Source organism: Pituophis catenifer, unplaced genomic scaffold, assembly GCF_029215685.1.
Source record: "Pituophis catenifer annectens isolate HBS135680 unplaced genomic scaffold, rPitCat1.0.hap2 SCAF_6, whole genome shotgun sequence".
NCBI classification, from domain to species: Eukaryota; Metazoa; Chordata; class Lepidosauria; order Squamata; family Colubridae; genus Pituophis; species Pituophis catenifer.
In genome coordinates, this window is record NW_027256886.1 from 91,803,357 (window position 1) to 91,947,535 (window position 144,179).

The 144,179-nt window shown below is 42.4% G+C and overlaps 3 protein-coding genes across 3 annotated transcripts; 1 reads left to right on the forward strand and 2 right to left on the reverse strand.

Annotated features, from left to right (window-relative positions):
• Nucleotides 1-9,490: 9,490 nt before the first annotated feature.
• On the reverse strand, nucleotides 9,491-29,370 carry SNCG (synuclein gamma). The gene is made up of 5 exons (XM_070945689.1): nucleotides 29,132-29,370; nucleotides 19,847-19,888; nucleotides 16,983-17,110; nucleotides 11,084-11,161; nucleotides 9,491-9,869 (listed from the first exon to the last, which is right to left on the reverse strand). The coding sequence occupies exons 1-5, from the start codon at nucleotides 29,250-29,252 to the stop codon at nucleotides 9,855-9,857; spliced, it is 384 nt and encodes a 127-aa protein (XP_070801790.1). The 5' UTR covers nucleotides 29,253-29,370; the 3' UTR covers nucleotides 9,491-9,854.
• A 7,802-nt stretch (nucleotides 29,371-37,172) lies between these two features.
• On the forward strand, nucleotides 37,173-71,199 carry MMRN2 (multimerin 2). Its single transcript, XM_070945888.1, has 7 exons — nucleotides 37,173-37,472; nucleotides 56,266-56,388; nucleotides 57,137-57,243; nucleotides 58,363-58,428; nucleotides 60,547-60,699; nucleotides 61,533-63,374; nucleotides 69,579-71,199. The coding sequence occupies exons 1-7, from the start codon at nucleotides 37,240-37,242 to the stop codon at nucleotides 69,959-69,961; spliced, it is 2,907 nt and encodes a 968-aa protein (XP_070801989.1). The 5' UTR covers nucleotides 37,173-37,239; the 3' UTR covers nucleotides 69,962-71,199.
• Nucleotides 71,200-81,025: 9,826 nt separating this feature from the next.
• BMPR1A (bone morphogenetic protein receptor type 1A) lies at nucleotides 81,026-97,048 on the reverse strand. The gene is made up of 10 exons (XM_070944890.1): nucleotides 96,911-97,048; nucleotides 96,094-96,196; nucleotides 93,211-93,307; nucleotides 92,233-92,332; nucleotides 91,394-91,538; nucleotides 90,344-90,536; nucleotides 88,821-89,118; nucleotides 85,818-85,993; nucleotides 83,215-83,345; nucleotides 81,026-81,970 (listed from the first exon to the last, which is right to left on the reverse strand). Exons 1-10 carry the CDS (start codon nucleotides 96,973-96,975, stop codon nucleotides 81,845-81,847), a joined length of 1,434 nt encoding a protein of 477 aa, XP_070800991.1. The 5' UTR covers nucleotides 96,976-97,048; the 3' UTR covers nucleotides 81,026-81,844.
• Nucleotides 97,049-144,179: the final 47,131 nt, after the last annotated feature.

Genomic DNA, 144,179 nt, shown 5'->3' on the forward strand with positions numbered 1-144,179 from the left:
TCATAGGCCTTCCTGTAGGTTAATATTTGGTGGATGATGATGGGACATGTTGCACACATTTATCTTGGAAGATTTAGAATATTTCTCAATAGCGGAAGTAGCTTCACTTCCACATTAACCAGCTCATTGGCATATTTCCAGTTTCTCTGCTTTCATACAAGAATGTCATGTAGAAGGATATTATGGGCACATCAATTGAAGGCACGGGGGAATGAATAACAGAATAATAAAGTTGGAAGGGACCTTGGAGGTCTTCTAGTCCAACCCCCTGCTTAGGCAGGAGACCTATACCATTTTAGACAAGTGACTGTCCAGTCTCTTCTTAAAAGCCTCCAGTGATGGAGCACCCACAATTTCTGAAGGCAAGCTATTAATTGTCCTCACTGTTAGGAAGTTAATTCCAGGTTGCTTCTCTCCTTGATCAGTTTCCAAACATTGTTTCTTGTCCTGCCTTTCGGTGCTTTGGAGAATATTTTGACCCCCTCTTCTTTGTGGCAGCCCCTGAAATACTGAAATGCTGCTATCATATCACCCCTAATTCTTCTTTTCTTTAGACTAGCCAAATCCAAATCCTGCAGCCGCAGGGTTGGAATCTAGCAGGTTCTGACAAACCGGTAGCAGAAATTTTGAGCAGTTCGGAGAACCGGCAAATACCACCTCTGGCTGGCTCCAGGGTGGGGTGGGAATGGAGATTTTGCAGTATCTTTACCCCTGCCATGCCCGCCAAGCCACGCCCACAGAACCAGTAGTAAAAAAATTTGGATTTCACCACTGTGCAGCTGTTTTTCAGATGTTTTAGTCTCCGGGCCTTTGATCATCTTAGTTGCTCTTCTCTGAACTTTTTCCAAAGTCTCACACCTTTTTTGTAGTATGGTGACCAAAATTGGTTGCAGTATTCCAGGTGTGGCCTTCCTAGGGTTAATTGTTCTCACTATCAGGAAACTTCTCCTTAAATCTATGTGAATGCGTGAACTTCATACCCTTCTGGGATATTTCCTGAGCTTCCTAAAACTCAAGAAGAAACTCTAGGCTTTTTGGTGTAGAGGAGAGAGAGAAGCTCCTCTTCCCCATCCAAGTGGTGTCATTCATTGGAGACGAGAGCATCTATTTCAGCACTGAAGTTTTGAATCACATGTCTCTGTTCTGGTTCTCACCCAGTGAACACGTTCTTTCAATTAAGGCTAATGTCAACACATATATCATTATGAATACTTTAAAAATAAGAGGGTTATGTATGAGTCACATGTTCAGCAGGTTAGATCAGGTGATCTAGTACTGTACTTACCTGTTCTGACCTAGGCTTCTCAAGAGCATGAAGCAGACTCGTTGTCTCGACAAAAAAACCCTTTTTATTAAGTTACTGTGAATTCCTCTCATTCACATCCAGCAAAGTCTTTCAAGGGAGAATTTATAGTCACAGACCTTATCTGGCTTGGAGAGCTGCCAGGCCGATATCTTCAAAACTTGACAAGGAGTCTCGGAGAGTCACGAACCAATTAAGCAAACTAATTGTCTCCTGCAAATGCCACTCCCCTTTTGCTCCTTTTTATTCCCTATGGAAGGGGCCATTCACCGTCCACCTGTGGCTTTACTCCTGAGTCGACCCTTGTTCCTTAGCTGGCAGCTCTGCACATGCACACGCTGGGAACAGGCTCCAGCTGTTCTCCTGCCCCACTGATGTCCGACTCCGAAGGCAGCTGGGGCAGCTGAGGCGACCCTGGCCCCCTCTCTGCCTCCAATGCAGAGCCCTCATCAGAGCCTTCCCCAGACTCCAGGACTGGCCCATGTTCCTCCCCAACCTCCTCATTGTCTGAGTCTGCCACCAGCTCTGCTGGCAGGGCACAACATTACCTGTGCAAAGCTGATTTGATGAGCTTTGCAAATTTAGTGTATGATTCCACCAGAGGTGGGCTGCTGCCAGTTCGGACCAGTTCAGATGAACTTGTAGTTTTGACCAGTGGCTGGGCCCACCCATCCGCCTTGGTGCTATCCCGTTCTGTATAGTTGGTGTGTTTTTGAAGCTGCGCATATGCTCACATTTTCAGTACTGGGTGAACTGTTAGTTACATTATGTGACACCCACCTCTGGATTCCACGAATAGGGTTGCCAGGTCTGCTTCCAAAAAATAGCAGACAAGCGGGGGGGGGAGGAGGGGGGGAGTGTTAAGTAGTAAAAAAATAAAAAAAAAATATTACAATTAAATTATATATTTTCTTACAAACATTTTAACACGTATTAAAATAATCACTTCAAAACTTTACTTAAAATTCAAAACATCAAATATATTATAATAATATGTAAAATATTAAATTACATTTTACTTTGCTGTCATGTGTATTTTTTATTTGACTGCGCAGCTTTGATCAATTCTTTGTGTTTAAGGAATAATTCTTTAATTTCAGTACAACATTGAGAAATATTAAAAAATATACAAAGTTCACTTTGAACTGATGGTACAAGCAGTCGGTTACGTTCGTCAGTCCACAAATTTCCCATGACGCTGAAAATTCGTTCAACGTTTGCATTTGATACCGGAATTGATGCACAATACTGGAACAGTTTCAGTAAACTCGGAGCTGGCTCTTTCTTGAAAAAGTACGTCCACTTATCAAGGGATGAATCGCCCTGCAGATGAACATAAACTTCTTCTAAGGCAGAAATTTCATCGAAGAGAGTGTTGGGTGGAAGTTCTTCTCGCCATGGTGATAATAACCAGATGTTTGTCATTTCTTCTAAAGTTGGAGGATTATTGTGATCAATTAGATTGAAACAACTTAGCGTCTCATATACTGAATCGGTGAAATTATACCACTTTTCTAGGTACGCAATGGCTCTTTGATACATGTTGATGGCTTCTTTCTTGAACTTTTGCACGGCATTCTCAGGCAAATGTTTTTTACGTAAGGCAAATAAAACTTTCATTCCAAAAAACTGCTCATCGTATTTTTTTTTGCAAAGAACCACACAGCTTACACCTGATAATGTGAAGATCACATACAAGAATTTTCTTGCTTTCCAGCTTCAGTAGGGTGTCTTGCATTATTAACATGAAGAAGTGCATGAAATATAAATACAATTCTGAAATTGTTGGTTCATCGTCCTTTGTGAGTTCATTTTCCTGATCCGAAATAAGGTTCCAGATAACCTTATGGCACTCATCAGATCCAAGAGAAATAAAATACGATTTTAGAGGTATCCAGTTTAAAAGAAGTCTTTCGACCGCTTTAAACAAACTTAACCAATGTGTTGGAACATGGCGCAAAACTTCATGGAATTCTGACTCGCAAAACTCAAAAAATGATTTCAACTCTTCTCGTTTCTTCGCAGAATTCGAAAATTCGGCAAAAACCTTCAGCACTACATTTTCGATATCAAAAGATAACTGCTTTAATACATTTTTTGCGCTCTTGTGTAAAATGTGATTATTGCAATGAGCATTCGATCTTTGTCTCATTCTAACTTATGAAAAAAAAGACAAAACGCGATTCTCCTATCCTTATTCTCTTAGACTGTACAGCTTTAGATTACGTATCATTTCATCATAAAGCTTTTGAATAAAAAAAATGTCCACTATTTTGTGAAAAAAAAATAGTGAACATAATGTGAAAAAAGTGGAACAGTATAAACAGTTTAAATGCAACAACATTTAGGACCTACACGTCCCATCCAGCATTTCCTCAAAGGGCTATTTTTGTCTGCAAAGCTGCTCCAGAGGTTAGGATAACATCTGGACCGGCGTCGGTCTCCAAATTTCCTGTGACTGTCATAGCCAAGGTGGGATTTGAGCTGTGGTTTTTCTTGTTTATAGCTCTTGCATCAGTTTGATCCACATAATAGCAATAGTAATAATAATAATAATAATAATAATAATAATAATAATAATAATAATAATAATAATAATAATAAAAACCACCTTACTCGGAACAGCTTACATCCTCCGACGATACCTTAACAGTTCCTAGGTCCTTGGTTAGGACTCGAGCTGCTGAGCTATTAACCAGCCTCAAAGGCTGTGAATCTCACTAAAGATTAAATAATAATAATAATAATAATAATAATAATAATAATAATAATAATAATAATAATAATAATAATAATAATAATAATAATAATAATAATAATAATAATAACCTTTGTGTTTAATCTCAGAATGCATCGTTTCTTTAAAAAAAATGCCCTGGGAAACAGAGAAATAATTCAGTTGCACATCTTTGTGGACGTGTGCTCCCTCTTGTGGTTGAAGCGAAAAACTGCAACAGATGATTTTTTTTTTCTCATGTAATTGCTACTTTTCTTAATTCTACAAATTGAATTGAATTATTTTTATTTATTTATTTACTGAATTTATATTGCCGCCTATTCGCCCATGGTGACTCAAGGCGGTTTACAGAATATAAAGCCACATTTGAAACAATAAAAACTAACAAAAAGAATCAAATAAATTCCCTCTTGTGTTGAAATAGCTGGGATGCAATAACTTCACATGTCCTGTAGAATAATAATATATGCACCTTATCAAAATTCCCATCTGTCCCATGTATCCACGCATACATGTGGTCAGTACAAGCAGTCCTTGACTTACGACCACAACTGAGTCCAAAATTTCTGTTGCTAAATGAGATCAGTTGTTACGTGAATTTTCTCTCCATTGACTTTTTGCCACCGTTATGCAGCAAATCATTGCAGTCATTAGGTGAGTTGTGTGGCCATTAAGTGAATCTGGCTTCCCTCATTGACTTTGCTTTGCGGAAGGGGAAGGTCACAAACGGTGATCATGTGACCCTTGGATCAGTGGTGGGTTTCAAAATTTTTTACTACTGGTTCTGTGGGTGTGGCTTGGTGGGCATGGCATAGCTTGGTGGGTGTGGCTTGGTAGGCATGGCAGGGGAAGGATACTGTAAAATCTCCATTCCCACCCCAATGTAGGGGAAGGATACTGCAAAATCCCCATTTCCTCCCGATCAGATGGGACTCGGGAGGCAGAGAATAGATGGGGCCAGTCCGAATTTTTACTACCGGTTCTCCGAACTACTCAAAATTTCTGCTACCGGTTCTCCAGAACTGGTCAGAACCTGCTGAAACCCACCTCTGCCTTGGGTGCTGCAACTGTCATAAGCACATGCCAGTTGCCAAATGTCCAAATTTTGATCAGGTGACCACAGAGAGGCTGCAGCAGTTGTAAGTGTGAAATACTTTTCTAGTGAGGTCGTAACTTTGGTCACTAAATGAATGTTTGTAAGTCATAGACTTGCCTGTACATTATGATATTCTAGGTTCTTGGGAAGAACGTATGACGGACAAATCAACTAAAGATCTGACCACTGTGGTTTCACACTTGTCTGTAATAATTATAGTAAACAATTAATAACCAGTGAAGTGACAAAAGATAATCATATCCAGTGATGGGATTCAAATAATTTAACAACTGGTTCTCTGCCCTAATGACCGGCTGGGTGAGCGTGGCCATGGTGGGCATGGCCGGGGTGTGTGACAGGCAGCATTCGGTCTCCTGCACCCCCCTGGGAGCAAAAACGGGCCGCTGGGTGTGTGTATGTGTCACACCGCCCCTCCGCGCCCTGTTTTGGGCCTAGTAGGCCTCCCTGCAGCCTCCTGGGAGCAAAAACAGGCTGAGTGGGGGCATGCCACCCCCCCGTGCCTCATTTTTGGCCTAGTAGGCCTCCCTGTACTTACCTGGGAGCCAAAATGGGGCGCGTAGGGATTCCTGGAAGGGGCGGGGTAGGGAGGGGCAGGGCTAGCCAGCAATCTAACAACCGGTTTGCCCGAACCGGCTGAATCCCACCACTGATTCATATTGGTATTCACAAAATCACCATTGGTCAATAATCAGCATTGACAATATCATTTTGGTGGTTGGAGTCCTTCCTCAAGAGTTGAGCAAAGGCTGAACTGGATCAGCCCCAAACCTTATTGAACGATGGCCTAATAATGTAGAGGGGAATAAATAATATCCCTATGATTATTGATAATTAATGCTTGCTTTCTCCTTAGGTTTCCTACTTCAGGTAAGTCAAAGCTGAACTTCCAATCCACTTCTGTTGGGTTTAGGTCAATGGTCTTTATGCTTCATCGGTAGGATTGCCAATATTGACTTAGGCAATTGCATTACCCAAGTGGTTTATTTTGGTAAATCAGGCATGCTTTCTCACCATTTAATGCAGCACCAGACTGGCCTTTAATGGCTCAAGTCTTTTGAGCTGGAATTTCAGTGAGGAGAAAAGAGCAAATAGTCATTGGAGATTGGAAATTGAACATTACGTCCAGGCTAGATTCAAGGGAATTGGATACACACACACACACAAAGACCGACACGTTAACTTCTCAGAAGAGAGAAGAAAACTAAGCAAAATAAGCTGGTTGTGAGGTCTGAACTGGAAAGTTGCAGCTTTTAAGCTAGAAAAGTATATGGTTGTGACATAAATTGGGGAATCTACAATGCAAGCTTGGCTCTATACAGAATTGGATTGCTTGCAAAATATTGTGTAGGGTCTCCTGGGAATTTTGCATCAGTGATTCTTGGTAAACAATTTTTTTTTTTTTTTTTTTTGCAGAATACACCTGATACATACACTAAGTTCAAACAGTATTTGAAACAGTTAAATTGAATTGATTTTAATTGGGTTGTTTTAAATTGTGGCCAAAAATATTTAATTATTTTTAAACTGTTTTTAAATTTTGTATGTTCTGTTTTTATTCTGGCTGTTCACCGCCCTGAGTCCCGCTGGAGAAGGGTGGTATACAAATTAAAACAAACAAATAAAAATAAATAAATAAACATGCTATTTTTTTCCTGAACTTAAGAGGGACAAGGCCAGTGGACAATGATGAATCCGCATACAGACGGGAGGGTGAACAACTAGCCTTGTGGTGCGACCGGAACAATCTGGAACTGAACACACTCAAAACCGTAGAAATGGTGGTGGACTTTAGGAGAAACCCTCCCATACTACAACTGCTTACAAAACTAGACAACACAGTATCACAGTAGAGACCTTCAAATTTCTAGGTTCTACCATATCTCACGATCTAAAATGGACACCCAACATCAAAAACGTCATCAAAAAAGCACAACGAAGAATGTTCTTTCTGCACCAACTCAGAAAGCTCAAACTGCCCGAAGAGTTGCTGATCCAGTTCTACAGAGGAATTATTGAGTCTGTGATCTACACCTCTATAACTGTCTGGTTTGGCTCTGCAACCCAACAAGACAGACAGAGACTTCAGAGGATAATTAGAACTGCAGAAAAAACAATTACTACCAACCTGCCTTCCATTGAGGATCTGTATACTGCACGAGTCAAAAAGAAGGCTGTGAAAATATTTACAGACCCCTCGCATCCTGGACATAAACTGTTTCAACTCCTACCCTCAAAACGACGCTATAGAGCACTGCACCCCAGAACAACTAGACACAAGGACAGTTTTTTCCCGAACGCCATCACTCTGCTAAACAATTCTGTCAACACTGTCAACTATTCACTAAGTCTGTATTACTATTACTATTAATCTTCTCATTGTTCCTATCCCCCATCTCCTCCCACTTATGACTGTATGACTGTAACCTTGTTGCTGGTATCCTTAAAATTTATATTGACTGTTTCCCTATGACTATCATTAAGTGTTGTACCTTATGATTCTTGATGAATGTATCTTGTCTTTCTATGTACACTGAGAGCATATGCACCAAGACAAGTTCCTGGTGTGTCCAATCACACTTGGCCAATAAAGAATACTATTTGTGTCTGTGATAGACTTGCTTTATGTTGTATTACTGTGTTTCCCCAAAAATAAGACCCTGTCTTATATTTCTTGAACCCCAAAATAAGCGCTTGGCCTTATTTTCGGGGAGGTCTTATTATTTTGGGGCGCCTGGAGCAAGATGGGGCTCCTCTTGCATCTTACCTGATTTCCAGCTCTGCATTTAAATATTTTCAGGGAGGGCTTATTTTTGGGGAGAGGCTTATTTTAGCGCATGTGCTCAAAAGCCCAACTGGACTTATTATCAGGGGATGTCTTATTTTCGGGAAAACAGGGTATATGTGTTGATATGTTCTTGAATGTCTCTGAAAATACGTTCACTAACAATGTTGGATTGGTAGGATCTATAGGAGGTTTTTTCTCCTCTCCTGGAGCTCACACGCTCTAAATATTTCTGAGGCTTCAGTTCTAGGTGCCTTTTCACAATTACTACCTCATCCTTCTAAAAACAGGATGTTTTCCGGTTGTTTTTATTCCCTTCCCTTTCCACCGACTCTTAGATGAACGTTTGCTGTTTGTCTTCCTGCCTGGAAATTTGAACTGCAATAAAAGTTTCCATGAAGCTGTTTAAGGAAGTTTCCCTACAGCTTTCCTCCCAATGTGTCGAGCTAATTCTTCTGGCCACGGGCATCCCCAGAGGGAGCCAGCGACAATGCGTGTCTCGTCACGTTATCATAAAAAGGGCATGAACTGCAGGCCTGCATCTTGAAATGATGGCAGGAGGTCATTTCTGTCATTTAGAGGATGACGGCATTGCTAAAAGGAAACTTATTAAGTGAGATGGCAACTGTATTTTGTATTTCTGGGGAAAAAAAACAGAAATAGTGGTCCTTGTACTATTTTCATTCCCCCAAGTCCCTATAGGCTCTCTTATGATCATGTTTTTTTTAAAAAAAATTGATTTATATGCCGCCCTTCTCCGGAGACTCAGGGCGGCTTACAATGCGTTAAGCAATAGCCTTCATACTTTTGTATATTTTATACAAAGTCAGCTTATTGCCCCCACAAACTGGGTCTGACCTAGGCTTCCCCAAACCATGAAGCAGACTCCTCGTCCCGACAAAACCTCTTTTATTTAGATTAAAGGGAGATTCCTCTCTAGCAAAGTCTCGGCAAAGAGTCTTTCATGAGAGTTCACAACTATAGACCTTTATCAGGCTTGGAGAGTTGCCAGGCCGATATCTTCCAAACGCCACGCTGGAGCAGCAATTACTTGGCAAGAAGTCAGGAACAGATCTTCACCCTCATGAATTGAACTAATTGTCTCCTGCAAACTCCCCTCCCCTTTCACTCCTCTGTATTCCTTATGGGAGGGGCCATTCACCGTCCACCTGTGCCTTTACTCCCAAGTCGACCCTTGTTCCTCAGCTGTTCCCTTCTCCTGGCAACTCTGCGTATGCGCACATCGGGAACAGGCTCCAGCTGTTCTTCAGCCCCACTGATATCCAATACTGAAGGCAGCTGATAACTGTTGGACGGTCCTGGCCCCCTCTCTGCCTCTGACGCAGAGCCCTCATCAGAGCCTTCCCCAGACTCCAGGACTGGCCCATGTTCCTCCTCAACCTCCTCCCTATCTGAATCTGCCACCAGCTCCGCTGGCCACTGGTGGGCCACAACAGCTCATATTCAGCCTGATGAATTAAAAAAAAAAAAGAACAAGAACAAGAACAAGGGCTTAGTTGAAACAAGATTTTATTTTGTCTCTTAAAAAAAAACAACACGTCCACCCTTTCTAGGGAAATCAAATGCTGTTGCTAATGAGCCGAAGGACATGAATCAGTGATTCCAACCACAAGGGTGTGAAATGGACACACTTTGGAAGGCTCAAAGATGGGCAAAGAAGGAAGCCACAAAAGAGACACAAAGGGAGACGCATAGAATTGCCCTAAAACGTACAATCGAGAGTTTTGCCACCCAGCTAGGATAGGTGAGAATTAAGATAAGTGAGCATTTGTTGTGCTGCATGAAGTTAGCTTAGGAATAGGAGAGATTTCCCTGCTGTTTGCATCCTCTAATAGGCCTGCATTTATTCCTGGTCTTCTCATTTTTCATAATGTAGCAGACGTTCTGGAGAAGGTTAATTTCCTTCAATCTGGAAGAAGAAGAAGGAGGAGGAGGAGGAGGAGGAGGAGGAGGAGGAGGAGGAGGAGGAGGAGGAGGAGGAGGAGGAGGAGGAGGAGAAGAAGAAGAAGAAGAAGAAGAAGAAGAAGAAGAAGAAGAAGAAGAAGAAGAAGAAGAAGAAGAAGAAGAAGAAGAAGAAGAAGAAGAAAGCAAGAAAGCAAGAAAATAAGTTAATTTATCTTTCAAAAAAGCCACCCACTCCACTCCAGTGTGAATATCAAAATATGGCTGGCCAGTAGAGCCTCCAGTATAAATTCCAATGAGTTTTTTGGGGATTTGGTTGTTCTTAGGTTTATGAGCTGGATTGATTTATTTACTGCAGTTGTTTTTCTTTGCCGTGGATATATTGTACAATCTTGTTGCAAGGGAATCTTAATTATTTGGTGCAGTATAAAAATATAATTAAGACTGCTACTACTGCTATGGCAATGATAACAAGAACCGTAGGCAAATTATGTCATTTGCATTATTTGCAGGTGCCTAGTGCATTTCCATATTTCTTTAAAGTCCATATTAAGCCAGACTTAGAATTAATTACCTCAAATGCTGCCATTTAAACGGCAATAACAATAGCATTGTAAAAAGCATGAAATTATTAAAATGACAGCGTTAAATTGAGATTTACATACACATGTAAATAAATGGATCCATGCTTTAAGGAAGCTTTTTGTCTGAAAGAAAGCCATTCTGAGCTATTAATATATTTAATGCAAAGGAATTATGCTAAACAGATCTCAAGAAATGACGTGCCTTTATTATTAATTTTAAGCTAAATCAATATCATTAATTAATGATTCAATTAATAACCGTTGATCACTGAATTAGTGTGGCGGTTATTGGACTATATCTGGAAGTTCACAAATAATCAATGGCTGAAGCCGAAGAATAATTTTCAATCTATTTTCAATTCTTAACTGTCACCCAAAATATCAAAATTGTCTAGAAATTGGGGTAGGGAACAAGTGGGGGTGGGGAGGAAAAAAACCAGAAGGGAGTATTTTGACATAAAAATCAGTAGAGCAAAGTTTTGTCATCACTTTATGGAGAAAAGAAAGGGTAATCAACTCAGAAGGGAAGTAGAGTTTTGAAGACCTATTTATGATTTTGGATTTTTTTTGACACTCCCTGACCTCCCTTCGTCCCCACCGAATCAAAGACTCTGGGGTTAGGCGAGCTGAAATTTACCTCTGTGGCTTCCACCGGGATGTCTTCTTCTCCAACCCCAGCAGGCTGGTCTTTGTGCTGATCTGGATGAAGTTCCTCCTACAGAACACACAAGAACAGACCAAAGTATCATCAGATGCCACAAAGACCAGAGGTCAGGGTTTCCCATTTTGACTAGCTTCCAGATGTGTAAATGTCTATGGAGATTCTCCGTCATCCAGGTCATGGTTGTCCCAAAGGTGCTTTTTCAAGAGGCAGCTGGACTTTCTGGTTTTACTTTGAAGACATTTCGCTTCTCGTCCAGGAAGCTTCTTCAGCTCTGATTGGATGGTGATTCCCCACCCATCCAGTCAGAGCTGAAGAAGCTTCTTGGACGAGAAGCAAAACGTCTTCAAAGAAAAACCAGAAAATCCAGTTGCCTCTTGAAAAAGCACCTTCCAAATGTTTATGGACTACGGTTCCCAGATTGCTGAGCAAGGGTCGAGTGCACTGCATACACCTGGAACAAAATGCTGGACTGAGATGACCCATAAAGACTGTTCCTCTGTCCAAAAGCACTAGGCACGTAGACTTTAAAGACGGAAAAGCTTACTCAAGTTGAATACTATTTGCTATATATCACACAGCGTACTGTTTTGTTTTTCTCTGTTGCAGACATACAATCAGGGCTGGGCTTCAAAAATTTTAGCAAGGGGTTCTCTGTCCGGTTGCTGGATGGGCGTGGCCATGGTGGGCGTGGCCTAGTCAGCCTCCTGCACCATGGCGGGGGGGCATTTTTGCCCTCCCCAGGCTCCGGAGGCTTTCCTCGAGCCTCCGGGAGCATGAAAATGGCCTCCCCAGGCTCTGGAGGCCCTCTAAAGGCCTAAAACAGGCCTGTTTCTGGCCTTCCTGAACATTCAGTAGGCCGTTTTTTTTGTCCTCCCTGAGCATTCACACGTGCCCTGCATTTACCTGCATTCAAAACAGGCCACGTGGGGACTCCTGGGAGGGGTGGGGTAGGTGGGGCCAGCCAGGAGTGTGATTTGGGGGTTCTCCGAACTGCACAGAATCTTAGAGGTTGTCCCGAACCCCTGCAAACTCCCAGCAGCCCACCCCTGCACAATCGATGCAAATATAAAGTTCCATCCCACTCTTGCTGAACTTCAAACTCGGTTATGGCTGGATACAAACTAGTCTCTTGATTCCTTCTGGGTTTGTTTGTTTTTTTAATTTTCTTTCCCATACGACTGCTTTGATACATGGCGTTACTTGTTTAAATTTAGGAACGTAAATTAGGAAAGGAATTGATTTAGCTCTTTCCTTGCCTTGCCTCCTCACCAACCATTTATCCACGAATGAGGCAAACATACATTTTAGATACAAACAATTGGTTGTCTGTTTCCTTGGCCTGGAGGAAAACTTCAAGCTCATCTCTAATTATGAATGGTGGCTTAAGAATCACATCCTCTGTTTGTTTCTCTTGGATCTGTATCCCCCATCATGATTTCATGCCTCTGACTCATCTTCTATTTTTAACACGGCAGGAAAGGAGCATCTCGAGATCTTATTTCTCCCCCTTTCTTTCTGAACCGGAGCACAATTACAGGAAGAAGACGTGTTGGGGCGGTGTGTTCCTTCTCTCCACAAGCCAATATAAATTTGACAACTTTGAGGCACAAAACCTGGACACACACAGCAACTCTCAAAATCAAGAATGCTGACCTAAAGCCAACCAGCTTAATCAGGGGTGGGCTTCAGATCCCCCCCTTTTTTAAAAAAATAGTTTTTATTGAACATTTTCCAAAATGTTAAAAATCACAAGTAAAAAAAGGAAAAAAAAAAGAAAAAATACAAATGCAAACAAATAAAATACACAAACAACGCAACAATATAGTATAATTCTACAGCTTTACGTATCAGCATGTAGTTTCTGCCTTTATAATTCACTATTCAATATTTGCCTTCTCATAAAATACAATTCTAGCAATAGTATAATAATTATATTGTAATAATATAATATAATGTCTTCTGATTATATGTATATGTATATGTATATTTTTTATTTTTTTTATTTTTTTATTTATTTTTATATGCTGCCCTTCTCTGGAGACTCAGGGCGACTTACAATGCGTTAAGCAATAGCCTTCATATTTTTGTATATTTTATACAAAGTCAGTTTATTGCCCCCACAAACCGGGTCCTCATTTTACCCACCTTAGAAAGGATGGAAGGTTGAGTCAACCTTGAGCCTGGTGAGAATTGAACTCGCAGTAATTGCAGGCAGCTGGATGTTAAATGCTGCCTTAGTAGGAGGCATTAGCCTCCTACGCCACTCAGGCTATGTATATGTATATGTATATGTATATGTATATGTATATGTATATGTATATCAGGGGTGAAATCTAATTTTTTTTGCCACCGGTTCTGTGGGTATGGCTTGGGGGCGTGGCCTGGTGGTGGTCATGTGACTGGATGGGCGTGGCCGATTTTTAAAACTTTTTAAAGCATTTTTAACTAGTAAAAAATGTTTTAAAAAGTTTAAAAAAAAGTTTCCGATGATCAGCACCTGACCAGCCTGACCCCCCTCGCCAAGCCAGATCCAACGCCTCCTAGCCCCAAAGATTGCAAGCCCTTCTACCTCGGCCACCCAGTCAGGGAGATGAGTTGCGGATTTTCACACCTTTCTTCACACGCCCAGGATTGTCACCCTCGTCTTCTTCTTCCTCCTCCTCTCCAAGTGGAAAAATGCCAGGAGCGCAAAAAGAAGCGCTTGCTTGCTCCTGCCATTTTTCCGTTTGTAAGGAAGCTTTCGTACCTTGTGAAGGCAAGTCTAGCTTCCTGCGCTAAAAATCTCACCAATACCGCTGTGTGTGTGTGTGTGGATGTCGGGCATGGGCTGCTGCGAAGACTAGGAGCAAACACACACACACATACACACACACACACACACACACACAAAAGACCTTTGAATGAAGGCGAGGGTGGATTGGAGGGGTCATTTCCCTCCCCCTCCCTGCCTCCGCACCCACATTCAGTGCAGCACACACAAATACACACACACACACGGGCTTTAAAAGACCTTTTGAATGACTTGAGGCTCCTTCAGAAAAGAGGCCTCCAAAGAGGAATGAAGGTGGGGATGGATTGAAGGGGTGGATTCCCCAACTCTAGTTCAGCCGGCTGGGGATGGGACGGCAGGCATAGGCTGCTGCGAAAGACCAGGAGCAAAAAGGAGCCTGGATAGCTCAGCAGACTAACGCATTGTAATTTAACTCCAGCTGTCTGCAATTAGTAAGTTCGAATCTCCCCAGGCTCAAGGTTGACTCAGCCTTCCATCCTTTCTAAGGTAGGTAAATTGAGGACCCAGTTTGTGGGGGCAATAAGCTGACTTTGTATAAATATACACAAGTATGAAGGCTATTGCTCAACGCATTGTATGCCGCCCTGAGTCTCCGGAGAAGGGCGGCATATAAATCAAATTAAAAAAAAAAAAGACACACACACACACAAGCTGTGTGCACAGCAGTAATGGTGAGGTTTTTAGTGAGCAGCACAGGAAGCCAGACTTGCCTTCACGAAAGCTTCGTTACAAATGGAAAAACGGCAGGAGCAAGCAAGCGCTTCTTTTTGCGCTCCTGGAGTTTTTCCACTAAGAGAAGAGGAGGAGGAGGAGGAAGAAGACGAGGGCGACAATCCCGGGGCGTGTGAATCAAGGCATGAAAATCCACAGCAGGAAGCTCGGGGTGAGTGAAAAGGGGGAGCAGCCGAGTGCTTTGTTTCTCCGGAACCGGTAGAAAAAAAATGCTTAAAAAGTAAAAAAAAAAAAAAAGTTCCCACGGTCACGCATCGCTCAGCTGATCGTCGGAACTTTTTTTTTTAACTTTTTAAGCATTTTTTTTACTACCAGTTTTCTGGAAGTAAAAGCAGGAAGTAACGACGACTGGGCGGGTAGGCGGAACCTCAGGTTGCCATTGCTACCGGTTCTCCGAACCACCGGCCATCATCGCTACCTACTCGCCCGAGCCAGTCCGAACTGGGAGCATTTCACCCCTGATGTATATGTATATGTATATGTATATGTATATGTATATGTATATGTATATGTATATGTATATGTATATGTATATGTATATGTATATGTATATGTATATGTATATGTATATGTATATGTATATGTATATGTAAAGAAAGGAGCAGACATCCTGCGAGCTCCGGAACTTAAAATTTTTAAATAATTAAATTTTTATTTTACTAAGCTTTCATCAGTCATTTGGCCCAAAATTTCTATTGCTGAGTGAGACATCTGTTAAGTGAGTTTTGCCCCATTTTATGACCTTTCTTGCCACTGTTGTTAAGTCTATCACTGACGTTGTTAAGTTAGTAACATGGTTGTTAAGTGAACCTGGCTTCCCTCTTGACTTTGCTTGTCAGAAGCTTGCAAAAGGGGATCCCATGATTCCGGGACAGGCCAACCGTCATAAATATAAGTCAGTCGTCAAATGTCAAATGTCCAATTTTTGACCATGTGACCCTGCAGTGGTCGTAAGTGTGAAAAATGATAATAAGTCACTGTTTTCAATGCCGTTTTGAATGGTCATTAAATGAACTGTTGTAAGTCAAGGACTACCTGTTTTCACACGTGAGTTTCACCACAAAGGCCATGCTGGTGTCTATGATCTTTTCTTCCTGCAAGACCAACATCTGGTGAATGACTTAGAAGACCAGATACCTTTAGTGAACCTGCCCTTCTCAAAGTCACCAATGACCAAAGGGTTATTTTGTCCCATTAAGAGCTGTAAAATAGGCAGTAGATGCAGCAAATGTACCTTGAAAATGAGGAACAACAGAATATAGAGATTCAGTTAGCTCAAAACAGCCTGAAAATGGCTCAAAACCGGCCTGAAAATGGCCCAAAAAAACTGCCTGAAAATGGTCCAGAAAATGGCTCAAAACCAGCCTGAAAATGGTCTGAAAACGCCCCAGAAAATGGCCCAAAAAACTGCCTGAAAACAGCCCAGAAAATGGCCTGAAAATGGCTCAAAAACGGCCTATGAAAAGGCCCAAAAATGGCTTGAAAATGGCCCAAAAACAGTCTGAAAATGGACTGAAAAGCAGCCTAAAAATGGCCCCAAAAGGCCCAAAAATGACCTGGAAATGGCTCAAAAACGGCCCATAAAAAGTCTCAAAAAAAAGGCCTGAAAATGGCCAAAATAATGGCCCGAAAACACCCTGAAAACACCCTGAAAACGGCCTGAAAAAGGCCCCAAAACAGCCTGGAACATGGCCCAAAAAACGGTCTGGGAGTTTTTTAGGCATTTTCAGGCTGTTTTCAGGCTGTTTTCTGGTGCTCTGGCGCCCATGAAGACCAGCTGGCTGGTGGGCATGTGGTTGCCAGAAACCAGAAGAGCAGCTGGCAATGTCCACAAAGAGAGCTCTGCATGGCATCTCTGGCACGCGTCCCATAGGTTCGCCATCACGGCTTTAAAATATTCCTAACTGCATAATCAGGGAGATACACCGGCCACACCTTCCAGCAAGATTGTATTTGTACTAAGAAGATTGGACAGGAAATGGGAAGAGGTTCCACTTCTTGAAATCTACCGACTTAAGATTTCCACCTTCTTGGGATTCCTTTGATTGGGTGAAATAAGTCACGTGCAAAATTTACAAACTTTTTCATAGGAGGAATGGGTCAGTGAAGGGAAATAACTGTTTAGCTTCCACCCGTGCTTGACAGTTTCCTGACCTGGCATCCTTTCCCTTTCCCTGGTCTAAAAGCCAAGAAAAAATAATCTGATTAAGAGGTTATGGCGGAAGGTTAAAAGCCGCTGAATGGTTTCCCCCCCAGCAAATACCAGCACCTCCTGCACTGGACTTGTCTCACAGACAAAGTGTTAGGAACACGAAACACTCTCATTGGTGGAAAAAAAATCACACCTACCTTCTTGACCAGACCACTGGTGGTTACAACCGTCTCTGCTCCTTCCACTGTTTGCTTTGCCACTGTGTTCACGCTGGACACCACACTGTCTCCCACGAGATTGGCCTGTTCTTTGGTCTTCTCAGCAACTGTAGTTGAAGCAGAAAGAAGCTGAGAGGATGACTCATGATAAGGTGGAAGTCCCACTTCTTCAGATGTGGTTTGGGAAGATACTAAGATTATCTGGGGTCCTTCAATGGAGGTCAGTTTTGAAAGGATCAGGTATCTTCCCTGGAATTTTACAACCCAGGTCTTGGAGTCTTGAAACCAGCATTCCTTTTGTGATCTCAAGCCCAAAATTGTATGGAGGCAGATTGTTTAGCCCTCACTATGTACTTTCTTGGAATTTTGAAGGGGGTTTACGCCCACCCCAAGAATATGTCAAGTCTGCCCCCATTTTCAGAATATAGAATAGCAAAGCCCTGAAGATGAAGGACAAAAGAAGATGTACAAGTGGATTGGGAAATACCCTCTGGTCTTTACCTCAGAAGTTCTTGAGTTGACCTGCTAGCTAGGTAAAGGTAAAGGTTCCCCTCGCACATATGTGCTAGTTGTTCCCAACTCTAGGGGGCAGTGCTCATCTCCATTTCAAAGCTGAAGAGCCAGTGCTGTCTGAAGACGTCTCCATGGTCATGTGGCCGGCATGACTCAACGCCAAAGGCGCACGGAATACTGTTACCTTCCCACCAAAGGTGGTCCCTATTTTTCTACTTGCGTTTTTTACGTGCTTTCGAACTGCTAGGTTGGCAGAAGCTGGGACAAGTAACGGGAGCTCATCCCATTATGTGGCACTAGGGATTCGAACCGCTGAACTGCCGACCTTTTGATCGACAAGCTCAGTGTCTTAGCCACTGAGCCACTGCATCCCTTTTTAACCTGCTAGCTAGAGAGACTCTAATAATGGATTATTTCCTCTCTCTGCCTTCAGGTAACTTTCTTGAGAGCTGCCAAGATGCTTTCTCTTTTCTGATGTCCAAAGAGATGAATCAAGACTTCCTTGTTTTCTCCATCAATCATTTCTCCACATACTGGGAATTATTCTTCAAACACGTGGCAAACTGTTTTTGTGGTTTTGCACAAGTGAAAGTGTAGCTTTTGTCCACAAGCAAAAATATGGGTCTTGAATTACTGAAATGGTTTCTTTTCCAAGGGTTCTTAAGCCAGAAAATGGCAGGTAAATAAATGCTAGCTCACATTCAAGATTCAGCCACAAAATAATTGGCTTATGTCTGGTTTCTCTTGATGTGCAAATCCACTGGGGCTATAATCTTATTTTCTCTGTAAACTAAAAATAAATCACATTGTAGCATAATTTTTGTTTGCTTTTTGCTTTTATTGATTGACTGCAGCAAAGAGAAAGAAAAAACTTGTACAGGAAGGAAGGAAGGAAGAAAGAAAGAAGGAAAGAAAGAAAGAAAGAGGAGGAGGAGGAGAAGAAGAGGAAGAGGAAGAGGAAGAGGAAGAAGAAGAAGAAGAAGAAGAAGAAGAAGAAGAAGAAGAAGAAGAAGAAGAAGAAGGGGGGCCTGGTGGCTCAGCAGACTGATAGCATTTGATTAACACCAGCTGCCTGCAATTACTGTAAGTTCGAATCTCACCAGGCTCAAGATTGACTCAGCCTTCCATCCTTTCTAAGGTAGGTAAATTGAGGACCCAGTTTGTGGGGGCAATAAGCTGACTTTGTATAAATATACAAAAGTATGAAGGCTATTGCTTAACGCATTGTAAGCCGCCCTGAGTCTCTGGAGAAGGGCGTCATATAAATCAAATTAAAAAAAGAAGAAGAAGAAGAAGAAGAAGAAGAAGAAGAAGAAGAAGAAGAAGAAGGAGGAGGAGGAGGAGGAGGAGGAGGAGGAGGAGGAGGAGGAGGAGGAGAAGAAGAAGAAGAAGAAGAAGAAGGAGGAGGAGGAGGAGGAGGAGGAGGAGGAGGAGGAGGAGGAGGAGGAGGAGGAGGAGGAGGAGAAGAAGAAGAAGAAGAAGAAGAAGAAGAAGAAAACAGAAACTATATATGGGATATTTTTTTGCAAATATACAAGTTGTATAAAAAGCATTTCATGGAACAATGGCCATATTTCATTACAACTGTCCTTTGATAATCTATATTGATAACCGATTCATCCAAAGCAAACAAAAATTATGCTAATACCATCAACACTGGCAGACCTGGTGATATTGGGCCCTTATCTCTATTTTTCCAATGTTGAAGAAAAAGCCACACTATATGAACATTCATCGGCCAAACAGTGTCAACTGGTGGCCCCCAGGGGGAGAGCCTTCTCTGTGGGGGCACCTGCCATCTGGAATGAGCTCCCCCCAGAGATACGGAGGATCCCGGATTTATGCACCTTCCGCCGTGCCCTCAAGATCTTTTTATTTCAACAGGCTGGCCTGGCCTAACTTCCCTTTTAATTGTAAATTGTAAATTTGTTTTAAAACATTAGGGGTGTTTTAATTTGTTTTGGGTCAAATTATTTAATGGGTTTTTATATTGTCTTCTAAATTTTGTAGTTTGAGTGTTTTATCTTTTTGGCTGTTCACCGCCCTGAGTCCTTCGGGAGTAGGGCGGTATATAAATCCAAAAATAAAATAAAAAATAAAAATAAATCATATTCATAGATGGATCAATTTTTGGAAAATAAATAAAGTCTCATGTATTTATGCCATGCCTGGGTATAGACAGGAGAGGATGTCGTTAATTTTTATTGTGGTGAGCCGTCCTGAGTCCTTTCAGAGATAGGGCGGCATACAAGTTTAAATAATAAATAAATAATTCAAAACAGAAAATCCAGAAGCAATTCCACCAGGCCAACTTTTTGTGTAGCTCTTACCAGAAGTGACACTTTGCACCACTCCTTCTTTGGTTTTTGTGCCTGTAAAGAGAAGAGAGAAAGGGGAAGGGAGGGAGGTAAGGAAGGAAGGAAGGAAAGAGGGAGGGAGAGAGAAAGAGAAAGGAGAAAGAAGAGAGGGAGAGGACAAAGGACAGAAGAGGGACGGAGAAAGGGAGGGAGAGAGGGAGAAGAGAGAGACACAAAGAGAATAATTGATTAGTTTTGCTTTCAAAAACCATCCATTAAGATTTGCAGTGCTTAGGGCAGCTCAGCAGAGAGTGAGTCACCGGATAAAAGGTTTCGAGTTTCCTTCTCCTTTCAAGATGAATGTAGCATTTCAGACAAGTGGCTGGTTGAGCATCCATTCAAATACAAAGCTGGCAAACAAAACAGATTTCAGGTGCAGCTATTTTTTAAAAAAATTCTTGCGGGGGAAGGGGAAAAAGCTAGTAGGTAGATGGGCCAACGTTACACATCAGTTCTCAACTTGAAGCTGTGTTGGCGGACAGTGTTTTTCTACTCAAAAGGGTTATTCCCCCAAATTTGATTTAAAGTAAATAACTCTAAGATGGGAAGAGCAAGGATCTTGGGCCAATAGCCTCTGGCCAGCAGACGGGAACACATCTCCATCTTCCTCTAAAAAGGTAAAGGTAAAAGTTCCCCTCGCACATATGTGCTAGTCGTTCCCAACTCTAGGGGGCGGTGCTCATCTCCATTTCAAAGCCGAAGAGCCAGCACTGTCCGAAGACGTCTCTGTGGTCATGTGGCAGGCATGACTCAACGCCAAAGGCGCACAGAACGCTGTTACCTTCCCACCAAAGGTGGTCCCTATTTTTCTACTTGCATTTTTTATCTGCTTTCGAACTGCTAGGTTGGCAGAAGCTGGGACAAGTAACGGGAACTCACCCCGTTACGCAGCCCTAGGGATTCGAACCGCTGAACTGCCAATCTTTCAATCAACAAGTTCAGCGTCTTAGCCACTAAGCCACCGTGTTTCACTACTGTGGCCCTATTTTCCTAATTCATCTCTGTAAAGCTGTTACACGCAGAGTCAGCCTGTCCTCTTTCTCCTCCTTGTGCATGCGTGTGTGAAATAGTCAGGGCCATCCTACGGATTTGTCTAAAGCTGTAGAGCTTTTAGTGGAGCCCGTTACTCTGCTTCTAAGCATCTCTGCATCGGTTCGCAGGATCGTGAAGATGGCACACCTTTCGTTTTGCTTTTTGTTTTGTTTTGTTTGGGAAAGACGCCGCAGAGATGACGAAGGAAGAGAAAGGAAAACGTCAAAAGAGTGCCCTTGCAAACCTCAGCTGCACTGCAGTCAAATTCTTGCCGTTCATGCAAAATAAAAACTATATAAAAAAAATCTGGCTTAGTTTAGATCAGGAGGGGCTTCAACCATCCTTGACCTAAATTTTTGGCTCAAACAACATCATCCAGGTAATCTTTAAAAGCAAGGAGAAAGGGGGCTGTTAATTCCCCTGGGCTGACTGGCATGGCGTTGGCACAAATTCTCTTTTTATTCTGCAGATTCTCAAGCCTGAAAAGGTGGCCAGAAGTTCCTGGTTCCTTATTCTAAATTCCTGTCTCTTGACTCTGTCTCTGGTTGGCGATTCTTTTTGTTCTAATAGAAGCAGACAAAAGCTGGAGTCCTTGGCCAGCACAATTTGTTTGATCCTGCCACTGTTCTCTCTCATTGCAATGACTCAACATTATTGGGGCTTGTTTATAGTCAACAGGAGTCACGGGGTGGAGAAGGGAGGGAGGCCGGAGAGGCAGGAGAACATAGGGAAGAACATCTCATAAAGGCAGGGAGATCTTTCCTGCTAATGAACTGCAAAACACAGTGCCAAATTTGAGAAGTGGTGCCAGGCCAAGGACTCGCCTGCTAAATTCTCAGTCTGGAAAAAGAACTCAGAACTAATGTTAATCAGGCTGCAAACACTCTATTTATCCTTTGCTAAGAGTTTCTGTACAAATTTATTAGGCTCTGAAACTTTATTCCACAGTAACAGCAAAGGAGCATTTATTTAATTTAAAATATATATATAGAGAGAGTCCTGATTTCAACCCAGATAAAAAATTTTTTTAAAAAAACTGAAATGGATTTGTGCTGTCAGCAAGTACTGTAATATGGTTAGATAGAACTGTCTAATTACATTTAGGCATCGACTTATGTATTTACCATGTTTTCCCGAAAATAAGACCCTGTCTTATATTTTTTGAACCCCAAAATAAGTGTTTGGCCTTATTTTCAGGGAGGTCTTATTATTTTGGGGCGCGTGGAGCAAGATGGGGATCCTCTTGCAATCTTACCTGATTTCCAGCTCTGTCTTCCTAACCCTAACCAGAGGAAATGGCGGGGACTGGCTGCATATGCATTTAAATACTTTCGGGGAGAGCTTATTTTTTGAGGCGGACTTATTTTGGGGGGGGCTTATTTTAGCGCATGCACTCAGAAGCCCTATTGGTCATTATGAGGGGATGTTTTATTTTAGGGGAAGCAGAGTATTATGCAAATATACGTATCTGCTTCTTCTACTTCAAACAACTCTGGGTAGGTAGCCCAACAAAAGCACAAAAACATGCATGTAAAATTTAGAAAAATCGAAATAAATAACCATCTTCAATCCAGAGAAAAGAAAGACACAAACTGGATTCCCCTTCCCTAAAGCCTCAGGAAAGAACCAGGTTTTTAAGGCCTTCTGGATGGCCAATGAGGTTGGGGTTCATCTAAAGCTCAGGGAAGATGTTCGACTGTCAGTTCTCGGGTTGCATCTTGGATCAAGGAGGAGTCTGTAAGGTCAGTGTTTCTCAACCTTGGAAGCTTGAAGATGGGTGGACTTCAACTCCCAGAATCCCCCAGCCAGCGCTGCTGGCTGGGGGATTCTGGGAGTTGAGGTCCACCCATCTTCAAGCTACCAAGGTTGAGAAACACTGTGTAAGGTGAACATCTCACCAGATGGACCTTCGTGACATTTCCTATCACATGAGACAAAGTCTCTTGACTTTGTCAGAAGTATCTTCCAACTTCTGCACTCACCCAACAGAGCATGAGGAACACAGGAGATCCAGAGAAGAAGAAATAGCTACAGTGTTGCTCTCCTTTGGTGAAACTGGTCAGGATGCACACGCTAGCCAGACCTACATATATTCATGGAATGGTACACAGTTTCTGGATCCAGCCAATACACTAAGCCATTCTTGTTATAAGAGAGTTGGAAGAGACCTTGGAGGTCTTCTAGTCCAACCCCCTGCTTAGGCAGGAAACCCTACACCACTTCAGACAAATGGTTATCCAACCTCTTCTTAAAAACTTCCAGTGTTGGAGCATTCACAACTTCTGGAGGGAAATTGTTCCACTGATTAATTGTTCTGACTGTCAGGAAATTTCTCCTTAGTTCTAAGTTGCTTCTCTCCTTGATTAGTTTCCACCCATTGCTTCTTGTCCTACCCTCAGGTGCTTTGGAGAATAACTTGACTCCCTCTTTTTTGTGGCAGCCCCTGAGATATTGGAACACTACTACCATCTCTCCCCTAGTCCTTCTTTCCATTAAATTAGACATACCTAGTTCCTGAAACCATTCTTCATATGTTTTAGCTTCCAGTTCCCTAATCATCTTGGTTGCTCTTCTCTTCACTCTTTCTAGAGTCTCAACATCTTCTTTACATCATGGCGACCAAAACTGGATGCAATACTCCAAGCTTGGACTTACCAAGGCATTATAAAGTGGTATTAACACTTCACGTGATCTTGATTCTATCCCTCTGTTGATGCAGCCTAGAACTGTGTTGGCTTTTTTGGCAGCTGCTGCACACTGCTGGCTCATATTTAAATGGTTGTCCACTAGGACTCCAAGATCCCTCTCACAAGTGCAATTTTTTTTGGCCAGACTGCAGACACAGTCATTGTGGTTTATTCAACCCACCATGATTAAGCACATCAAGGCCTAGCACACTAACACAATTGCTGGAAGGATGCCTGATGTTCCAAGAAGATGCATCCGCTTAAATGCAGGAGTTGGGTGTGGTTTCAAAATAAGTGGTGGGGCTGGAGAGAAGAATGTTGGTCACGGGGGTTAGGATGGCTGAATCCATTCACAATGCCTTGGCCCTCCTGAATCATGTAGCTATGTGAGAGAAGACACTTGTTATATAGGACTAAGATGAGCTGTAAGATAACAGCAAAGTCTCTTGGGGTTGGCTCAGGTCCTGTCCAACAACATGGAAGTGGTTGACTTTATCCTTTATGATGGCACAGATTCCTCAAAAACATCAAAATAAAATTCAAGGAAAAAAGACATCATGACATCCTAATAGGATGCAAAAGCTCCATCTGCAAACCTCAGTGACACTTTGTGTTGTTTTGGGGTTGGAGTGCCAAGAGGGATTTAATGTACATTTAATCTGGTTATATAAAGAATAGAAATTTACTATAGGTGATAGGAATTTTCTATAAGCAGATACTTATGCATACAATAGCATACACAGACGTGGGCCAATAATTCGATATTCCCAGACTGCCTTTGTTTGCCTAAAGAATTGTCTGCCTCCAATAAATGGCTGACAGCAAAATATCAAATTGTTGTATCACGAGAGACCTTTGGAATATATTAACGGTAAGCAGTTTAAGACCCAAGGACAGTTTAAAACTAATTTTGTTTCAAAACTTCCCCATCATCAGCACGTGGCCCTGGAGTATCCAGCTGTTCTCCCTCTCAAATATTAACCAGGTTTGGCCCTGCTTAGATTTTTTTTTTTGAGATCAGCCAAAGGTGGCTAGAAACTAACTGCAACCCAGGAAAAGTTCTACCTGCTTTTTTGCTGGAATTTTAAAAATGGAAAACCCACGTCTCTTAGATGTGATTAAGGGAGACAAGTTAACCACGAAGAAACGTGATTCCAGTGAATGGAAATCAAAGGAAGCCCAATACATCTATTTAAGGACCAAAGTAAGCTCAAAGAGGAGGATCTAACTCCTCTTCGAGCTTACTTTGGTCCTTTGGTCCCCACTGTAGCATCTCCAGGGAAACCTTTGAATGGAAATCAAAGGAAGCCCAATACATCTATTTAAGGACCAAAGTAAGCTCAAAGAGGAGTTAGGTCCTGTCCCCACTGTGGCATCTCCAGGGAAACCTGGAAGACCCTGGAGATGCCACAGTGGGGACAGGACCTAACTCCAAGACTCAAAATAGTCTTGGATGCAGAAGATCAGGTCCACATGTGAAGTTCCAATTAAACTGATGTATTACTATTCATGCCTACGCAGAGAAATCTACTCAACTAACGGTTAGCACTGTTTTGGCACTAGATAAGGGTCAACAGAATTGAAAAGAGGTTGGCTTTGTCCATTTGTGGCTATGTAGTGACTCTAGGCTGATTCCTCTTTTGACTCTGTCCTCAGGTTCTGCCACACCTTCCCCTACACCCATGATGGCGAACCTATGGCATGCATGCCACAGGTGACACATGGAGCCATATCTATGGGCACGTGAGCGGTGCCCTAGCTCAGCTCCAGCGTGCATGTGCGCGCCAGCCACCTAATTTTCAGGCCTTCTAGGCCCACTGGAAGTCGGGAAATGGGCTGTTTCTGACCTCCGGAGCTCCTCTAGGGGGTGGAGAAGGCCGTTTTTGCCCTCCCCTGGCTCCAGAAAAGCCTCTGGAGCCTGGGGAGGGCGAAAAAACGGGCCTACCGGGCCCACCGTGCCATTGTGTGCCAAAAGCATGGGAGCATGGGGAGGTCGTGAGTGGGGGGCAGGGTGCATTGAATTATAGGTGTGGGTATGTGCGCGCGTGACCCCCCTGCGCTCCCCCCACTTTTGGCACGCAACGGCAAAAAAGTTAGTCATCACTGCCTTACACCTTCCTAGCCATGTTTTGCTCAGGGCATCCATGTAATAATTGAAGTTAAGCAGAAGACTACAGATTCAGATTCTCCACGTTGAAATCAGAAGTTCAACATAATCTACAAAACCAGAGAGGGTGGGTAGAAGAAACCCCTTCCTCGGTTGATTAATTCTGTTTCGGATTTTTGCTGCTGATATTTTTCCATCGGTGGGGCAGGGAGGAGATTGTTCTACTGGAATGCAAACTTCCTCCTGTCTATCAGTGATCCATGATGCTGAGTATCTTTTGACATTTGCTGCAGAAGTTATGTGGATAGCTTCAATTTACAATTTGGAGAAGGATTTCAGGAAAAGTAGAGAGAGAGAGAAAGAGATACCATGAAGTAAAGAGAGAAGGGTGGAGATGCCTGTTAATCTGGAAATTAAGATGGGGGCATTTTTTTTCAGATGAAGGGGATGTGTTGGCCAGGGGTGAAATCCAGCAGGTTCTGACAGGTTCTGGAGAACCGGTAGCGGAAATTTTGAGTAGTTCGGAGAACCGGCAAATACCACCTCTGGCTGGCCCCAGAGTGGGGTGGGAATGGAGATTTTGCAATATCCTTCCCCCAGGAATGGGGAGGGAATGGGGATTTTGCAGTATCCTTCCCCTGGAGTGGGGTGGGAATGGAGATTTTGCAGTATCCTTCCCCCAGGAATGGGGAGGGAATGGGGATTTTGAAGTATTCTTCCCCTGGAGTGGGGTGGGAATGGAGATTTTGCAGGATTTCTTCCCTTGCCAGACCCACCAAGCCACACCAAGCTACGCCCACAGAACCGGTAGTAAAAAAAATTGGATTTCACCACTGGTGTTGGGATATAATCATGTTTTAAAAGGACAGCAAAGAGATGAAACTATCCCAATTTCATCCTTTTTTTTCCTGCTTTCTTTTCTTTGTCTTTTCCAAAAAATGTGTCCCTTGAAGGCCCAACTTTTAAAGCTGAGTCTGCAGTCTCGGGAGAAATTGAATTTAGAGGAATATCTGCAAATATCTTTTGATATTTCCCAGCAAGCTCATTTCCCAGGCTAATGAGTTGTAAGATTTTTTTTTTTTTTAAAGCAGCTTAGCAGGAATTATCCATGCTGAGATGAAATGCGAAGGTCACAAGAAAGAGAAGGGAGAATTTTCTGTATTTACGAACGGGAAAATGTTGGTCAAAATATTATACAACCGCACCCCAGGAAATGAAGGGAAAGGGGAAAAGAGGAATGCAGAAGAAAGAAGGAGGGAGTTTATATAGCAATTAAAGGAAAAGCCCATTTTCATTGGCAGATACAGCATGATCAATGTTTCTGAACTTGAGGTGAATGAAGATTTGTGCATTAGAAAAACCGAGCACTTGAGATTCAAAGGGAATGCAACTCCTTATTTTATTGTCAGATAACTGCCTGATGATATTTTCATGCTAAAGTGATGGATTCAGAGGTCTCCAACCTTGGCAACTTTAAGCCTGGAGGACTTAAACTTCCAGAATTCCCCAGCCAGCACAGCTGGCTGGGGAATTCTGGGAGTTTAAGTCCGCCAGGCTTAAAGTTGCCAAGGTTGGAGACCCCAGATTTAAATAGTTATTTATTAGATGAAGAAACATTGGTCGACCCTTTGTATTGGAATTAAGACCAGGGAGAGTTTACTGCCTCCATGAACTGCAGTTTATGATTCTGGCACATTTGCTGGATGCAGAATTTGTTCTGGCTACATCCGTGTCAAAATTTGATCCCTGAATTAATCAGTGGAGCAGCTTGCCTCCAGAAGTGGTGGAGTGGCTCCATCACTGGAGGTTTTCAATAGAAAAGAATAGAATAGAACAGAATTTTTTATTGGCCAAGTGTGATTGGACACACAAGGAATTTGTCTTGGTGCATATGCTCTCAGTGTACATAAAAGAAAAGATACGTTCGTCAAGAATCATAAGGTACAACACTTAATGATAGTCCTAGGGTACAAATAAGCAATCAGGAAACAATATCAATATTGTCAAGAAGAGATTGGACAGCCATTTCTCCAAAATAGTATAGAATAGAATAGAATTCTTTATTGGCCTAGATCCTAGATTGGCCAATCCTAGATTGGATACACAAGTAATTTGTCTTGGTGCATACGCTCTCGGTGTACATAAAATAAAAGATAGGGTCTCCTGTTTGAGCAGGAGGTTTGACTAGAAGACCTCCAAGGTCCCTTCCAACTTACTTATTCTGTATTTATTTATTTATTTATTTTTTTGATAACAGTCTCTGTTAAGCTCCAGAAATCAGAGGACACTGCAGGGCTAATGAATCACTCAAGCAGACAAGTATGATTTACTTTGATCCTGACTGGCTCAAGGTTGACTCAGCCTTCCATCCTACCGAGGTCGGTAAAATGAGGATCCAGATTATTGGGGGAGAAGAGGCTGGCTCTGTAAACCACAGTGTAAAGCACTGTGAAGTGGGATATAAGTGCTATTTGCTATTTCTATTAGGAGCTCTCTTTTGGTGGCCAGCATAAATTAAGGAACAATGCCAGGGAATTCAGAGCAAAATAACGGATGGGTGAATTGCACATTGAAGTAGCTAGGGGGAAAAAGAAGCCAAGGTAAAGAAACAAAAAAGTCAAAATTCTCTTAGATATAGACTGTGTCAATGCTCTGAACAGTTTCTCCATTTTGTTGCCCTTTGCAGGGAAGGAAGAGTGAATCTGTTGCCTTCGCAGAGACTGGATATATGTGCATATTTTTGATGCAGCTCTTAGCCGATATTGCCATTCAGTTTCTGGGAATCAGCCAAAAGAGATTTTACCTCTCTGAGATTTTTTTCCTTCCCAGAGGAACTGCAAAGAGACTGAATGCAAGCAGAAGCGAAGGCTGAGGAATCATATTGAAAGAAATTCTTTGATCCTCAATTCATGCCTTTTGTAGTTTATTCTCACAAAAAAGTCTTTGGGGGAGGGGAAAGTTACCAGGAGTGACCCTTCCTAAAAGGATGCCTTCAAATTATTCAGAACTACAAATTCCATATTGACAGTCCTTTATTGGTGAACCCAGGGGGGAGGGGGGGATTAGTAGGGTGGCATTTTGCAGGGAAACCCTTCCTTCCTTCCTTCCCTGCCTCCCTCCCTCTTTCCTTCCTTCCTTCCTTCCTTCCTTCCTTCCTTCCTTCCTTCCTTCCTTCCTTCCTTCCTTCCTTCCTTCCTTCCTTCCTTCCTTCCTCCTTCCTCCCCTCCCTCCCTCTTTCTTTCTTTCTTTCTTTCTTTCTTTCTTTCTTTCTTTCTTTCTTTCTTTCTTTCTTTCTTTCTCATGAGAGAATCTTCCCCCACCCTCTGCTTGGTGGGGGAAGATTCTGCAAGGTCACACACAAACACAGATTTCTTTCACGCCGGGCATTGCAGTGCTGGTTGCCTGTGCAGAAGGGACATGGTTCAACCTTACCTACGTACATCACCCCTTCTTTGGTCTTCTCGGCTGCTTCGGTGACTCCCTGCTTGGTCTTCTCAGCTGCGGCCACCACTCCCTCCTTCGCAATGGAGAAGCCCTTTTTAAAGACATCCATGGTGTCCCAGCTGTCTGGCTGGCCTTGGCAATCGCGTTGCTGAGGATGGGAGTTTTACTGCCTGCTTCTCTGCAGCCTCTTCTCCTGGAGACACTCCTGCTCTTCCTTCTCTGCCAGATGCCAGATGCAGGGCTGGGCGAGTGGCTCGTCCTTCCTGGCTCTTATTGAGGCAACACACCAGAGGACAGCCAATGCCTGCGAGACACCGATGCTGAAATATTAATGGCATGGATTTGCCTATAAGGTTTTAGAGAGAGAAGCAGCAGAGAAAGGGGGGGGGGGGTAGGGAGGAGGAGGAGGAGGGTACCAAGGTAAGTGAGAGGCTTGGTTTGGAAAAGCTCCAGAAGATGTTTAGATGTCCTTTAAAGAGCTGCAGCAATGCTTACTCAAGGTCACATATTCTACAAACCCTTTGCAGCAGGAGAGGAAGCGTTTAGCTGCCCAAAGCGTTTCATTTTTTTCCACTTTTTAAAGCAAGTATCTCCCAGGAAGGTAAATGGGAGATCAAAGGGGGAATAGGGGCAGAGAAACCATCCAACCGTCTCACCTTTCAATGAGGCTTTAATCTAGCCAGCCTTTTGCTGCTCTTTGTAAACCTCAAACAAATAAGAGTGATCAGAAATAAATTTGTGTATGGGCTTGGGTGTGTATCTACGTATGTACATAGATACGCATGTATGTATGCATGCATGTGTAGAGAATAAATTACTATGTAAAGAAAAGGAATATGAAATTGAGTCTTTAGTTTTGCTTAAAAAAATCTATATTTAAAATATGCCTTCCTTTGCTTTTCTAGTAACTTATCATAAAATATCAGCTCTCCCAAGAACATTGGGGCTACATGGGGCTCCCCCTGGGGTGCACCCGGAGGCTCCAGCTGGTCCAGAATGCGGCCGCGCGGGTGATTATGAGAGCAACGGGGCGATCCCATGTGACACCTCTCCTGCGCGAGCTGCACTGGCTCCCGGTGGTCTTCCGGGTGTGCTTCAAGGTGTTGGTGACCACCTTTAAAGCGCTCCATGGCTTAGGGCCGGGGTATCTACGAGACCGCCTTCTGCCACCAATAGCCTCCCACCGGCTAGTACGCTCACACAGAGAGGGCCTCCTCAGGGTGCCGTCCACCAGACAATGTCGGCTGGCGACCCCCAGGGGGAGAGCCTTCTCTGTGGCAGCGCCCGCCCTCTGGAACAACCTCCCTCCAGAGATACGCACAATACCAGACCTCCGGACTTTTCGTCAGGCCCTGAAAACTTATTTATTTCACCTAGCCAGGCTGGCTTGATCCCATTGTTTTTGGTTAATTGATTTTAATTAGGTTTGATTTGATTTTAATTGGGTTGTTTTAAATTGTGGCCAAAAATATTTAATTATTTTTAAACTGTTTTTAAATTTTGTATGTTCTGTTTTATTCTGGCTGTTCACCGCCCTGAGTCCTGCTGGAGAAGGGCGGTATACAAATTAAAACAAATAAATAAAACAAATAAATAAACATTTGAATGTGGTTTAACTCAAATACACCTCTTACCTTATTAATGGAGCTGTCCATATCTACGACAGGTAGGCATTCAGCATGACTGCAGGCCATTTGGAAACATCTTCCTGATCTTAAAATTTGCAGAAAAGATTACTATTTATTTTTTTTAATTTTATTTTGATTTATATGCCGCCCTTCTCCGGAGACTCAGGGCGGCTTACAATGTGTTAAGCAATAGCCTTCATTCTTTTGTATATTTTTATACAAAGTCAGCTTATTGCCCCCACAAACTGGGTCCTCATTTCACCTACCTTAGAAAGGATGGAAGGCTGAGTCAACCTTGAGCCTTGGAGAGATTCGAACCAGCAGAAATTGCAGGCAGCTGTGTTAATAACAGGGTGCATTAACCACTGTACCATCAAGGCTCAAAGATTATTAAGAGGGGGAGAGAGAGAGAGAGAGAGAGAAAGAGAGAGAGAGAGAGAGAAAGAGAAAGAGAGAGAGAAAGAGAGAGAGAAAGAGAGAAAGAGAGAGAGAGAGAAAGCGAGAGAAAGAGAGAGAAAGAGAGAAAGAGAAACAGAGAGAGAAAGAGAGAGAGAGAGAAAGAGAAAGAGAGAGAGAAAGAGAAGAGAGTGAGAGAGAAAGAGAGAGAGAAAGATAACAGATAGAGATATCATGCAGATTGGGGAAGAGAACTGCCTTCCCCCTCACACACCAAAAAAATAAGCTAACAAGGAGTAAAAATCAGATCAATGATTTCCCTAGTTTAAATTATAACATCTGGACAGACAAAGGGACAGACTAACTTTAAAAATAAAAGATAAAAGGCATACCGAATCCTCTGCTATATGGTATAGATTCTATCAATGGTTGGAAGTTAGAATGCGACAGAATCAGGTTAGGTGGAAATGGGAAGAGATACTATATACTGTATGTATTAGGATGTAGGTACTAGAATGAAAGATAAATTTGATACTCTAGAATATGATGGTCAGAAATAATTGTACAGCACAAGCACTGTTTAAAATAGTATATATGTTAGTTTGCTTTTACCTTTGTTTCATGGCAAGTGGAATGCCAGGACAACTGCAATATATTTATGTCTAAACAATAAAAAATATGTATCTATTTAAAATATATATAACATCTCCTGAAGTCTCTGGATAAAGAGGAGGGACTTAGATGCACCCGCTTGAGTTGTCACTGAGTGTTCTTCATACTCCCCCTTGAAAATGCAGGTTGTTGACAGCTTCACAGAGAAAGGGGAAGGGAAGGAACGCAAGAAAGAGAAAGACCTTTCATCATAATTGATGAGACCTGGTCAATAGCAATAAATCGATTATTGCAATGCAGCATAAATCACTATTTTATTTAGCCATTGCAGGCATGATCAGTGTGGATTCCTGACCTGAAATCCAGGAAAGGAAAAAAAAAAACCCCAATTTAAGAACATGCTCTGGGCTATATATGGCTATCTGATCTGTGAAGCGGCGGAAATAAAGGTTGCTTAAGGTAGCCTTCTCCCAACCTAATTGTCTCCTGGATGAATTGCCTATCATCCCAACCAGCTTGGACATTGCATGAAGGAGCTGAAGTCTAGGGACCTCTTCAAAGATGACCGTGACTCATGGTGACTTCAGGGGCAGGTAGTGTTGTGGTCTGCCAGCAGCCTACAGAGCTGGCAGCTGAGTTGGACAGTGAGGAAGCTGGAGAGGAACATAGGACAGTCCTGGAGTCTGGTGAAGGCTCAGATGAGGGCTCTGCATCGGAGGCAGAGATGGGGCCAGGGCCATCTGGGAGTTATGCACAGACTCCGGAGCTTCCAGAGTTGGACATCAGAGAGGCAGAGGAACAGGAGGAGCCTGTTCCTAATGTGCGCATGCGCAGAGCTGCCAGAAGGCAAGGACAGTTAAAACTAAAGGGACGACTCAGGAGTAAGGCCCGGAGATGATTGGCCCCTCCCATAAGGCTTTAAAGAGAAGCAAAGGCACGTGGGCCCTTTGCAGGAAAGCAAGTTGTTAATTCTGTTCCCAGTCGGCATCTCTGCTTGATTCTGGATTCCGTGTGGCTTTGCCAAGTAGGTCTTTGGCAGCGTGTCAAGGGAGATAAAGGTTGGTGATGATCCCAAAGGACTTCTCCCGAAGGACTTTTTGCAACTAATTGGGACTCAGCTGTGAATGAACGTAATTCACAGCTGTTGCAGTTAATGAGGTTTTTGGGATTACTCGTATGTTTTAATGACTCAGGAAGCCTAGGTCACAACAGGTAGTCCCAAAGATGCTTTTCCCAAAGGCAACTGGGATTTCTTGGTTTTTCTTTTTTCCTTGAAAATCTTTCGCTTCTCATCCAAGAGAAGCTTCTTCAGTTCTAGAACTGAAGTAAGAAGTGAAGAAACTTCTTGGATGAGAAGCGAAACGTTTTCTAAAGAAAAAAATCCAGGACGTCTAGATATCTTTGGGAAAAGGACCTTTGGGATAACCATGACCTGGATGACAAGAGAATCTCCATAAACACTCACGGGCAGGTACAGCACGGAAGTGTTCTGCTTTCTCAAATGTTGACATCCTATGATTTTTCTGATGGTCTCCTTCCAAAATACTTGTCTCTGCTTAGCTTTTGAAATCACAGCTGAGATTGTGGTTGCCCATTGGAAAAAAAATTGCAATATGGCAACACTCATTCTGACATGTGGGAATCACCCTATCACTTTCCAGGTATTTCCAAAATGACTTCATGATCTGCTCTGCATTGTTCCCACTGTTTCTTGGATGGAAAGCTGGAGATACTGAGATATGGAAATCTGGATGAGATATGGAAGCTGGAGATATTTAGATATGGAAAGCTGGATGAGATATGGAAGCTGGAGATATTGAGATATAGAAGCTGGACATATTGAGATATGGAAAGCTGGATGAGATATGGAAGCTGGAGATATTGAGATATAGAAGCTAGAGATATTGAGATATGGAAGCTGGAGATACTGAGATACTGAGATAAAGTCTTCCAAAGCTAAACTTGACTTCTGAGGACCATATGAAAGCGTTCCCCATTACTGCCTTCCAGTCTAGCCTTGAGTCCCCACATTTCCAAGTATTAAGTGGCTCTATCTCTTTTAAAAAAAAATCTGGAAAAGATCCAGATTATTAAGGAACCCTGTTCTAACATCATCCTGCTTTCAAAATGGAGGACCTTAAGAAGGAAGTGGAGACATCTTTGAAGTTCAGATCCCAGAGGCTTCTGGAGATGGTTGATCTATTTTTGGGTAAGTCTATACGTGCATATAAGAAGAGGATGTTTGCTTCCGAAAGCAACTTACATCGGATTTTCTATAAAACCTAATTATAGAAATTATATTTTGTTTTCATTCCACTGGAGAAAAACAGTTAAGAGTTTGTTGATTTAAGAAAACACATTTGAGGATGTGCAGTGCAATGCACCTGATGAAATGCCTCCCTTCCTGAGTTAAAGTCATATCTGAGCATTTAAAAGAGCACTCTGGAAATAAAACTATGTTTTAGCATTTATTTAAAGAGGGGAGTGTATCTCCTGTGTTAAAAAAAGCCAAAATTTTTGCACATTTGGCATCTCTGTTTGGCCACTTTTACTGCCATAAGGGTCTTATTTTGCAGAAATTACTCTTCACCATTATCTTTTGAGTATACTTTATTTGAATTTAAATGTTGCTAAAGGACTTGGAGAATCTCAATTAATGGAAATGTTGCTTTGCTTACTGACATGTTAAGGTGTTTTTTCTATATTAACACAACATACTATTATGTTAGGTACAGTACATATTCTACATCAACTAAAAAGAGAAATTTACTCTTTTGTTATTAACACGGAAAGCTAAGAGTAAAAAAAAGTGTAATATAAACATCTGTAATAGTTTCCTTTTTCTATCAATGGCCTTTGGCTTCCTTCCTTCCTTCCTTCCTTCCTTCCTTCCTTCCTTCCTTCCTTCCTTCCTTCCTTCCTTCCTTCCTTCCTCCCTCCCTCCCTCCCTCCCTCTCTTCCCTTCCCTTCCCTCCCTTCCTCATCCTTATGACCATTGCAGCATACCCATGTTCATGTGATCAAAATTTGGACACTGAAGAACTGACACATATTTATGACTCTTGCAGTGTCCTGGGGTTACGTCATCACCAGTGGTGGGATGCTGCTGGTTTAACAACCGGTTCGGTGAGTGTGCGCTTTGCGCGTGCCTAAGGCGCTTGTGCGCCGCACTGAAAATGGAGCATTTAGAAGCTCAGCTGCTTACCTTCCAAGTCAACAATGGTAAGTAGAACAGCGGGGGGGGGGGAATCAACTGTGCTGCCCGACTGAGATGAGCTACAAAGCTGGAAATAAAGGACAGGATAGAGCGGGGGCGGGTGGGTGGGGCCAACTGATTGTTGGCGCTACCAGTTTGCTCAAACTGGTCTGAACCGGCTGAATACCATCTCTGCTGATCACCTTTTGCGACATTCTGTCAAGCAAAATCAAAGCGGAAGCCAGATTCACTTAACAACTGTGTAACTAATTGTGCAGTGATTCACTTAACAACTGCGGCAAGGAAGGTCATAAAATGGGGCAAAACTCCCTTCACAATTAGCAATAGAAATTTTTGAGTAGTCGAGGTCTACTGTACTTCAAATATTGATCAACACTTTAACATTCGTAAAATTCGGAGATTCGTAGGATTCCCGACCTGCGTACCTTTCGTCGTGCCCTAAAAACATTATTATTCCAACAAGCAGGGCTGGCCTAAATAATAATAATATTTTACTATTTTAATGGGTTATTTTATTAGAGTTTTCGGCCAATTTATTTAATTGTTTTAAATTGCTTTTAATTTTTATATTGTCATGGTTTTATTTCTGGCTGTACACCGCCCTGAGTCCTTCAGGAGAAGGGCGGTATAGAAATTTAATAAAATAAAATAAATAAATAACAACACATTGGTGCCAATCAAGTACAGAATTCTCTTGCAGTGTTAAACCCTCGGAAGCAATGCTCTGTAACTTAGCTCCACGTTTGTTTATGTACATTATTAATTTTATCTCTCACCTTTCTGCTTCTATAACCAGCTTGCAATTAGACAAGACTCAGTCTCCAGCTTTTGGGGTGCAAGGCATCTGACCCCTTGGCTTGAGAACTTAACAACAACAACAGAATTGGAAGGAGGGACCTTGGAGGTCTTCTACTCCAACCCTTGCTCAGGCAGGAAACCCTATTCCATTGCAGACTAATTGTCGTTCAATCTTTTCTTCAAAACTTTCAGTGTTGGAGCACCCACAACTTCTGAAGGCAAGCTGTTGCACTGGTTAATTGTTCTAACAATCCCGAAATTTCTCCTTAGTTCTAGGTTGGTTCTCTCCTTGAATAGTTTGCATCCATTGCCTTCTGGTGCTTTGGAGAATAGTTTGACTCCCTCTTCTTTGTGGCAGCCCCTGAGATATTGGAACACTGCTATCATGTCTCCCCTAGTCCTTTTTTTCATTAAACTAGACATACCCTACATGGCTTAGGCCCAGGGTACCTGCAGGATCATCTCCTGCCATCCTCCCATCGTCCTGTGCACTCCCATAGAGCGGGAGTGCCGTCAGCCAGACAATGTAAGCTGGCGACCCCCAGGGGGAGAGGGTTCTCTGTGGGAATGCCGACCCTCTGGAATGGGCTGCCCACCGGCCTTAGGACAGCCCCTGACCTCCTCTCCTTTCGCCGCGGATTGAAGACGTGGCTCTTTCATCGAATGGGCTGATCCGCAGGGGTGATTTTTAAATAATTCTAATCAATTTTAATTGGATTTTTAATGTTTATGTAGTTTTTGTTCCGTTCTTTTGTAAGCCGCCCTGAGTCCTTCGGGAGAAGGGTGGCATATAAATTACATAAATAAATAAATAAATAAATAAATAAATAAATAAATAAATAAATAAATAAATACCCAATTCCAGCAACCATTTTTTTACAGTATATGTTTTAGCCTCCGCTCCCCTAATCATCTTTGTTGCTCTTCTCTGCACTCTTTCTAGAGTTTCAACGTCTTCACTCGCTTTAGAGAGCTAGACTTGCCTTGTAAGTCTCTGCTGCCAAGTGCCAGAATATTTTTTACGACATTCATCTTGGGAATCTGCTCCAGCCCTCAATATTTACTTTTCCTTGCCTGCTAGTTAAAGTTAACATCCTTTTCCTGTATGAAGGCAGCTGATAAAAAAAATGGGCTGTGCTGCTCTGTGTTTGTTGATAAGCCCAAAGAAAGTCAAAAGTAAGATTTGCCCCCTCGAATCAACTGCGGCTCCTTCCCTAGACTTCACATACAACCATCGCTCACACGGAGGTCCTCTTCCACATTGTCATCTGACCCCTGACATTTCCATCAGGGCTGGGAGGGCCAACACGATAAGTTTCCGCCTTTTGTTAGCTGTGCCATTCCTTGTTCCAAGGTTTCAGTTAAAGAAAGGAGACAAGGCAGGTTGTAAGAACAGACCGATCTGAAGATCAGAGAGGTTTCAAGGAGTTTGAGAAGAACCGAAGATGCTAACGACACTCTTACTGCTTTGTGGGGCCGTTGGGCTGCTGAAATCAGACGCACATTCGAGGCATCCTGGTTATCACCATCAGAGGCCAGGGCCAGAAGTTCCTCAGATGTCTGCACCTCCACAACTGTCTTCTCCAGTGGAAGAATTCTGGAGAAGAGAGTCCATCCAACACGAAACTGAGGCAGAGATGGAGGAGCCTTACCCTGCAAGTCATGAATCCAGAAACGAGTAAGTATTTTTTCCAAAAAAGAATCTCCATTGTATCCATCTGCAATTGTTGCAATAGTATCCAACTCTTCATTCTGGAATTATAAAGAGAATAACGCAGGAAACTCTCTATCATTTAATCAGTGGAACAACTTGCCTCCAGAAGTTGTGAATGCTCCAACACTGGAAGTTTTTAAGAAGATGTTGGATAACCATTTGTCTGAAGTGATGTAGGTTTCCTGCCTAAGCAGGAGGTTGGACTAGAAGACCTCCAAGGTCCCTTCTAACTCTGTTATTCTATTCTATTCTATTCTATTCTATTCTATTCTATTCTATTCTATTCTATTCTATTCTATTCTATTCTATTCTATTCTATTCTATTCTATTCTATTCTATTATTTCAGACAAGTGGCAGTCCAGTCTCTTCTTAAAAAACCTCCAGTATTGGAGCACCCACAACAGGGTGGACTTAAATATCCTTTTTTGGGGGGGAGAAAGCACGCTGTTAATTCCAGAACTTGGATTGCGTTTCATGTCCATAGAGTAAGTACAAACATTTTGTAGTATGTCAGTCTTTTCATTTTGTAACCCTATTAGAATCCCAAAACAAAAAGATAGGGACCCAGATCTAAATCTCTCATTCTCAAACTTTTTTTGTGCTGCTAGAGACCATCTGCATATTCTTGGTGGAGCTGGCAAATTACTGAAGAGCATCATTTTCTGTCCCACAATCAAAGCACACACCTCATTCAAGCTGTAGTAGGCATAGAACTCTCTGCCTTCCCTGACCAAATGCCAGCTAGACACTACGATATCCATCATCCTTGATGAAGGCACTTAAATGCTACTTAAGTGGGGACATCATTGAGAAAGTCCATTGCTGTCTTCAAATCCATGAAACACACCTTAGATTTATTGATTTGCATCGAATCATTTTTCCTTTCACTCACTTATTTATTTAGTTTGTGGACTTACCTACAAAATACAGGAAGACATTTTTAAAAGGGTTTTGTTGTTCCTGAACAGCCAATTAAAAAAAAAATGGAAAAGAGAATATGCAGTTAGGGCTTTAAAAAAATAATAATCCAGGAGTAGTTTCTTCTTTTTCCTCGATCAGAATTTGGCTTCTGGTCGTAAAGATAGCAAAGCGGAATCTGGCCACTGCCAGAGATGTAAAATTGTATTGATCTGCCAGCAGTGGTTGACTGTAGAAAAATGTTTGTTTGTCGTGAGAATTTCACTAAAAAGGGGTACCATGTTCCTGTTCCTTATATCTCTGTAGAAGAGGCAGCATAATAAAACATGGACATCTCCGTGGTCATGTGGCATGACTCAATGCCAAAGGCACACGGAACGCTGTTACCTTCCCACCAAAGGTGGTCCCTATTTTTCTACTTGCATTTTTTTTTACGTGCTTTCTAACTGCTAGGTTGGCAGAAGCTGGGACAAGTAACGGGAGCTCACCCTGTTACGCGGTACTAGGGATTCGAACCGTTGAACTGCTGACCTTTCATTCATATTACCTCCTATTGCAATATTTAGTGAACATGTATTCATCTCTTGCCTTGAATTCAAGGCAGCTCACAGTGAAATAGGAATGCAGGAAGAAAGACAGATCCAGCAAACGACAGCAGTGTGCAAGAGTGTAAAAAAAAAACACGATTAAATGAGTTAAGATATGTGGGATCTCTGAACTGAGAAAAATCAAGGACTTCTGTATCTCTCTGATTTGAAGATTGACGTGCATATTACCTTTTGTTGATGTCAGTGGAATTTCACAGTGCTCAATTATGGGTCTGCAGACTGGCTGAGTCAAATTATGATTGTCATATTGGCCAGTCCTTGCCCTAGATGCCTTTGATGGGAATGTAAACAGGTTTCTTCAGAGTTTTCAAAAGAGTACATGCGCTTTGTGTACTTTTTCTACACTGGTTGTCTATGTCACCAGGACAAGACAATCCTTCAAGGAATGGAGAACGTGAGTCTTTGCACTGCATTACTTCTATCTCCATGTTTCCTGATTGCTTATTTGTTCCCTCTTACTATCATTAGTTATTGTACCTTATGATTCTTGGTGAACGTATCTTTTCTTTTATGTACACTGAGAGCATATGCACCAAAGACAAATTCCTGGTGTGTCCAATCACACTTGGCCAATAAAGAATTCTATTCTATTCTATTCTATTCTATTCTATTCTATTCTATTCTATTCTATTCTATTCTATTCTATTCTATTCTATTCTATTCTATTCCATTCCATTCCATTCCATTCCATTCCATTCCATTCTATTCTATTCTATTCTATTCTATTCTATTCTATTCTATTCTATTCTATTCTATTCTATTCTTATGTTTGGAGGACTTCAACCATAATGTTTGTGGTAACTATCTCTTCTTCCATTGTACCAACTCCTTGATGTCCCTTATCCTCTGGGCTGAATCCCTGGAGGAAGACACAAGAAGGATCAGACAAGTCATAGCAATTGGGTCTTCTTTTTGGTTAACTCTCAACAATTCTTGGTGCACTCTTCTTGGCTAAAAGATCGGGGCAGGTTGGAGAAGTAACAAGGAGGTTAGAGACCTTGGTGGTAAGCAACGAATCTCCTCCTGGAGTGTTGGTCTTAGCAGGCATTTAATAGCTGAAAAAAAAATGGTAGGAACTATGGAGCCCATCTTCCTCATTTACTAGGACCACTAAGAATTTATAACACTGTATTTCCAGAACTAAAGGTAGAGAAGAAAAATTGTGCAGAGTTATCTTCAAGAATCCTAAAAACTGTATATTTGAGAGATTCTGAGCACGTCCACTGGTTCCTACCTGATAAAATATAAACAATCTTGAGGAAAGATGGATGAATGTTTTATAACACACTTCATTACCAGGCTACTCTCGGGAAACAACCTATTTCTCTGCATTTATGGTCTGTGCTGCTAATGCTTTTGTGATTTCACTTTCTTCTTTGATGGATATAAGGGGCAAAACCAGAGAGAGATTACTTGCTTTCTTATGCTCCCTCCCTCCCTCCCTCCCTCTCTCTCTCTCTCTCTCTTTCTCTCTCTCATCCCAAATTCTTGCAATACCACTAACAAACCTTGCTATGATGCTGTCACACCCATTTCACGAGTTGCAGTGGTTGTCAATAACCTTCTAGTTGTAATTCATGGGTTTTGTCATCCTCCATGGTGGGTCAGTGGCTGAGCTTGTCAATCAAAAGGTCAGCAGTTCAGCGGTTCGAATCCCTAGGGCTGCGTAACGGGGTGAGCTCCCGTGACTTGTCCCAGCTTCTGCCAACCTAGCAGTTCAAAAGCAGGTAAAAAAGGCAAGTAGAAAAATAGGGACCACCTTTGGTGGGAAGGTAACAGCGTTCCGTGCACCTTTGGCGTTGAGTCCTGCCCGCCACATGACCACAGAGATGTCTTCGGACAGCGCTGGCTCTTCGGCTTTGAAACGGAGATGAGCACCGCCCCCTAGAGTTGGGAATGACTAGCACATATGTGCGAGGGGAACCTTTACTTTACCTTATAAAAGCTTACATCGTGAGGTCCTGGCTACTTGAGGGACCATATATTTCCTCTGGTTGCTGCCCAGTCTATGTGATCCAACAGAGTCATCTGCATACCAACTGGGTCATCTGATGTGATCCCAAAAGTGTGTCTCTCTAGAACAGTACCACCACCCTCCAAGATTTAAATAGGGCCTACTCTGTTCTACTTCAAGAAATCCCTGAACTAGTTCTTCTTCTGACTCTTAGATAAGGGCAGATGATGTTAACCCTTCAATGTTGGCCAGGCCAGGAAACAGACACAACAAGTGGCCATATTATATAGGCTATAATAACAGGATCTCAAAAGTTTGACACAGTTTCTCTTTTTTTCCCTTCTATCTCTTCTACCCAAGAGTGGGGGGCAGTCTTGAGGGTTTTTTCCATCATGGTTGTCCCAAAGGTGCTTTTCAAAAGGCAACTGGAGTTTCTTAAGTTTTTCTTGAAAATGTTTTTCTTCTCATTAAACTTCTCATTAAGAAGTTTCTTCAGTTCTGGTTTCTTTCTCACACTTATTTGTTCTCCTCTCTTTTCTTTTCTTTTCTTTTCTTTTCTTTTCTTTTCTTTTCTTTTCTTTTCTTTTCTTTTTTGAGGCCATCTGTGTAGTTTCCTACAAGCACAAGATCCCATGGGATCATTTCTTTCTCCTCTTGCAAACCTAATCATCCCCCCCTTTTTTTAAAAAAATAAATTTTATTTCTTTAAAAAAGTACAAACAGACGATTTATCGACAAACAGATCACGGTGAGAACATTACACAATACATAACATTCAATCTAAATAAACAGATAAAAAATAAAAATCTAATCTAGCATTGTCCTCTCTTTATTCTATTATCTAACCAAACATACCATAGGTCCCAGCATTGGAAATAGGCAGAGTCTTTTTGATCTCTTAAAATTTTAGTTAGCCTACTGGCTTCTGCACATTCCATGATTTTCCCTATAATCATATCTTCAGATGGTAGATCTTTACCCTTCCAGTTTTGGGCGAGGCATATTCTAGCCACAGTTGTGATATAAACAATCAGATACCATTTGTTAGTGCCTATTTTATCTGGCCTAATGTTTAATAAGTAAAATTCAGGTTTCAGTTGTAGTTTGTAACCAGTAATTTCTAACAACCACCTCTGAATGAGTTTCCAAAATTCAGTTACTCTGGGGCAAGTCCACCATACATGAAAATAGGTCCCTACCTCTCCACACTTCCAACAATTTGGGGAGAGTCCAGGAAACATCTTGGATAGTCGGGTGAGAGGAAGGTGCCATCTGTATACCATCATCCCCTTTTAGATATCTGCAAAAAATCAAAATCCATTCCTGGTATCTCATTTTGTCTCATCTCTAAATTATTATTCAGTATAATTGTTGCCCTTGACATTAACCTGTGTTGGTTCTTTGCAGATTTTTTTTTTTTTTTTGCAATGTGCAGCATTAAAAAAGCCCAAGATTGTTTTTGTTATTTATTCTTTTCTGATGACAAAAGTTGCCTTTCTCTGCACAGTAATCAAAGAAGCTATAATTGATGGTATCCTCTGTGTGTGAAATTCTTTACAGGTTTTCATGATTAAACAGTCCCACATTTTATTCATACATTTCTTATTCCAAAAACCTACCATTCTGCATGCATAAAATCTAAGCAGCTAAGCAATCAACACAATATATGAGCAATGACACTAACATAACCATCCAATCTTCTGAAGATCTTTTCACAATCTATTGCCTTCCAAATTATGGTTCTCATCAGTGGTGAAATCCAATTTTTTTTACTACCCGATCTGTGGGCGTGGCTTGGTGGGTGTGGCAGGGGAAGGATATTGCAAAATCTCCATTCCCTCCCCACTCCTGGTGGAAGAATATTGCAAAATCTCCATTCCCACCCCACTCTGGGGCCAGCCAGAGGTGGTATTTGCCGGTTCTCCGAACTACTCAAAATTTCTGCTACTGGTTCTCCAGAACCTGTCAGAATCTGCTGGATTTCACCCCTGGTTCTCATCAACTCCAGCCCTCATGGTTAGCAAGCAACCATAGAGAGTATTTTAACTTACTGCACCTGTGTATGGTTTGCCAATTGCACAGTGGCAGATAGGATAGCACTCCAGAGGGTTAACATCATTGCCCAGAGCAGGAGTCTGCAACCTTAAACACTCAAAGAGCCATTTGGACCCGTTTCACACAGAAAAGAAAACACCGGGAGCCACAAAACCCTTCCTGTGTGTGACTATTTCTTCAGCAGCCACAAAACTAGCACATGTAGTTGAATTAAATGTTCCGTTTTCTTCTGAAACTTTTCTTTTCTTGGATTTATCCATGGTTGGCCTACTGGGGGTTGAAAAGCTCAATAAACCGCATGTTGGCAGGTGTCGGATACTGGTGGTTGTGATGCATATTTTGAGTGACAGGGAACCACAGCAGAGGGGTCAAAGAGCCACATGCAGCTCCAGAGCCGCAGGTTGCTGACCCCTGGCCCAGAGGATCATTGGTTGCCGTCTCCCCTCCTTGGAAGAGCTTTATAGCTCCCGCTGCCTTAAGAAAGTTCAAAACATTCTTAAAGATCCATCTCATCCTGGGCACCCCTTTTTTTTGAACTATTACCATCTGGCAGACGGTACAGGATAATAAAAACAAGGACAAACAGGCTGACAAACAGCTTCTATCCCAGAGCAGTAACTATATTGAATTCTACCGTATAGTGCAATATTAATGCAATATCAGGGGTTTTCAATTCAATTGTATAGAATGTGAAGGTGGTGTGTTTTTATATGTATAATGTACACCGAAGATGGCATTTAATTTCCTTGTACGAGGTGCAGTGACAATAAAGTAAACAAAACAAAACATGGAAAGTGTAGTCCAAAACAACAGGGGTGCCAGCTTGAGGGACGCTAATAGAAACTTTCTTGCTTGCATTTAACCACATGGTCTCTTATTGCTCAGATCCAGCAAGGTGATCAAAGATGAAACTAGTCTTCTGATGGATCTGCCCTTTAGGATGTTTGTTTAGGACCACTGGCTAAGCTGCATGCACCTTAGATAGAAATGCATAATTGCAAATGGGGTGCTTGCCAGAGGTGGGATTCACTTACCTTCCCTACCGGTTTGCAAATGTGAGCACGCATGCTCCTATGCGCATGTGCACGGCCTTCCGCACATGCTCTTTGCTCGCGCATTACATCCGGGCGGGTGGGCGGAGCCTCCCGCAGTTGCCACTACCGGTTCGCCCAAAACGGACAGAAGCAACTTCTGGTGCTTGCAGTTAATTCTGGATAAGAGGCAGAAGCTCCAGGCTTTTTGTTTATGGGACTCTTCAAATTCTTTTCTTGGATTGGCATCATCGCGTGAAATAAGTGCGATGATCTAAACGTGGCTTTTCATATATGAACATGGTGACGATGCTGAAATGGCCTCTCATGTAGGCGTGTGTAGGCGTGAGAATATAATCAGCGGAAACAATTCAATGGCCAGATGGATCCATCAACCAGCCCTATATAAATAAATCCGACCTAAGTCCACAGTTTCCCATATAAGGTCATATATAGCATTATCCTACCGACTGTAATCTCACCGCAGGTGGTTGAATGTATAGCTGCAGGAGGAGAAGGGATGTCCTATTATTTCTATCCATTTCATCTTGGTTTCACAATCGCCGACAGACTATCCGGGAGATGTTTAAAAAAGCAAGTTTGTGATGTGACCGGATATAAGGAAGTTCTATACATTAGCAGCAGGAAATCTTTGAAGCTGCTTCTCGTGTCTATCACCGGAGGCTGCATTAAGCAGTGGTGCAAGAAAAGCATGTTAGACAATGAGGCTTTCCATCAATAAAATCTTCTCATCTCACACTGAAAACAGAACAGAGCTCCAGGTGGGCTGTTCCAGTTATGAAATGTCTATGGAGATTCTCCATCATCCAGGTCATGGTTGCCCCATAGGTGCTTTTCCAAAAGACAAGTGGAGTTTGTTTGTTTTTTCCCCTTGAAAACATTCTCTTCAGTTCTGAAGAGCTGAACTGAAGAAGCTTCTTGGATGAGAAGTGAAATGTTTTCAAAGAAAATAAAACCAAGAAATCCTGTTGCCTTCTGGTCACCAGAATGTTATGAGAACCTCGGTGTTTTGAGTTTGTAGCCCTTGGACAGATGGGGTGGATGTCTACTACTACTTTTTTTGTTGTTAGTTGCGAAGTTGTGTTCGATCCATTGAGACCCCATGGACAATGTTCCTCCAGGCCTTCCTGTCCTCTACCATCCCTCCTAGTCCATTTAAGCTCATGTCTACTGAGTCCTAGACCCTCAGTGACTCCATCCAGCCACCTCGTTCTGTGCCATCCCCTTCTTCTTTTGCCCTCAATCTTTCCCAGCATTAGGCTCTTCTCCAGGGAGTCCTTCCTTCTCATTAGGTGGCCAAAGTATTTTTTTTTTAATTTGATTTATATGCCGCCCTTCTCCGAAGAACTCAGGGCGGCTTACAATGTGCTCAGCAATAGCCTTCATCCTTTTGTATATTTATACAAAGTCAGCTTATTGCCCCCATAAACTGGGTCCTCATTTCACCTACCTTAGAAAGGATGGAAGGCTGAGTCAACCTTGAGCCTTGGCGAGATTCGAACCCTGCAGTAATTGCAGGCAGCTGGTCTTAATAAGCTTAATAACAGGGTGCCTTAAACCCCTGTACTACCAAGGCTCTGGAAACTCTATTTGAGTTTCCTCTTCAGGATCTGGCCTTCTAAAGAGCAGTCAGGGTTGATCTCCTCTAGGGCTGACTGGTTAGATTGCCTTAAAGTCCAAGGGACTCGCAGGAGTCTTCTCCAGCACCATAGTTCAAAGGCCTCAATTCTTTGGCACTCAGCCTTTCTTATGGTCCAGCTTTCACAGCCATACATTGCAACTGGGAAAACCATCGCCTTGACTATACGCACTTTTGTTGTCAGGGTGATGTCTCTGCTTTTTAGTATGCTGTCTAGATTTGCCATAGCTTTCCTCCCCAGGATCAAGTGTCTTTTAATTTCTTGGCTGCAGTCCCCATCTGTGGTGGTCTTGGAGCCCAGGAAAATAAAATCTGTCACTCCCTCAATTTCTTCCCGATCTATTTGCCAGGAATACTACTAGTTTTACTGACTACTTTTACTTCTTAAGGTTAGCTACAATAACAAAAAATTCCAAGTTTGTTTTTGCTGTACATCCATCTTATAAGTTCAACCAATTAGGAAGGTGTCTGCCTGAACTGCCTCCAAATGTTACCGGGACATTCTGGGCTTAAAAACTATTTTAGCCCTTGTTGTCTTGGCAACAGAGCCTGCCTATCTCTGTCAAAGTCATTTTCCTTACGCTTCATGTTGCAAAATATGGTGACAAAATTCTAAAATGTTCTCTTCTTCTAAGCAGGGCAGGGTCTTCTGCTCAAATATCTGCTCTTTTGCGTAAAACCTGACTTCTATCTCTAATGCCATCCTTGCTGACAGAAGCAATTTTGCCTAGGATTCTTAATCCAATAATTTATAGTTAAAATATGGGGCTGAAATGGGCCAGAAGATTCAGCTGTTTACGAATTCCTCTTTCTGGCATGGAGCAAAGACTTGATGGCCCGAGTGCCAGGGGTGGGCTGCTGGGGGTTCGGAGGGGTTCGGGAGAACCTCTAGCTAAGATTCCGTGCAGTTCGGAGAACCCCCAAATCCCAGTCCTGTCTGGGCCTGCCCACCCCACCCTTCCCCTCTCAGGAGTCTCCATGTGGCCTGTTTTGGATGCAGGTAAGTGCAGGGTGTGCATGGAGGCTTGGGAAGGGCTAAAAACGGGCCTACCGGAAGTTCAGGAGGCCTGTTTCTGGCCTCCAGAGGGCCTCCGGAGGTTGGGGAGGCCGTTTTCACCCTCCCGGAGGCTCAAAGAAAGCCTCCAGAGCCCAGGGAGGGCAAAAATGCCCCCCTCACCATGGTGCAGGAGGCCGACTAGGCCACGCCCACCATGGCCACGCCCACCCAGCAACCAGGCAATCAACCCCTTGCTAAAATTTTTGAAGCCCACCACTGCCAGTGCTCTCTCCAAACTCTTAGCATTCTATGAGAAGCTCGATGGACAGACAGACAGATAGGGTTGGGTTCAGCCTTAAATCGTAACAAAATTGGAGCCTACTTTTAGCCCAAAAAGACATTTTGGAACCTGAGGCTTATGGTGGCTAAACAGTCTTCTTCTAATCAAATCCATTTGCAGTAATGAATCTTGACTTATCAGCTACAGGTCAACATTCTCCAACTCTTCAAGAGGAGCGAAGAATTCAGTAGCAACTGTTCCATGCTTCTCATCCTATGTTCTAGTTTCACGTTTAAATAGTCTTTCTTTCAATCTCAGTCTCTCCAAAAGGTCTCCTTTCCAGAAACTTGTTTTGTCAAATGGCATTATTTTCTATCTATTCCTTTAAATCCAATCCAGGATCTAGGATCAGACTTAGAACTGTAAGCTATATTCATCCTGAATGGTTCAAGGATTCTCCCCTGTTGGTGTGATAATGTGGATAAAGGAAGAACTAAGGCAGGTTTTAGAAAAGAGAAAATAATTGAATTATTCTAGGGTTGAGGACAGTCTTGGACTCCTATCAGAAATCAAAATTTCATTTTAAACCTCACATTTCCAGGCCAGCTTCCTATAAAACTTTTGAACTTGTTGATTTTTGGCTGTGGTCTTTCCCCCACCCAAAATTCCTTAATACATACAGTCCCTGCTCAAGTTAAGGTCCCCTATATGGACTGCAACATTTCAAACAACCACTAGATGGTAGCAAAGGGCTCTTATCGATCGAAAGGTTGGCAGTTCAGCAGTTCGAATCCCTAGTGCCGCGTAATGGGGTGAGCTCCCGTTACTTGTCCCAGCTTCTGCCAACCTAGCAGTTCAAAAACCTATAAAAAATGCAAGTACAGTAGAAAAATGGGGATCTCCTTTGGTGGGAAGGTAACAGTGTTCCGTGCACCTTTGGCAATGAGTCATGCTGGCCACATGACCACGGAGACGACTTCGGATGTCTTCGGCTTTGAAACAGAGATCCCCCTAGAGTCGGGAACAACTAGCCTGGTGTAGGCTATTGCCTCCTACTAAGGCAGCATTTAACATCCAGCTGCCTGCAATTACTGCGAGTTCAATTCTCACAGGCTCAAGGTCGACTCAGCCTTCCATCCTTTCTAAGGTGGGTAAAATGAGGACCCAGTTTGTGGGGGCAATAAGCTGACTTTGTATAAAATATACAAAAGTATGAAGGCTATTGCTTAACGCATTGTAAGCTGCCCTGAGTCTCCGGAGAAGGGCGGCATTTCTATGTAACCAAGATTTTTCTGCAGCCCTACGTGCAACCACGTAATCTTGGTTACATAGGAAAAACCTGACTAAAAGAAAAACACACATAAAACCTATGAAAAGTAAGAATATATATATATATATATATATATATATATATATATATATATATATATATATATATATATATATATATATATATATATATATATATATATATACACACACATATACATATACAGTATATATATGGTAGGTGTAACTGAATTGATGATTCCTAGCTAAGGAGCTCATCTAAAATGTTAATCCTGCTCCTCCAGTGTGGACAGAAACCTGAAATGGGTTGGTGCATTCATACAACCTTGGACATTATTGTGATTTTAACCAAGAATGCTGTTCTTCATAGGACACCGATGGGCTCCTGCCTATGTCTGTAGCTCAGAAACAGAAGAGAGCTTGATGGTTGCAGAGCAACAGCGATCCCTGGTCCATCATTTATTCAATCCAATCCAATATGTAGTCAATGATGTCCACTTTGCTTTCTTACAAGAAGTGTAAGCTACCATGTGTGGACCTTCTTCAGCCATCTTACCTTCACAACTTCCTGAGAGATACCTTAAGATGAAAGTATAGGCACACTGAATGGGAGTAGAATAACAAAAGTTGGAATCCCAAAGGTGCTGTTTTCAGGAGGCAACTGGACTTTTTTTTTTTTTTAAAGACATTTCACTTCTCATCCAAGAAGCTTCTTCAGCTCTGACTGAATGGTGGGGAATGGAAGGATTTATATTCCTTGCAAGCAGCTGGTCATTCGCATCCTTTTAGAGGGTCCTTGAAGCACTTGGAGGTTGACCAGCTGTCTACAAGGAATATAAAAAAAGTGTGAGAGAGAAACCAGAACTGGAGAAACTACTTGGATGAGAAGAGAAACGTTTTCAAGAAAAACTCAAGAAAGTCCAGTTGCCTCCTGAAAAAGCACCTTTGGGACAACCATGACCTGGATGATGGAGAATCTCTACAGACTCCTAACAGAGCTGGAAGAGACCTTGGAGATGTTCTGCTCAAGCAGGAGACCCCATACTATTTCAGACAAATGGTTGTCCAGGCTCTTCTCAAACATCTCCAGTGGTGGAGCTAACCAAGATGTCCCCAGTTTAATTCACCACTCAAAGCCCTAAATCAGGGGTCTCCAAACTTGGCAACTCTAAGCCTTGTGGACTCCAACTCCCAGAATTCCTCGGCCAGGGGAATTCTGGAGTTCAAGTCCACAAGACTTAGAGTTGCCAAGTTTGGATTCCCCTGCCCTAAACCATAGATTAATTTGCTTCTTACTTGGCTTGAGAGATGATAGACCAGACTTGGTGTATTTGGTCTGGGATTTTTGGGATTCTTTTGATCCTGGATTAAGGAAAGCAAGCAAGATGCTGACTCAGGAAGCAAGAGCCGGTTTGGGGTGGGGGACTACCAAACAATTACAGGAAGAGAGGGCTGTCTGAAAGGAGTTTTCCTTTCCTGAAAGCTAGCCTGTGCTTCTGGCTGGCAGGCTTCCCAAAACACTAAGTCTGTTTCAGAATAAAATTATGCCAGCCAAGTTGGCAACGTGGGTGTTTCCATTTGCATGAGAAAGTAGACGAGGGGATAAAGTCGTGTGGGGAGAACTTAACGAGCACGGAAACATTTTCAGCACGAGCGAAGCACATGGATGTGACTGGGGGAATCGCCTCTTGGAGGCCCATTTATAGCAGAACTTCCTTTGTAAAAATATTGGATTTCTGATCAAGCCCCAGGTAGTGTCATAAGCCAAGAGTCCTTCATTTATGCTGGAGAGGAGAGGAGAGAAAGAGAGGCTGGTTGATAGATATATGCACCGCAGGTGGGAATCGATAGACTTTGCATTTTACTTCAGTTTTAAACAGCTCAAGTCTCCGGGATTGTTTTAGATGGGATTGGCAAGAAGGCACTGCGTAGGATTCCAGTCTATGATTGATTTTCAGTCTTAAATTCAGATCGATCTTAACTTGAGATCATTTTTCTTTCACTTTAATAAGAGAGATGAGAAGTGTGTGTGTGTGTGTGAGAGAGAGAGAGAGAGGGAGAAAAAAAGAAAGAAAGAAAGAAAAAAGAGAAAGAAAGAAAGAAAGAAAGAAAGAAAGAAAGAAAGAAAGAAAGAAGAAAGAAAGAAAAAGGGAGGGAGAAGGAGGAGGGAGGGAAGGAAGGAAGGAAGGAAGAGTGAGCAGAGGGTTGGACTAAAAGATCTCCAAGGTCGCTTCCAACTCTGTTATTCTGTTAAAAGAATATTTCTCTTCCATCGAGCTCAATTCTGGATGACTACATGGACATGGACATGCAATTACTGGGCAACTATATGCTCATGAAGTTCTTGGTGCTCTCTGAAGGTTCTTGCAGATGTTTCATGGCCCAACTAGATAACTGTCAGCGTTCCAGGGCTGACATATTGAAAGGAGAGGAGAAGCTTGAACTTTTGCCTACTTAATTCCTTTGAAGATTCTGTTTCCTCGGAGATGGGAGGGGGGGACATTCCTGTGATCTGACGGAGATGGGATGAGGAGAGTGGCTTGGAAGATAGCCAATGAGATGCAGAAAGTTGGGGATCGGAAAGGGAGGGTTTGGGGGGCAGAGGTCAGTACTGACCGTGAAAGAGCCAGGGACAGATCACTATGCTCAATAAAGAGAAAATTTCCTCAAAGATCGGCAGCTTGGAAATTCATTTATTTTGAGATAGCATCGAAACCTGACAGGTAACACCTTCAGTGCTGTTGGGAGTGAGGTTTGCTCTTTGTGTATATACTACTGGCTTCCTTTGTCAGTGTTGGTAGGAGTTTCTGGTGATTCCTTGATTAGGCTGTTGTTTATGAATCGGTGGTATCCTGATTGGGATTTATTGCTATTTACTGATGTTTACTGCTTGTGGTTAATCTCTGTTTATAAAGGTGTTGATCAGGGGTGCTATTCAGCAGGTTCTGACAGGTTCTGGAGAACCGGTAGTGGAAATTTTGAGAAGTTCGGAGAACTGGCAAATACCACCTCTGGCTGGCCCCAGAGTGGGGTGGGAATGGAGTTTTTGCAATATCCTTCCACCAGGAGTGACGAGGGAATGGGGATTTTGCAGTATCCTTCCTCTGGAGTAGGGTGGGAATGGAGATTTTGCAGTATTCTTCCCCTGCCACGCCACCAAGCCACACCATGCCCACCAAGCCACACCCACAGAACCGGTAGTAAAAAAAATTGAATTCCGTCACTGGTGTTGATTGTTGGTCTGGAGATGTTGTGGTCTTTTAGTTTAATCAAGGAACAGCCAAGATCACTCCCACCAATAGTGGTAGGGCTAGCTACTTGTATATAAACAGAGAACAAACTCCATTCCCTTCTAGTAGTACTGAAGATCTTACTTGGAAACCCACCAACTTCAGAGAATACCAAGGATGCCACAGTTCAACCCTGGGCTACAAATATCCTCTTCTATCTGCAACCATTTTTAAACTTCTCAGTCTAGCTAACAATCCTGGTTGATCTGCCATCCAAGTACTAACCAAGTTCCAATTCGCTTAGCTTTTTCAAGATCAATTCCATGGTACCATACATTTGCAATGTACAGTAGTGGCCAAAATTGTGGAAACCGTTTGGGAAAAGTGTATTTTTTAAAACTAGCTAATAACACCACTTTTTTTTTAGAGTGGTGCCATAAAATTATATATCAATGGAAAGATAATTTAATCAAGAATGTAATGCAATAACTTTTATGAAGGATTTGCTATTAGAATAGCAGTTGCAGTATAAAGAAGAAAAGTGAAACATGTAGAAAAAACAAGATACAAAAATTATCACTATAGAAAAAACGAGATCTACAAAAATGATCCCCATGTCAGTTAATCCTTAGTTGGGTAATCTTTAGCATGAATGACAGCCTTACAATGTCTTCCCATGGAGTGAACCAAGTCTTTTAGTTCTGCAGCTGTTATCATGTGAAACCAAGATTGAATGATTTTATTTATTTATTTATTTTATAAAATTTGTATGCCACCCTATCTCTAAGGACTCAGGGCGGCTCACAACGACAGTTGACCAAGCGACTGTTAAAAACAACGAATATACATAAAAATCAAGAAAGTTTTTTTTTTAAAAATTAAAATATACTATCCCATCAGTCCAGGCCAGGGGACATAAATAGCCAGGTTTTCAATTCACGGCGGAAGGTGCGAAGGTCAGGGGCCAACCGGAGCCCCAAGGGAAGTTGATTCCACAGGGTGGGGGCGCTCACAGAGAAGGCTCTACCCCTGGGAGTCGCCAGCCAACATTGTCTAGCCGACGGCACCCTGAGTAGGCCCTCTCTGTGAGAACGCATCGGGCGATGGGAAGTTGACGCTGGTTGCAGGTGGTGTGACAAATATCCTGGGCCTAAGCCATGAAGGGCTTTATAGGTTAACACCAGCACCTTGAATCTCACCCGGAGGGCAACCGGCAACCAATGAAAGCCACGCAGGAGTGGTATAATATGGGAGTATCAGGTCCCTCCCGCAACAACCCGCGTGGCCGCATTCTGTGCCAGCTGAAGCCTCCGGGTGGTCTTCACGAGCAGCCCCAGGTAGAGAGCATTGCAGTAGTCGATCCGGGAGGTGACTAGCGCATGAGTGACTGTGTGTAGGGCATCTCGGTCCAAGTATGGGCGCAACTGGCGCACTAGGTAAACCTGGGCAAACGCACCCCTGGTCACAGCCGTGATATGACCCTCCAGACTCAGCCGTGAATCCAAGAGGACGCCCAAGTTGCGCGCCCTGTCTATGAACTGGGTTTTATTGCTGGGTCGCTTCTGACTAACAAGTTTCTTTAGTCGGCTCCATAGATTTTCAACTGGGTTAAGAAGGTCTGGGCTATTCCCAGGCCATTCCAGCAAGTGGAATAGGATTATCTTGAAATTCCAAAAAAACAAAATGGTGTTATTAGTCATCAAACCTCAAAAATACACTTTTCCCAAAAGCCTTCCACAATTTTGGCCAATACTGTATATGCCTCTTGTGTATATGCATTCAAACATCCATTATAAATAGAAATTTCAGGGACAGAGTTCAAGGCAAAAGCCACCTTCGTGGTTTTTTGCAGGCTGTTCTTTGGTTTGGGGTTAGTTTGCTGCCTGCTTACCACTTTCAATTGCAAAGTTGCAGTCTCTACCACATAGCCACAAACACAACTCTGCCCCACCTCTGGTGTGATGTCCATTTCCCCTCAGGGGCCTTACACACTTCCCGTTGTTTCGTCCACTCCACCTCCAAAGCAGAAACTTTCCCATGTAAGGAGGTTATCAGAACCTCAGTTCCTCAACTCCCACGTCAAGAGAGTAAACTCCACCGGCCATTCTTCGCAGGGTGAAGTTCTTTCTATTCTTAGGAGGCCCACACCCAGGTCCATGCAAGTCCTCAGATGCCGCCCTGGGTAAAGGGCCCCTGACCTTTCCCAGTTCCTCTCTGGAGGCTTGTATGAAGATTTGATTCGCTCACCTGCCCTTTTAGGAGAAAAGAGTATTTATAGCAGCACAATGAGAAGGGAACAAAATGCCCCCGCTTTCTTGGCATCTTGGCCACAGTTACAGATCCAGGACAATTCTGGGTGGAACCGCCTTCTCATGTTTTCCAAAACACCAATGCTTTGGGTGAACAGAGATCCTAACATAATAGATTGAGCCACTCTGAGTCCATCTCAGACCTGGGAAGAAGCAGGCAAGGGCAAACCACTTTTGAAATCTTGCCAAGAAAGCTGCAGATGCTACTTTAGGCAGTCACCTGCAGTCAAGTTTGACTCAAAGACTCACCATCACCATCCAAAAATGGTCAAATGCAGAAGGTCTCATTTTTGCATACAAGCTCAGTCTTTGGTATCTCAAGTTAGGCATTGCTTCTCTGAAAATTTGTTTGGTTGTTGATCCTTAGGACAGAACATCTAACAGAATAACAGAGTTGGAAGGGTCTTCTAGTGCAACCCCGGGCTCAAGCAGGAGATCCTATACCTGTGATAGTGAACCTATGGCATGTATGCCACAGGTGGCACGCAGATCCCTCTCTGCAGGCATGTGAGCTATTGCCCCAGCTCAGTTCCACCATGCATGTATGCGCGCCTCCCGCTGGCCAGCTGATTTTTGGGTCTCTGCCGCACATGGCGGGGTGGGTGGGATGCATGCGGGAGACATGCACGTGTGCGGGGAGGTGGGGCATGTGCATGGGGCAGGAGGGAGAGCGAGGGGGTGTGGCATGCATCCCTGTGGCCCATTTTTGGTCCAAGGAGGCTGCAGGGAGGCCTGCTAGGCCCAAAACAGGATGCAGGGAGGGGTCACACGTGCATGTATGCAGGTGGGGAGGAGTGTGGGTGGATGCACATGCCCAAGGGGTGGGGTACATGGGGGGGTGTCACACATGCATTGCAGTATGGGTGCTGGCATGCGCAGGTGCATGCAGTTGTGCGCGCGCTTTCAGGACGCGACGGCAAAAAGGTTAGCCATCACTGTCCTATACCATTCCAGACAAATGGTTGTCCAAGCTCTTCTTAAAAATCTCCAGTGATGGAGCAGCCACAACTTCTGAGAGCTTTTCCCATCTTGAAGTCTTGAGATATTTTGGCTGACGTTGATCACCTAACTAGTTCAGACATGTAGAGGAAACCAAGTTGAGGAGAGATGAGGCATAAAGTCCTAATTTGGTTGACTCAGAGCTTGTAGACCTTAATTTCTTTTGGGTGTCAGGTTTCGATGTCGTCTCAAATAAAATAAATTGCATTTCCAAATAAATAGTCTTTGAAGAAATCTTTCATTTTATTAAGCACGACAACCTGTCCCCGATTGTGGTGTAGCCAACACTGCCTTCCTGACCCCAAACCTTCCCTTTCTGTTCCCCAATTCTCTGCGTCTCATTGGCCCTCTTCCAAATCACTCTCCCCATATCTACTACTTCAGCTCCCAGGAATGTCCCCCCTCCCATCTCATCTCCTAGGGCAGTGGTCCCCAACCTTTTTATCGCCACGGCCCGCTGAGCGCGCGCAGGGGTGGGGGCACGGCCCAGGAGCTTTTGCGCACGGCCCATTGCGCACAGCCCAGGAGCCTTTGCGCTGCAGCGTTCATGTCCCCCGGCCGCTGCGCGGCCCGGTGCCAGGTACTCCACGGCCCGGCACCGGTCCGCGGACCGGGGGTTGGGGACCACTGTCCTAGGGGATATTATCTTCAGGGAAAATAAGTAGGTGAGAAGTCAAGCGTCCTCTTGCCAGCTGCCCCCTCTTCTCCTTATGTCAGCACTAGAGTAAATGCAGGTTGAAGTGCTGACATTGGGTTTGTACCACTGCACCAGAAGAAGAGAAGAAGGCTCTTGAATGGTCTTCCAAAGCAGCAACATGACAATTTCCCCCTTAATGACAGAGAATGGCATTAATTCTCTTTCTGGGCTGCCACAAAGAAGATGGGTCAATCCAGGGGTGAAATCCAGTAGATTCTGAAAGGTTCTGGAGAACCGGTAGTGGAAATTTTGAGTAGTTTGGAGAACCGGCAAATGCCACCTCTGGCTGGCATCAGAGTGGGGTGAGAATGGAGATTTTGCAATATCCTTCCCCTGCCACGCCCACCAAGCCACGCCCACAGAACCAGTAGTAAAAAACATTTGGATTTCACCACTGGGTCAGCCTATTCTCCAAAGCACCAGAAGGCAGGGCAAGAAGCAATGGATGGAAACTAATCAAGGAGAGAAGCAATCTAGAAATAAGGAGAAATTTCCTGACAGAACAATTTATCAGTGGAACGACTTGCCTCCAGAAGTTGTGGGTGGTCCAACACTGGAGTTTTTTTTAGAAAAGTTTGGTCAGCCATTTGTCTGAAATGGTAGAGGGCTTCCTGCGTAGAAGACCTCCCCTTCCAACTTGTTATTCTGTTAATGTGCTTGGATGAATGACTTGCCTGATTTCCGAGATCTCTCTTGGCAAATTAAATCTGTTCTCTCTTTTCCCTTAGGAACTGGTGCTCCTCTGTTCAATATCGGACTGCCACGTACATTGCAGTTTGCAGGACAGAGAAATACATCATCAGGTCCCAACAACCATGTCCGAATGGAACTCCAGACTGCCAGAAGATCATGTACGTAGCACCATCTTTCCTTCTGAAGGGGGAGTCAACCCAGTATTTAAAGCTGCCTTGCCTGTTGCCTATTGAGATCCAGTGTCAGGTGCCTCCCTTGACATGGAAGAGAGCTTCCTTCCTCTCCTCAAAAAAGGGAATGGGGCAACTTGCGCGTGTGGCCCTCCTGAGCTCTGTTTCCACTGGCAGAGGGTTGCAGGAGGCCGTGATAGCTGAAAATGGAGCTCGGGAGCCTGTTTTCGCTGGCAGAAGCACCACAGGCTGGTCCTTCGCTAGTTCCAGGGTGGGCCCACAGGCCAGATCTAAGCACCGCACAGGCCAGATCCGGCCCCTGGGCCTTGAGTTTGACACCCCTGCTTTAGGGCATATTTAAGCTTCAAGTGGATAATTTTGCAGAGAAAGGAAGAGATGGCACCCAGAGAGGCTGTGTCTCCAAAAGCCCTCCGAGCAGAGAATGGCCTTTTGCAGAACCAGATTGATGGTTAAAGAACCTTGTGTCTTTCAGCAACTGGGCTGGCACACAAAAGCAAATGAAGCGCCTACAGATGAAGACGAGATAGCAGCAAAGAAGTAGAGGGAGAAAAAAAATATCATAGGATCACCTGGATTTCTGCTGATAGCTTTTCCCTAGCCAAAACTTCTGATAGGTCCCCCTAATTGCTACGGTCCTTTATCAAGACCTTCAGGGTACAAGATGAGGCTTATTTCTAATCTATCACTCTTTCCTTTCTTCTTCTTCTTCTTCTAGGTACAGAACAGCGTTGAAGCCAGTCTACAGGATAAAAGAGAAAGTTGTAAGCTTTTTAGACTGGAAATGCTGCCCAGGTTATGTAGGCAAGGATTGTGAACAATATGGTAAGAATACATCTTTAAGTAGCCTTCTGTAGTTGGGTGCACTCTGTGTTATCAACTAATCAACCAGGCTGGCGAAATCAACCAGATTGGCTGATCAGGTCCAATTATCTGGAAGGTTGAGAAACCAAAAGGGACTATTGACTGTTGAGAAAGGTCTCTGCTGGGTCATAAGCAGGGGTGGATTCAGCCGGTTTAGACCAGTTCAGGCAAACCGGATGTTAATTTTAATCTGGTTCACCGAACCAATAGTTGCAAGGACTGGCTGACCCCGCCCACCCCGCCCCTCCCAGGAGTCTCCACGTGGTCTGTTTTGGATGCCAGGTAAGTGCAGGGCCCACACGGAGGCTCTGGGAGGGCAATAAATGGGCCTACCAGAAGTACTGGAAGTCTGGAAACAGGCCCGTTTCTGATTTCTGGAGGGCCTCTGAAGTCCGGGGGAGGCCATTTTCGCCTTCCTGGAGACTCGAGGAAAGCCTCCGGAGCCTGGGGAGGGAAAAAACAGGCTTACCGGAAGTCTGGAAACAGGCCCATTTCTGGCCTCTGGAGGGCCTCTGGAGCCCGGGGGAGGCCATTTTCGCACTTCAAGAGGCTCAAGGAAAGCCTCTGGAGCCTGGGGAGCATGAAAACGCTCCCCTGCCATGGTGCAGGAAGCCGACTAGGCCATGCTCCCATGGCCACGCCCACCCAGCAATTGGGCAGAGAACCAGTTGCTAAAATTTTTCAATCCCACCCCGGTCATAAGTAGCAGAAGGGCAAAGAAAATTGTAAAGCCACAAAGGTCCTTCCTTCCTGTCTTCTCAGAATCTGAATTTTTATCTCCGTCTCTAAGACTTTCTTGTCCCCTTATAATATGAAGATCATCCCGGCCTTCCTAATAAGTAAGGATGGTCAAAAATAAAAGAGAACTATTTCAAAGGAGCAGAAAAACCTGAATTTTCTGAATTGGAACTGGGTGTTCTCCTAACACTATTGCATCTGTGCACATATTAGTGTTAAGAAACAGGTTGATCTCTGGGATGACACACAAATGAAAAATGTCCTTTAATAGTTGTGGGGGATTTTTTCTACAATAAATTGGGGAAAAAAGAGAAATAAATGTCTTATGGAATTGATTTGCAGATCCAGCTCAGTTTCCAGTGAGTACCAGTCAGCCTGAACATTGGGAAGAAGCATTCTCAAACCACAGTAGGTTTCAACTCATCCTTTATGGAAGAATGTATCTGTGACACTGCTAGTGATTTAAGTCCATAGTTGTACTTCACATCCTCATTGTATGCACGGAGGATATTTCTGCAGCTTCTTCATCCATATCACCTGCTGTTTTTCAGATGTATTAGATCAGGGATGTCAAACTCAAGGCCCAGGGGCCAGATCCAGCCCGTGGGGTGCTTAGATCTGGCCTGTGGGGTTGCCCTGGAAATAACAAAGGACTGGCCAGGGGTGGGCATCACATACCGTAACAACCAGTTTGCCCAGCATTGGAAATGTGAGCGTGTGCGTCACAAAACATGGGAATTTGCTTGCGCGTACCGTCCACACATACGTGCGGCATCAAATAACACAATGATATAGAACAGGATTGCACCCAGGTGGGTGAGTGGGGGCGGGCCAATCCGCAGGTCACAACTACCGGTTTGCCCGAACCAGTCTGAATCGGCAGCAGCCCACCACTGGGACTGGCCCGTGGTGCTTCTGGCAGCGAAAACGGGCTCCCGAGCTCCGTTTTCACTGGCAGAGATTTGCAGGAGGCTGTGGTAGCCAAAAACGGAGCTTGGGAGCCCATTTTCACTGGCAGAGCGCTTGGGCCATCACAGGCGCCCCCAACATGAGTGATGTTGAGCTGGCCACGTCCACCTTGGCCACGCCACGCCCTCACTCCCCTGAGGTCAAACACAATCCTGATGTAGCCCTCACTGAAATTGAGTTTGACACCCCTGTGTTAGACTTTGAAGAGTCTTCTCCTTCTGCTACATCCAGCTTTTTAAGCTGGAGGTTTCTTAACCCAACATTATCTACAGAGTCCTTAATTGCCCATTAAAATCACGCCTGAAAATTACAACCCGTGTTTATCTCTTTTAACTGCTCACCTCTAGGCATTTGCAAAATAAGAACAATGGAAGAGAAAGGCAGTAAGAAAAAATAAACAAGATAGAGATGGGGACATTCCATGTGCCAGTGATTATTTTTTTTTAAATTAATACTAATGTGTTTTGGAGTGTATACTTTTGTTCAAGGGTACTGTACACACAGATGATGCAAACAAGGACTTTAAAGTGATCTGAAACCTAGATAAATTATATTGCTGATTTGAAGATGTATTTCTTAAACGTGTTCCATATTGATTGACAACAACTAAGCTACATTTCTTGCTCTTTTGAAATTTCATTTACTGCAAGAAAAACCAACATTCTTCTTCCTTCTTTCTATTAGCAACATGTGCACATGGTTTTTTTTTTAAAATCTGGAGGTTCACCTTCCATGCTAAATTATATTTACCGTATTTTTTGGACTATAAGATGCTATGAAGTATAAGACGCACCTAACTTTTTGGGAGGAAAACAAGGGGGAAAAAAATCTGCCTCTGCCTCCCAGCAATTTACCTCCTTGCAGCAAACAGCAAACAGCCCTGTCAACTTCAGCACAGCCTGATTTAGCACAAGTAGCTGATTGGCGGTTGGATCAGCCTCCCGGAATACTGCCTATCAGCTGTTCCAGGCTGCGGGGATCGCCACTGCCTGCCACTGCCCATCGTTGCTGCCACCTATCGCCGCCTCCACGCATCCTGTTTTGGCCTTTGCATGACCCATTTTTGGCCTCCACGTGTCCTGTTTTTGGCTCGTTCCAGGTAGTGGGGATCACTGCCCCTGCTGCCTATCCCCACCACCTGGAATGGGCCAAATACAGGATGTGTGGAGGCTGAAAATGGGGTGTGCGGAGGCGGCAATAGGTGGCAGCAGCAATGGGCAGCAACAGTGGCGATCCCTGCAGCTTGGAACAGCTGATAGGTGGTATTTCAGGAGGCTGATCCAACCACTAATCAGCTGCTTGTGCTAAATCAGGCTGTGCTGAAGCAGACCAATCTGTTTGCTGTTTGCTGCAAGGAGGTAAATTGCTGGGAGGCAGAGGCCGAAGGGTGGGGGCCGACAGGTGGGCAAGGCTTTAGCAACATTTGCTGTATAAGACACACAGACATTTCCACCCACTTTTTTTGGGGGGGGAGGGAAAGTGCATCTTATACACCGAAAAATATGTTTTTACCTTGTCTTGCTTCTTTGCAAATAATGTCATCTTTGCTGGATTCAGGAGATGTTGTGGAAGCCCATCAAAGTCATGAAGCACTGTTAGAAGACCTGCAGAATGACATTCACCAGACGGCAAGCAGTTTAGGAATCTTACAGAAAGTCCTTCATCACAATAGCACTAACAGAAATGGAGGCACAGACCAGCACCAGTCAGGTGAGAGAGGTATTTCTCAACAGTATCGATAAAGGAGAATATCTGTAGCTCAGGGTCGAATTGTGGGATCTTCGATGCTCTCTGGCCTTGGTTGTTTACTTGCAGATGTTTCATTACCAAAACTAGATAACATCTTCATTGCTAGAAGGGAGAGGGGTTTGCAGAGAGGAGGAGGAGGAGGAGGAGGAGGAGGAGGAGGAGAAGGAAAACTGAGGTATCCTTGGTGTTCGATGAGCTTGGGTGTTTCCTGGCAGATGTTTCATTACCCAAATTAGGCAACATCATCAGTACTATGGTCATGAAACATCTGGAAGAAAACAAACAAGCTCAGAGAGCACCAAAGACCCCTCATTTCTCAACAGTCTGAGGCAGTGGTGGACTTCAAAAAGTCCGGATGCTGGGTGGGTGTGGCCATGGTGGGTGTGGCCTAGTCAGCCTCCTGCACCATGGCGGAGTTGTGGGTGGTGGACGTTTTTGCCCTCCCCGGGCTCCGGAGGCTTTTCTTGAGCCTTCGAGGGGTGAAAATGGCCTTCCCAGACTGGAGGTCCTTTGGCCCTCATCCCAAACTTCCAGTAGGCCTGTTTTTAGCCCTCCCTGAGCCTCCGTGTGCGCCCTTGCATCCAAAACAGGCTGCGTGGGGATTCCTGGGAGGGGCGGGATGGGATGGGTGGGGCCAGACAGGAGTGGGATTTGGGGGTTCTCTGAACTGCACAGAATCTTAGCTAGAGGTTCTCCCGAACCCCTGCGAACTCCCAGTAGGCCATCCCTGGTCTGAAGCAATCAATCAAGCATAGAAATAAATGCTAATGTATTTTTGGTTTGTGATGTTTCAGAAGTCCAGCAAATGCTCTTTCTATACATAAACAGTTTCTTAAAGGAGCATTTCAATCCTGTCTGGGCCAGTTTCAATAAAAGTCTACAAGACCTGTCCATTGCTGTACAGAATCTTTCCCAGAGCGTGGAAGCGAATCAGAAGAGCATAGAGCGATTCCAAGAAAGTTCTGTGCCCAGAAAAGATTTCCAAGAACTAGGGACAAAGTTCGAATCCAAAGTCCAAGCAAATGTTCTGAGGGCCGACCAGATGAAGCGAGACATGGATCATCACAATTACCTGCAACAAGCTGCCATCCATTACAATCTTACGATGATCAAAGCAGACACGGACCTGAAGCTCAAGAGACACCACAAGCTGCAGCAGTCTGTTTTATTAGCTTTAAACAACAGTTTGGCTGACATGAGACAAGAACAAAATAAGCTTCGTGGTGAGCTTGAGATGCTAAACAGAAATTTTGCCAAGTTCCCAAGGCGATTGGGCCATCAGAATGAGGTGTTTGCTGATATGGATATGCAGAACTTCAATCAGACCTTGGAAAAACATGCTCGGGAGCTAAAGACCCTTTATGAGGAGTCTGAAAAAGACTATGAAGAACTAACTGATTCCATCACAAGGTTAAAAGACAGCTCAAAACGTGACATAGAGGACTTCCGTGTACGATTAATAGAAGGGAGTCTCATGATCGATGAATATAGAGAAGATGTAGAAAGGAGGATTTTCGCTCTTAATAATAGTCTGGCAGATATTCAAGAAAACTACTGGAGTCTACAGAAGTCCATGAAGACATGCTGTTGTGAAGATCAGCCTTCAAGTACTAATGTGGAAGACTTAAAGAACATCACTCAGATGCATGGAGAACATCTAAAATATCTGGAGGCACGTTTAAAAGATCTCACTGCTGCTTTCCCGCTTATCCACCAATCTTTGGATTTCCAGCAAGAACAAAGTTGGAAGCTGCAAGATGGCCTGTCTCTCTTAAGAAACCATTCTGAAGTTTTTTCGGAGGAGGTTGATATGCTAAAAAAAGCCGACGAGAAGATGCGTGACCATGTTACATATCTCAACAGTTCTTTCAATTCGTTGCTGGTGGATGCATTGAGACACGAGAAGGCCCTTGAGATTCTGCTCGGAGAGGAAATTTTGGAGCACCTATCTGAAGAAGAGGTCATTCCATCCACAGATCAACTTCCAGTGATGAACATCAAATTAATTTCAGACCATCTCAAGAAGCAGAGTATGACACTAGAGTCTTTTAAGAAGAGAATAGACTTTTGGGAGGCAGATCATGAAAATAATCCACATGATCATAAATCTTCGAAAGACCCTGATACTGAGAAACAAATTGACCTCAATCCTCGACATGGTAGAGTAGAATATATGGAGCCAAACCATGAAGCTGTCATGGAGGATGCCTTAGACAATCCAGCATACCATGATATTACGACCCTAAAAAGAGAGATTGGACACCTTACCAAAGAGATGAAGAAATTTGAATTGCAATGGGATCATATTCATTCCTGCTGCAATCAAACGGAGGCCAACCTAGGAGACTTCCTCAGCGTTTCAGTGAAGGAGGTGAAGGAAGATCTTCTATCAACCCAAAAAAACTTTGAAGAACATCTAGCGATCTTTCAGAAAGTGTTTGGAAACAGTAAGGAGTTGGCTGCCTCAAATGTAAGCCTGGATGTAGCAAAGCTTCAGTTGCTGATGAGCAGAAAAACGAGGAAGCATCTTAAGGAGCAAGAACAGCAAATCCTGAGGGAGAAAAAAGAGGTCCATGGCCACAGAGAAGCTCTTTTGAATGGAAGAAAAAAGATAAATGCAGAGACACAGAAGGAAGGTAGGTCTCTTCCAACTTTTTTTTTTTTAATTTGATTTTTAAAATGTTCTCATCATGATTTCCTAAACTTCTTCTCCAATGTCCCCCGCTGCATTTGTAAATAAGCCACAACTGTGTATCGTCTGGACTGTCATATGATAGGTTGATATCAGGGGTGAAATCTAAAATTTGTTACTACCAGTTCTGTGGGCGTGGATTGGTGGGGAGGGGGTAATGTGACTGGGTGGGCATGGCCAACTTTTTTTTTTTTTACTTTTAAAAGCATGTTTTCTATAACCTCTTCAGCTGAAGAGGTTGCAGAAAAAAAATGCTTTGAGAAGCCTCTGACGATCAGGCAACTCAGCTGGGATCGCCAGAGGCTTTTAAAAGCATTTTTTTTCCTACAACCTCTTCGGCTGAAGAGGTTGCAGAAAAAAATGTTTTTAGAAACCTCTGATGATCCCAGCTGAACCAGGTGATCATCAGAGGCTTTCTTTTTTACTTTTAAAAGCATTTTTTCGGCCGAAGAGGTTGTAGAAAAAATGCTTTTAAAAGTAAAATAACAGCCTCTGATGATCTCGCGGCTCAGCTGGGCATGGGGTGGGAGTGCAGGGATTTTTGCTACTGGTTCTCCAAACCACCCACTGCCATCACTACCGGATCAGGCAATCCGGTCCAAACCGGGAGCATTTCACCCCTGATTGATATCCGAACACATCTGGATGTTGGGTACTTTTATTTAAAAAGGTAACGGTCCCCCTCACACATCTGTGCTAGTTGTTCCCGACTCTAGGGGGCAGTGCTCATCTCTGTTTCAAAGCCAAAGAGCCAGCACTGTCCAAAGACGTCTCTGTGATCATGTGGCCGGCATGACTAAACGCCAAAGGTGCACGGAACACCAAGGGAACACCTTCCCACCAAAGGTGGTCCCTATTTTTCTACTTGCATTTTTATGTGCTTTCGAATTGCTAGGTTGGCAGAAGCTGGGACAAGTAATGGGAGCTCACCCTGTTACACGGCACTAGGGATTTGAACCGCTGAACTGCTGACCTTTCGATCGACAAGCTCAGTGTCTTAGCCACTGAGTCACCATGTCTTATTTAAAGCTATTTAAAACTATTTTAAGAGAGACGTGGTGGATATAACACTAGCAGTAGCACTTAGACTTATATACCACTTCACAGTGCTTTACAGCCTCTCTAAGCAGTTTACAAAGTCAGCATATTGCCCCCAACAAGCTGGGTTCTCATTTTACCGGCCTCGGAAAGATGGAAGGCTAAGTCAACCTTGAGCCTGGTGAGATTCAATCTGCCAAATTGCTGGCAGCTGGTGATCAGCAGAAGTAGCCTGCAGTACTGCACTCTAACCACGGTGCCACCACGGCTCTTATGATATGAAGAAAGCATAACCCTACAAGGTCCAGGTTGATCCTTCCAACAACTGAGGAACACTTCTTTCCTCAGCCATATTCCTTCTCATTCTCTACTCCCTGTCCTGTCCTGGGATGAGTAGCCCTATCTAACAAAATGAAAGTCAATGTAGAGAAAAGTAAGGTTTTACACTTAGCCAAGAAGAACCAAATATTCAGGTACAGATTAGGTGAAACTTGGCTTAATAGCAGTAACTGTGAGGGGGATCTTGGAGTCCTGGTGGACAATCACTTAAATAAGAGTTAGTAGTGTGTGGTGGCAGTCAAAAAAGCCAATGTAATCATAGGTTGCATTAACAGAGGGATAGAATCAAGATCACATGAAGAATTAGTACCGCTTTATAAAGCCTTAGTAAGACCACACTTAGAATACTGAATCCAGTTTTTGGTCACCACATTATAAAAACGATGTTGAGACTCTGGAAAGAGTGCAGAAAAGAGCAACAAAGATGATTAGGAGGCTGGAGGCTAAAACATATGAAGAACAGTTTTAGAAATTTGGTATGGCTAGTCTAGAGAAAAGAAGGATTGGGGGTGACAGAACAGCAGTGCTCCAATATTTGAGGGGATATCACAAAGAAGAGGGGGTCAACTTATTTTCCAAAGCAGCAGAAGGCAAGATAAGAAACAACGAATGGAATCTAATCAAAGAGAGAGTCAACCTAGAACTAAGGAGAAATTTATTCCTGACAGAACAAATAATCAGTGGCATGGCTTGCCTTCAGAAGTTCTGGGTGCTCCAACACTGGAGGCTTTTAAGAAGAGACTGAATAGTCACTTGTCTGAAATGGTATACGGTCTCCTGCTTGAGCAGAAAGTTGGACTAGAAGATCTGCAAGGACTCTTCCAGTTCTGTTATTCTGTTAATTTTACTGAAGAGACTGATGTCAGGGTTCCAACAGATGCCCTAATTAACTCATGAGCCTCGAGCCAAGTTTCAAAAGAAATCCAGTTATTTATTAGGAGCAACATGTCAGCAACTTCCTGAGTGTACTCAACTCTGCCACAAATAATTTACAGATCAACTCTGACCCTGTTGCCCCCTCCCCCACCTCTCAGTCTGTGTCATAAATCACATTCTCCAACAAGGCACTTTCGCGCTCTGTAGAAACCACACCTCACATGCCGGCTCTGGTAATCTGAGATCCCACCTTGAAGAAGATATGCGTGGAATGTGCTTTTGAACGTGGCTGTTGAACTGCTCCATCAGTCCTCTCCCCCTTTCCTGCCCATGGCAACTCGAGAGCAGACCAGGAATGCTTTGCGAGTTGACGACTGATGGAGGGAGGTGGGTTTTCAGTTTTTGATTCTGGATGGAAAAGATCCGGAATGCTGGGGAAATTCAGAAACCTTAGATGTCCACTGCTAATTTCAGCAGGTTGGCATTGAAATCTCAGTTTTGTGTTTCCCAACCTTGGGGGACACCAGATGTGTGGGCCAAGTGTTGTGGTAGTGGTAACCATTTCTGGGAATGTTGGGAGTGGACTTGTCTTGCATGCTGGATTTTTTCACTGGATTTTGTCAAGATCATGAAACACTGAGCTGGATGGCCAGACAAATTGGATGATATCAACAGAAGAGAATATTTCTAGCTGGGGGTTGGATTGTGGTTGCCCTTGGTTCTTTTTGACCTTTTTCTTACAGATGTTTCATTACCCAAACTAGGTAATCTCATAATTGCATTCAAGAAGCTAAGTCAGTGGGGGAAACCAAATAATGATCCATCATTATGTAATGATCCACAATTGATTTAACAACCACAGTGTTTTGCAGGGAAAAAAGAGATTGGAAAATCAGGCCGAACTCACTTAATGACTTGCTCAGCGAGGGAAGTCTCAGCCCCCAGCTGTGATTGTAAATTGAGGACTGGCTGTAGTGCATCTCAGAAGGGAAATGCCAAAGAAATGATTTGGTTAAAAAAGGAAATTTTGTCAAAGACCTGGATCTATTTACCACTAATGCACATTTTCAGTTTCAGAGTCTGTTGGGGAGGTAGAATAGAATGATCAAGTACTATATAATCAAATATGTAGTCCGCCTGGACTACTGTAACACTCTCTACATGGGGCTCCCCTTGAGGAACACCTGGAGGCTCCAACTGGTGCAGAGTGCGGCCGCGCGGGTGGTTATGGGAGCAACATGGCGCTCCTGTGTGACACCTCTCCTGCGCGAACTGCACTGGCTCCCAGTGGTCTTCCGGGTGCGTTACCACCTTTAGAGCGCTCCATGGCTTAGGACCTGGTTATTTACAGGACCGCCTACTACCACAAGTAAACTCCCACCGGCCGGTACGCTCTCATAGAGAGGGGCTCCTCCGGGTGCCGTCAGCTGAACAATGTCGACTGGCGGCCCCTAGGGGGAAGGCCTTCTCTGTGAGGGCACCCACTATCTGGAACGAGCTCTCCCCAGAGATACGGAGGATCCCAGATCTGCGCACTTTCCGCCGTGCTCTTAAGACTCTCCTATTCCAGCAAGCCAGCCTGGCCTAATTTTCTCCCCTGTTTTAAAATTCTTTTAAATCAAAATTTTAATTTGTTTTAAATTATTGGGATTTTTAATTGTCTCGGGCTAAATTATTTAATCTGGTTTTAACTATGTTCTTAACTTTTGTATCTATGTATTTTATTTTGTGCCTATTCACCGTCCTGAGTCCTTCGGGAGTAGGGCGGTATATAAATCTAATAAATAAATAAATAAATAAATAAATAAATAAATAAATAAATAAATACATACATACATACATACATACATACATACATACATACATACATACAAACAAAGAGAACGTGAGGCTATGAATATAATCTACAAATGCACTTTCCTCTGCTGGGATGAAAAAAACCCATATTATTTACAAAAGTGTGTTGTACCAGAGATTCAGAGTGAAAAATGTACCCTCTGCCCTTGATTAGCTTTCAAAATCTCTCTTTATTAAATATGGAGCAGTAATGACCCAGAGTTGTTTTTTTTTTTAAAGCTTAGGAAAATAACCACCCAGTTTATAAAAAAAAGTTGGAGCTTATCAATAAAATGGCAACAGCTAAAAGGGACCTGCAGGAAGCTGCCTGATTAAAGTCTCGAGTTTCAAGTATTTTTCTTTGCTGGTGAAGTTATTTTGCTTTGTAGCAGCGACATCTCCTGGTCATCTTCCTCTTCCCAAGCTGAACTGCTTCCCAGATGGCATTGCAGGAAGCTTTGTTGAGATGCAGAGCGGATGCCACCTTCTGGTGTCCACCTCCTTCCCTGAGATGTTGGATGGGAGGTTTTCAGGACTTCTCGTGCTTTGCTTTGGCAGTTGAGTTGTGTGTCTAATCCCAGAAGTAGACTGTGTTTTATCTGTTTCCTAGAGGCCTTTGTTTTTCTCCTTCATAGAACGAGGAAGGGAAATATTATCCTTTTTTCACCTTTTGGATAAGAAAAAAAAGTCCTATTTGGACCTGGTTGATCTACTTATGGATAACTCCACCTCTACAGATCCAGAGAAGGTCCTGTGAGTCGTGTTTATCCATACACTGAGCACCAATAGTTGTGCTTTGTGCATCATATTGTCCAAACAAACCACTTTGTTTCATAGGTGGTGCTTGTATATGTATGTACAACATATTGTCTAAACTGGAGACGACCACCAGTCTTCACTTATATCCACGTCAAACCCCTTGACAGCTCAAGCCTGCACAGACTCCTTATTTCTCATCTCTCTATAGGGGAGCATTTAGGGCAAACACACAAGAGATGAAGAATTATTGCATTAAGCAGAATCACCCGGAAAAACTTCAGTTGATGAAGCTGTGGGGTCTGCCGATGGTATGGCGAGATGTTAGAATTCTTTGTGGCGGTGCAGTTCTTGACATCACCATTAAGTTAAGATATAGAATATATTTGAGGAGGTAGCAAGGATGGGAGATGGAGACAGTCTTCGATGACTGGGGAAAACTGGGAATCACAATCTGGATCAGAGAAAAATTTGGGAGTAAGTTTTATCTTGTACAGTAGTGGCCAAAATTGGGGAAACCTTTTGGGGAAAGTATATTTTTGAGGTTTGATGGCTAATAACGCCACTTTTTTTTTTTTTTTTTTTGGAGTTTCAAGATAATCCTATTCCACTGCTGGAATGGCCTGGGAATAGCCCAGACCTTAACTCAGTTGAAAATCGATGGAGCTGACTAAAGAAACTCGTTAGTCAGAAGCGACCCAGCAATAAAACCCAGTTAATAGAAGCAATCATTCAATCTTGGTTTCACATTGTAAAGCTGCAGAACTAAAAGATTTGGTTCACTCCATGGGAAGACGCTGTAAGGCCGTCATTCATGCTAAAGGTTACCCAACTAAGTATTAACTGACATGGTGATCATTTTTGTATATCTCATTTTTTTCTATGGTGATCATTTTTGTATATCTCATTTTTTTCTATGGTGATCATTGTTGTATATCTCATTTTTTCTACGTGTTTCGCTTTTCTTCTTTATACTGTAACTGCTATTCTAATAGCAAACCCTTCATAAAATTTATTGCATTAGATTCTTGATTAAATTATATTTCCATTGATATATAGTTTTATGGTACTAGGCCCCCCAAAAAGTGGTGTTATTAGCTAGTTTTAGAAAATACACTTTTCCCAAAAGGTTTCCACAATTTTGGCCACTACTGTATGTTGGCCTCTGCTACATGTCTTAATATTCATTTCCAAGCTGGTTTGGAAGAAGCTCACTAGAATGTCTACAGTTACTTCATAAGTGCTACAGTTACACAGAATTCTGTTTGCATCCCCTAATTTTTTCCCATTTTCTTACCTGCAGACACAGCGGTGGCTTTTTATGTGCAATATGCCGAAGGTAAAGAGGAGCCCTCCGTCTTTAACCGCACCTACCTTAACTATGGAGGAGGTTACTCTCACGAACGCGGCTACTTCAAGGCCTCTCATAACGGGGTTTATATGGTGGCGGTCGGTGCCGAGTTTCCACCAGGACCTGCTTTGGGACAACTAGTTTTCAGCAATGGCCACAGAATGACTCTAATAAACAACAAGAAGAGAAAATCCAGCGGCGGTTATACAACGGTTTTCGCCCTGGTGGAGCTGGAGAAGGGAGACTTGATGTGGTTTGAACTGGTGCAAGGGGATGCCGTGAGACAGAACACAGTTGGGCTGAGCATGGCGGGATTCCTGCTACTGAAAACCTGAGAAGGGAGACCTTGATGATAGCAGGGATCTTCCGGTGAGCGCAGTCAGTTTGATGTTTCAATGAACGACCTGTTTTCCTCTGCGCTAGGACATTAGCTCAGCAATGCTTTCTAGAAGGACTTCAGTAGCTGCTTAGTTCAAGCAAGGTGGAGTTGCAGAAGTCAATCTGTTTCTTCAACTGGCCATGAGGCAGGTGACATTTTTCCCCTTTTGTTGTCCTCAACATTCTTGTGTTGTCAGCCGCCTCAGAATTGTTGGATATGAGATGGGTGGCAAATAAATTTTATAAATAAAAATCTCAAGTCTGATCCCCACACCCACAATTTGCAGAGCCAGGATACAAGTAGGAAGAGAGAGTAATGCTTCTAGAACCCATCCATGGAAAAACCCAACTTTATCCAAACAAACTACTTTGTATAACGCGTGTGGCTTGTTTCTTCCTGCATCATCTATAGCAGGGGTGTCAAACTCGCGATGTCACGTTATCATGTGACTTTTCCCCCCTTCGCTAAACTGGCTGTGGGTGTGACCAGTGCATGACACATCCGGCCCGCGGGCGAGTTTGACACCCCTGATTTATGGTCTACCTGAAGAATTAGAAACTTAGTGCTTGTGACAGTTTTTTTTCTTTTGTCATCTTCAACATTTTTGTGTTGCCACCTGCCCCAGAGTTGTTGGATACGAGATGGGCAGGAAATAAATTTTATAAATAAAATGTCATGTCCGATTCCAACACCTACATTTGCAGAGCCAGCTTATAACTAGGAAGAGAGAGCAATGCTTCTGGAACCCATTCATGGAAAAACGCAACTTTGTACCTCATATTGTCCAAAGAAACTTGTTTAATGGATGCAGCTTGTTTCTTCCTGCACCATCTATAGCACGAGTGTCAAACTCAATTTCATTGAGGGCCGCATCAGGGTTGTGTTTGACCTCGGGGGCCGGGGTGGGCGTGGCCAGGATGGGCATGGCCAGCTTGATGTCACTTATGTCAGGGGCATCTGTGGTGGCCTGAGCGCTCTGCCAGTGAAAACAGGCTCCCGAACTCCGTTTTCAGCCGCGATGGCCTCCTGCCAGTGAAAAAGGAGCTCGAGGCCACGCACGGCACCCCAAGCTCCGCTTTTGCTGACAGAGGGCTGCAGGAGGCCATCACGGCTGAAAATGGAGCCCAGGAGGGCCACACACAGTCCTTCCAAGCTCTGCTTTTGCTGACAGAGGGCTGCAGGAGGCTGTCACGGCTGAAAATGGAGCCCAGGAGGGCCACACACAGTCCTTCCAAGCTCTGCTTTTGCTGACAGAGGGCTGCAGGAGGCTGTCACGGCTGAAAACGGAGCCCAGGAGGGCCACATTCAGCCCTTCCAAACTCCGCTTTTGCTGAGAGGCACCATGGGCCGGTCTTTTGCTGTTTCTACAGCAGCCCTGTAGGCCAGCTCTAAGCACCCTGCAGACTGGATCTGGCCCCTAGGTCTTGAGTTTGACACCCCTGATCTATAGTCACACCGAAAGATTAGAACCTCAAGGAAAGCATCAAGACATTTCTTCCATCCTCTTAAATGATCTGTAGATAGCTAACGGAGATCAACCCAAAGAGACAATTCCTAAAAAGTGTTGCTTAAAGGTGACCCATTGTCAAGAAATATTTCACTTTGTTGACCTTCCTGAGCCCGAATTTTTTAAAAACATCTTGTATTAAATGTACTTGGAAGTGATTATTTCCAAAATTCATGTGTTGAAAACTGTGGGATCAAAGGGCCTGGTTCAAATTTATTTCTAGTAATACTTAAAAAAAAAAAAAAAGCAAGGATGGGTAAAATCAGTGGTTTCGCAAATATATGTTAAGAAATAAGAAATAAGCCATTTTTGACACAATTAATTTGCCTTTGTCCAAGAATGGAAGCTACGGAAAACTGAACCTACAGTAGTTGGGTGTTTATATCAGGATACCTCCAGATGATATCAGGCTATAATCCAGTCATCATACATCAACTAACTACACCAACTAAGAATAATCTTTACTGTACATGCTGAAGATCACTTTGGGTACTAATTTCACTGCCTGACGCAGGGCCAAGCAACTCCGAGTTAGATTCTGAATTTAAATACACGGACAGCGACTTATCAAACAATATGAGCAGCTGGGAGTGAATCTGGCGTACAATTTTAAGCACATTCTGTGTAAAATACAGGACTGGGATCCAACTGCTGTCTCTTTCACCAATTTCCCTCTGCTGCAATGGATACCAAGCAATTTAAAAACAAGAAATTCAGGGAAGGGTCTCTGCATAAAATTGAGTAAATGAAAACTCTGAATTAGCCACGCCCAGTTAAATAGTTCTCGTGTTTAAATCCCATTGAAAGCAAGGACTGTTGTGTATGGCTGAAACATTTCTTTAAAAATCATACCCAGCCAAGTATGTCATGTTTAAATTTTGTAGTTAAGTGTGACATATTTAAATCCTATGATTTAATGACTGAGAGGTCCTTGGTGCTCTCTGAGCTTGGTTATTATTATTATTTTTTTTTTGCAGACTTCATGGCCCAAACTAGGTAACATCATCAGTCACTGATGAAGTCATGAAACGTTTGCAAGAAAACAACCAAACTTAAAGAGACCAAGGACCCCTCAGGTCAACCCTGAACTATAAATATTCTCCATCAATTTAGTGTCTGACATGTAATTCTCCTTGGCACAAAACACAATTGGAGAATAGCAACAATCATCGCGGATAGGAAATTTAGCATTTATGGTCGATTACGTAAGATGTCCAACTTTCAAGTTACCGCAACAGTATTAAATTGAAACATCCCAGGGTATCTTTTGTTATGTTCTGACCCATCTTGATGGGATTAAGTTGTGGCATCAGGATTGTGGCTTTTAAACAAGAATGCAACATGTTGACATCATGTTTTCAATGGCGCATCAGAGAGCCGAGTGATATCTAACCTTTTTGTCGTTGTGTGCTGAAAGCACGCGTGCAATAGCGTGTGCTCAATGCACCCTCCCTGCACATGTGTGCATGACCCCCCACGTCTCCCTGCCCCTGTGCATGTGACCCCCCCGCCTCCCTACAGCTTCCTGGGTCCAAAAATGGGCCATGGGGGGGGCTATCCCCCATGCCCTGTTTTGGGCCTAGCAGGTCTCCCTGCAGCCTCCTGGGCCCAAAAATGGGCTGCGGGGGTGCGCCCCACCTGCTCCCTTGTCCCCTGCACACATGCCCCCCACCCTCCCACACAGAACCCCCTCTGCGCATGCGCGTGCATCTCCCACATGCACCCTGCCCATCCGCAAAATCAGCTGGCCGGTGGGAGGCGCGCACGCATGTGCGGTGGAGCTGAGTTGGGCGACAGCTTGCGTGCCCACAGAAAGGGCTCTGCGTGCAAGCTGTGGCACGTGTGCCATAGGTCCGTCATCACGGGGTTAGACTCTTCACACTGAGCCTCTGTCAAAAGATTCAACTGTCAGGTTTCGATGTCGTCTCAAATAAATTGCATTTCCAAACAGATAATCTTTGATGAAATCTTTCATTTATTAAGTACAACAAACTGTCCCCGATTATGTCGAAGCCAACACTGACTTCCTGACCCCAAACCTTTCCTTTCCGTTCCCCAATTCTCTGCGTCTCATTGGCCATCTTCCAAATTACTCTCCCCATATCTACTACTTCAGCTCCCAGGAATGTCCCCCCTCCCACCCCATCTCCTAGGGGATATTATCTTCAGGGAAAATAAGTAGGTGAAAAGTCAAGCATCTTCTTGCCAGCTGCCCCCTCTTCTCCTCCTCATGTCAGCACTGGAACAAATGTAGTTTGAAGTGCTGACATCAACATTACCTGGAAACTCATCCCACAAAACGTGGATTCTTGTGTTGATCACACATAATAAGGCTCTTAGAAATTCCAAAGTTTCTATAAAGCCTCCCTCTCCAGGACCCTCCTCTCTGGCAATGCATCAGGTTTCCTCTGAAGGCCAAGAGATATGCCAGGAGCAAGGCACTTCGGAGCAGCTGCAGATAGAGAGCGAGAGGGATGAGTTTTGGCTGGATCCAGTCAGTGTCGGAAGGATAAGCGCGCGTAGCAGAGAAAGAGGCGTGGGCGGGCCAGAGATTGAGCTGAGTCACTGGACCACACCCCACAAGGGATAAAAGGGGGTGTGTCGGCTATTCAGGCCTTGTGACGGAATCTCTTTTTGGATTTCTTCGGACTGAGGAGAAAAAACCTCCCTTAGTGAGTAAAATTTCTTGGCAGGCAGTTCATGGTTCGTTGCCAAGTCTGTTATCTTAAAGAAATTCCTGACTGTTTGATTCATTAACTCCTGGCTGTCTGTTTGGGTGTGTGTGTGCGTGCGGCAGGGACAGAACACAGGGTAAAATCCTGCTTGTAGCATCAACCTTTTTGGTAAATGGATTGTGGGAACACCAACCGTGGCAGCTGTACTAAGATCATCCATCCATTCACCCACCCAAACATCTACCTATCCATCCATCCATCCATCTACCCACCCACCGAAACATCCACCCATTCATCCAAATATCCATCCATCCATCCATCTAGCCTTCCCCCCTCTGTGCATCTTCATCATTTTTTAACGTAGCTGAAAAATGCTGTGCTAATTTTCTGAACAGACGTGTCTTCTTATACTTGAGCAGGTATTTTTCCCACGCTCTTTTTTTTTTAAAAGCAAAAGAGACCACGGTAGATCTGGAATTCTGCAGCCACCCAATATTAAAACTGCTCAGGAACAAATATATTACTAACGTTTACTAAAATAAGGTTATTTACTCAAAAAAAATATATGATACAGTGACATAAACTTGTGTACAGAACAAAGCAATTCATGGTAAACATAAGGCACCTTTTAAAACAGATGTGATACAAAAAAAAAAAAAAAGAAAGAAAAAGAAAAAGAAAAAGAAGAAGTAATCGCCAGTACATTTTAAAAACATCCTACAACGCTCTGGCATCTGTAACAAAAGGAATATAATCAAGCTGCTGTTTTCACCCTCTCTTCTTTATTTACAGTCTCTAAAGTCAGCTACATTATTCTTTTTGTATACAATATAATACATTTTTATATAAGGCAGGAATAAGCCAGAGCAGGTAAGAGTACATGAAGTGGAATTCTATACTGCACTCAAGGTCATTAGGCAAAACTATAATGAGATGATTGAATGTGGACAAAAAGCATTGTTCCTTCCACATTTATTACACCAGTAACAAGCCTTTAAATTGGAGAACCCACCCGTTTCAAAAAATAAAAATAAAAATTGAGGCAAGACAAGGACATTTCACTATTATGGAGGTTTTTTCCCCCACAAAACGTGGAAACATCCGTTTCAGCTCATGGAGATGTCTGCAACAGCCTTTTTCTGGTGATCTCCCTGCCTCGTAAACAGAGGTGGTATTCAGCCGGTTTGTATCGGTTCAGGCGAACCGGTAGTACCCACCCCGATGTCATGCCGTCCTATTTATCCATGTTTTTGAGGCCGGGTGCACGTGCATAGCAAGCGTGCCAAACCGGGGGTAAGAATATTGAAAACCCACCGCTGCTCGTAAACCAGCATTTGCCACCACAATCGACTGTGAGAAGACTCACAAGCACTGAAAATTTAGCAAAACGTAAGACAAGGGCAACTTTATATTTAACCGCTGTCACCAGATCAGAAAATGGATCAAATGCAAGACAGTTTCACCAAAGACCAAATCTTCCCCGTGCACCACCCAGCGGAATTTGGCACTTTCTCATTTAGGATCGGTTGACACAATTGCAGGTCGATTTTTGCACGCTTTTTCTCTCTTTGACTGCAAGAATCCCAGGATTTTTCTGCCCTCCGTGCTTTAGGTGGTGTAAACTGAACGAACTGGATCCACTGACAAATGGCCTTAAAAAAGGAACCTAATAGAGCAAGCACTGAGGAAATAAGTATGAGAAATTAAAGGTATCCTTTTAATACCTTTAAAACCACGGTGGCGCAGTGGTTAGAGTGCAGTACTGCAGGCTACTTCTGCTGACTGCCTGCAATTTGGCAGTTCAAATCTCACAAGGCTCAAGGTTGACTCAGCCTTCCGTCCTTCTGAGGTCAGTAAAATGAGGACCCAGATTGTTGGGAGGCAATATGACAACTCTGTAAACCGCTTAGAGAGGGCTGCAAAGCACTGTGAAGCGGTATATAAGTCTAAGCGCTATTGCTATCACTGAGATGAGCCAAAGGGACTTTGATGGATTCACTGAAGCAGAGCGTCCTTCTTGAAACGTGGAAGGCTGATTGACACCAGCCTCTCAGGACGGGCAGACCTTTGATGGCATGTGAGGCTCTTGGATTGTTTAATGCAAGGGTCTCCAACCTTGGCAACTGTCTGAGGAATTCTGGGAGTTGAAGTCCACAAGTCTTAAAAGTTGCCAAGGTTGGAGACCCCTGGTTTAATGGCACCAATAAGATTCCTTCTTTTTGCAAAAGGGGGTTTCATCTCTCAAATTATGTGTTGTGACTCCGACCCCCGAGCCCATCTTATCGGAGGGAGAAGACTCCGAAAGTGAAGGAGAGGAGTTGGCAAAGCCTCCCTCTCCAGGACCCTCCTCTCTGGCAATGCCTCAGGTGTCTTCCGAAGGAGAAGAGATAGGCCAGGAGCCAGGCACTTCCGAGCAGCCACAGTTAGACAGCGACGGAGGTAAGTCTTGGCTGGATCCCCGACAGCGTCGGAAAGACAAGCGCGCACAGCAGAGGAGGCGTGCCAGAGATTAAGCTGAGTCACTGGACCACACCCCACAGGGGATAAAAGGGGATGTGGTGGCCATTCAGGCTTTGTGACGGACAAAACTGAACAGCTAGCAAGTCATACTGTGTTTCTGGAACTTCGTTACATGCCTTCCTTGGATTTATTATGGACTGGACTTAACAATTCTTTGGCTTTGTGAACTTATTTTGGTTTATCTGGCGGAGGAGGTAAACCTCCCTTTGTGAGTAAAGTTTTTGGCAAGCAGCTACTGGGTTGCTGCCAATGCTGTTATCTCAAAGAAATTCCTGACTGCTGGTTTTATTAACTCCTGGCTGACTGTTTGTGTGCGTGTGTGAGACGGGGACAGAACATTATGGTGACGTTTGGTGGCATTATGCAAATGGAGATATAAATCTTTCATTTACATCTCCGTAATTAATGTCTTGCCCCACAGAATGAACATTGGCAACTTCAAGGAGCAGAAGGGCCACTGAGCAGCTTACAACAGGAGGAACACTTTAGAGTAAGAAAGGTGAAGCTTGCATGGGGTTACGTGAATGGCTACTAACTGTCAAACGCCTACAAAGTAGCCGGACCTGCCTGTTGCTTCTAACACCATTCATTCCCCAACAAGGAGTAAAACATATGGAAATCTTCTTCCCCTACAATCAGGAACATTTTCTTCTGATGATTTCGTATTAATCTCAAGGCTTCCATTCGTAAGAGCTTTTTAAGGTGGAAGGTTTTCTTAAAAGCACAGTTCAAAGGCACATACCCGCTGGTCAGGCATCAATCTGCACAGCACATAATGGAAGACATTACAAAGTATTTTTTTGAAGAAGAGGTATGTACTCCCTAAGAGCAACCTGATTGAAAAGCACAATATACCGCTATCAAAACTTTCTACATTGGGCAGGGTTGTAAAAATAAGGCTGTTACCTAAGAAGGCCATTAGTTTAAACCAGGGGTCTCCAACCTTGGCAACTTTAAGACCATGCTGGCTGGGGAATTCTGGGAGTTGAAGTCCACAAGTCCTAAAGTTGCCACGGTTGGAGACTCCTGGTTTAAAACACAAAGCAAAACCATGTTGAATTCTGACAACTTCTGCACAGTTCACTCTTCCTATAATGAACATCCTGTTTCTTTATTTGCTTGCAACGTAGTCAGCTGAAATCTTCTCAAAGTCCTTCCCTTACACTGCCACAAACATCCCCCATTAATATCCAATGGCGGTTGAATCAAGCACACAGCACAATTTTGCGTAGTCCAGCTTGGCCATCTGTGTTAGACCTATCGTGTCCCAGGAAGAGTTTTATCCCACAAGAGATGGAGATGTAGAGTCTCTATCTCTTGCACATGAAAGTAGGAAATTCTGAATTATCCATCATCTTAAAACAACCAGTTCTAAGTTGTAAGTTCAGCAAAAGGCATCCAATCACTGTTTCGCTCAGGTCCATCAAGTGACCTGTGATAAATGTGCACTTCAAAAAAAGGCAATGTGGGTTGGAAGATATATCAATAAAACTTAAGGCGCTGGAAGAGACCTGTTGAATTACAGACTAAGTGATTAACAGCCTGGGAAATATTAAGGAGAAGCTATGCTTTTTTTTCAATTAAAAAATCAAGGCTGCGAGGCAGGTTCCAGACAAACATATGCTGAAATTTACTCCCGTGTACTGTGACTGATAGCAACAACAAGTTAGCTGAAAGAGTAAGGTAAGAGTAAGGCAAAGAGTTAGTAGTCAAATAAATGACATCACTTTCTAGAGCAGAATTAAACTAATACGATTAATCTCAGGAGTTCTGACTGTGAATTATTCTCCTACTGTTAAATTGCAGAGAAAGGGGGAAAAATTGGTGCTTTTCATTCGGGAGTGTGTTGCTTTGATTATGCCGATGTGGGTTATTTTGAAACGAAGGGAGCTCACTGTGTTATGCAGCTGTAGTCCACTCTGGAAACTGTAATCCCTATCCTGTAATCCCTATTGGAGATCACCAGACCAGAACAGCTGATCTATACTAAGGTGTGTTAAGAAAATGTAAAGGATATTTAGCAATTCATAGATATAACAACAAATTAGGAGGCCTACCGGATCCAAAGAGCAATGGCTCTGACCAAATATGACATTAACTAGATTGTCTTTTATTCTAAAGCTTTAAAAAAAATGTGAATATTAACAGTCAGCACTTACAACGCTAGTAAAAGTTACCCACCCTACATGGCACTTAAAGGCGGAAGTACACCGGCCAAATAAACTGACATACTCCTCACCAAAATTTCCAAAGAGGCGTGATATTTTTTGTAAACAAATCTTGGCTTAGATGGAATTTTGATTTCAAAGAATTTGGCTAGAACGGGGGTTTCTTATCTGTATTCTCAAGAAGCCCGAGACCACTGCCCTTCTTCAGAAGATCACTACAAGAAGACCATGATTGCTCACTGCTACAGAGGTTGTTTCAAAATTAAGAGCAAAATTAAGAGAAAGTTGGGTATCTGGATCTCTAGAATGTCATCCGGTTGCGAACTATACTGGTGTGGCACCTGGCGGATGAGTGATCCTTAGTGGACATAGCGGTATGGAAGTTAGAAAGAAATCTCGGAACACACAGAAGGCAAAGAAAAAAAAAGCTGGTCTACATTAATAATTTGGTTTATTCCAGTGGTGAAATCCTCCCCGGAGTTGTGGTCCACCAGCAGCCTGCGGACTTGGCAGCATAGTCGGACAGTGAGGAGGCTGGGGAGGACCATGGGCCAGTCCTGGAGTCAGGGGAATGACCTGGATGAGGGCTCTGCCTTGAAGACAAGCGATGGGGTCAGGGCCATCTGAGAGCGATGCGCGGATTCCAGAACCTCCAGAGGCGGACAGCAGAGAGGCAGAGGAACAGGAGGAGCCTGTTTCTAGTGCACGCATGCGAAGAGCTGCCAGAAGGCAAGAGCAGCTGAAGAAAAAAGGACAACTCAGGAGTAAGGCCAAAAGATGATTGGCCACTCCCATAAGGTTTAAAAGAGCAGCAAAAAGCTGTTGCGTTGTTTGTAGAAAAGCAGCGTTGATTCCAGTGCTTGTCAGCGTCTCTTGAACTTTGTGGGTTTTTTGCCAAGAAAAGCCTTTGGCAGGTTGCCAAAGACATCAAAAGTTGGTGATAAGGCCAACGGACTGGTTATGAAGAATCTGTTTTGGACTAAACTGAGAATGAATTAATTCTCAGCTGTTTTAATAAAATAAGTTTGTTCAGGACTGAATTGTGTTTGGTAATCACTACTTGGGCCTCGCTCACAACACCTGGTTTGCCGCCCGCGCATGCACAGTGCACACCAAATGCGCACTGTGCGCATGCACAGTGCACGTCAAATGCGCGCTTGGTGTGGAAAAAGGAGGCTTGGGAAGGTAAGTAGAACAGCGAGTGGGGGGGAACAGCTGTGCTGCACGATTTAGATTCGCTAATTGCGTGGCACAGCTGATCGTCGGAAATACCGGTTTGGATGAAACGGTAGCTTTTTTGTACTACCAGTTCGCCTGAACCATTAGCTTTTATCACTACCAGTTCGCCCGAACCGGTGCAAGCCGGTAGCATTTCACCCCTGATTTATCCCGAGTAATCTTTAACTGCTTGTGGAAAACAAGACATGAGGTAAATTTCAGAACCTTACACTACTTTCTGAGCAATGGACAGAAGAATGGGTCTCTAGCTAAGGACCGCTGGCAAAATGTTGTCCGTTGTTTGCTGCCTTCCCAATAAATTAATCCATAATTTATGTACCTATTATCCGTTCGGAAGAATATGCACTAATACTTAAAAGGCATTGCTGAGCGAGCAAGTGACTTAAAGAAATGTTAAATAAAATGTGTACACCAAGTTATAAATTAAATGAATACTGCTGTGTATTGCCTGACCCAAAATCCCTTACATGCCATTGTTGCTTCAATTCACATTCAAGTTGAATTAAAGCAAGTGTGTCTAACACCTTGGCAACTTTAAGAACCGTGGACTTCAATTCCCAGAATTCCCCAGCCACCTAGCTGGGGAATTCTGGGAGTTGAAGTCCAGAAATCTTCAAGTTCCCAAGGATGGACACTCCTGCAATTAAATCTTCAACCGAATGCTTCTCAAAGGAAAATTTAAACGCTTGTGTAATATCCATGCATCTATTCCAATGCACTATTCAAAAAGTGTCACATCCCGCAGGTGTGTTTCTAATGGAACCTAATGACTTTGAAAATTACTTTCAGATCTCTGCACGGCATGTTTACACACATACAAAGAGCAGGAAATAAAAGCACTCTGCGTACTGCATAAATAATTTCCCTTTTCAAAAAAACAAAACAAAGAAACAAAAAACCAACCAACCAACTAACCAGCTATGGCACTGTTTACAGTACAAGATTACAGGCACTTAAAAATGATCAAAGCAATTCTGCGGTTCGATGTGGCGGGCTCGGGTCTTCAGGAACAGCCCTGGATGTTGATTTCGATCTTCGCATCAAACTTGAAAAGAAAGCTGTGCACAAATTCATAGGGGCTGTTTGGGTCGTCCTTGACGCAAACGCAAAAGGAAGGTAGAAGTAACCCTTTTTCGCAACTCGAAGGCATCGTGGAAAAAAAAAGAAAAAAAAAAAAAAGAAACGGTAGCTTTGCACAAAATTGAATGGCTTCTTAAGTACTCCAGACATGGGAGAAAAATCCTGGCACAACATTGTACAAGACTTAAGGGACTTGTCCAATTACTTAAGTGTCCCAGACACACAGGGTATTCTGTCAAGTCCTGGTTAGGTAACATCAATGTAGGAGACAAAAAAAGCTTGATTCTGTTTTTTCTTTTGCTTGCTGTTGCATTCATTTAACTTAAGGCTTTCACAGAAAGCGCAATCAATCTGAATGTTCAATTCAGCCCTAAAGAAACCGATGGGACTCTAAAAACTGGGATTAAAATCTTAATGCAGCTCAAGATAATAATAAAAAAAAAAGATAAGGCCATCCACGCGTGTACTGTATCGTGTGCACGGATCCCATGTTCTTATTAAAATTTTAATATTTATTAGCAGCCTGTAGAATTAGCGAGGAAGTGTGGGCTGAAAGTCAGATGTCCCCTCCTGATCCCACCAAACCTGCTCTGGGGTTGAGTGAACAGCTCTTAAGAGTCCCAAATTCACTCTTCTGCGACGTTTCTTTGTCAAATTTTAACATCTTGCGATTCCACCATCTTGCCCAGGGTTTTCTTAATCCTCAAGGCGGTCAGTCTAGAGGCTGGGTTGTGGGCCCAGCATTCGCACATTAATTTCAGTATGGCTCTTAAACACTGGAAACAGAACAGAAAAGAAAATCTCATCGAAAGGAATACACTGAAATAATATTAACCAACCAACATTGTAACATACGCCAGCCCCACTTTACAACCGGTCACACAGAGAAAAATAACATCAGGTCAAGCATGAGAAAATTCCAAAGTAGATGAATTGACCAGGAATTCCATAATAATAATGGAATTCCTGGGCTTAATGAGAGAGAAGCACAGATGAAGAAAGGAATGAGAAAAAAAAAATGCCAGAAAATTAGTAACAGAGGACTACATAGCATAAATTAAAGGATGAAACTACTGTAGTATCCTTTACTTTGGAGTTAACTACTGTAGTATCCTTTATTTTGGAATAAAAGATAAATAAAAAAACCAGAGGCAATAATAATACAAAGAGGCAAAGGACACAAAAACCAATTTAAGAAAGTATCTTTTTAAAGGAGTCTAGTAATTGGGTATGCATACATATATTGAGAAATCAGATTTTAGGAAATAAAAGCATTTTAAATATCTACTCTTAGTATTTTAAGACAAAACAGTGCTTTACATGTATGGATAATCTATTGGCAAAAATATTAACAAAGTAACCGAATTTAAAGGTGTCCTTTGACCATTATTATATTCAAAGCGCTTTGATGTTGCATTAATTGTTCAGCAAAACAATTTCTCGGAATAACATGATGTGACCGAGTTTTCCAGCACGGTGAATAGCATTGTTTTGTTTTGTTCTAAACTTGAAAGAAAAGCATTTTTCTGCCTACTCTGAACTTGTAGTCCTGGTGGACGAAAAGATCCCAATCAGAAGCCAGCCAGAAGGCATGGGATCTTTTTGTAAGAAAGAGAAATCAAATCTGCCATCACAGAGATTTCATTCCTTGTGTGGTGCTTAAAGGTAAAGGTTCCCCTCGCACTAGTGCTAGTCATTCCCGACTCTAGGGGGTGGTGCTCAACTCTGTTTCAAAGCCAAAGAGCCAGCGCTGTCTGAAGACGTCTCCGTGGTCATGTGGCCGGCATGACTCAACACCAAAGGCGCATGGAACGCTGTTACCTCCCCACCAAAGGTGGTCCCTATTTTTCTACTTGAATTTTTTACGTACTTTTGAACTGCTAGGTTGGCAGAAGCTGGGACAAGTAACGGGAGCTCACCCCATTACGTGGCACTAGGGATTCGAACCACTGAACTGCCGACCTTTCGATCAACAAGCTCAGTGTCTTAGCCGCCATGTCCCTTATTGTGTGATGCTTACCTCATCGCTATTCCATCGATTTGATACCACCGGGCGCAGATGCTTCACGCAGACCACCTCTCTCATATCCTCGAACGAAGGATCATTCGGGACCATATCGTAATAGGGGAGTTGGTATTCTTCAACAATCCCTGCAAGAAATTCACGGCCGCTATAAATATTGGAATGAGTTATGCTCTAACAGTCCATAGGAAATGTGTCTTTTATTCAAACTGCAGTTAAATTCTCACGGGCTCAATTTCCCCAGTTTGGAGAATACTGTGAACAAAAAGAGAGCCATTTGTGGCTTTCTCTATTTCTGGAGCAAATCAAATACAAACCCAAAGAACGTCAGGAGAAAAAGCACTAGACAGCCCACCTGCCTTCCATTCTATTTGCATCCTATTTCTCATGCAGAGGGTATGGCAAAATATACATAAAATTTCCTCACAACTACAGTTAAAACAGAGCACAATATAAAAGGCCCTCAAGAATGAGAGATTCTATATTTATTTATTTATTCATTTATTTATTGTTTGTTTGTTTGTTTTAATTTATATGCCGCCCTTCTCCAGAGACTTAGGGCGGCTTACAATGCATTAAACAATAGCCTTCATACTTTTGTATATTTATACAAAGTCAGTTTATTGCCCCCACAATCTGGGTCCTCATTTCACCTACCTTTGGAAGGCTGAGTCAACCTTGAGCCTGGTGGGATTTGAACTTGCAGTAATTGCAAGCAGCAGATGTTAATAACAGTGCATTAGTCCACTGTGCTACCAAGGCTCTTTATTTTAATTAGATTTATATGCCGCCCTATCTCCATAGGACTCAGGGCGGCTCACGACAATTAAGCTATACAATCTCAATCCAAGTAAGAAACATGTTAAAATACATATTAAACGCATATTAAAATACATTTAAAAATCAAAAACCCCATCAGTCCAGGCTGGGCAATTTAAATAGCCATGTTTTGAGTTTGCGGCAAAAAGTGTGAAGGCCAGGGGCCAACCAGAGCCCCTAGGGGTTGTTATCCTGGGTTGTTCAGATGCCACTTTTAGTATTTAACAGAATAACAGAAGACGACCTTGGAGGTCTTCTAGTCTAACCCCCCTGTTCAAGCAGGAGACCCTATAACAGAGTCAGAAACCCAGGGCTCTGGAGCCGCATGTGGCTCTTTCAACCCTCTGCTGTGGCTCCCTCTTGCTGGTCGGCTCCACAATTGATAGGGCTTTCGGTTAAGACAGGTAGAGGAAAAAGGATGCCATGCTAGGAGGAGACTTTGGTGGGGAAACCGGACTTCTGGTCGGCAGATGAAAAAGGATGCCATGCTAGGAGGAGACTCTATGGTGGGGGAACCGGACTTCCGGTCAGCAGAGGAAAAAGGATGCCGTACTAGGAGGAGACTCTATGATGGGAGAACCGGACTTCCGGTCGACTCCAGAATTGAATGGGGGCTTCCGGTTAGGACCTTTGTGGCTCTTTTGAGTGTTTAAGGTTGCCGACCCCTGCCCTATACCAATGATGGAGAACCTATGGCACACATGCCAGAGGTGGCACGCAGCACCCTCTCTGATGGCATGAGAGCCGTCACCCAAGTTCACTTCTGCTGCGCATGCACGCGTGTCTCCCGCTGGCCACCTGGTCTTTGGGTCTCTGCTGTGCATGCGTGGGGGCAGTGCACGCATTGCATTTTGGGGGTTTGGGTTTGGGTGTGCGCGTGCTTTGGGCATTCAGTCCGGAAAAGGTTAACCATCACTGCCTAATACCATTTCAGACAAATGGCTGACCAGTCTCTTCTTAAAAGCCTCCAGTGATGTGGCAAAATTTTTGAAGGCAAACTATATCACTGGTTAATTGTTCTAACTGTCAGGAAATTTCTCCTTAGTTCTAGGTTGCTTCTCTCCTTGATCAGTTTCCATCCATTGTTTCTTGCCTTACCTTCAGGTGCTTTGGAAAACAGGTTGACCTTCTCTTCTTTCTGGCCGACCCTCAAATATGGGAACACTGCTATCCTGTCACCCCGGTCCTCCTTTTCACTAGACTAGACATATCCAATTCCTGCAACTCTCCTTCACATGTTTTAGTCTCCAGGCCCTTAATCCTCTTTGTTGGTCTATCGTAGCGATAGCTAATCTTGCGTGCGAGCAGTGGGATTCAAAAATTTTATCAACCTACACCACGGGGGTGATGGTGGTGTTTTGCCCTTCCCAGGCTCTGGAGGCTTTCCCTGAGCCTCCGGAAGGGTGGAAATGGCCTCCCCTGGGCTCCGGAGCCCCTCTGGAGGCCGGAAACAGGCCTGTTTTCTCACTTCCGGAAGGGCATACTACCCCGTGCATGCGCATGTGACACCCCCATGCATGCGCACGCGACCTTTGCACATGCACGTGTGTCTCCCACATGTGCCCCACCCCCTGCGCATCCCGAAAATCAGGTGGCTGGACCTGAGCTAGGTGATGGCTTGCGTCCCCGCAGAGGGCTCTGCGTGCCAGCTGTGGCACGTGTGCCATAGGTTCGCCATTGCGGCTCTTATCGTTTAGTGCAAAAGGATTCAGACAAAGAGGAACACAGAAGGTTCTGTTTGCAGAGGGTTTGGGGGCGATTTTTTTTGTTTTTTTGTTTACCTCCTGTGATGCATCGCCGAGCCATTTCCCAAATGATCAAGCCGAAGCTGTAGATGTCGGCCATGATGTATGGCTGGAAATGATTCTTATTCAAAGTTTCATCCAGGACTTCAGGGGCCATGTACCGTTTTGTGCCCACCCTCGTATTTATAGGCACATCGACTTCATTTGTATCGCTAAAAGAAGGCAAAAGATATGAAACAAGGTAAAACACGACAGAAGACGGTGCAATTATGGTAATTACCACACAAAGCATTTACAACGGTAATATTTTCATGCAAACGCACTGAGATTAAACTAATTTACCAATGAAGAACATTTTCAACCGCCTGCTTCCAAGACCGAAATTATACTAATATGGTTATTTCTCGAGCATTAATGGAACGGTATTACTGAAGATTCGGCGTTGAAAGGATTTCTTCATTGTAATGGAAAGGAACAATGTTGTTTAGATCTTTGGGCAAGCAACCACACATTAAGGTGGTTAGATGCATAACTCTAAACCCCTGTGTTGCTCTCATTATAGGAAACGTTCACCTGCTGAGGGGGGACAGCCTGTCAGGCCTGGAAGCCATCTTTTACGTTCGGCCTTCAGGCCTGCCACATTTTCTATGGTGGGAAAATGGGAGGGGGGATTGTATGGAGTATGGATGATATGTAGTCAAAATAACATTCTTTTCTCAGAAAGTCAGGACGCCTTGTCCTGGCACCTGGAGTCGGATGACTGGGAGGTGTTTCTAGTTTGGACGATGGATGATGGGACATGTGGGTGCTGGGCAAGGACTTGAACTTTCACTTAAGTGGGGAAAACCTGGAAACTTTCAGATTCGGGTTTTCCCAGATGTGCCAATATGACATCTCTAATAAAATGGAACTTTGAGGAACTTCTAGCCTCGAGATCTTCTTTCGTTGGGGGTGTTGCTCGGAACCCTGACATTTGGTATGAACTGTTATCAGCTGCTATACCAAATGACTCAGAAGGTGGTGGACTCTCCTTGGCTTGAGACGTATGAAACTACAGTAGTGGCCAAAATTGTGGAGACCTTTTGGGAAAAGTGTATTTTCTAAAACTAGCTAATTACACCACTTTTTATTTGGAGTAGTACCATAAAAATATATATCAATGGAAAGATAATTTAATCAAGAATGTAATGCAATAACTTTTATTAAGGATTTGCTATTAGAATAGCAGTTACAGTATAAAGAAGAAAAGTGCCTTGGTAGCGCAGCAGACTAAAGCACTGTTAAGTAACACCAGCTGCCTGCAATTACTGCAAGTTCAAATCTCACCAGGCTCAAGGTTGACTCAGCCTTCCATCCTTTCGAGGTAGGTAAAATGAGGACCCGGTTTGTGGGGGCAATAAGCTGACCTTGTATATAAAAGAACACTGCTTGGGGGGTGGGGGGGCCGAAAGCCCTACTAAGCAGGTATATACAAAAGTATGAAGGCTATTGCTTAATGCATTGTAAGCTGTCCTGAGTCTCCGGAGAAGGGCAGCATATAAATTGAACCAATAAATAAATAAACAAATAAAGAAGAAAAGTGAAATAGGTAGAAAAAAATGAGACATACCAAAATTATCACCATAGTAAAAACGAAATATACAAAAATGATCACGTCAGTTAACCTTTAGCATGAATTATGGCCTTACAACGTCTTCCCATGGAGTGAACCAAGTCTTTTATTTTTGCAGCTGTTATAATGGGAAACCAAGATTGAATGATGGCTTCTATTAACTGGGTTTTATTGCTGGGTCGCTTCGGACTAATAAGTTTCTTTAGTCGGCTCCATAGATTTTCAACTGGGTTAAGGTCTGGGCTATTCCCAGGCCATTCCAGCAGTGGAATAGGATTATCTTGAAACTCCCCCCCCAAAAAAGTGGTGCTATTAGCCATCAAACCTCAAAAATACACTTTTCCCAAAAGGTTTCCACAATTTTGGCCAGTACTGTAGATGTCACCTGATGGGGACTCTATTGCACTGGTCAAGGTGTTGACCTAGATGATCTAATAGTAACAGTATAATAGAGTTAGAAGGAAACTTGGGAGGTCTTTTAGTCCAACCCCCTGCTCAAACATTCGACCCTATACCATTCTGGACAAACAGTTGTCCAACCTCTTCTTAAAAACCTCCACTGATGGAGCACTCACAACTTCTGAAGGCAAACTGTTCTCCTGATTAATTGTTCTCACTGTCAGGAAATTTCTCCTTAGTTCTAGGCTGGATCTCTCTTTAAGGTTCTTCTACTCATTACTTTCTGCCCTGCCCTCAGGTGCTTTGGAGAATAGGTTGACAGCTCCCCCCCTTCTATCTGTGGCAGCCCCTCAAATATTGGAAGACTGCTATCAAATCACTCCTAGTCCTTCTCTTCTTTAGATTAGACATACTCAGTTCTTGCTACCATTCAACCTATGTTTTATCCTCCAGGCCCTTAATCATCTTTGTTGCTCTTCCCTGCATTCTTTCTAGAGTCTCAACGTATTTTTGTACTGCAGAGACCAGAATTGGATGCAATATTCCAAGCGTGGTTTTACCAGTGCAGCATAAGTACTAACAATTCATGTGACCTTGATACTCTCTCTATGTTGATGCACCTCCAGGCTTCCTTGTATATATGAATACTGAATTTTCTTTAACGGTGCCTCTCAGCCTTAGCAACTTTAAGCTGTGTGGACTTCCACTCCCAGAATTCTGGGAGTAGAAGTCTACACAGCTTAAAGTTGCTAAGGTTGAGAAGCACTGTTCTCTATAAAGTCGCGATGGCGCAGTGGTTAGAGTGCAGTACTGCAGGCTACTTCTGCCGACTGCCTGCAATTTGGCAGTTTGAATCTTACTAGGCTCAAGGTTGACTCAGTCTTCCATCCTTCCAAGGTGGGTAAAATGAGGACCCAAATTCTTGGGCGCAAGAGGCTGACTCTGTTAAACCACTTAGAGAGGGCTGCAAAAGCACCGCAAAGCGGTATATAAGTCTATTGCTATAAAAGGAAGAGTTAATTGTCTACCTGTTAAATTTGACAGCGAGGCCCAAATCTGCAATGCAGCAGGTCCCGTTCCTTTTGATCAAAATATTTTTGCTCTTCAGGTCTCGGTGAGCAATAGCAGGCTTGCCTTGGGTCCCATAGATTTCCGTGTGCAGATGGCAGAGGCCACACGCAGCAGAATAAGCCAGTTTCAACAAAGCTCTGTTGTCCAGCGTGGTATACTGGAGGAAATCATACAACGAGCCCTTTTCGTGGTAATCGGTGATTAGGTAGAGATGAGTCCAGGAACCTGTGCCTTTAATGTCTGCTGCAATGAACCCTGCAGAATTTGGAACGGAATGGGGGTTAAGTGCTTTCCATGAATCATTCAACGAAAAGCAAATTTAGAGATTAATAATGAATACATTAAAAAGCATTTTGGAGACAACGAGCCAAGCTTCTTCACTCAGGTAGCTGTCACCCAAATCCAGTTATTCAGCTTTTAGGAGAATAAAAGCCAAATGTTGCCCATTTTTGAGTTTCTGATTTATATTTTTCATCGTGGTGGTTCGAGGTTTCCTAATGTTAAGTTAGGTAAAAAAAAAAAATTATGAAGGTTCTCCCCCCCACCCCCTTTTGGACATATCAAAATGTTATCTTCATTGAAACACTCTGAATTTTTTCAACTATACATCTTTTGAGGGATTTCTTGCATGCACAGCCTGTTTTAAATCACCTCGCAGTGATTTAAATGGGATTTAAATCAGGGATTTGACGTGGCCACTGAAGATCTTTCTTTCTTTCTTTCTTTCTTTCTTTCTTTCTTTCTTTCTTTCTTTCTTTCTTTCTTTCTTTCTTTCTTTCTTTCTTTCTTTCTTTCTTTCTCTCTCTCTTTCCTTTCTTCCTTCTTTCTCCCTTTCCTTTCCCCTTTTTCCTTTCTGTTTTTTTTTTTCAGCAGTTCCCTAATGGATTTATTGAAATATTTAGTGTCCTTGTCATGTTGCACTTGATTTTAATTTTAGGTATCTGAGTTAGTGATAAATGTAGGTATGTGCTTACTTTTTCCACAGGTGAAATTTGCAGTTATGTTTATTTAAATTATAGATTGGAACGCAAACTGTAAATGTTGCATGATCTTCTGTTACATTATATCCCCTTTATCAACACGATTGAAATGAAGAACTAACATTTGTATGCTGATAAGTTGAAAAGCTAAAACGGAAATTGTAAATGGTGTGTCCTTGCTTTTTTTCAACAAGATTGTACAGAAATTACACACTTTACTAGCTGCAAATCCAATGGAATAAATTGGCTCACTCTGAATTTTAGGAATATAGCTGGCGATACTAGGATTTTTCATCTCATCCAAGTTTCACTTTACTGGAGAAAATATTTCAAGCCTTAACAACTAACAAGGCAAATGGAATTCAGTAAAACAACAGAAAAACATCCTGACACCTTGGAGAAAACTTTTTGTCATCTTTTCATTTTCTGCTAGAAATGTTGCATTATGTATGAAGTCTTTTCAATGACAACACAATCACAGCGTGAGCGTCGTTGCTTACCGAGTATATTTTCATGGCGCATAAGAACCGTCTGGTAAATCTCCGTTTCCCGGAACCAGCTGGCTTCTTCGGGGGTGCAAAACACTTTCACGGCTACCCTTTCCCCTCTCCATTTCCCCATCCAAACTTCACCGTATCTCCCTTTTCCAACCTGCTGGATCATCTGAATCTGTTTGGCGATCGTCCGTTGCACCTGACCAAAAAATTAAAAAAAAATTAAAAAATGGCACCCGAGGATTCTCAAGCTGCAGATGAAATGTTTGAACGTCTATTTTTTTTTTTTTTTTTTTTTTTTACAAAAAGGATGTGAACTAAAAAAGCAATGTGACCTCTTTTGAGGATTTCCTAGATTAGGCACTTAAGCGATTCATTCATAAACAGCTATCTTTTAAATTGAAGCAGGCTGTAGCTGAAAAGCACAGGACTGAATCATGCGGTAGCAACACACAAAATTCTTGGAACTGAATTAATTTTGCTTGTTTTTCTTCAAGAATGCTTAGGCCGTCGGAGAAGGAATGGCAGAGCCAGGGGTTGGCGGGAAAAGAGGGATCAGCCTAGAATCCCTACGTAGCCACAAACAAACTAAGTCCAGCCCCTTTGTGTGCTGTTGAATCTTATCTAGCTCTAACCAGGTGCTGATTGTTAGTTGAGAAGATTCCTGTACATGGGTTATTAGCAAAAAAAACCCACAAGTTAAATTGATAAAATCAGTTAAACTGAACCTTCATGCCTGGATCTCATCTTTCGTACTGACAGAAACCTTGACAAGTCTGCTATAAGGGCCACGGTGGCGCAGTGGTTAGAATGCAATACTGCAGGCTACTTCTGCTGCCTGCCTGCCGCCTGCAATTTGACAGTTCGAATCTCAACAGGCTCAAGTTTGACTCGGACTTCCATCCTTCCGAGGTGGGTAAAATGAGGACCCAGATTGTTGGGGGCAATAGGCTGACTCTGTAAACCGCTTACAGAGGGTTGTAAAGCACTGTGAAGTGGTATATAAGTCTAAGCGCAATTGCTATAAATCACATAGCTCTTAAACCACAGGCTTACCAACAGAGGCAGTCCTGAACCACTGCCAGAGCTGATCGACTGGTCAATAAGATCCTTTAATGATTCCCCAGATGGGATGAAGGCCTCATCCTGCTCCAAATCACGATTGTAACGTCGTCTCTTTGCTACCCCTTTGCAGTAATGCCTGGAGGAAAAACGGATTTAAATTCACGGATCTTGCTTTCCTTCATGACATAAAATTCTTATTTGTCAAAAGTACAGTAATTCCAAAATCATATGCCACAGACTTTCTCCATTTTTATATTTGTAATTTCCTAATTGTTCATTTTACGCGATTGTTATCTACTTATAACAGAAATAAATAACAACAGACAGTTTGTGCCTCATCTCGAATGCACGGTTTAAGTATAAGTGATAAATGAGCCCCTTAATTTCTATCTCTGGATATAATATCATATAAAATGTCTTATCTTTGTCTTAGTATGGAGCTATTTAACTGAGATCAAGCTAAATAACTGAAGCTAAATAAGATGAATTTAAATAAACCTAGATTTTCTGAAAATATCTTCAGGATCCCATATGAGATTATATGATGTAAAGGAATATATTAACCCTAAACATTAAATGTGCAGACAGGCAAATATAGGTCCCAAATCATTAAAAATATTTTATATCCAGCACAAATAAGATCATGAATCTTGAAAGTTTCTCCCATATTCCATTACAGACTGTGTAATGGGATGTCCTGAGTATTATTCCACTTTATACAATTTTCTACACATTTAACCACCAAAAGTGATGTAAATCAAATTGAGTTCTTCCAGTCTATCCTGTTTTAATGCAACACATTAAAGCCGCAAATATGCAATATAGTTTACCTGTAGCAGAAACAGCCAAAGAGGGCAATCATGGCAATTATGCAGACTGCCATGCAAATAAGCACAGCTATCCAACGTATGCTGCCATCAAACAGAGTATCTAAACAAACAAACAATAAATATATATTAACACAGTATTTCTCAACCTTGGCCACCTTTAAGATGTATGGACTTCAACTCCCAGAATTCCTCAGCATATCCTGGCTGTGGAATTCTGGGAGTTGAAGTCCACACATCTTAAAAGTTGCCATGGTTAAGAAACACTGCATTAACGTAATCATAATTAAATGCAGAATTCTCTCACGGAAATGATCAGACAAGATTTAGACAAATCTTATTGCAATCTACCTTCAGTAATGCAATTTTGCAATAGTTGTTGTGTATAAACTGTACTCGGAATGCCATCATCTGTGGTTCTATTATTATTCAACTGGCATTTCACTCCCCAGAGATCATAATTAACAAGGTAAAGATCTCTGATTTGAAATGCTTTGAAACAGGGCAATCTGCCTAGCACCTGATTTAATGTCTATGTAAACAATATTACGTTTCCCCAGAGTTTTATACTACCGTGTTTCCCTGAAAATAAAATCGGGTCTTATATTAATTTTTGCTCCAAAAGATGAATTAGGGCTTATTTTCTGGTTAGGTCTTATTTTTGGGGAAATACGGTACTAAATGTACCCATATGGCTGACAATCTTAACTGGGGCTTATTTTGGGAGTAGGGCTTATATTACGAGCATTGTGAAAAATCATGCTAGGACTGATTTTTCGGTTGTGTCTTATTTTCGGGCAAACAGGATATGTTTTACTATGCTCAGAACTAACTGATGTCCACACTGTTAAGTCTTCTGACGCTTGAATATTAGTTACTTGGGTGATAGACCAAGGTTGAAAAATAGATGGGTAAAATCTTCATGCAAACGCCCACTACCCCATAGATCCCACCCACTGAATATATCAGCAAGCATGGTACCTGTTGAAGTAGGGGGTAGAGTGGGCTGCAGATCTTGATTGCAGAAGTCGGTCCGGCAACATTCAATGGTACGGCGCCGTAGAACAACTCGAGAATCCTACAGAAGAAATTGGACACTGAAGCAGCGCAGAAGCACATAGATATATATGCCCGTATTCATATATCAGTTAGTTGTCATTATTTAGAGTATGATGAGAACATGGCAGAAGTGAAGTAAACACACACATATATATAAGATTCCCATTGCACATATGTGCTAGTTGTTCCCGACTCTAGGGGGCGGTGCTCATCTCCGTTTCAAAGCCAAAGAGCCAGTGCTGTCCGAAGACGTCTCCGTGGTCATGTGGCCGGCATGACTCAATGCCAAAGGCGCATGGAACGCAGTTCCCTTCCCACCAAAGGTGGTCCCTATTTTTCTACTTGCATTTTTACGTGCTTTCGAACTGCTAGGTTGGCAGAAGCCGGGACTAGTAACGGGAGCTCACCCCATTACACGGCACTAGGGTTTCGAACTGCTGAACTGCCGACCTTTCGATCGACAAACTCAGCATCTTAGCCACTGAGCCACTGCGTCCCTTTCACACATATATACAGTCTACATAATTATAAGTAAAACTTCTAGGGGGTTACAGCACTAGCCTCATAACTGAATGTCCAATTCAGCTATATTCAGAGGCAATGGCCTCTGGACTGCTTTGTGCAGATCTCCTAAGGAACCAGAGAATGTACTTTGTGGGCAATCTTGCACAATATGTTTAACAGTTTGCAGATCAGCACCACAATTGCAACAAGGAGAATCCTTCCATCCCCACTGATACAGGGCAGAGACAATTCTTCCAGTATCACATCTAATTTTAAGATAGGTCAAAACTAGGTGACTTGGTAGAGGGATCACTAATGGTCTGGCCATAAGAAAGTAAATGTATAAGTAAGCAAGTATATATACAAGACCGCCTTCTGCCACCGATAGCCTCCCACCGGCCAATACGCTCCCACAGAGAGGGGCTCCTCAGGGTGCCGTTGGCCAAACAATGCTGACTGGCGACACCCAGGGGGAGAACCTTCTCTGTGGGGGCACCAGCCCTCTGGAATGAGCTGCCCCTAGAGGTTCGTATGATCCCCAAACTGCGTACCTTTCGCCACGCCCTGAAGACCCTTTTGTTCCAACAAGCTGGGCTGGCCTAATATTAATTTTATAATGGGTGTATGTTAGTTTATAATCTGTGGACCAAATTTTTATATATTCGATTTTAAATTGTTTTTAAATTCTGTAAATCTATATGTGTTTTAATATGGCTGTACACCGCCCTGAGTCCTTTGGGAGAAGGGCGGTATAGAAGTCCAATGAACATAAACATAAACAACATAAGTATATTGGACCATTAGCTAGTCATACATATTTTCACAACCATGTACAGATGTTCCAGAATCTACAACAAAGTACTGGAAAGCAGGCATTTATGTATATTGTTGCTTTCCAAACAATATTTAAAATAGAGAAATGAGATCTGCCACAAAAGGTTGTGATGTGAAGGTCAGGTAGCCATAGCTGTGACCTTCACCTAGCAATAGCAATAATGTACCGCTTCACAGTGCTCTACGGCAGAGGTCTCCAATCTTGGCAACTTTAAGACTTGTGGACTTCAACTCCCAGAATTCCTCAGCCAGCTTTTCTGGGAGTTGAAGTCCACAAGTCTTAAAGTTGCCAAGGTTGGAGACCCCTGCTCTACAGCGCTTTCTGAGTGGTTTACAGAGTCAGCACATTGTCCCCAACCATCTGGGTCCTCGTTTTATCGACCTCGGAAGGATGGAAGGCTGAGTCAACCTTGAGCCGGTCAGGATCGAACTGCCGGCTGTGGGTAGAGTCAGCCTGCAATTCTGCATTCTAACCACTGCACCGCCATGGCTCTCACCTAGCATGCCCCATTCTATTTTCCATTTTTAAATTTAATTTATTTTTTATTTCCTATTTATTCCTCTAGTATTTGGCATTTTGTATTTAGTGAACATACACAAGTTTCTCCAGAATATTTTGAGAGCTACTCTTTTGATCTTGCCTGGCTTTCCACATCCACAATAAAGTTGTTTCCTTGGAGTTAAGCTAAAGCTCTGAAGACCTCATGCAACTATCACAATGGTCTTCTGAATCACATGGATGTGGTTTGTCATCTCCTTGTTCTGGAACTTTTTCCAACTTCTCAGACACTAGTCCGTAGATCTGGCATTGGCTTGGTGGTCTCTCTCATATAGATAGTCCTCACCTACTGACTGCAATTGGGACCAGCTAAGTGACGCGGTCCATAAATGAAACATCACGTGACCATACAGGACTCACACTACCACTTCTGCTGTGGTCATTAAGTAAATCACTGAGGGGTAAGTGTGCCATTATGTGAGTGTGACTTGCAGCAAACAATGACTCAACTTCCAGAGAATTCTACCTGGATGACTGAGATTCTTCATCAACATATTGCCACTCACTTTGGGGAAGAAACTCTGAGGTTGGTGCAGGAAGTCATTTTTACTGATATTAATAGTAATTTATTAATAAGAATTTTAGGAGCAGGCACCTTCCCATGACTGTTTGCCTACTCAGATTCCCCTAGCCAACTGGTTCAGACTGAAGAAGCTGCTTCGATGGCCAGAGAAACGTCTCAACCAACAAGAAAATGAATCTAGTTGCCATAACTCAACTTTCAGACTATTTTTGATAAAAGTAACAACCTTTTAAAGCTTTTTGGAAAAATCAATAAGCTGCCCTTGGCCTGGAGCAAGCAGCTTAGGTTTTAACAAAAATTGATAAGCAGATTTAGGGAAAGCAAATAGCGTCGCCTTCGCCTTCCTTATTTCTGAAAATTGCTTAGAGAATCAGCCGTGAGGTACCTTGCACTGGAAGTCCGAACCTTCGTATTTCATGCAGCCGGAAGAAAGGGTTTTTTCTCCGTTTTCATCTTCCTCAATGATGGCAAAACAATGTCCGTTAGTTCTAGAAAAATAGATGAACTAGCTTTAGTTCTCCGAATGCTGCGTTCAGCCAGTCTGTTCAGTAAACAATTATATTTTTTTCTCCTTCTAACAGTATTGAGTGCATGCTACTCTGATGGGAAATGAAACTAGCTGCAAATAGAAGACACTGCTCCATTTACACACAGACACACACACACACAAGTCCTATGGGCCCAGAAATAACTGGACTGGGAGTCCATTATATGGCATGAAGTGGGCCCAGTAGATTTTTCTTTCTTTCCTTTTTAAGGAACAGTCCATAGTTACAGAACATGACTGATTTGGCCTTACAAAAGGCATTTTTTCTAATCTGAAATTTGGATTTCAATCCTATATAGGAACAGCCACTTTGTGTGCCTCCAGAATTACGATGCATTTGAAATGTGCATTCACCAGATGGTTTCTGCACTTACATGTTCAATACCGGCAGAGTTGATAATAAATGTGACCACTAGAGGGCAATAAAAAACTGCAAGTCTAAGATGCCCAAATCACGTCTTTTTACTTTTTACGAACTGTGCTGGTTCACAAGCTTCTAAGGCGTTCAAATGTTGTATCTTGACATTTCTGAAATGCTTCAAAATAAGAAAGCAATTATTTAATCACCAACGTATCAGGAATTAAGAACTAGGGAGGGCAAATGATTCCGAAGCCTCTCATCTCACCAGGTCTTCGTTATGTCTGCGATACTTACTTGCATGTGTTATTAATGGCATTTTCTGGACAGTGACCGGAACAGTAGCACTGTAAAAAAGGCATGATGTCCTCTGGGGCTACAGTCACCCCATCTTCCTGTCTCCGCTGGCCAGGATCGGTCTTTATTCCTGCCGCATGGATCGTGCCGTCTCGGTTCCAGCCTGTGAGATATTCCCAAAGGAAGTTAGTCTATTCCGCTGCAGGTCCATGTGCAGCGAAGGTTTATACACTTGGGATGGCATTAGAGTCACTGGATCTTTTCGGCTTTTCATTTCGAAAACCCTAACCTAAGAAACACACACTCCAACCTCAAGCGGGTTTTCCTGTACGCAAGCAACACTGAATCACAATGGAACTGAATTCCAAGCATAATTTGAGGACAGTCAGAATAGAATAGAATAGAATTTTTTTATTGGCCAGGTGTGATTAGACACACAAGGAATTTGTCTTGGTGCATACGCTCTCAGTGTACATAAAAGAAAAGATATTCGTCAAGAATCATAAGGTACAACAGTTAACGGTAGTCATAGGGAACAAATAAGCAATCAAATCATATTAGGAAACAGTGAATATAAATCGTAAGGATACCAGCAACAAGGTTACAGTCATAAAGTCATAAGAACAAGAGATAGAACATAAACGTAACAGAAAAATGGAGTTGGGAGGGACCTTGGAGTCCAATCCCTTGCTCAAGCAGGAGACCCTATACCAGTGATGGCTAACTTTTTTGCCGTTGCGTGCCAGAAGTGGGGGGCGGGAGTGCGGGGGGTCGTGTGCGCGTGCCCACACCCATAATTCAATCCCCCCATGCCCCGCCCCCTGCACATGCATGTGTGACCTCCCCTCGTGCCCCATTTTGGGCCTAGCAGGCCTCCCTGAAGCCTCCGGAGGCTGGAAACGGCCCGTTTCCTGACTTCCGGTGGAACCGGAAGGCCCGTTTTTTGCCCTCCCCAGGCTCCACAAGCTTTCTTGGAGCCTGGGGAGGGAAAAGATGGCCTCCCCCACCCCCGGATGCCGAAACGGGCCACGTGGCGACTCCTGGGAGGGGAGGCCGGCACGCACATGTATGCTGGAGCTGAACTAGGGCAACAGCTCGCGTGCCCACAGATATGGCTCCACGTGCCACCTGTGGCATGCATGCCATAGATTTGCCATCACAGCCCGATACCATTCCAATAGGTGGTTATTCAGTTTCTTCTTAAAAGCCTCCAGTGATGGAGCATCCACAACTTCTGAAGGCAACCTGTCCCACTGGTTAATTGTTCTTACTGTCAAGAAATTTCTCCTTATTCCTAGGTTGGTTCTCTCCTTGATTGGATGCACTATCCTTAACTGGATGCACTATTGCAAGTGGGGTCTTACTAAGGCTTTACAGAAGCGGTATCTCAAGCAAAAAAAAAAAAAAAAGGATGCTGAACACTTTCATTTTATCAGCTGCAGAGTGGATTTGATTTAAATCAAGTCGATTTAAATCATGATTTAAATCACTAGTAAAAAGGCTTGATTTAAATCAACTCGATTTAAATCATATTTTTTAAACAGCAACTGTCATCTCCGTCCCGCAGCAGCTCCTCCTCTGACTCGGTGTTGACTCACCGACAGTCTCAATATTGCAGAATATACAGCCTCATGCTACATAGCTTAAGCTCCATTTCATGCTGAATAAACTAAATTATGAATGTATCTTAAACAGAAAACTATCTTTAGATAGATTTTTACTCCCAAAGCATTTTCTTAAAATAAATTTGATAAAAATAAAAAAAATCCGATTTAAATTAAAAAAAATCCGATTAAAAAAAATAAATCAATTTTTAACCACCCTGATCAGCTGTGTCACAGATGGGCTTTACATACCATAGTACTCAGTGCTAATGACAGATTATGATCAGGGATGTTTAAGTAATATGTATGTATATGTGTGTGTGTGTACATACATACATACACACACACCCACACACACGTGTGTGTGTGTGTGTGTGTATGTATATGTATAACCCTAACTAGGTGGTTCAGTGGCTAAGGCACAGAGCTTGTCGATCAGAAAGGTCGGCAGTTTGGCGGTTTGAATCCCTAGTACAGGTCTCCTGCGTGAGCAGGGGGCTGGACTAGATGACCTCCAAGATCCCTTCCAACTGTTACTGTTAACATGTGACTTTGATATTCTTTGAGACAATCTGGTAACCACGGGCACAATGCAGAGTGAGGAGCACCTACATTTCGTTCTGCAGGTAATTTTATACTGTTACTTTGCCGTAAAAAGCCTCCCTCGTCCAGTAATTTCATTTCTCTGGCCTAAAATCTGCATCTCAGCTGCATCCCAAAGGCAGAAGCCAGAACACACACACACACACACAAAACAAATCTCAGTGTCTTTTACAAATATTAAATAGGCAAAGTCTAGTTTTACAGCAAAGTTCAATCTAAGGACATTTTCTCCAACAAACAAGCACATGTTGACTTTCCAGTTTAAAACAAAGTGAAGATAAAGGTTTTCAGTGTTTTTGGTGCAGGGAATAAAGGCAGTATTTCTCAACTGTGTCAACTTCAAGAGGTGTGGACTTCAATTTTGGGCTCAACTGGGGCTGCAAGTCGAGGACTGCTTGTATAAGATTCCAAGAAATACCTATCCAAAATTGGCCTAGAAGTCTACTCTTAAAGGATTAAGAAGAAGAAGAAAAAAGACATTTTCCATTTTAGCTTTAGGAGGGCAACAATCAACCAGTGGAACAGAAGTTGTCTTCAAAATTCATGGGTGCTTCTTCACTGGAGGTATTTAAAGAGGCTGGACAATCACTTGTCTGAAATGGTATAGGGCAGTGATGGCTAACCTTTTTGCCATCGCGTGCCAAAAGTGGGGGGAGTGCAGGGGGGTCACTCGTGCACATGCCCACACCCATAATTCTATGCCCCCTGCGCATGCACGCGTGACCCCCCCCTGCGCTCCCCCCACTTTTGCCATTCAATGGCAAGGTAGGCCTGTTTTTTGCTTTCCCCAGGCTCCAGAGCCTTTCTAGGAGGCTGGGGAGGGCGAAAACAGCCTTCCCCACCCCACCGGAGGCCCTCTGGAGGTTGGAAACAGCCTTTTTCCTGACTTCCGGTGGGCCCAAAAATCAGATGGCTGGCATGCGCACGCACGCTGGAGCTGAGCTCGCGTGCCTACCGATATGGCTCCATAGGTTCGCCATCATGGGTATAGGGTTTCCTGCTTGAGCAGAGGGTTGGACTAGAAGAAATTCAAGGTCCTTTCCAGCTTTATTCCATTCTTTTCCATTCTTTTCCGTTCCGTTCCGTTCCGTTCCGTTCCATTCCATTCCATTCTATTCTTCTATTCTACCCTACCCTACCCTACCCTACCCCACTCCATTTGCATTTTCATCTTCCTGTGTTTGTTGCTAAAAAATCAGCTGCAATAATTTAGTACTTCAAATGGATTTGAGATCAATAACGCTGATAGTTTCTAACCACTGTTCTTGATTTCCCAATAACTGCAGTGACGGAAAACCAGGGAAATCATTAAATCGTACTGACTGAAAACAAAGAACAAGAAAGGCAAAAGTAACACTTAAATGGGCTGACATAAACTATAAACATCACACTTGCATACACCCATGGAAACGGCCAGGAATGAAATCAAAATTAATATTTTACAAATAAAATTTGGCACGCCTGTTAAAACGATGCACAGCTGAAGTTAGTGCTTCTTTAAGTAGCACACAGCTCCAATGAATCCACTAACCAGACATCTGCGTGAGACTTAAACGTACTTAAATACTGACAAATGAGCAGCATCCCAGGCTGAAGCTTTGAGAAACACAGCACAACACATTCTGGGATGGAGTGAAACTTCTAAAGAAGCGACATGGACTTTAGAAGTGCTCCTTAGAACGCTGCTTTATTTGGCTATTGAGCAAGTCACCTTTCCTGGACAGGTGGGATACCCCAAAACTAGACGGATCTATAGTTTTGCTATCTTCAGACCAAAAACTCAATCAATAAAGAATGTTCAGAAGCTTCAACTACACCAGAATTCATTTCTGAACAATTCGAACTAATCTAAATGGACTCATTTTGCATAAAAAGTCTGAATAATGTGTATCAGGACCCGGGCATGTCTAATTTAATGAAAAGAAGAACTAGGGGGGATATGATAGCAGTCACAATATCTATATCGGTTCCAGTATCTAAGGGGCTGCCACAAAGAAGAGGGGATCAAATTATTCTCCAAAGCACCTGAAGGCAGGACAAGCAGCAACGGATGGAAACTAATTAAGGAGAAGCAAGCTGGAATTAAGGAGAAATTTCCTAACAGTGAGGACAATTTGTGAGAACAGCTTGCCTCCAGAAGTTGTGGGTGCTCCATCAATGGAGACTTCTAAGAAGAGACTGGATACAGCCAATTGTCTGAAATGATATAAGACTTTCCTGCTTGGATTGCAAAACCTTCAAGATCCCTTCCAACTCTGTTATTCTGTCATACACCGTATTTTTTGGTGTATAAGATCCTCTCCCCCCCTCCAAAGTAGGTGGAAATGTCTGTGCGTTTTATAGAGAGAATGTTGCCAAAGCCCTGCCCACCCGCCGGCCCCCAACCTTTGGCTTCTGCCTCCCAGCAATTTGCCTCCTTGCAGCAAACAGCCTGGTCAGCTTCAGCACAGCCTGATTTAGCACGAGCAGCTGATTGGCGGTTGGATCGGCCTACCGGAATACCGCTGATCAGCTGTTCCAGGCTGTGGGGATCGCTACTACCTGTTGCTGCTGCTGCCCATCGCCACCTCTGCGCAACCCATAAATCCGTGCCCCATATTTGGCCTGTTCCAAGTGGCGGCGATAGGCAGTGGCGGCAGTGGGGATGGGCCGAAAATGGGGTGCGTGGAGGCCGAAAACAGGATGCACAGAGGCCAAAAATGGGGTGTGCGGAGACAGCGATGGGCGGCAACGGGCGGTGGCAATCCCCGCAGCCTGGAACAGCTGATCGGCAGTATTCTGGGAGGCTGATCTACCCATCAGCTGCTTGTGCTAAATCAAGCTGTGCTGAAGCTGACCAGGCTGTTTGCTGCAAGGTGGCAAATTGCTGGGAGGCAGAGGCAGATTTTTTTCCCCCCCTCTCCAAAAACTAGGTGCGTCTTATAGTCTGAAAGATACGGTACTTATGATTTTTTCCCCCCCATTATACATGCTGACGTTTACGGTTAAGGCCCTAAAAATGCTTCTCTATGGTATTTCTTAACCTGTGACACCTCTTTCCCACCAAGATTCATAGGGAACGGACCTGCCTAGTGTTAGGGATGGCAATGACCAGGAGAGCTTGTGACAAGCTCACACAGCTGGGCAGGATCAGAACGGCAAGAACACATGAACCTCCATAAAGGATCTTTAATGCCACTCTTGAAGTAAATCAACTTACGGCCACAATTGAGCCCAAAATTTATGTCGTTAAGTAAGACATTCGTTAAGTTAATTTTGTGACACTGTTGTTCAGTGAATCTGAAGGTCGCCAAAGATGATCACATGATCCCGGGACACTGCAACGGTCATAAATACGAGTAGTTGCCAGGCACCTAAGTTTTGATCATGTGACCATGGGGGATGCTGCAACGGTCGTAAGAGTGAAAAATGGTCAGAACTCATTTTTTTTTCCAGTGCCATTGTAAATATGAATGGTCACTAAACGAACTGTTGCAAATTGAGAACTATCTGTACAGAATCTTGGAAACTGCAGAGGGAAGTTTCAAGCCCCATTTATAGGGACTTCATTAAGACGGAGTCTCTTTGACATGATATAAAGCAGGGGTCTCCAACCTTGGAAACTTTAAGTCTGGAGGACTTCAACTCCCAGAATTCCCCAGCCAGCAAATCTGGTTGGGGAATTCTGGGAGTTGAAGTCCTCCAGGCTTAAAGTTGCCAAGGTTGGAGACCCCTGATATAAAGAGTTTCCTTCCCAGATTTCTGGGCTCCTGGTCTGAACTGCTATTTATAAAATGGATTTGTCAGTAGCCTTCCTTGCAAGCTCTTGAATGCTTAGGTCTAAGCCTCTGCTCTATTCCTTTCTCAGACTCTTCACAGCTTCTCAAAAGTTAGATCTTATCACGGGGAGACACTTATGCTAATGTAATCCTGGTAATTTAAAATAGAATGACGTAGGTACTGTATTCTGTGCTTTATTCTAAATTTCATACGATACATTGCCAGAAGTTCATTGGGAGCGTTGCTGTAATTTTTTATTTGCATATGTATTTTTAAAGATAACCAATGTATTATTTTTTAAAAAATTCTCCATGAATGTTAAGAAAGGAAAGTCTAGCAGTCATTGTGTTTTAAACAATAAAAATCCTTATTGCTGTTTCCTTATTCAGTTTATCATGTATTTTCACAAATTCTACTTCACTTCTCTTGTATTTTTGGCAACCAAAATTCCTAATCTTGTATCTAATTAAGAACCACATGCCCATTAAACTAATTTTATCTCAAATCTCCGTAAACAATACTAAACACATAAGTAAAAATAATTTTTTAACCACAGGCCAGCAGGTATTAGCTCTCACCCCAGATTCCTGTATTATTTCATAGCTTTTAATTTTCAGAAACAAACGTTAAAAGTTTGGAAGCTTGCAGGAACTTAACACTGTATTTCAAACTGCAAACCAAATATAATAGTGTCTCTATTGCGCATAAACATTTTGGGCATCGAGACCATTTCTTAAAACCTGAAGTTTTAAAACTTTACCTTGAAAAACGAGGAACGCGTAGAACCCCAGCAGTCTGATGGAAACTTTGGAATTGATCATGGCTCGTAATTAAAATCTTTCTGCACTGTCAGGTTTGGCAAATTGTTCAGCTCTTGACAAGCTTTCAAGCCGGACTCTTCAGAGAAATCTGAGCAGTTTGGCAGTCAGCTGAATCAAAACTTTAATTCTTCCAGTTTTTCTTCTGAAAAAGAAATGAAATGAAAATTTTGAATAGATAATAAAAGCCATCAACTAAAACAAATCTGAAAGAAGTAAAAAAACATTTCACACGGCTAATACCTAACAAGGTCTTAAAATAAGCACATATAGACAATATATATTGTCTATATATAGACAAACTAAAATAGCCCTTGGATTTTATACTTATTGACTGATTGAATTTATACCAGCTGCAATGGCCAGAAATGAATTTATGTGCTTCTATGTACACAATCAATGCACCTCAAATGGGAAAACGAAGGATTTTCAGTGGTTCATGACCATCTTATTCTAAGAGCCTAACAAACTGTATGACTCAAAACTGAATGAAGAATATTTCGTTAAAGAGAAGACATCTTTTGCAAGAGCCTCTGAAAATAAGCGGTTTTATGTTATCTCATGCTAATCCATGTTCAAAATAATTTAAAAATGATATTTTTAAAACTCTATCTTTAGGCCCACGAAAAAAAAAAAGATGTGTGTGTGTGTGTGGGGGGGGGGGGAATTAAGTTGCTCTTCTGCTTCAAATCATCCTATTGGATGAAAGAAGGCCAAAGCGATCATATTAAAAAGTTGCAGGAAGTAAACATAAAATTAACAAGAGCAGTGGCGTACAAGGAAAACCAACTGAAAATGTTTTATAGGTGGCACATGTCTCCAACTAGACTGGCAAAAATACAACCTAAAAGTAGTCCGACCTGCTGGAAGTGTAAGAAGACACAAGGAACCTTCTATCATTTATGGTGGACATGCCCGGCAGCAAAGAAATTTTGGTCTAATATTAAAAAATGTTTGGAACAAATAACAGAAACACAGATAGACAAAGAACCAGAAACGTTTTTATTAGGAATCTTTAATAAATCATACCCAAAAGATATTAAATATCTCACAATTCACATACTAACAGCTGCAAGAATAATATACGCAAAAAATTGGAAACAAGAAAAAACGCCAAACGAAACAGAATTAGTAGAAAAATTTTTAGAATGCGCTGAAATGGATAGGTTAACCAAAGAGATACAAGAAAGAGAAGAATCAGATTACTATAACATATGGAATAAAATGGTATAATTGGTTAAAAATTAGAAACAAACAAAAAACCTAGAGGGGAAATATTACCGATATAGAAAATGTTATTATATTAAGGAGAGGTGAAGAAATATATAACAAGCAGAATGTCACTTTGAAACAATGCTTAAGAAGGAAACAAAATTTCTTTTGTTTATATGTTGTATAAATGTTTGTTGTGTGTAATGTTATGTTATGTTTTTTTAATATTTATACTCTAATAAAAATTTATTTTAAAAAGTTGCAGCTGATCCAGTTCCTTCAATGTTTTTAACAGAGGTGAACATGGTCTACAAGGATATAAACAGCCATTTGAATACCTAAAGAATTAAATGTGGACAATACAGATTCTGTGTTCAGATATGGATTTTGTCTTTTTTTGGGGGGGGGGCTCTTGTCTGAGTGAGTCTGACCCCTGACCCCTGTCAGCCTGGCCTTATTCTTGAAATAAAAATCTGGATTTGTGCAAGGATGTGCTGTTAATTACTACTGATAGCTGCTTCTGCCATAAATAATTCAATCTCTCTTTTGGCAGGATCCAAGGACTTTGGAGTTTAATGACTGCTTCGTAGCCATTTAACAGGGCAGCAAATTGCCGGGAATCCTCAGCGGCGTCTGCACGCCTAATTTGCACATGGAAGGGGCACATGGCCTTCAACCTATGGCCTACTTTTCACACATCCGTGACTTTAGTAATCAAGAAACAAAATACCTTCCTGACACAAGGAATAAGCCAATTTATTTGATGATTCCTTGGACCAATTTAACTAAGAATGCCCAAATCTAAGCCTATTCACAGTGCTAGGTAATGCACAAAAATTCAGTCTCAAAACTTAAAAGCAAAAAAGCTTGAACAACTTTACAAGTAAGATCACATTTAGAACATAGAATAAGAAGAGTTGGAAAGGACCTTGGAGGTCTTCTATACCACCCCCCTTGTTTGAGAAGGAGACCCTGGCCTATACCATTATACTTTCAAGAAGAGATTGGACTGCCATTTGTCAGAAATGGTGTAGGGTCTCCTGCTTGAGCAGAGGGTTGGACTAGATGACTTATCAGGTCCCTTCCAACTCTGTTAACCTGTTAAAATTTCACATATATGTCCCAAAGGTGCATTTTTCAAGAGGCAACTGGACTTTTTCTTTGAAGACATTTCGCTTCCTACCCAAGAAGCTTCTTCAGCTCTGACTGGATGGTGGGGAACCATTTCACATTAATAATAATAATAATAATAATAATAATAATAATAATAATAATAATAATAATAATAATAATAATTGAAGATAAGCAGCAAGAAAAAATCACAAAGTACCGGGACTTACAAATTGAAGTTGAGCGACTGTGGAAAAAGAAATCGTGTGTTGTCCCGATTGTAATTGGAGCCCTCGGAGCAATACCCAAAGGGCTACCCCGCTATTTAGAAATTCTAAATTTGCCGGACTTGAACATTTTGACTCTACAAAAAACCACCTTACTCGGAACAGCTTACATCCTCCGACGATACCTTAACAGTTCCTAGGTCCTTGGTTAGGACTCGAGCTGCTGAGCTATTAACCAGCCTCAAAGGCTGTGAATCTCACTAAAGATTAACCAATAAATAATAATAATAATAATAATAATAATAATAATAATAATAATAATAATAATAATAATAATAATAATAGGAGGAGGAGGAAGGAAGGAAGGAAGGAAGAAGAAGAAGAAGAAGAAGAAGAAGAAGAAGAAGAAGAAGAAGAAGAAGAGGAAGAGGAAGAGGAAGAGGAAGAGGAAGAGGAAGAAGAAGAGGAAGAGGAAGAGGAAGAGGAAGAGGAAGAGGAAGAGGAAGAGGAAGAGGAAGAGGAAGAGGAAGAAGAAGAAGAAGAAGAAGAAGAAGAAGAAGAAGAAGGGAAGAAACTCAAGATCTTGTGGGACTTTAGGATTCAGACTGACAGGCACTTGGTCCACAACACACCTGACATAACAATAGTTGAAAAGAAAAAAGTATGGTTCATTGACATTGCAATACCTGGTGATGCACGGATTGAAGATAAGCAGCAAGAAAAAATCACAAAGTACCGGGACTTGTAAATTGAAGTTGAGCAACTAAGGAAAAAGAAATCCTGTGTTGTCCCAATTGTAATTGGAGCCCTTGGAGCAATACCCAAAGGGCTACCCCACTATTTAGAAATTCTAAATTTGCCGGACTTGAACATGTTGACTCTACAAAAAACCACCTTACTCGGAACAGCTTACATCCTCCGACGATACCTTAACAGTTCCTAGGTCCTTGGTTAGGACTCGAGCTGCTGAGCTATTAACCAGCCTCAAAGGCTGTGAATCTCACTAAAGATTAACCAATAAATAATAATAATAATTTTATTTCTATACCGCCCTTCTCCCTAAGGACTCAGGGCGGTGTACAGCCTGATTAAAAGCACAAAGACAGACAAAATTTAAAAATAATTAAAATTATTAAATAAGTGGCTCAATTACAAAACCCCCAAATTTAAAATCCCACATTTAAAACCAATTAAAATCTTTACATTGATAAATGGTTGTCCAGTCTCTTTTTGAAAGCCTCCAGTGATGGAGCCCACATATTCTGAAGACAAGTTGTTCCACTGGCTGATTGTTCTATCAGAAAATTTCTCCTTAGTTCTAGGCTACTTCTCTTCTTGGTTAGTTTCCACCTATTGCTTCTTGTCCTGCCTTCAGATGCTTTGGAGAATAGCTTGACTCCCTCTTCTTTACGAGATATTGGAACACTGCTATCCCCAGTCCTTTTTTTCATTAGACTAGACATACCCATTTCCTGTAACCGCTCTTTGTATGTTATAGCCTCCAACCCCCTAATCATTCTTGTTGCTCTTCTCTGCACTCTTTCTAGAGTCTCAACATTTGTTCATATCTGGACCGTGGTTCCATCTCCATTCTGACAATGCTTTTTCAAGGGTGTTCACTCCAGGTAGATGCATAAACACCAATGTCTTATTATATTTAGATTCATATTCATATTTGTATGTAACCGTTTGTAAGCTTTTGTGTCTGTCTGGGCACTTAATTTTCCTGTTTTGCTTTGAAGTTTTGTTTGTTCAACAAAAAGCAAAACACAAATTAAAAAAAAAAAATCCTTTAAGCCTCACTCCCTATTTGGAAAACAACTGGAAAAATATTCAGTAGCAAAGTATTGTACTTTCACTTCAACACTGAGAGATATTAGCCATTTTTTAAAACAAAAACTGTTATATTTGAAAAGCATGCATGTGGGTGCTTGTGTGTATTCCAATTTATAAGCAGCCAAGCCTGACTAGGTGGCTCAGTGGCTAAGACACTGAGTTTGTCGATCAGAAAGGTTGGCAGTTCGGCGGTTTGAATCCCTAGTACAGGTCTCCTGCGTGAGCAGGGGGTTGGACTAGATGACCTCCAAGGTCCCTTCCCACTCTATTACTGTTAAGGTTTAGCTAGAATTCTTTATTGGGCAAGTGTGATTGGACACACAAGGAATTTGTCTTTGGTGCATACGCTCTCAATGTACATAAAAAGAAAAGATACATTCGCAACACTTAATGATAGTCATAGGGTACAAACAAGCAATCAAATCATACTAGGAAACAATCAATATAAATAGTAAGAATACAAGCAACAAAGTTACAGTCATACAGTCGTAAGTGGGAGGAGATGGGTGATAGGAACGATGAGAAGATTAATAGTAATGCAGACTTAGTGAATAGTTTGACAGTGTTGAGGGAATATATCATATATTAAAAAGTATTTTGAAACATATGAAACCTTATGGGAAGATGAAAAAAAATATTGAAAATTAGGAATAAAAATAAGCAGGTGATTGGAGGCCTAGCAAGCAGGGTGGATAAAAATCGATTTAAATAAATAAATAAATCAGATTTTTTAAAATTTAAATTGGATTTTTTTTAATTTAAATCAGATTTTTTTGATTTTTATCAAATTTATTTTAATAAAATGTTTTGGAAGTAAAAATGTATCCAAAGATATTTTTCTGTTTAAGATACATTAATAATTTTGTTTACTCAGCATGAAATGAAGCTTAGTTTTGGAGCATGGGGCTGTATATGCTGCAACATGGGGACAGTCAACAGCCGGTCAGAGGAGGAGCTGCTGTGGGACAGAGACGACAGTTGCTCTTTAAAAATTATGATTTAAATCGAGTCAATTTAAATCAAGCCTTTTTACTAGTGATTTAAATCGTGACTTAAATCAACTTGATTTAAATCAAATTCACCCTAACAAATTCAAATTCACCCTAACAAGCCCCCAAAATGAAAAACCAAAAGCTGATTAGATGCAAATAGTTTCCTAAGTGTTGATTTTTTTTAATTCATTTTAGAAACGGCACTTTAACAAGAATGCTTTCAATATTTTGAGTTTTTGCTTCTTCTTGGGAGCAGCCAACCGCCAATCTTAAGCTTCAATTCATGCTTTCACAGCCTAGGTGTGACGGATGCTTGTGGATGATAAACTAGTATTTGTCACATATACAAAATCTGTACCCTGCTCACTTCTATGAGCACCCAGGATTTAGCTAACTGGCCTTATCTTTCCAAATTGGTGGGCTGGGCTCACTTAAATCCCTTGTATATTGAGTGCTAACATAACTTGATTTATAACCTGTCCTATCAACCAGGACAAAACACCCAGGCTGAAATAAACTCTTGCTTATCTCCTGGCCATTAAAGCAGAGGTCTTCAAACTTGGCAGCTTTAAGACTTGTGGACTTCAACTCCCAGAATTCTCCATCCAGCTGGAGAATTCCACAATTCCACAAGTCTTACAGCTGCCAAGTTTGAAGATCTCTGCATTAAAGGCTTGGCCTAATGCAAAACTCTTACCTCACCTTTGAAATATATTCTCCTGCTGTAGGGGAGCCTTGCTTCACAATTGGGGAGGGGGGGGTTGAAGAAGCAGTGGAATCTGAGTGACCACCACTGTTTTAGGCCAACTTTTGAAGTCTGGCTGGAGGGTGGGCTTACCCATTCCTGGGGAAAGGATGAAGTTCACCAATCCTTCATCAGCTTCAGAACAACTAGAGTGACACACTGATCACAGATGGCAAGACCAAACCAACAGAGTGGCTGCTCTCTAATTTGTGTATTCCAGAAGATCATTTTGGTGGTGGTGGTGGTGGGCAGTCTGTCTGCTCTAGCTGGGGTCTCCAACCTTGGCAACTTTAAGACTTGTGGACTTCAACTCCCAGAATTGGGAGGAATTGGCTGAGGAATTCTGGGAGTTGAAGTCCACAAGTCTTAAAAGTTGCCAAGGTTGGAGACCCCTGTGCTATAGTAAGAAGAAACCAATTAAAAATAAACTTCGGTTACAGTAGGAAACTGAAGCATTTATTAAATCTGTCAAACTTTGTATTCCACTATAGTGTGGAACAGGGTAGATAAAAATCAATGATTTTTTTTTAAAAATAAAAAAAATCAGATGTTTTGATTTCAGTTGGATTTTTTTGATTTAAATCGGATTTTTTTTTATTTTTATCGAATTTATTTTAATAAAAAACTTTTGGGGTAAAAATAGTTTTCTATTTAAGATACATAAATAATTTAGTTTATTCAGCATGAAATGGAGCTTAGTTATGTAGCATGAGGCTGTATATTCTGCAACACTGGGACTATCGGTGAGTCACCAGTGGGTCAAAGGAGTAGCAGAGATGACAGTTGCTCTTTAAAAATTATGATTTAAATCGAGTCGATTTAAATCAAGCCTTTTTACTAGTGATTTAAATCATGATTTAAATCAACTAGATTTAAATCAAATCCACCCTGGTGTGGAATTATTTTATTCATAAGGAGAAACACGTAGAATCCTTTGATTTTTCCATCGTAGGAAAAACTCCTATCCATCTGGCAGCTGGTGCAAAGTTTGTATCTGCAACCTATTTCCCCAAAAATACCACAATGTCTTTTCTATTATCTCTTAGAAAAACAAATTTAGTTCTTGTTAGCGGAAAACCAACTGCTACCTTTTGCTAATTAAACGTGTTAGAACTTCAGTCATGGATTTTGCATAAGGAGAAACTAAATGTCTCCTCAAATGTGGTTTTTTAAAAAAATTTTTTACATGAGCAAATCCAAACCTATGATTGAACAGGTATGAAATATGCACATTTCACTTGCCCTCTTACAAAGTAGGGGACTTTGAACATTACCAGCCAATAGCCATTTCGAGATTTTTTTTTTTTTTTTAAAAAAACACATTTTATTTGCAGGCAGCTATCTTGAATTAGACTTTTAGGGTGAGGGTTAAGGTAGAAAAACTGAGCAAGAGAAAAAACTTACTAATTAAACACCTTTCTGCACATTTCAAGATTCAAATAGCAACAGATTTCTACTGATATGGAAATGATAGCTTAGAAAATACAGTTACTCACTGGTAGGATATGAATACTCAAATTTCTTCTGTAGTTAATAAAAGTCTGACAATTTATTTTATGGAGGACTGACATCACATCTCAAGGTTTTTATTTGATATAAATGAACGGGTTCTAAATTAACATCAAGCAAAACCCAACCGCTGCCAACAAATCTGTCTAAAATAGATCCACATCACGCAATGTAATAAAATCAGCAACAGTAACTATTTTATGTTACCAGACAGTGGGAAAAAGTGTAGCTATCTTAGTCTAAAACAATTTATTGTCAGTTTAGCAACTGAATTCATGCTTGGAGTTGAATCTTGCATTGAATAAAACAATTTCTGCAATGATTGCTAGCTGACTTGTGTCCCACGTTTTATTTGAATGCTCAAAATCACTGGTAAGACACACAAAGGACCTTCCAATTTTTCTGTCACAAGCACCACTGCATCCAAGGTTGATGGCTTGTGCCAATCAGAATAAAAGAGCGAAGCCTTTAAAAAATAATCATCATCATCATCATGTCTTTCCATTTTCTTTCCTTGCAATATTAACATTTCCACCAACTCTAACAGGGCATGATCCTAAACCTATTCCCTTCTAGCCAGGGTGGATTTGATTTAAATCGAGTTGATTTAAATCACAATTTAAATCATGATTTAAATCACTAATAAAAAGGCTTGATTTAAATCAACTCGATTTAAATCATAATTTTTAAAGAGCAACGGTCATCTCTGCTACTCCTTTGACCCACTGTTGACTCACCGATAGTTCCAGTGTTGCAGAATATACAGCCTCATGCGACATAACTAAGCTCCATTTCATGCTGAATAAACTACATTATTTATGTATCTTAAATAGAAAACTATCTTACGATAGATTTTTACCCCAAAAGTTTTTTATTAAAATAAATTGGATAAAAATAAAAAAAAAAATCCGATTTAAATCAAAAAAATCTGATTTTTTTGATTTTTTTAAAAAAATCATTGATTTTTATCCACCCTGCTTCTAGCACTGATGATGTTACCTAGTTGGGTCATAAAACGTTTGCAAGAAAACAACCAAGCACCCAGGACTCCACATTCACAGGTTTGTTCTTGCTGGCTGCAGCTTCTAAGTTGGCTGCACTGATTTGATGGTTCCCTTGATTTAGGGATTTAGACTGATTCCCATCAGGGGAATATTAAGGCTTTATTAGCTCCTCTAAAAACCTGCTGCCGTATCAGCCGAGATTTTATTTTTCTTTTCATCTTTCACTCATCTGTCATTTCTAAATACATCTGTGGATGACCAACTATATATCTAGCGGGCACTTGCATTTAAGTTCTACTTCAACACTGGCCACAGGAGGGACCAAAAGGAGAATGGAGACTCCTAGAATTAAGGAGAAAATTTCCTAACGGTGGGAACAATTCACCAGTGGAACGGCTTCCTTCTGGAAGTTGTGGGTGCTTCATCACTGGAGGTTTTAAAGAAGAGATTGGACAGCCATTTGTCCTCAATGGGATAAAGTCTCCTGCTTAAGCAAAGGGTTGGACTAGAAGATCTCCAAGGTCCCTTCCAACTCTGTTATTTTGTTATCCATATAAAGCATCTCTCGCCTTCCCCTTCCTGACAGTTAGAACAATTAATAAGTGGAACAACTTGCCTGCAGAAGTTGTGAATGCTCCAACACTGGAAATTTTGTAAAAAGATGTTTATTTATTTATTGGTTCGATTTATATGCCGCCCTTCTCCAGAGACTCAGGACAGCTTACAATGCGTTAAGCAATAGCCTTCATACTTTTGTATATACCTGCTTAGTAGGGCTTTTTGCCCCCCCCCCCAAGCGGTGTTCTTTTTTATTCAAAGTCATCTTATTGCCCCCACAATCCGGGTCCTCATTTTACCCACCTCGGAAGGATGGAAGGCTGAGTCAACCTTGAGCCTGGTGACATTTGAACTCGTAGTAATTGCAGGCAGCTGGTGCTACTTAACAGTGCTTTAGTCTGCTGCGCCACCAAGGCTCAATGTTGGATAACCATTTGTCTGATGTGGTGTAGGGTTTCCTGCCTGGGTAGGGGGTTAGACTAGAAGACCTCCAAGGTCCCTTCAAACTCATTCTATTCTATTCTATTCTATTCTATTCTATTCTATTCTATTCTATTCTATTCTATTCTATTCTATTCTATTCTATTCTATTCTATTCTATTCTATTCTAATTCTATTCTATTCTATTCTATTCTATTCTATTCTATTCTATTCTATTCTATTCTATTCTATTCTATTCTATCCCAATTGCTAATTGCTAATTCCATTCTATTTTCTACTTTTCACAAAATGAAATCTCCATTCCTGGCAATTCTGTCAAAAGAGCAAAATATTATGCCGCTGAAATGGAACGACTTCTGACCACAGATTTCTCCCTTCCGTAGCATCCAGTGCACCTCCCCCACCCAAAAAAAGATTCACCCCTCCCCTTCCCCTCAAGACTGCTCCCTAAAGCCATCACTTAAAACAATAATCTGCTGCTGGTTTTTATTTGTGTCCCGCTATCATATTCAGCAATAAGTAATTCAGAGTCCAGTCTACCGAGAGGAATAATCCAACTTGGCATTCAAACCGATTGACAATTTGGCTACACGGGCAGCGGTTAAGCGCCTGACTTTTAATAAAATACCTAATTCCCTTTTGCAAGAAGTGCCGCTCTATAAATGCAATGCTATCTGTTCCCAAACATGAATCACCAGCTGATCAGCCTAAGTAGTGGAAGGTAACGTTCACTGCTTCAGCGATAGGGAACTCTTTAAACACACACACACACACACACACACACACACACACACACACACACACACCTCTGCTGGACGGACACATCTGAATGGTATTCCTGAACTGACTGTGCCAGTCCATTAGTCGTGCGTATCGATATTTTGCCTATTTTTTCTGCATGTTAATGCGACCATTTGAACCCAACTCAAGTGCCGGCTGATCCTTGGCGTCTTTTATTTCGGAAGATGCTCAACGGTGGGATTGATGGGGTTTTGGCTCTGATTTAATTGCAGCTGAAGAGTCGATACAAGCAATGCCAGGAAGTGCGAGGAGGAGGAGGAGAATGTGCCCCCCCCTCTCTGGTCCCCCCACCTGGCTCTGGTTCTCAGCCAGTTCCATAAAATAACTTGGAGGGAGCACTCCCCCCTCCTCTTGTGCCCCTCCCCTCCAGCAGCCCTCGGCGCCCTGCCTCATGCGCTTTCCAAGGAGGACTAGACTGCGCAGCAGACTTTCTGGCTCCACTTCCATTGTGTGCATGGCTGCATTGCTGCTTATCCAGGGCCTGGATTAGCATAAGAATATCGTCTTCTCTCTCTCTCTCTCAGCGAGAGGGCTCCCCTGCCTTCCTTGAGGCTTCCTTCCTTCACAGGCAAAACCTTGAACAGCTTTACAGAGAAAAGGCTGGCAGTATTCAATGCCCCTTGCTTTCGTAAAATATTAATTCAAAAGAACCAGGCAGAGAAATCTGGCGTTAGCTTTTTTGGAAATGGGGGGGGGAGTATTATATGACAGGGACACTGCAGACAAGCAGGCATCCTGGATGGATAACGGAAGCTCAATTAGTTTGAGCTGGGAAGGAGAAGAGGAAGGGAAAGGGAGGGAGAGGGAGGAGAAGGAGAAAGAGAAGGGAAAAGAGAGATGGGAGGGAAGGAGGAAGGGAAGGGAAGGAAGAAAGAAGAGAAGGTGGGGAGCAGAGAAACCAATAGACGACCAGGTCAATACAACTTTAAGAGTGGCTAACATTAGATAGGCCTTTGAGCTATGGTGCTGAAGAAGACTCCTGCGAGTCCCTTGAACTGCTAGGCCAGTGTTTCCCAAACTTGACCCTTTGAAGATGTATGGACTTCAACTCCCAGAATTCTTCAACCAGGCATACTGGTTGAGGAATTCTGGGAGTTGAAGTCCATACATCTTCAAAGGGTCAAGTTTGGGAAACACTGTGCTAGGCGATCCAACCAGTCAGTCCTAGAGGAGATCAACCCTGATTGCTCTTTAGAAGGCCAGATCCTGAAGATGAAACTCAAATACTTTGGCCACCTAATGAGAAGGAAGGACTCACTGGAGAAGAGCCTAATGCTGGGAAAGACGGACGGCAAAAGAAGAAGGGGATGGCAGAGAACGAGATGGCTGGATGGAGTCACTGAAGCAGTCGGTATGAGCTTAAATGGACTCCAGAGGATGGTAGAGGACAGGAAGGCCTGGAGGAACGTTGTCCATGGTTGCGATGGGTCGGACATGACTTCGAAACTAACAAGAACATTAGATAATCCTAAAGAAAATAAAATAAACTAGCCCTTATGCTCTTTATTCTAGTGTTTCAGAAAGGGGAAGCACGAGAGTCGTACAAATTCATTTTCAAAAAAGCCTTTTTCAGCTTCGTCAACGGTCACATTTTTTGGAAAACAAATGCACCATGCGAATTCTGAAACCAGGATGACCAAAATGTTTGTTTTATCAAGAGACTGGGCAGGGCTGCTGTAAGCTTTCCAAAGAGGTGCTGCGTAACACGGGTGGGGGGGAGTCAAAAGTCTTTTTTTGCATTGTTAAAATCCAACCCTGACTCTTTTCAGATACTGCTCCCAGATGTCGTTCAAAGCAGGGGTCTCCAACCTTGGCAACTTTAAGACTTGTGGACTTCAACTCCCAGAGTTCCTCTGCCAAATTTGCTGGCTGAGGAACTCTGGGAGTTGAAGTTCACAAGTCTTAAAGTTGCCAAGGTTGGAGACCCCTGATTTAAAGTACAGGGCTGTTCATGTACACACATGTAGAGGCAGTCAGAATCAGTACTACAAACAGCCACGTGAGCCTCACAAATTGCTCAGCATTTTTAATCTGCCCCCCCCTCCAAAACCGCCCCAGGAGTTCTATAAGCTTATTTTAATCATTCTGTGCAGTTCTAATATTTACTCTCAGGATACAATGAAAAAACAACAACAACACCCGGTCATTTATTAAAGATGAATTAAACTAACAGAAAAAGTCAAATTAGCATAATGAGGCCACATTATTCTCTCTTATGGGCTTCTTTCAAGAGCCAACAGTTAAGTAATTACCCAGAATTTCCGGGGGGGGCGGGTGGAAACTGGGCTTTAATGCATTTCATCTTTAGGTCTTTTCACCTTGCTTGATGTTCAAGTTTAGAAATGTACCCTCATTTTTACAGAGCAAGATTAGAGCGAAGTAATATACACTGAAGTTAAAACTCTTTCTAACATCTCCTTCTGAGACTATCTATGTCAGAGTTGAAGTCTGGAAGTTGAAGTCCACAAGTCTTAAAGTTGCCAAGCTTGGAGACCCCTGGTCTATGTCAAAAGATGGAAAAACAAGGCTGTCTTGAATACACCTTTCTGCATAAAAAGGCAATATACCTGGCCCACAAATTATCAACATTGATTATTGTTGGATCCTGCTGGTGTGACCTAGGCAAGATGTTTTATTGGAAATTCCTGAATTAGATGAACAGGACAGGATAGAGAAGAAGAAGGGGTTAGTTTCAGAACAGGAAATCTACAGCTGATCAGTACCAGGGTGGATAAAAATCAATGATTTTTTTAAAAAAATCAAAAAAAAATCAGATTTTTTTTTATTTAAATTGGATTTTTTTGATTTAAATAAAAAACTTTTGGGGTAAAAATCTATCGTAAGATAGTTTTCTATTTAAGACACATAAATAGTTTATTCAGCATGAAATGGAGCTTAGTTATGTAGCATGAGGCTGTATATTCTGCAACACTGGGACTATCGGTGAGTCAACAGTGGGTCAAAGGAGTAGCAGAGATGACAGTTGCTCTTTAAAAATTATGATTTAAATTGAGTTGATTTAAATCGAGCCTTTTTACTAGTGATTTAAATCATGATTTAAATCATGATTTAAATCAACTCGATTTAAATCAAATCCACCCTGATCAGGCAATGAAATAAACAGCTTGCATGGAGTATTAATTAGTTTTAGACTCAATGTTCAAAGGGAGTTTGGGATGAGGGACGTCACAAACACGGAGCAGCATTTTCTGTCATTGAAGATTTTGTTTGTTTATTTACATGATGCTAGAAAGCAGCCCCTTTTTGTTCCAATTTAATATTAATATTACTGTAATAAGAGAAGGGAAGTGGTGGTTCAGTGGCTATGATGCTGAGCTTGTCGATCGATACGTTGGTAGTTCAGCAGTTTGAATCCCTAGTGCCGTGTAATGGGGTGAACTCCCATTACTTGTCCCAGCTTCTGCCAACCTAGCCATTTGAAAGCAAATAAAAAATGCACGTAGAAAAATAGGGACCACCTCTGGTGGGAAGGTAACAGCGTTCTGTGTGCCTTTGGCATTGAGTCATGCTGGCCACATGACCACGGAGAGGTCTTCAGACAGTGCTGGCTCTTCGGCTTTGAAACGGAGATGAGCACCGCCCCCTAGAGTCGGGAACAACTAGCACATATGTGCGAGGGGAACCTTTACCTTTAATGAGAGAAGGTGAACAGAAAGAAGAGTCAACATGTTCAGATTCTTTTAAGAGGTTAGGGAGCAAGAGGGGGGAACCGTGATAGCATGATATTAAGATGGGAGGGGGACATTGTGTGCAGAACCCAGACTGACCACTTCTGCCCGAAGAAGGTAGATTCATTAATACCTGAAAAGATTTAATAGTTCTGCCTCTCTAGGGTTGATCAGAACGACATTACAGAATATGCAACTTTGGAATCCAGATTCTACAGCGACCTCCAGGCTAAGTAAAAGGTAAAGGTTTCCCCAGTTCAGTCATGTCCGACTCCAGAGCAAGTTGCCCCTCTCCGTTTCTTGGCCAAGGGAGACAGCATTGTCTGAAGACAACTTCGGCAGACACGTGGTCAGCATAGCTCTATGCCAAAGGCGTACAGAATGCTGTTACCTTCCCACCGAAGTGGTACCTATTTATCTACTTGCATTTGAATGCTTTCGAACTGCTAGGTGAACAGGAGCTGGAGCAAAGAACGGAAGCTTATCCCGTTGAATGGAGCTCGGGTCTCGAACCTGGACTGTCAGCTCTCCAGCTGACAAACTCAGCATCTTTGATCACGTCCCCCTGGGCTAAGTATGAAAGGGCCTGGTAGCTCAGCAGACTGATAGCATTGTGATTAACACTAGCTGTCTGCAATTACTGTAAGTTCGAATCTCATCAGGCTCAAGGTTGACTCAGCCTTCCATCCTTTCTAAGGTAGGTAAATTGAGGACCCAGTTTGTGGCGGCAATAAGCTGACTTTGTATAAATATATAAAAGTATGAAGGCTATTGCTTAACGCATTGTAAGCCGCCCTGAGTCTCCGGAGAAGGGCAGCATATAAATTATTTTTTTTTTTAAAACGTATCATCTCATATGTCATACACTTGTATCATGTTAGGGAACTGCAAAGTAAAAGGAAGACAAAATTGCACAATCTGCCAGAGGTCTGTGTCTGTGTCAGAGGTCTCTGAAGGAATAGCCAGGCTTTAAAATACTCACAGTATTTCACTAAGAGGCTTAAGACTCCTTAACATTAGGAGAGGAAGAACTCAGCTGGGCTGAACTGCAGGTATGGCTGAAGTTTCTATGTATATAACAATACCCACTTACTTCAACTACTGCTCAATCATTGTTATAATGTAATTGAGTCCAATAAGAATGAAAAAACTCATTTCACATGCTAATAAGGTTATGTTTAAAATCCTACAAGCTAGGCTCCAGCAATATATGGATCGAGAACTACCAGAAGTACAGGCAGGATTTCGAAGAGGAAGAGGAACTAGAGATCAAATTGCCAACATACGCTGGATCACGGAGAAAGCTAGGGAGTGCGTATAGTCAAGGCTACGGTTTTCCCAGTTGCAAAGGCTGTGAAAGTTGGACCATAAGAAAGGCTGAGCGCCAAAGAATGGAGGCCTTTGAACTCTGGTGCTGGAGAAGACTCCTGCGAGTCCCTTGGACTGCAAGGCGATCAAACAGGTCAGTCCTAGAGGAGATCAACCCTGACTGCTCTTTAGAAGGCCAGATCCTGAAGAGGAAACTCAAATACTTTGGCCACCTAATGAGAAGGAAGGACTCACTGGAGAAGAGCCTAATGCTGGGAAAGACTGAGGGCAAAAGAAGAAGGGGACGGCGGACAAGAAGGTGGCTGGATGGAGTCACTGAAGCAGTAGGAGTGAGCTTAAATGGACTCCAGGGGATGGTAGAGGACAGGAAAGCCTGGAGGAACGTTGTCCATGGGGTCGGACACAACTTCGCAACTAACAACAACAACAAAGAATGCAAAAAAGAAATATATGTAATTGTTCCAATTGCTATTTAATAGCATCAACACTTAAATCACCCATCTTTCTCTAAATGAGAGGAATCTGCTCATTTCTATGCTTGTGGACAGATAGTGAAGGTGCTATGGCGAAGATCATTAGATTCACAGCACATACGGTATGACTGTGGTGGATTACTCATTCCAGATAATACTATTTCTAAGTGCTATTTGGAAGTAGCTGTAGAGTAAAACAGCAGAAATGCTCTTATGCATTCCAAACTGTGTGTACAAACCGTAAACATGACATTTCAACGTTAGCTCTCTTTTCATCTGAATAGAAGTAAATCAAGAATATGACTCTGCATGCTCTCTCATCAAAGGAGAACACTTAAGAGAACATAGAATAATAGAGTTAGAAAGGACCTTGGAAGTCTTCTAGTCCAGTGGTCCCCAACCTTTGAAGTTTGGCAGCTTGGCGGGGGGGGGGGGGGAAGAGGAGAATTGGGCCACATAAGCGGAGGGCTAGTATGTAGGTACAGGCGCACACAGCCCTTGGGTTAATGTGTTGTGGCCCATCAGTGGCCTGTGTGGATTGTAGCTGATTCTGACAGTGAGGAGGCTGGTGTGGTGCTGCGCCAGCAGCCTGTGCAGCTGGCACTCGAGTCAGACAATGAGGAGGCTGGAAAAGATGTGGTTGCAGAGGCAGGGATTCAGCCAGGGCCTTCAGAACCTCCAGAAGCTCCTTTAAGTGAAGAGGACGAAGAGGAGGAGCCTCCTCTCGATGCACGGGCGCGCAGAGCTGCCAAAAGGCAGGACTGGCTCCTCAGGAGGAGGTCTCCTCAAGAGTAAGGCTTGGGGCTAATGGGCTACTCCCTTAGCCTATTTAAGGAGGACCGCCGACTGAAGCAATTTGTAGGGAACAACTTTAGTTCACTCTCCTTCACGTCTGAATTCTCTGCAAATTGCTTCTGGGCTTTCTGCCAACCATAGTAAGATTGTGATTACTTTATCTTTGTTTTCTTGTAGGCTGTTAAGAAAGTTTATTAATAGCCTTTGTTTGAAAAAGACTGAGTTATTTTAGTAAATTTAAGTTTTGTAAAGACTTTGTATGTGCTGCGTTCTTTGGGGTCCGTAGCTGGGGCAGAACAGAATGCTGGGCCGATGCATAGGCACACAACTCGACTTGTGTGAGCAGTGGCTGGCACGCATGTGCATGTATGCCTGCCAGCCCGCTGTTGGCACACATGGCCACAGCCTATACTAGCTTGGGGATCCCTGTTCTAGACCAACTTCCTGCTCGAGCAGGAGAGTCTATAGTACTATTTCAGACAAATGGTTATCCACTCTCTTTTTGTTGACCCACAACACCCACTGGAAGAAAAGCCGTTCCACTAGTTCAGGTGTCAGCAACCTGCAGCTCCAGAGCTGCATGTGGCTCTTTGGGCCCTCTGCTGTGGTTCCATGTCAAGTGATCCCACCACTGGCTGGCCCCGCCCCTCTCCCTCCCCTCCCAGTCACTCCTTGCCTGGCCTGAGAAGGTAAGGGCGAGGGATGGAGAAACGGCTAGGACAGAGACAGAGAGATATAGAGAGTGGGAGAGAGACAGGCATAGAGAGAGACAGAGAGAGGGGGGGGAGGGAGGGAGAGAGAGAGAGAGATCAAAAGCGTTTTTTGATTCCCGGTGTTTTTTAACAACCGGTTCTCTATCCTGATGACTGGCTGGGTAGGTGTGGCTAGGGGGGGTGTCATGTGACTGGTGGAAGTGAGTGATGTCGAGTTGGCCACACCCACCCAGGTTTTGTGGCTCCCGGTGTTTCCTTTTCTGTAGGAAATGGGTCCAAATGGCTTTGAGTGTTTAAGGTTGCAGACCCCTGCACTAGTAAATTGTTCTAACAGGAAATTCAAGGTTGCTTTTCTCCTTGGTTAGTTCCCAATCCATTGTTTCTCCTCTTACCTTTTGGTGATTTGGAAAACAGTTTGTCTTTGTAGGAGCCCCTCAAATATTCGAACAATGCTATGGGCTTAAGATTCTGGCTTCTTCCAAGGGAATAAAATTGATGAATGAAAAGTAGCCATTAATTAGCCTGCCTCTGCTTCTTCACACAGTGTTAAACAGGGGATAAGCAATCCCCCCCCTCCCAGTTTGCACACTTGGAAATATGAGAACATGTCATTAATCTTTGAAAAGATGGGTGGTAAGGTTGGAGGGTTACCTAAACACACACTGGCTGACAAAGTTGGCAGAGCCAGTTGCAAAACACCCACCTGTCAGAAAACATAAGTGAAACTGATTTATGCATTCCACTCCGGCCCTCCTTTATCTGCAACTTATCCAAAATCAGGTATATCATTTGTCATGGTCAACTCAATAGGACTTTGACCTATTTCAATAGACAGACAAGTCAGGTTTTACACTTGGGCAAGAAAAACCAAATGTACAGACACAGATTAGGTGAAACTTGGCTCAATAGCAGTAACTGCGAGGGGGATCTTGGGGAGTCTTAATGGACACTTAAATATGAGCCAACGGTGTGCGGCAGCAGACAAAAAAGCCAGCACAGCAGTGGTGAAATCTCAAATTTGTTACTACCGGTTCTGTGGGCGTGGCTTGGTGGTGGTGGGGTAATGTGACTGGGTGGGCGTGGCCATTTTTAAAAAACTTTTAAAACCAGACTTTTTTTTTTAACTTTTAAAACCATTTTTTCTACAACCTCTTCGGCGAAGAGGTTGTAAAAAAATGCTTTCAAAAGCTCTGACGATCCCAACTGAGTTGCCTGATTGGCAGAGGCTTTTTTTCTTTTAAATGCCTCTGACGATCCAAGCTGAGTTTTTTAAAAAGCCTCTGACGATCAGGCAACTCAGCTTGGATCGTCAGAGGCATTTAAAAGAAAAAAAAGGCTTTTTTTTCTTTTAAAAGCCTTTGACGATCCCAGCTGAGTCGCACGATCATCAGAGGCTTTTTTTTTTTTTTTACTTTTAAAAGCATTTTTTCTGCCGAAGAGGTTGTAGAAAAAATGCTTTTAAAAGTTAAAAAAAAAAAATCTCTGATGATTGTGCAGCTCAGCTGGGCATGGGAGGGGGGTGCAGGGATTTTTGCTACCAGTTCTCCGAATCACCTGCCTCCACCGCTACCGGATCGGGTGATCCGGTCCAAACCGGGAGCATTTCACCCCTGCAGCACAGTCCTAAATTGAATTAATGGATAGAATCAAGATCACGTAAAGTGTTAGCACCACTTTATAAGGCCTTTGGTAAGACCACGCTTAGAAAGGCGAGCTTAGGGGGAGAGCCTTCTCTGTAGGGTACCTACTATCTGGAATGAGCTCCCCCCGGAGATACGGAGGATCCCGGATCTGCGCATCTTCCGCCGCGCTTTGAAGACCTTTTTATTCCACCAGGCGGGCCTGGCCTAATCTTTTCCCTCTTTTCTTTTTAATATGCAAATTTTAATCTGTTTTTTAAATGATTGGGGTGTTTTAATTTGTCTCAATTGTGGGCTCAATTGTGGTCCTAAATCAAGGACTACCTATATCACTAACATGGGATATGATCAGGGGTGAAATGCTCCCGGTTCGGACCGGATCGCCCGATCCGGTAACAATGGAGGCGGGTGGTTCGGAGAACTGGTAGCAAAAATCCCTGCACCCCCACCCCATCGCCCCGCTGAGCCGCGCAATCATCAGAGGCTTTTTTTTATTTTTAAAAGCATTTTTTCTATAACCTCTTTGGCAGAAAAACTCCTTTTAAAAGTAAAAAAAAAAAGCCTCCGATGATCACGCGGCTCAGCTGGGATCGTCAGAGACTTTTAAAAAAAAGAAAGCCTCTGCTGATCAGGCAAGTCAGCTGGGATCGTCAGAGGGATCGTCAGCCGAAGAGGTTGTAGAAAAAATGGTTTTAAAAGTAAAAAAAAAAAGAAAAAAAAAACTTGGCCATACCCACTCAGTCATATTACCCACCCACCACCACCAAGCCACGCCCACAGAACCGGTAGTAACAAATTTTACATTTCACCACTATGATATGATATAGGAACTTCACCATGGAACAGGGTGGATTTGATTTAAATCGAGTCGATTTAAATCATGATTTAAATCATGATTTAAATCACTAGTAAAAAGACTTGATTTAAATCAACTTGATTTAAATCATAATTTTTAAAGAGCAACTGTCATCTCCGCTACTCCTTTGACCCACTGTTGACTCACTGATAGTCCCAGTGTTGCAGAATATACAGCCTCATGCTACATAACTAAGCTCCATTTCATGCTGAATAACTAAATTATTTATGTATCTTAAATAGAAAACTATCTTACGATAGATTTTTAATCCCAAAAGTTTTTTATTAAAATAAATTCAATAAAAATTAAAAAAAAACCGATTTAAATCAAAAAAATCCGATTTAAATCAAAAAAATCCAATTTTTTTGATTTTTTTTTTAAAAAATCATTGATTTTTATCCACCCTGCCATGGAAAGCATACAGCTATTTATGATACTAACAGAGAAAATAATGGGCACTGGTGTTCAGATACAGTATGTATCAAGTAATACAAACCATGCCTTCCCTTCTAGGACAACAGCTAAAATCTGGGAGGTCAAGAAAGGCTGAAACAGATTTTGCAATTCTGAATCTAGCTAGGACAGAGATGGTGAACCTATGGCACGCATGCCGGAAGTGGCACGCAGAGCCATCTCTCTGGGCATGCCAGCCATCGCCCATTGCTCATCCGAATTCCAGTGCACACATACGCGCTGGCCAGCTGGTCTTCGCGTGCGCGGGAGCACCGGAAACTGGAAGAGCAATGGGCGACAGCTGGCGTGCCCGGAGAGATGGCTCTGTGTGCTGAGCTTCCGGTTTCCGGTGCGCATGCCAGGTGGTCTTCATGCGTGCATGTGCGCCCAAAACCGGAAGACCAGGTGACCGGTGCACATGCGCACACTGGAAACTCAGCTCTTCTGTTTTCCTGCACTCCCGTGCGTGTGCACCGGAGAGCTGCTCTTCCGGTTTCCGGCGCTCCCCCCATGTGCACGCTCCCGTTTCGGTACTCGGTGCCAAAAAGGTTCGCCAACACTGAGCCAGGAGAAGAAAGAATCTGACTTTCTATGTTTAAGTGGCTTGAGTAGCTGCACAGCTACTGCTTCTCAAGGCTGTTATTTACCTTAAAGACCCACACTGGCACCTCTGTCCTCGCCAGCCACAAGCTGAATGTTTGTAATTAAATAGGTATTACACAAACACGGTTAAGTCTCTGACAAGAAAATAACCCCTCTATGATAACACTTGGGATTGCCTGGTTCTTGTGAAAATAAGGACCACAGTATGGTACAGGGAGTTTGTAAATAATCAAATTCTGGCAGCAAATACCTCAAATGTTAACAGCAATGCCTTTCTCTACTACTAGTAGTCAAGCTTCCATCCAACTCATGCACCCCAAAAGCCTCCAAAAGTCATCCACAGTGAAGACTGGAAAAGCAGAGTCACATCTTTCTTTCATGGTAATGCCATTTCAACTTCTAAGACAGGAGTCCCCAATCCCGGGGCTGCGGTCCAGTACCAGGCGGTGGCCTATTCGCCATCAGGCCGCGGGCCGGCACACATACATGCAGCTTGACTCGTGTGAGCATCAGATCGGCATGCATCTACATGCACGCCACCCCACTATTTGCACGAGTTGAGCTGCGTTGAGTGCACGCTGGCCCACCGCTCGTGCAGCCTAGTTCCCCCCTCTTTCCCCACCCTAGTGGTGCCACCAAGCCGTAAAGATTGGGGATGGCTGTTCTAATCTAAAACATCAACAATAATGCTTTTGCCTATGCATGCAATTTGAAGTAGTTGGCCAAAAAAAGAAAAAAAAAGAAAAAAAAATGATATTACTCTGAATCCTAAAGGGACATGCTCCAAATAATTCCAAAGGATGCCGACTAAATGAAATCTAGAAATAATCTAATGATACCTGGGTGTCAACGTTTCCAACAAAATCCTGCTAAAATTCAGTTTTAGGTTCAAAAGGCTAAGGCAAGAACTACATAGTACTCCTTGACTTACAACAATTGGTCTAGTGACCATTTGAAGTTACAACGATGCTGAAAAAATTGACTTATGACCATTTGGTGTAGGTCTCCTGCTTGGGTGAGTGGGGGGTTGGACTAGATGACCTGCAAGATCCCTTCCAACTCTATTTCTATTTCTATTTTTTCTATTTCTATTTCTATTTCTATTTCTATTTCTATTTCTATTTCTATTTCTATTTCTATTTCTATTTCTATTTCTATTTCTATTTCTATTTCTATTCTATCCTATCCTATCCTATCCTATCCTATCCTATCCTATCCTATCCTATCCTATCCCATTCCATTCCATTCCATTCCTCACTTTCTATTCCTCACTGTTACAATCATTGCCGTGTCCCTTTGGTTATGTGATCAAAATTCAGATGCCTGGCAATTGTCTCATACTTATGACCGTTGCAGTGTCCCAGAGTCATGTGATCACCTCATGTGACCTTCTGACAAGCAAAGACAATAGAGAAGCCAGATTTGTTCAACAACGGTGTTACTAACTTAACAACCGTGGCAAAAAAAGGTCATAAAACGGAGCAAAATTCACTTAACTGTTTAGTTTAGCAACAGAAATTTGTGGTTGTTAAGTCAAGGACTACTCTGTAAATCATAAAGACCAGATGAATTAGAGAAGTCAAAACATTTACCTGAATTAAAAAAAGTAAGAACACTTAAGTTTTTCTTTAAAAAAAACAAAAGCTTTTCTCCTTTACTACCCATTTCTCCAGAATTGGAAACGAGAGGTTTTTTTTCATCACTCCTGAAAAAAAATAAAATAATCTGAAGCGTCAAACTGAGGAATTTTTTTGGAGGGTGCTCCTACTGTAACTTTGTGTGTTTAAAAACTAAGTGATTTAAAACTGAATTAATATATGCAAACAATTCATGTCTGTGTGAGGATCGCACATTCCTATTTGTCTGTTATCTGTATGGCACAGTTTCCAACAATAAGCTGTATATTTTTTTCAAGGCATAATCAGGAGTGGGGTAAATTAAGACAGGAACAAGCTTTTCCTGATTTATCCATTTCCCACCCTCAAGAACAGGAATTCTTTGCAAGGGGAGATAAAATGTATGCCTGTGTGAACGTGATAGACCTATCTCTCTGATGCTGCATTTTTTTCTGGCCAGATAATACATATCTCCCTGAGAAAAACCCTACTAAACAATCCTCTTTATTTCCTTTCTAACTGTACCTACAGTAATTACGTCATTGTGTACTTGAATCACGGATGAAGGCAGTCATATTTGCAGCCTCTTCACGAACACAATCGCAACTCATTCCATGCAGTCCTTTGTTTAGTGACCGTTCAAAGTTACAGCAGCATTGAAAAAAGTGACTTATGACCGTTTTTCACACTTACAGCTGTTGCAGCATTCCTCAGTGACATGATCAAAATTCAGAAGCTTGGCAACCGATTCATCTTTATGACGGTTGCAGTTTCCTGGGGGGGGGGGGTCACGTGATCTCGTTTAGCGACCTTCTGACAAGCAAAGTCAACAACTGGGTTATTAACTCAACAACTGCAGTGGTTCACTTAACACCTGGGGCAAGAAAGCTCGCAGAATGGGGCAAAACTCACTTAACAACCGCCTCGCTGAGCAGCAGAAATTTTGGGGCTCATTCGTGGCCGTAAATTGAGGACGACCTGTATTACCTTCCTTAAAAACGAAACGAAGCAAGGGAGTTTTTGCTCACATCGAAAAACACAAAAGAAACATAAATTTCAGGTGCAATCAAATCTAAAACCCCCGGCAGAAGATGTAAGAACTGCGCTTTAAAATGCCGGTCAGAAGGGGGAAAAAAAATAAATAAATCGTTTTTCCTTTCGCAAGGCCCCTTTGAAAAGAAAAAGAAAAAAAAAATCTCTTTTGGTCTGTCCTGAGTGGGGACAAGGCTAAAAGAGGATTGGATTGGCAACTGTGTCTCCTAGCCAGCATGTCTCCAGGCTTCAAGGGTAGTGGTAGTCTCTGGAATGCAGAATGGGTAACATGATCCCTTTCCTTTCCCTTCTCCTTCACTGCAACATTTGGAAAGTAATTTAAATGGCATCTCCGAGGCTGCTTCCCGAGCTATTCTGCTGAAATCAAGAAACAAAGGCAGTTTGAAATGTGTTCTCCCAATTCCCCTTTCCCTTTAAATAAACCTTAGCTTTTGGGTAATAAATGCATTTCCCTCTTTCATTGTGCGTTCCTGCTTTTAGGAAGCAGAATTAGCTTCGTTTCACAATAAACTGAAGGCCGCTACTGATTTGAAACAGAATTTCCCTCCCACCTAATATGCCCAGATTTACAGTTTTGACATCCATACAATCTCTCCCCCCCTGGTCAAATACTTTCTTAAACTAAGAAGGCCAAATAAAACTATGGTAACAATAGACGAAATATTTCATTTTGGCAATGCATAGAAAAATAAAACATCCCCAAGGCAGGAAGGATCAACTCTAATGGGAGATATTCCGATTTTGTTCTTTTTAATTTTAAACGTGAATATATACAAACGAAACGCTGAGGATCTCTTCCTTCAAATTCAGGGGAGTTGTTTCTTGGCCTCTGTCACAGAAAACATTTAAAGGTACTTTTGGAACAAACTATGAAATTCAGAACTCGTAATCGCTACAGATTTGAGAGGAGCGGAGTTGGGGTTACAATATTAATCTCGAGAACAGGGTTGAAACATTCTTGACAAAGCTACATTTTTAAAGGTTTTGTTGAAGGTCTCCTATAAATGCAGAAGAGTAAATACAGTGAGAAACAGAATGTCCCAAAAAAAATTCCATGACATGCTAGAATTATTTGGCATCCCAGTAAAACTTGTGGGTTTGGGCATACTGCAGTATAAAAATAATCCTGTTTCCATCTCATGCTTAGTTTACCTTTAAGGGAATGCAACATACTTTTAAGTGTTTCCATAAGGTGGCTTTTTTTTATTAGGGAAAACCGTCTCGAAGCACTCGTTCTCGGCATCTTTGCAAATAAATTAAGAGGAAACAGATGCATTGGCAGAGATGCATGGAAAACAGGCAAATCATGTCAGGGGTCCATTGTGCTATAAATACCCCCTTGCAACCTAAGGAGGCTTCTTCTAATGAGACACGTTAAGAGCAGCAGGCATGGATTGAAATAAATAAATAGATAAACGAGGATGCCCCTGGTTTACTTCTGGAACAGTGATCTGTGCCAACAAATTTAACTACATTGAAAATACCCAACTATACAGAATAATCAGTTTTGGGGGCAGAGTAATAAAAATCCGTTAGACAGGCCATATGTTCTTTAATATAGCAAAGCACATTAAAACCCAGAGTACGAACTAGCAAATGTTAAATTTCTTTTAAATTCTGTTGAAGTAAATGAGAATTGGGCCTAGGGCTGCAGCCAGATAAAGTTTCATTAAACTGCATTTGCATCTGTGTTTATTCCTAAATTGATGTGAGTATTGACTGAACACGTGTATGAATTCGCTGTTACAATACTTAGATTTGCCTAAAATTTACGTTTGTGGCGCAAATATATCTTGGGATTTTCAAGCAGAGGGGATTTATATGAAGGAAAAAAAAATTCTAAGTTAAAACATACTTTTTATGTGTGTGGTTATTGAATAACCACACACCGCCAGATTTTTCAAAGACGTAAAACTGAACTTGGCAACACATGTCACGGTTTTGTATGCATTTTTTGTTTTGCTTCAAAAATGTGTGAATGCCAAGAAGGGGAGGGTTATTTGAGCCTGAACAAAGTGTAAATATTGAGAGATTTAAAAGGAATTTTCAGAAATCACTCGTTTCATAGGACAAATGCATAAATATATATTGCTAAAATGTTTTTAAGAAATAATATCAGTACACAGGTGTTTTTACAAGTTTTAGTGCCAGATCCAGCCTATGAGGTACCGAGATCTGGCCTGCAGGGCCACCCTGGAAACAGCAAAGGACCGTCCTGCAGTGCTTCTGCCAGCAAAAATGGGCTCCCAAGCTCCGTTTTCAGCTCCACATCCTCCTGCAACCCTCTGCCAATGAAAACGGACCTTGGGAGCTTGTTTTCGCTGGCAGAGCGCTCGGGCCTCCAGCTCCTCCCAACAGGAGTTACGTTGAGCTGGCCATGCCCAACCCGGCCCCCCGAGGTCAAACACAACCCTGATGCGGCCCTCAATAAAATCAAGTTTGACCCCCGTTTTAGTGCATACGAATCATCCTTTTTTGCACACATGCTTAGCGTAACTTCTCTCAGGACCAGGACTGAACCTGCAATGTACTGTATTTTTCAGAGTATAAAACGCACTTTTTCCTCCCTAAAAGAGGGTGAAAATTTGGGTGCGTCTTAGACACTGAATGTAGCCCCGCCCACCCGCTGGCCCCCACCTTTCGGCCTCTGCCTCCCAGCAATTTACCTCCTTGCAGCAAACAGCAAACAGCTTCAGCACAGCCTGATTAGCACAAGCAGTTGATTGTTGGTTGGATCGACCTCCTGACCCTCACCTGTTTCAGGCTACAGCGATTGCCATTGCCTATTGCCACGCAGGCCTTTGCTGTTTGCTGCAAGGAAGTAAATTGCTGGAGGCAATTTTCAGCTGTGCTGAAAATGAAAATGAAACTAAAGCAAGCTGTTTGCTGCAAAGAGGCAAATTGCTGGGAGGCAGAGGCAGATTTTTTTTTCTTGTTTTCCTCCCCAAAAAAGGTAGGTGCATTTTATAGTCTGGAGCATCTTATACTCCGAAAAATACAGTAAGTAGGTCTTATTCAAATACATAAATAGGTAGTTCTCGACTTACGATCATAATTAAGTTCAGCATTTCTGTTGCTAAGCAAGACAGTTAAGGGAGTTGTGCTCCATTTCTTGCCACAGTTGTTAAGTGAGTAACACGGTTGTCAAGTGAATCTAGCTTCCCCGTTGACTCTGCTTGTCAGGATGTTGCAAAGGAGGATCTCATGACCCTGGGACACGGCAACCGTCATAAATATGAACCCCTTGCCAAGTGGCCAAATTTTAACCACGTGACCAGGGGGACACTGCAATTGTCGGAAGTGTGAAAAATGGTCCTAGGTTCCTTGTTTCAGTGCCGCTGTAACTTTGAAAAATCACTAAACAAATGGTTGTAAGTCAAGGACTATCAGTACCTGCACTCCCCCATCCCATGACCTTCAGAACTGCAACACATCGGAATGGTACACACTGAGTATTTTGGGAGCTGTAATCAAATAATGTCTGATGTGACGCTGCAGAAGGCTGAATTAATCTAGGCTATCTTTCTTTTTAGGACGGTTTATTCCAGTTGCCTTTCTACATTTATGGGGCCAAGATAGTTGAATTCCTCCCCAACCGGGTTCTGAAATAAGAGATGGCAGCAGACGGGTCAATCCTCCACCCCAGGGGTCTCCAAGCTTAGCAACTTTAAGACTTGTGGACTTCAACTCCCAGAGTTCTGGGAGTTGAAGTCCACAAGTCTTAAAGTTGCCAAGGTTGGAGATCCCTGCTCCACCCCATTTACAGGAAGAAGGTATCTATGATGCTCAGAGTAAGGGAAGTCGGTCTGAGAACTTATCTAGAACAAATAAATGAACTGCCGTCAAAAATATAGGTGCTGATGAGAAATTCTGTACAGCAACTATAACACTTGCTCTATTTAAACAGGACTGCTTTAATTTCCTTTTGCTGGTTTTGCAAAGCGTTTCAATACAATGGTGTTTTATTTTATTTTATTTTTTTTGACACAGGGGTACATCTTTGATTGCTTAGGAATGTCAGTTTTATATTGATAATAAACTGGATAGGGTGGACTTATCAAAAGGAGGTCCAGGGTGGTAGGGTTTATGTAAGACTAATGAAAATGCTTTTTTATTTCATTCCAGCTTTGTATAAGATGAGTATCCACATTTCTATTAATATCTGCAAATTATTTTTTTTTGGAATACATCTTTCTTTTGGAACAAAAAAAAATGACACATGTCAAATCTCTCAAAGTACAATAACATTTTCTAGTACTTCTTGATCCATCCTTTTATCTGGACAATGTCACATATGAAATTGCAAAAGATACAAAGAAATGTGGCATTCATTGTATTTTTTGTAACTCTCATCTGAAATGCCAGGGTTTTTTATTATTATTAAAAATCAAGCGATAAACCACTGGCTTGGAACAATAGCACAAAGGACTGATTGTTAGTTTCTTATGCTATGTAATTATCATTTAGAAAAGACTGACTGGATCAATCAATCACAAGAACAATTTGTCTTTCAAACAACTCAAATGTGCCTCCAAGCAGCACATTAAACATATTTTTAATGCCCACTCTTTATCAAAATTGCAAATGGAAACTAATATCTCATTCACCTTTCCTTTTGATGATGCATTACGAAATGAATGCTTAAAGATTACTTATACCCATATGCATATATAAACTGAAAGAAAATTGCTCGACTCTGTTGTAATTTTCTCGGGAAATAGTTTGCATTCCTCTAAGATTGAAATATATAAGCAGATAATAGAGATAAAAACCAGGCTGCAGAGCCACTGCAGCTTTTCGGATCCTATGTCCTGCCAACAAAACGGAACAAAACACATGAAGTGATTGATGGCCCAAATAAATCTAGGCAAATAAACTTGGGGCCATCTCCCAGCGACAGAGGTGGCCAAAGCCCAAAAGGGACAGGGACTTCCCCAAGTGGAGTTACGACGCCCCCCCCACGCACACAATTATTTCCCGCCAACAAAAACATATTCTCAATTCCACTGATTAATATACATACAGACATTATACAGGTAGTCCTCGACTTACAAAAGTTCAGTTAGTGACCGGAGTTAGGGCACTGAAAAAAAAAATGTTTTTCACACTTATGACTGTTGCAGCATCCCCATGATCCTGTGATCAAAATTCAAACGCTTGGCAACTGACTCAATATTTATGACGGTCGCAGTGTCCTGGGGTCCTGCGATCTCCTTTAGCTACCTTCCGACAAGCAAAATCAATGGGGGATTCACTTAACAACTGGGTTACTAACTTAACAACGGCAGGGATAACTGTGGCAAGAAAAGATCGCACAATGGAGGAAAACCTCACTTAACAAACGTCTCGCTTAGCAATGGAAATGTTGGGATCAATTGTGGTTTTGAGGGGGGGGGGATGAGCGGGAGATGTGGTTTTCCCAAACTGATGAGAAGCCGGAAGCTGTTGGGACTTAAGAGCATAGAACAGAGAAGGGTTGGAGGTCCGTCTAGTTTAAGGGTCTCCAACCTTGGCCACTTTAAGCCTGGAGGAATTCTGGGAGTTGAAGTCCTCCAGGCTTAAAGTGGCCGAGGGTGGAGACCCCAGCTCTGGTCCACTGTTCCTCAACCTTGGCAACTTGAAGATGTGTCAACTTCCACACCCAGAATTTGCTGGCTGGGGAATTCTGGGAGTTGAAGTCCACACATCTTCAAGTTGTCAAGTTTGAGAGACACTGTTCTAGTCCAATGTCTTGAGATTAGACCAGCCAGAGGCAAGAAGAAACAGATGCTCATGGATGGATGGATTGCATGAAACAACAACAACAACAACAACAACAACAAAGATGGGAAGTGAAGGAATGGTGTTACCGTATGCTGTATTTTAGAGCAGGGGTCTCCTACCTTGGCAACTTTTAAGACTTGTGGACTTTCAACTCTCAGAGTTGAAATCCCCAAGTCTTAAAAGTTGCCAAGGTTGGAGATCCCTGTTTTAGAGTTTCTTTTCTCCTCTATGGTCTTCTGTGTTTACTTTTTTTTTGTTGACTACTTCCTACCACTTCCCTATGTTGGGTATAATATTGCTATCAGCCTGGAAGGCCATCTTTTTCTTTGGATCTTCAGGGCTGCCACACTTAGTGTGGTGGGAAACTGGGAGGGGGGATTGCATGGAGTTGCAGAGATATCTAGCCATAACAACATTCTTTTCTTTGGGAGTCAAGGACGTTCAGCCTGCACCCGGAGTGGCGTGACTGGGAGGCATCTCCAGTTGGGACGGTGCATTGATTGGACCAAGTGATGGACATGTGGGTGCAGGGGAAAGGGACTTTGACTTTCTTTTGGGTGGGGAAAATCCTGGAAGCTTTCAGATTCGGGTTTTCCCAGACGTGCCAATACGACATCTCTAATAAAATGGAACTTTGAGGAACTTTTCGCCTCGGAGTCTTCTTTCGTTGGGGGTGTTGCTTGGAACCCTGACAGCTGCTTATTCCAAAAGAGAACAAAATCATGGGCATTTTTTGTTTGTACAGCCGTCCCTCTCACATTGTTCTTTCTTTCCCGTCTCTTCCTAATGCGCTGGAAGAGAAAGCAGTGGGGGAAAAAAGCAGTGCTTTTTTTTTATGAGTTGGCTTTGCGAACCAGGCATAACCACGGACGATCAAAATATACAGCTTTCTAAATTTCGCTGGGACGGCTACATGGTTTCAGTGCTTGGCCAGTAGTCTCTTTTAAAAGGGCCAGAAGGAATCAGGGCTGGGATGGTGCTATTTTTGAGTCAATTTTGAGTTAATCCTAGCTAATAAACCAGAGGAAATAAGGGCAAAACTAGACACATGTCTGAAAGGGGTGATAGAACAGAACAAGGGTCTCCTCCAACCTTGGCAACTTTAAGACTTGTGGACTTCAACTCCCAGAATTCCTCAGCCAGCAAAGGTTGAAGACCCCTGCAATAGAGGTTATATAGTCAATGGTACTAAGTTCTGCAAGAGAGTTCCAAATATATGATAAGCCACAATACAGATAGTCCTCAACTTACAAATGGTCCCTTGTTTAGGGACCGTTCAAAGTTATAACAGCACTGAGTTATGACCGTTTTTCACACTTAAGGCAATTGCGGCATTCTCATGATCCTGTGATCAAAATTCAGATGCTTTGGAAACCGGTTCATATTTATGACTGTTGCAGCGTCTCAGGGGTGGGGGTGGGGGTGAGGTCACGTGATCCCCTTTTGAGACCTTCCAACAAGCAACGTCAACAGGGGAAGCCAGATTCACTCAACAACAGTGTCTCTAACTTAACAAAAGGCGGTGATTCACTTTAACAACTGTGGCAAGATAGGTCGTAAAACGAGGCAAAGCCTGCGTAACAAATGCCTCGCTCAGCGACAGGGTGAGCGACTAGGTGTCAATTGTGGTTGTAAGTCGAGAGCTATCTGGACATTGCTAAAGTGATGATTCAGTATCTCTGTTTTGGGAAGCGAGCAATGGCTGAGCCCCTGTCATTCCTATTAAAATCCCCTCAAACTGCCCAAGGAGCTGCTGATATAGTTTTACAGAGGAATTATTGAGTCTGTCATCTGTGCTTCTATAACTGTCTGGTTTGGTTCTGCAACCCAACAAGACAGACACAGACTTCAGAGGATCATTAGAACTGCTGAAAAAACAATTACTACCAGCCTGCCTTCCATGGAGGACCTGTATACTGCAGGAGTCAAAAAGAGGGCTGTGAAAATGTTTACAGACCCTTCGCATCCTGGACATTGTTTCAACTCACTATAGGGCACTGCACACCAGAACAACTAGACACAAGGACATCTTTTTCCCCAGAATGCCATCACTCTGCTTAACAATTAATTTCTACAACACTGTCAAATAATTTACTAAGAGTATATTACTACTATCCTTCTCTTCCTTACTAGTATCTATCTCTTCCCACTTATTACTGTAACCATGTTGTTTATATCTCTTCCAATTTATATTGTTTTACTTGTTTCCTAGTATGATTTGATTTCTTATTTAGTAACCTATGACTATCACTAAGTGTTGTATCTTATGATTCTTGACGAATGTATCTTTTCTTTTAAGTACACTGAGAGCATATGCACCAAAGACAAATTCCTTGTGTGTCCAATCACACTTGCCAATAAAGAATTCAATTCAATTCAATTCAATTCAATTCAATTCAATTCAATTCAAGTCAAGTCAAGTCTAGTCTAGTCTATTTGTCTATCCTATCCTATTCTATCCTATTCTATCCTATCCTATCCTATCCTATCCTATCCTATCCTATCCTATCCTATCCTATCCCTATCCCTATCCCTATCCCTATCCGCTGGAAGGTAAATGGCACATATCCAGGAGGTAGCAGGTAGGTAGTACTTTGAGAAGGCCTTTCTGCAACCAAAATCTTTACCCTGGGTAGAGCATGGTGGTTAAAAATTAGAAATTAACCGTGTTGCAAATAACAGAGCCGCATAAATTACAGGCAGAAATTATTAGCTGTTTTATATCCTTACACCTGTGTCATAACTACAGAGGGAGAATCAGTAAGAATCACCAGTAATATACATAGGTGAAGAATAAACAGGATGGTTGGAGAAAGAAGCTGGAAAGGAAAGACGCAGGCCAACCGATATAAACGATCAGAATGAAATGTCTAACCAAATGGGTTCCACATGATGTGACATGTTAAATTTTCAAACTGAATGATTTCACAGCTGCAAAGCAGATGTTTAATTCCGCTGTTAGATTCTCCTCCTTTTAGTTTATTTTCACAGATCCGTCTCAGACTTCAAAGTTGACATCTGTTCTCTGGCCTTCCGCAATTCAGTTTACGCTTTGTGTTCATATTCATTACGGCCGAATGTTTCTCAATATAGCAATTTTTTTTTTCACGCTGAAAGGTATGAACTGGAGAAGTAGTAACAAAAGCATAAGCAGTTCAGAAACTCAAAGAGTAGCTGTGTCAATGGTTGCTTAATGTTTACTAGCAAAGCTTACCTATGTTTCCAATACAGTCATATCTCTTAGCAAAACGCAAAGCACTCTTCTCAAATGTTTTAACACGGTTATTATTTTGAAGATGCCCTGTTGGTGCTTGTCCATTCAAGTGAGTATATATACCTACATCAATTGAACATGTAGCTTAGTCTTCAACCTATAACAATTCTATTCAGTGACCACATGTCTATGGAGATTTTTACTCATCCAGGTCATGGTTGTCCCAAAGGTGCTTTTTCAAGAGGCAACCGGACTTTCTTGCATTTCTTTGAAGATATTTCGCTACTCATCCAAGAAGCTTCTTCAGCTCTTCGAAGCTGCTTGGATGAGAAGCGAAACATCTTCAAAGAAAAAAACAAGAAAGTCCGGTAGCCTCTTGAAAAAGCACCTTTGGGACAGTCAGTGACAAAGACACTGAAAAAAGTGACTCATAACTGGTCCTCACACCAAGAGCCTTGGTGGCGCAGCAGAATAAAGTGCTGTTAAGTAACACCAGCTGCCTGCAATTACTGTGAGTTCAAATCTCACCACGCTCAAGGTTGACTCAGCCTTCCATCCTTTCAAGGTAGGTAAAATGAGGACCCGGATTGTGGGGGCAATAAAATGACTTTGTATAAAAAAAGAACACTGCTTAGGGGGGCCCGAAAGCCCTACTAAGCAGGTATATACAAAGGTATGAAGGCTATTGCTTAACGCATTGTAAGCCACCCTGAGTCTCCGGAGAAGGGCGGCATATAAATCGTATCAATAAATAAATAAATAAATAATGACCACTCTGATATTTCCCTAGTCACGGGATCAAAATTCAGGCTCGTGACAGACAGCATGTATTTTTGATGTTTGCAGTTGCTGGGTTCATACAGTCACCATTTGTGACCTTCCCAGCTGGGTTCTGACAAGCAAAATCAATGGGGAAAGCCGGACTCGTTTAACGGCCGTGTGATTCGCTGAACAACTGCAGTGTGTCGCTTAGCAACCGCGTCTAAAAAAAAAGGGTCATAAAATCAGGTGCAACTACTTAACTGCCTTGCTTAGCAACGGAAACCCTGGTCTCAATTGCAGTCGTAAATCGAGGCCTACCTGCATCAAGTAAACCTTGCATGGAACATATGTGTTCATGATTTAGGTTTCTTCGCTGAAGCACTGCTGCACAAAAAGACAAGTGCAAAACCCAGCTCAATTGTATCATTCTAAACTAGAGGTGTCAAACTCGGGCTCCATTGTGGTCATAAGTCAAGGACTACCTGTAAAAGATACCCTAACTATGAATGTATATTAATGAAGTTTCATTAACAAAAACATCTGGCTTTCAGTTTCAGTCCAATTTCTAACAGCAGTAATTTCCTTCTAGAGAGTAGAGCTTTTTAAAATATGTATTCATTTTAAATTGAGAAATATTTTGAGAACTCTAAGAGCAAATTTACATGATAAATAATTAAAAAAAACCCAGTAAAACAAAGATGAAAGAGATGAGAGCCACTGCATATTTTAAGCTTTTGGCTCAAAACGAGTTTGATTATTTGAAAATTAAAATACCCCTATTTTAAGTGAAAACTCACTTCAATAATCATAACCAAGCTTACGTAACTATGCCAGCATATAAATGAACTCTTAAAAACTGAATTAACAATACATTGTCAAACACATTGGGCCCATCTGTATGATCCAATCATACATAATCAGTCAAAATAACCAAGCCTTTTAGCTACACATGCAATTTCCTAATTCTTCCCTTTGTGCAAACAAACATAATTATTTAGTAATCATTTCTTCCTGGTCCCAGCCTTGAAACTAGTTAATTGAAGACTTCCCAGCTCAATCATCTAAATTTTCCTAATGAGTCAAAAGCCTTTTTTCTATATAAAAGTACAAAGCAAAAACATAAGCACCTGGTTTTCAAGTCAAAGAATAACAATAATATAGACTAGGCTAGAGGGTTATTTAATACATTTCTGTGTGGACCATGAATATTTAGAGACATAATATATAGTCACGAAGTTTTACCGACATGTAAAGAGTATATGGATGTCTTTATCTCAAAAGGCATAGATTTATTTTCTCCCTTTCTGAAAAAAATCCATTTAGTAACTTTCACCTATTGCTTCTTAGTCTGGACATGTAGTTCTTAAATATGTATTCTCAAGTATTAAATCTTGAATTTCCCTCTGGAAAAATCCTTAATTTCGGAATAGTTTTTCCTTAGGGAGATAGCCCTAAGGAGATATGAATTAATTTAAAAAGCAACATGGATTGCTTGGCTTTCTTAATAAAAATATTAATTCCTTAGTTGCTTCTATTTGCAGTGAAGTCATCAATGCATGATGTCATGGGGCATTTTGGGGCTGGGAATGGCCCAAGATCACCCAGCTGGCTTCTGAGCCTAAGGGAGCAATAATCTCTCTCAGTCCAGCATCTCAGCCAACATAATATGATGACTCTCTTAAGTAAAATTACCCTACATAATTCAGTTATATAGGCTTTGCAATGTACGGCTGTGAAAGCTGGACCATAAGAAAGGCTGAGTGCCAAAGAATTGAGGCCTTTGAACTATGGTGCTGGAGAAGACTCCTGCGAGTCCCTTGAACTGCAAGGTGATCAAACTGGTCAGTCCTAGAGGAGATCAACCCTGACTGCTCTTTAGAAGGCCAGATCCTGAAGAGGAAACTCAAATACTTTGGCCACCTAATGAGAAGGAAGGACTCCCTGGAGAAGAGCCTAATGCTGGGAACGATGGAGGGCAAAAGAAGAAGGGGACGACAGAGAATGAGGTGGCTGGATGGAGTCACTGAAGCAGTAGGAGTGAGCTTAAATGGACTCCATTTAAATTTGTAACAAATTTAGTTACAAAATCATTGTGTTGAAGGAAGAAGGTTGATTTCTTTGGATTGCTCAAAAAATTACTTTTGGGGCTGCTTTTAATAACATTTAATCTTTTCCAAAAGGCAACTGGACTTTCTTCCTTTTTTTCTTTGAAAACATTTCGTTTCTCATCCAAGAAGCTTCTTCAATTGGAATCAAGAAAGTTCTTTATACAATCCTTGTAGAAATAAAGTCATACTTCCAGCCAGTGAAGAACCAAAAAAATCCAGTTGCCTTTTGGAAAAAGCAGCTTTGAGACAACCATGACCTGGATGATTGAGAATTTTCAGACATCGAGTAATGCAAACCTTCTTCCAATCAATTTATAACGAATCTGTTCACTAATATGAATGTGTGCTCAAGAGTACTAATGAGTAAACAAAAAAAAACTTGTTTTAAATCAGCTCCTCCTTGCATGGACGCATCCACACTGGGAGTGAGGACACACACATTCAGAGTTATGGATCTTGACAATCCTTGTAAGAAAAAATGTCCTACTTCTATCCAGTCAATTATGGTTTGGCTGTAAAATTCAGTCGGAACATTCAAGATTAAAAATCAGAGTCTAGACTTCATGGGAGACATGCTGTTTTTTATTATATGCCACACTAATGATTGCATGCATGTTAGTCAAAGTTACGCAATTCTGCAGCTTTTCTGGGAATTCTTAAAAGTTCGTATTTCAACCTCAATAAAGTCAGCTCTGCCTCAATACAGATTTAACCAACCAAGTCTACTGATAAAGACATTGGGACCATGCAATGTTTCAGAGCCCAAATGCAGTGCCACAAAGCAACTCTTGAAAACCACCATGTCTTTGGGGTCATGTAGCAGCTGTGAAGGGGGACTCTTGCACGCTCCAAGGCTTCCTTTGAAGGGTTGAGCTACCCAACCAGATTTAGGCAGACATGCAACTATTTCTTTCTGAGGTTTCCTCAATGAAAAGATCCTGAACAAGGCGGTTTGAATGAGGGTAAAATGATGATACAACAGAAGCTCCACCCATTGCGTATGTGCGTTGTGATGTTGCAGAAACAAGAAGCAAGGGGCAGATGGTGTGATGTGATGGTAAGACCCTACTTTTGTCGTTAGGACAGAAGCGCTGGATCCTGCAGACATCTCTGGCTCTGAAAAATATTAAAATTGTGAAATTGTATTCTAGCAGAATCTCATTAAAATTTTACGTAACCCTGTCCATGTAGGTTTCCCCTTTCTGTACGGTTGAAAAGGCTCAGCTATTCATTGTGAAGTTTCTTAGATCATAGTACGAGATGAGGTTTTCCGGCAGGAACAGACAGTGAGAAACCAGCCTTATTCTTTTCAAGCTTAAAGATGTTGCCTACATACTAAATATTTTATCACAGCCCAGGTTCTGTTTATCATCAAAGTATCTGATGATATTTTAATACATTTCTGAGCTTGCTTGACAATACAGTGAAATCACAATTCTGGTGGGACTTGAATGAAATAGAAAGATACAAAACGTGCAGAAATATACATTCATTGTGACCCTTTGTAGAACGCCGTTATCCAACTGACATCAACATATGTTATTTTTATATTATCTGCAGCAATTTCACTGTCTTATTGGGAGTACTTGGGGTGCAGCAGACCTCGCTCTTATTTGGGAAGTGGGGAATGCCAGGATGGAAATTGTGGTCCATTGCATCTCTGCATCTAATTTGTAGATCCACTGTCCTCTTTTTCTTGGGTGCCTATGCTCACACTACCTCTGAATTTCTAAAACACGCTCGGTAAATTTCATTATATTGCTACTGTATTTGAATTGAGCAAGAGGGCAGTCAATTTTCTTTACAGCAGTCTCTAAATCGGTGGTGTCCAACCTTGGCAACTTTTAAGACCTGTGAACTTCAACTCCCAAAATCAACAGTTGATTGTTTTGCAAACCTGCCCTTACAATTACAGCCTTGTTTATAAATTCTGGGGAAAGGCTTTATGTTGAAGTTTGTGCTCTAATCAAGCAGAGAAGCAACTCAGAACTAAGAAAAAATTTCCTGACAGTGAGAACAATTAATCAGTGGAACAGCTTGCCTCCAGAAGTGGTGAATGCTCCAACACTGGAAACTTTTAAAAAGAGATTGGACAACCATTTGTCTGAAATGCTATAGGGTTTTCCTGCCTGATCAGGGGGTTGGACTAGAAGACCTCCAAGGTCCCTTCCAATTCTGTTATTCGGAAGTCCTTTGTGCAGTTTTGATTGCTCTCTTTTTCCTTTTGCTTTTAAGAACTTTTATTTACATCGTTCAGGCAGCAAGATAGCTTTTTATCTCTTTAATTTCATACTTTCCGCATGCATCAGTATGCACAGCACATGCCAAGGAGGCATCAATCTGGAAGAACAAGTTTTCATGTTTTGTTTATTACTTTCTTTGCTGTAGAATTGCTGCACCTGCATTTTTGTTTACTGGAGATGGCTTTGGCGTATCTTTTTCTTGCCATTTTCTTGTTTTAATAATCCTAATTGACTTTTATATTCTATCCTCCCATTCAACCATTTTGGTTTCTCTACCATCATCTTGTCAAATCTTCTTGATCAATTCTTAATTAACTAGCATAAACAAATACCCTGTTTCTCCAAAAATACAACCTACCTTGAAAGTAAGTCCTAGCTTGATTGTTTACACATGCGCCCAATATAAGCCCTACCCCCAAAATAAACCCTAAATAAGTTCCTGAAGGCCTCTGACAGCGAAAAAGAGGCCAGGGTGTGGGGTGTGTGACGCATGCAAGTGAGGGTAGTCCAGGGGTCAGCAACCTGCGGCTCTGGAGCCTCATGTGGCTCTTTCATCCCTCTGCTGCGGCTCCCTGTCGCTGGTTGGCTCCACAATTGATAGGGCTTTCGGTTAGGACAGGTAGGGGAAAAAGGACGCTGCGCTAGGAGGAGACTCTATGATAGGGAAACTGGACTTCTGGTCTGCAGAGGAAAAAGGACGCCCCACTAGGAATCGTCTCTATGGTGGAGGGAATCAGACTTCCGGTTGGCTCCAGAATTGAATGGGGGGTTTCTGGTGACGACCTTTGTGGCTCTTTGAGTGTTTAAGGATGCTGACCCCTGGGTTAGTCAGTGGATGACATCCCCCCAAAATAAGACCTGGTGCCTTTTTTGGTGGCAAAAAAAATATATAAGACAGGCTCTTATTTTCGAGGAAACATTGTATTATCACTGAAGGCATATAATCAGTAGTGGAATTCAAATCCTGGCGCTACTGGTTTGCTAACGGGAGCGTGCGGGTGTACACCAGGGGTGGGTTCTAAATTTTTTTACTACCAGTTCTGTGGGCGTGACTTATTTTGTGGGTGTGGCTTGGAGGTCATGTGACTAGGTGGGCATGGCTAGCTGGTCAGAGTCATTTCTGGAAGATCCTCGCACTTACGACCTGACTCATTTGTTTGCTTTTAACACTGATCAGCTGTAGGACGGCCCTTTGAAGCCCCGCGGCAAGAGTTTAAACAGTTTTTTTCCCTCTAGTCATCAGCTGGGACTCAGGAGGCAGCAATAGATTGGGGGTGGGACCAAATAAAAGATAAGAATAACGTGGGTGGGTGGGAGAACCGGTTCGGTGATGTCATATTGTCACTGCTACCGGCTCGGCCGAACCAGACTGAACTGGAAGGAACCCACCACTGGTGCGCATGCTCGCTTTATGAGCATGCATTGTTCTACGCATGTGCAGAGCATTTTTGATGACATCTGGGTGGGTGGGTGGAGCCTCCCACCGCCGCCGCTACCGGTTTGCCTGAACTGGGGTGAACCGGTAGCAACCCACCACTGCATATAATGGAAGAGTTTCCTAACAGATCCTTAAGTATTTTTAATGAGGTTTATACCATGAGGCTTCCCTAACCAGGAAAGAAGCCTATTAGATATTTCAGCTGTAGACTCCCAAGATTAATGTGTATATATATAGTTGTTCTTTTGGCCTTTAAACATGACCCTCAAAGTTCTGATCACATTAGATTTTTAATTTAATAGTCACTTTTAACTCGAGATAATTACTATGCCTTTGGATGTCCAGAAAAGTGTTCATATGGTTTTATGTTGTTGTTAGTTGCGAAGTCGTGTCCGACCCATCGCGACCCCATGGACAACGTTCCTCCAGGCCTTCCTGTCCTCTACCATCCTCTGGAGTCCATTTAAACTCATGCCGACTGCTTCAGTGACTCCATCCAGCCACCTCGTTCTCTGTCGTCCCCTTCTTTTGCCCTCAATCATTCCCCTCATTAGGCTCTTCTCCAGTGAGTCCTTCCTTCTCATTAGGTGGCCAAAGTATTTTGAGTTTCATCTTCAGGATCTGTATGGTTTTATAGACGGTTTGAAAGAATTTTCCAAAGAACTTTATGTATTCTCTAGAAACGACTGACTTTAGTCCAATCATTTGGTGGCAATAATGTACACATGGTACCAAAAGCGTATTTTTTTTGCACTCTCTTTCATTTAATGTCAAGGTATTCTTAAAAGATTACACCTTTTTTCTTAATGGCATTGAAACCTCTTCCTTATGCTAAGAAAAAACAAAAATATTAACACTATTGTAGTACTGAGGGAGACATTAGGTATTCTATATATATTATCTTATGTTTGATAAATTGTTATACAATATATTTCTTTAAAAGTTGGCATACTGATTGTTTTGGGGAAAAATTAGGTTTAACTGAGGGAAATCAGACTTAAAGCTAAGAATAACAGTGATATATTTGGGGCTTGGGTTGTGTCCCTATTTTCTGCACCTAGCATAATGAATCTTGGAAAATTTTCTTTATTTGGAAATTTAAACTTAGTTCCAAATTTGGTGTGAATGATAAACAGCCCAGAATTTCTCTGAGAATTTGTGGCAAGAAAAAAAGCAGTTATCCATGTATGATTTTAATAAGAAGCCTATTTATTTTTATACTTTGGTATTATTTTAAGTAAATATTTTATTTTATTTACTTTTGTTAAATTTGTTTGCCGCCTATTTGGCAAAGTCATTCTC

Coding starts and splice junctions, on each gene's coding strand:
- SNCG (XM_070945689.1), bottom strand. CDS start 29,252: ATGGATGTCTTTAAAAAGGGCTTCTCCATTGCGAAGGAGGGAGTGGTG. Junction 19,889..29,131: donor AGAAGGGGTGATGTACGTAG/GTAAGGTTGAAC, acceptor TTCTCTTTACAG/GCACAAAAACCAAAGAAGGA. Junction 11,162..16,982: donor CCAGTGGTCTGGTCAAGAAG/GTAGGTGTGATT, acceptor TGTGTTCTGTAG/GAGGAACTTCATCCAGATCA.
- MMRN2 (XM_070945888.1), top strand. CDS start 37,240: ATGCTAACGACACTCTTACTGCTTTGTGGGGCCGTTGGGCTGCTGAAA. Junction 56,389..57,136: donor CCAGACTGCCAGAAGATCAT/GTACGTAGCACC, acceptor TTCTTCTTCTAG/GTACAGAACAGCGTTGAAGC. Junction 58,429..60,546: donor AGAAGCATTCTCAAACCACA/GTAGGTTTCAAC, acceptor TGCTGGATTCAG/GAGATGTTGTGGAAGCCCAT.
- BMPR1A (XM_070944890.1), bottom strand. CDS start 96,975: ATGCCTTTTTTACAGTGCTACTGTTCCGGTCACTGTCCAGAAAATGCC. Junction 92,333..93,210: donor TCTACCCCCTACTTCAACAG/GTACCATGCTTG, acceptor TTGTTTGTTTAG/ATACTCTGTTTGATGGCAGC. Junction 90,537..91,393: donor GTTCAGGACTGCCTCTGTTG/GTAAGCCTGTGG, acceptor TTTTTTGGTCAG/GTGCAACGGACGATCGCCAA.